Raw genomic sequence first — 130,754 nt, forward strand, 5'->3', positions numbered from 1 at the left:
ACCTCTTCCTGTTCTCATTTTTTTTTTAACATCTTTATTGGAGTATAATTGCTTTACAATGTTGTGTTAGTTTCTGCTGTATAACAAAGTTTGGATACAGTTATGTGCATTTGAGCTTCATAAACATCTTTTCTTTTCTGTCAACTTTCCACAGTTATCTTTTGATCTCCAAGAAACAGAGTTTACATATTTATCATTATGTAAATAGAGCCAAGTAATGTGCTAGGATGGCATTTTCTCCTCTGCTCGTTCAATGGCATTCAAGGAAAATACCCGCAGAGTCAATTTCAAATGGATTCTTCTTTAATACACATCACTGTTTAAAATCATGACATATTTTATTTTTGGATTATGTCTTTCCCATACAATTCCTCCCCCTCCCCTGATATTTCTGAGCCTCGAAGTTGGGAGAAGCTAATAAAAATTGCTAATCTTTTTTGAGCAACTGCCACACGCTGGGCACGTTACAGAGTGCTTTACACATAATAATTAATTTAATCCTTACAGCTACCCAAAGAGGAAAGTACAAGAGTATCTCCATTTTATGGACGAGGAAATTGAACCACAGAGAGGTTAGGTGGTGGAGTTGGGTTTTAATGCAGACTCTGCCTGGTGCCCATGTCCATATGCTTAACTACTATACTCTTCTCAAAAGGGACGTGAGTCATCTTCACCACATTCCTAATCCATTCTAGCTCCCTACGCACTCTGTGTATTGCTCCCCTGTTCTAATTTAGATCTGTTTCTTTAAATTTTTTTTTTTTTTTTTTTGCGGTACGCGAGCCTCTCACTGTTGTGGCCTCTCCCACTGTGGAGCACAGGCTCCAGACGGGCAGGCTCAGTGGCCATGGCTCACGGGCCCAGCCGCTCCGCGGCATGTGGGATCTTCCCGGACTGGAGCACGAACCCGCGCCCCCTGCATCGGCAGGCGGACTCTCAACCACTGCGCCACCAGGGAAGCCCTGTTTCTTTACATTTTGACCACGTCTTTCTTGTCCAACTATTAACATTTATTTTAAATGGGCATGTTTGAAGGGCCATTATTTTGCCTTCCACATCTGTGGAAGAGGTCCATGCAGGTCCTAGAAGTGAGTTGGGACCATTTGGTCAGAGAGTTCTGGGTGCTGGGTATAGCATGCATAGTTTGGAAAGGGGAGATGTCACAGACTGTGTTACCATGTTCCCTTGGTTCCAAAGACTCCTTGGCCCATGGAGAGCGGTGCAGCCAGCAGAGGGTCACAGTGCCCACTAAAGCATGGGGCCCAGAGAAGAAGACCCTCTGGCCTGGGTCTAAGGCCAATACTGTTTTCTCCAAGTGGTTTTTGTTTTATTTTATTTATTTATTTTTATTTCTGGCTGTGTTGGGTCTTTGTTGCTGCGCTCGGGCTTTCTCTAGTTGCGGTGATTGGCGGCTACTCTTCGTTGCGGTGCTCGGACTTCTCATTGCAGTGGCTTCTCTTGTTGTGGCGCACGGGCTTAGTTGCTCCATAGCATGTGGGATCTTCCTGGGCCAGGGATTGAACCCATTCCCCTGCATTGGCAGGCGGATTCTTAACTACTGTGCCACCAGGGAAGTCCCTCCAGGTGGCTTTTAACAGCTTTTGAAAGTAAACTCATCCTCAAAGCTCAGTGATTTGCTACCACTGAGATGATTCAAAAAAATGTAACTTGAGTTCTGACTGTCCGGTTGCGGGCAACCACTTAAGGGTCAAACCTGCTATACAGCCTCTGGAGTGCCAAGGCAAAGGGTGCCCAACCCTATCCAAAATCTGATCAGAGGCAGATGCCAGAAATCGCTGAGGCATTTCCCAGGAGGAAGGGATGCTCTGAGCAGCACATCCTCTTGGCCATGGGGACTCCTCACCTAGAAAAAAAAAAAAAAAACCAACCAAACAAACAAAAAAAACCAAACAAAAAAACCCTAAAAATCTTACCTGAAGCACTGGAGAATAAACAAAGGCAGACAGATTCCAGAGAGGAGTCAACACCTGGAGGAAGGGAATGGCACAGGATGAGTTTCTCATTTTCTAAATGCCTTTCAGTATACTGCAGTCAGCACCATTTGAGGTGTTCAGTAGAACACCTGAAGTATTTCTGGCCTGAAAACTCAGAGGACAGAGTTGAGGGCAATCATAGCCACTGGAAAGTGAGGCGGAAATCTTGGAAAGGTGAGAGTCACAGGGAAGACTTCTTTTTTTTTTTTGCGGTACGCGGGCCTCTCACTGTTGTGGCCTCTCCCGTTGCGGAGCACAGGCTCCGGACGCGCAGGCTCAGCGGCCATGGCTCACAGGCCCAGCCGCTCCGCGGCTTGTGGGATCTTCCCAGACTGGGGCACGAACCTGTGTGCCCTGCATCGGCAGGCAGACTCTCAACCACTGCGCCACCAGGGAAGCCCGAGGGAAGACTTCTTTATAAACTCTGTACAAATCTCTGGCCAACCTCTAAATTACACATACATAGGACAGACTACAAGCAGATCAGCTAAGGATAAAAGAAGTGAAATGACATTTGAGCACCTTGCCAAAAGACAATGTTTGTATTTTTAGTCCAACCAAGTTAATTACCTGACAAAACGAGCACAAAAACCAACACTCTGTAGTGGAAATATAACATAATCCAGGGTCTTCATAACATAATATTCAAAACGAAATCCAGAGTTATTTGACATACAAAGAAAAGGAAGACGTGATCCTTTTTCAAGAGAAAAGATAGTCAAAAGAGACTGACCCTGAGGTGACTGGTTAATGATTTTAAAGTAGCTATTATAGCTGTGCTTTTTGCTGTAAAGGAAAGTATGCTCATAATGAAAGAAAAGATAGGAAAAGCTTGATAGAGAAATAGAAACTATAAAAAAAGAACCAAATGGAAATTCCAAAACTGTAAAATTCAATATCTGAAATTTAAAAAGGCATTGGGTAGGCTTAAGTCTCAAAGGATCATGAAGTGAGGGTGTTAAGTAACATTGATGAGTGAATTACAAAAGCAAAATAAACAGGATCTTTGAACAAGGAAAACAGAGAATAAGGAGAGGGTAGTTCGGCAGAGACAGGGTGCATATCTGTGGTAGCTTTTAAAACATTCAAAAATTTTTTTTCTCTCTTCTGTTTAAAATGTAATGCAAGTTTATAGAGATTTTGAAAATGCAGATGAGAAAATAAACATCAATTATAATCCCACCACTAGAGAATTCACTGTCAACATTTTGATGTTTACCTTCTAGTCTTCTAAAATATATACAATTTTAATTTTCATTAAATAAGCTTACACTTTATATACTGTTTGAAATCTGCCTTTTGATTTTTTAAAAAGTTAATTCAATTTATTTATTTTTGGCTGCTTTGAGTCTTCGTTGCTGCCCACAGGCTTTCTCTAGTTGAGGCGAACGGGGGCTCTCTTTGTTGCAGTTCTTGGGCTTCTCATTGCGGTGGCTTCTCTTGTTGCAGAGCACGGACTCTAGGCAGGCGAGCTTCAGTAGTTGTGGCACATGGGCTTCAGTAGTTGTGGCTCGTGGGCTCTAGAGTGCAGGCTCAGTAGTTGTAGTGCACAGGCTTAGTTGCTCTGTGGCATGTGGGATCTTCCCAGACCACGGCTCGAACCCACGTCCCCTGCGTTTGCAGGTGGATTCTTAACCACTGTGCCACCAGGGAAGCCCTGCCTTTTGATTTTTAAAACCTATCCTGAACATCTTTTCATGCCTCTAAATATTTTTTTGCATCATTTTTGATGATGGCATACCAGTCATGATATGATCGGATTGTAATTGTATATAAAGCATATTAGCCTTATATTTTCCATAGAGATCACAAAAAGTTTTCTCATTTGGTTTTTGCTTTTTAGCTTTATGGTGAGCCTCTCCTTTCATCAGTTGGCCATGGCTCAATAAAAACCAGTCACCATCTTTCTGGGTGGCCATCTGAGAAATGGTATTTCCCATGTGGGCAGGGCCCATGTCTGTTTCAGTCGTCATTGTATTGCCAGCATCTAGCATAGTGCCTGGAGTGAAATAGCTACTCAATAAATATGTGTTGGATGATTGACTAACTTCTGATTTGTGTCCCTGAGGGGAAGGCCAGGGTACTATCAGTTAGTTCCCTTCCACTCCTGCCACGTAGCTAGTCTGCTTTTGACCTAGTAATTCATGTCCTTTGACTCAGTAATTCCTCTTCTAGAATCTACACAAGAGAATTTTTCAGAGATGCAAGCAAAGATTTATATATGAGGATGTTCATCCCAGTCTCATTGACTAGTGAAAAATTGGAAACTATTTCTGGGAACATGGAAATGATGTAAGTTACATGATAGATAAACACTGACATAGGGTTTTGGAATGCTTTTTGGCGATGTGAGAAAATTTTTATGATGTCATAACATAGGAAAAAAACTCAGAATGTAAAATTATGTGTAAGACTTCTCAATTCTGTTAAGACTGGTAGGAAATACATCAAAAAAAATGTTAACAAGTGGTGTGTGAATTGGGAATGCTTTTAGCTCACAGGATGGGAAAACCTGACTTATGGTGCCTTAGGCATAGAGGGATTTATTTTTCTCTCATAAGTTGCCTGGGGTCTGAAGGCCTGGCGTCAGCAGCATGGTGATGTTGGGCTGGCATCTCTGCAATCTGCTTTTTATGGTCACAAGATGGCTGCCCAGCTTCAGGCACCGTGTCCACATTTGAGGCAGGAAGGAGGAAGGGGGGTTGTCTGGTGCTTGCAGTGTCTGTCCCTTCTATTGAGAACATGAGCCTACCAAAGAGCCCCAGCAGATTTCTGTTTATGTCTCTTTGACCAGAACTGTGTCCTGTGGCTGCCCCCAGCTACAAGGGAGCCCGGGAAAGTGAATATCTCGTTTTCCAGTCTTGAGAGTGGAGGTGGCAATGGGGAAGGGTTGGAAATATCTGTTAGGCTAGTTAATAAACAGTGTCTTCCATTGCATTCATTTCTGGTTGGAGGGCTTATGGATATATTTTCTTAAAATTTGATTGAAGTATAGTTGACTTACAATGTGTGTTAATTTCTGCTGTACAGAAAAGTGATTCAGTTATACATATATATATTATTTTTCACATTCTTTTCCTTTATGGTTTATCACGGGATATTGAATATAGTTCCCTGTGCTATACAGCAGGACCTTGTTGTTTATCCATCCTATATATAATGGTTTCTGTCTGCTAATCCCAAACTCCCAGTCCTTTCCTCCCCTCCCTGGCAACCACAAGTCTGTTCAGTTTATGAATATTTTTACTTTTCTTCTTTGTTCTCTTCTGTCTCGTCCAATTTTTCTACAGCAGCCATTTATCATTTCTATCATTGGAAGAATACAACAGATGCTACTTTAAAAATCCCTTGTGAGGCTGTGGACTCCTGTCTCTGGAAGTGTCTGTACTGTCATCAGTCAAAAAAGTGCAGAAGGAACTGTTGAATTCTGTGGGAGCTGGCTTAGTCCGTCTATCTTCCCCAGCAACTGAGACTACAGGGAATGGGTGGGTGGGGAAATCTGTCATTTATTTCGATCCTCTCAGGCACCACGCTAGCTACTCGGCAAGCGTCCCCTCATTTAATTCTCACAGCAGCCCTCCTTTACAGAGGAGACACAGAAACTTTAAATTACTTAATTAAGGCACACATCAAGTAAAGCAAAGCTGGGTCTCAGATTATAGCACCAAGCGTTAAATCTGTATATTTCTGCCACATAGTAAGCTCATGAAACTTGTGCTGAACCAATGCAGTCAGCGAATCAATTGGATGTATAACGTTTTTTTTTTAAACTACAGCCATGACTTGATGATTATTTCTTGTAGAACATCTCTGTTACCATTAATTTTAATTAGTGTGATTGAAAAATAGCTGGCTGTATACATTGCCTGCCAGAGAGGAACCCTGTGCTCACTCGTCTGTAACTAATGTCCTTGACTAATTGCTGGATAAGTAACTCATATGACTCCAGATGAAAAGACTGCCAAGGGTTTGTCTCCCTTGGCAATGGAGTCTTTAAATATTTTTATTACGAAAAAAATTCCAAACATATACGAAAGTAGAGAGCATGGTACCCATATACCCATCACCAGCTTCAAGAATCATCAATGTTTTGCTAACTTTTTCATTTATTTCTCTTTATTTCGTTTATTTCTCTTCCTCTTACTTTTTTTTTTTCTTCTTTTTTTAAACTGGAGTGTTTTCAAGCAAACCCAAAGTCTCATTTCGCCATGAACATTTTTATAATTGGAATGAAAAGGCTTTTGTGTGGCCCCGAGTTTCTCTTCCTTTAGATCTGCTATAGCACAGGAAGCGGTGATATAAAAGTCAGCCCAGGGGCACAAGGGTTTCTGGGAGGCCCAGGAGAGGAGGGGCACATTCCTCACGGGCTGTGCAATTTGTTTTGCTCTCAACCCAGGGCACTTCTTGGCTGAAACTCCTCCCGCCTCAGAATTGAAACTTTTCTCAAATGCTGAAAATAAACTATCTGGCTTCCTCTAGCTAGAGACATCTGGGAAGTGATGCTTCTGAAACTATTTTTGGCATGAAAATGTCACCCCGAGCTGCTGGAAGTGATTTGGAAGTTTTGAGGTATTGAAAGCATCTGATGAGAAGTGGCGGGGGCCAAGTGGGTAGAGGTTAATTATTACACAGGCCAGGCGTTTCCCATCAGGGTTCTTATTCCTCATGCTCTTCCTGTTTACGGCTCTCAATTCTTTAGGCCAAGGATGGCACTGGGGTTGGTATGTGAAAGGTGGCAGAACAGGTGTGGGGAGGGGCGGCAGGTATGATAAAGGGGGAACACACTGGCTGGCTGGCCTTCCTTTAGCCTGCACGTCCTGCCTGGCTCCCTGGAAGTCCAGCGTGCCAGGAGATCCATGGAGGGTTCCTGGAGAATGCCAGGACCATGCGTTCGCTGATGGGTTTCACGAGATAAGAGACAAAGTTTCTGACTTTCTGAGTCCCATGCAGGGTACCAGGGATCAGGCTGGACCAGCTGAGATGCTTCCCAGGATGAGCCAGTAAAGAATAACACAAGGAACAAGTGGGAATTGTAAATATGGAAGAATCAGAGGGGTCCAGAAATCGGGATGCTGGAAGTGGCCCAGGCCAGGGGCAGGAGTGGAGGCCACTGGGAACAGGCTAAGGAGAGGAGAATAAAGTCAAGGCCAGTGGTTCAGGCTGCAGAGGGTGAAAGACGTGAAGCTGTGGAGTCTGGCTTTGTCGGATGACGGTGTGCCCCCGCTACCTACCCTGGGATCAGGAAATATAGACTAGATGAAGATGGGAAAGACCCCTGGGGAGGTGGTTGATTCACAACTCTGAGCTGGTTTGGCTCACAACACTTCGGACACCAAATGCGTGGGTAATTTTAACACCAACAACCAGTTCTCCAAATATCCAGATACCAACTGGGTGTCCTACAATTCAATTCAATTTTTTTTTTTTTTTGCTGTACGCGGGCCTCTCACTGTTGTGGCCTCTCCTGTTGCGGAGCACAGACTCCGGACGCGCAGGCTCGGCGGCCATGGCGCACGGGCCCAGCCGCCCCGCGGCATGTGGGATCCTCCCGGACCAGGACACGAACCCGTGTCCCCTGCATCGGCAGGCGGACTCTCAACCACTGCGCCACCAGGGAAGCCCTTCAATTCAATTTTGACACTAACCATCCACAGGTAGAGTCAGACTCCACAAGGCTGTCACCTGTACTTCTAACCAACCGGCAAGAAGTCGAGGGGTTCCCACGACTCCCTCCTCAGTCGATAATTTGCTGGAATGGCTCACAAAACTCAGGGAAACATTTTACTTACAGTTTCTGGTTTATTATGAAGGATACAAATGGACAGTCAGATGAATAGGTCGACAGGGCAAGGAGTCGGGGAGCGTGGAGGGAGATCCTCTCCTCTAAGCGCACACACCCTCTCTAAGCGCACCACGCTCCCAGCACCTTGATGTGTACACAAACCCAGAAGCCCTAGGAATCCTGTTGCTTAGCAATTTTTAATGGAGCTTTCAGTACTTAGGCATGATTCTTTAAATCATTGGCCAGTGGTGATTAACTCAACCTCTAGTCTCTCTCCCCTCTCCAGAGGGAAGTGGAGGTGGCTGGGGGCAGAAAGTTCCAACCCTCTAGTCCTGCCTTGGCCTTTCTGGTGACCAGCTCCCATCCTGAAGCTATCTAAGGGCCCCCAGTCACCAGCCATCTTATTAGTATACAAAAGATGCTCTTTTCACCCTGGAGATCCGAAGGGTTTTAGGAGCTGTGTGTCCCAAACCAAGAGCAAAGACCAGATATAAAATTTTTTAATTTTATCACAATGTCCTTTAGCAAGGTCCTTTCTTCCACCTGAGTGGCTCTTGGGGTTTACTTGGGATTAAGTGGGAGGAGCTAAGACAGAGAACAGCGAAAGGTCTCAGGGACCTCCATCCCCACTGCCCCACCCTAGACCTGCCCTGTCCACAGTCTTCCTAGGTAGGAGGTAGTGTCAGCTGAAAGGACCGTCAAAAATGACCTTTTAGACTTCTTGCTTTATAGATGGGAAATTGAGGCCCAGACAAAGGAAAAAAAAAAAAATGCCCAAGATCACACAGTGAGTGCTTGGCTTCAAGCCTGGGTATGTTTGCCTCCAAGACCTGCATAATCCTCCATACTCCTTCCCAGCCAGGGCACGGCAGGACACCTGGCCCCCTCGCCCCCCCCTCACTGAACACCTGGCCTGACTGCACCTGTAGCTGCTGGGGGTATAAGTTACCCATCATGCCTTGATGTGCGTGTAGGTGGCAAATGTAGGAGTGATTCATTCTACCTTTAAATTCAGAAATCATTTCAGAAATCAGAGGTGGGTGTTATATTTTGATGTTGGGAGTACAGATGAGTTTTTTTTTCTCTTTCAACATTTTTAAGGTTTTCCAAAATTTTACAACAAACATCTCTAACTTTATAAACCCCACCCCTCCCAATCTGATTTTAAAAAAGAAGGAAACTGGAGGGTGGTGAAATGCCCAGCTCCGTACAGAGGTCCAGCAAGCAAGGCCAACCAGTATCTGTCCCGCCAGGCAGAGGCCCTGAGCTGGAAGTACTGAAGGTCATCCAACTCTCCAGCCTGGCATTCAAGGCCACCCAGGCAGCATCACCCCTACGCCTCACCTTTGCTCTCACCATCCCCTGCTCCTGAAATCTCTTCCCATGACCATCACCAAATCCAACTTATTTTTTCAGGGCCCAACAACCAATTCTGCTAGTTCCATGAAGGTGTTTTAAAGCTCACCTTCCCTCGTTGGGATGAACACCTCTCTCCCTCCTCTGACCACCAGTGGAACTTTATGTGGACCTGTTTTATAATCCTGATCATCTGACTTGTCCTGGAGTCATTTGCATCCAGGTCTGACTCTCCTCCTGGGCTGAGGTGTCCTTGGGGGCGGGGCCTGCATATTATGTATCTTTGTGCTCCCAATGCCATCCGCAGCCTGGCACAGGCTAGACTTCAAATGAATGTTCGTTGAACTTAAGTGAATTGAAAAACTTAAGTGAATTGAAAATCCAAAAGGGGGTATTGTGATAAATCCGTTTATGGGGGCGGGGTACATCAACCTCGGCACTATTGTCATTTAGGGTTGAATTCTATGCGGTGAGGAGCTGTTGTGTTTAGCAGCATCCCTGGCTGCTACCTACTAGACGCCAGTTGTGACAACCCAAAATTTGGACACCGCCAAATGCCCCCTGGGGGACAAAACCGCCTCCTGTTGAGTATCACTGGTGTACGGTTTCAAGGGTTTTCATAAACAGTCCCTAGGAGGAGGAATTCCCACTTGATAGATGAGAAAGGCAAGGCTCATGGAGAGTTTAGAGTTGAAACAGTTTTGCACGTAGGTCTCCCATTCCAAGTCCAGTGCTGAGGCCTGGAGGCCTCCGAGAGCCCCAGCAAGGTCTATGCTTCTCCACTTTGGTGTAGCTACTCCCCTCCCATGTCCCGGGTCCCGCAATGTCCAATCCCCCTGCCCTGCCTCCGTGGCTTGTGCCAGGCTGTGAGCCACTGGTTGACCCTTGTAGTCCATGCAGACCAGACCTCAGGCTGTGCCTGAATCCGACCGTCACATCTTCAGCACCTTGTCCTCCTCCCCGTGCTTGAACACGCTGATGGTGACCTGGCCCTTCTCGGAGCCATACTTGTTCTTGACGAAGACACCGTAGCGCCCGCTGTCCTCACTGTTGACCCTCTCGATGGTGATGGTGACCTCCGACCCCTTCACCTCCATGTGGTAGCGGTCAAGGAAGGTGACGGGCTGGTCATTCTTCAGCCAAGAGACTTCAGGGATAGGATCTCCTGAGATAACGCAGGTCAGGCACAGGGTCTGTTTGAAAGGACAGGAAGGGAACGCTCAGTCCACCCGCTTGGAATAACCCTTGGTAAAGTGTGAAGGTTATAAACCTTCACACTTCCAGGGAGCTCCCAGTACAAGCTGCTCCTTGTGGTAAGTTCATTATGTGTGTTTTATTGTGACCCATAAAGTAATAACAGTAAAGGGAGATGTTTTACTCTAACCCCACATCCTCCATTCTCAACATTTCTACGGGAACACTTAACTAGTTAGACTGTCGGGCCTTTAGCAATTACCTGCCCCAGAATGGGCTGGACTTTGCTTTATTGCTTTTTATTGTATATTTCATTATGATTTTACCATGCAAATAAGGCTAGATTGCTTTTTTTTTTTTTGCGATACGTCGGCCTCTCACTGTTGTGGCCTCTCCCGTTGCGGAGCACAGGCTCCGGACGCACAGGCTCAGCGGCCATGGCTCACGGGCCCAGCCGCTCCGTGGCATGTGGGATCTTCCCGGACAGGGCCACGAACCCGTGTCCCCTGCATCGGCAGGTGGACTCTCAACCACTGCGCCTCCAGGGAAGCCCGGCTAGACTGCTTTAATATAAAGATTTAAGAATTGAGTTTGAAAATCCTCAACAGAGCAATTCTCACTGCAGAGGCACTCTAGTGTAATGGCCAAACACTCAGAGTCTGGAGCTGGGCTGCCAGGCTGTGAATCTCAGCTCGGCTCCTTTAAGCTGTATGACCTTAGGTAAGTCCCTTAACCTTTCTGGGCCTCAGTTTCCTCAGCTATAAAGTATGACTAGTAATAACACACTATTTCATGTGGTTGCCTTGATGGTTAAATAATGGAATAGTGCCTGGCACAAAGTAAGCAACGTGAAAACGTTAGCTATCATTTTCTAGAACATTAGACTTGAAAAACTTCAGTCCTGAAAGGGCTTTTTAGGTATCATCTAGTCAAATTCCTGTGGAAACTGAAGTGCACACAGAGAAGTCCGTGACACCCAGGGCCACCTGGAGAGATGGGGTAGAACTGGGGTGAGCACAGGCCTGTCACCCCCGCACACACACACGGGCCTGACACCAGGCTCAGTGTCTTTCCTTTATACTACATGTGACCAATGAGGTGTGGTCACTCGGCCAGACTCTGGTGCATCCAGCCCCTTCGGCTCTGGAATCCACAGTGCTGCACTGCTTCGTGCTCTTTGATGGATACAGGAGGGAACCCAGGGTGGGACTGCCGGCTGTGGGCTGGGGAACAGTCAGTACCTTATCTTCCATGATCGTGGCCACGTCCGGCAGGCCCCTCACCACTTTGGCACGATCTGGAAGGGAAAAACGAGACCCCCAGTGATGAATGTTTTCCTGCCAGCTGCTTCCCAGCAGCAGGTTCCACGAAGTTGAGGTTTATTTTGAAGCAATGCTTCTTTTTCTTTTTGCATCATTTTGGGTGGACATCCTTAAACTTGTATTATGTTACTTCCTTGCCTTTATAAACACAAGATAGGGACGTAGTGTGTTTCTGTCATTGACCTGAGGTTATTATCATGGCTGGTGGTACCTGGAGGTGACAGTGACGTGCCCCTCCCCTGAGGACTGGGAGAGAAGGTGATAAGGTTGCTCTGAGCCTTAAACTGGCAAAATGCACACAACAGGTGTGACGAACCAGCTCAGGGAGTGAATAGGAAGGGAGCTTCCGGGACACTGACTCTGGTCAAGGGAGGGGACCTGGTGGCCATGGCAGCTGGGCAGGAAGAGACCGTGGTTTTAAATCACTAAGCAGAAAGCCAACGTGTCGCAATCGAGGCTGTGGGAACAGACCCTAGACCACGATCAGGGATGTGCAAAGAGCCTAAAGTGGCTGGTGTCTGTGCAACGGATGTAGGGGAGGAGAAGCCTGAATCAGGGTTGAAGGGGGAGGGGAAGGATGGCCCCAGAGATGGAGGAACTGTTGTGGGAGGAACGTTCACCAGGCCCATCATGGCGGGTGAAACAATCCACTTCCCCTGACTCTCAACTCGGCCAGCCCTAGCAAGCACAGGTGGTGAGTTTAGGCCCCTGTGTTAGGGTCCTGGAGGGGTGTCCTGTGCAGAGACTCGGCATTCCAGGATGGGGGGGCAGGTGATTAGGAGGTGTGACGGGCTGAGTCGGGTCTGCAGGCTGCGCTCCGCCCACCAAGGTGGCCGCCCGCTGTGAGGGCTCCTCACTGCTCTTAGACCCCAGATGGCCCCCTCCCAGATGGCAATTATGAACGGCCTGCACTTCCCGCCAAGTGGGGACACTCAGGGACAAGACGCCACATAGGGCTCATGCCCCCTCCTACCAATGGCCCCAAACGGTCAGTTTCCCTCCTCACTGTCAGGTTGAACGGGGCTGCTCTGCTCTGCTTCCCCTCATGGAAGGTCCTACACTGACCGGCTGCCTCACTGAGACCAGAAAGCCAGCCTCCTGGAACTGGGTGCTTTAGAACTGGTTGCGGGGACCCAGAGAAGCTCCAGTGCGTGGACCTGGTGGTCCCCCTGGGCAACTCAGAGGCTATGTCCTGGATTAGATGAGGCCCTAGGGCCCCGACAGCCAGAACCAGCTTCAGCTTTGAAGTCGTCCCCTCCTGGGCCTCGCTTGGAAGACAGGGCCTCAGTCCTGTCTGCCCCTGCCTTTGGAGTCCCACCGACATCGGCCGTGTGCCTACTCGCCACCAGGTCCGCACCAGGCGGGTCCACATCCACGGTCTCAGGTATCCTCGGACTCCTCATCCACCTGTCTTCATGCTGCCACCATCTGGGTCTCCCGGCAGCTCTGTGACGGCCCAGAGCCACACAGACCCCATGGGAAACTGGGACTTCAGCTACCTGCCAGGAGGTGTGAGCAGCTGGGAAGCCGCCCCAAACTCAGAAGTGGAAACAACAGAAATATGGCTGGACTTACTCTTCTCGATGATGGCCAAGGCTCTGAAAAACGGAAATGGGAAAAAGCCTTGGTGTTTCATTTGTTAAAGGACAGTCCTGCCCGGGTAGTGGGGAGGGGGTGATGGGAGAAAGGTAGAGCTGTCCGGCCTCCCAGGGAGGGTCTTGTGCTCGTGCACCCCAGGGGCCTTGATCGCACTGAGAAACGCCGAGGAAACTTACTTCAGTCTCTGGTGCTCAGCCAGGGCGTCCTCAAAAGCTACGAGAAGAAAAAGGGGAAAAGGCGCGTCAGGGCATCTACCCCCAATCTCCCCCGCTCCTGCAACCCACAGGTATAGAGCTCAGCGCTGACTGTTCCCCCACTCTGTTCCAGCATTCTCTTGGGGCAGTGCTAGGATTGGCTGGGGAGATGGGAGCCCCCCCAAAAGACCATGGGGTTTTCTAAACAGGTTTCAATGAGGACAGACAGGTGGAGCGCTCACCTTGCCCCGAGAGATCAGCTGACAGCTGCCGGACTTCCTTCCCGGCCGCTATCTCTAGGGTGTATTTGCCCTTGTCTGAGTCTTTGGGGTCCAGGATGTGGAGCCAGATCTCATCCAGGGTGGTGCCAGCCCTCACCCGATCACCACTCTCCAGGCGTTTCTCTCTGAACGTGAGGGCAAAGAAATGGTTAACACAGCTCAGTCCGGGACGGGCTGCCTGCCCATCTACAGGCACCCCTGCCCCAGACTCTGCTCCTGGGGTTTTGTTCCCAGATGTGTGAGCTGAAAGTGGTGGCCATCCATGAGATATTTGATATATATCTATCCACTCATCCACTCATCATTCATTCATTCATCAAACCTTGTGGCAGCGCTGAGTCTATATCTGTGACATGTCCTGCAGGCTGGGACTTTGAGGAAATGGTGCTCCAGGGTCAGTGACCACCTCCCCACACCCCACCAGTGGGAGCCACTTCCTTACTTCATCCTTTTCCTCATCGTAAAACCTCCCAGCATTTCTTCCCACAATCACTCTTATGTAATTCTTATAAACTATATAAACTCCTTTCCTTCTTTACTTAAATTTCATTCCTAAAGACACCTGGCCCATGTCAGTGTTTTGTCACAGAAGTGACACCTCTGGGCTTAGTCATGGGGCTCAGAAACTCTAGAGAAGGAGCTTCACTATTCTGAAATTCAGCTTGGCCTTGGTCTCATTCACATGACCAATTTGACTAAGTCCATCTAGCCTTCTCCATAGAATGGGTGCAGTAATGTCTGCTCCACAAGGCTGAGGTTTGCAAGTAAGAAGCACTGGGAAAATTCTGCTCCCAAACTCTCTGGGGTCACTTAGCTCCTGGCTGAGTCTCTGATACCTGATCCTGCCTTCAAGGCCTGGCCCTCAGTTAGTCATCAGCCCCCCGGGTCCCTCTGCCTGCACCTCTCCCCTCAGTCTGGCTGCTTGAGTTTGCTAAGGCTGCAAAGACCCACAAGGGCACTTGACCATCTGGTTCTCCATCGTTCCTGCATCCTTCTCTCCCCCAGTTCCCAGATGGTGCTCTAAGACAATGGTCCTTCTCTGGCCATGGATATTCTGGGAAAGTGATCTTAGTGCCAGGGTTCCCACCTTTCTTGGGGAGCCTCCCTTCTGTGCCTCTAACAGCTGTTCCCTGTCCCAGACTCCCTCTGTGGACAGCAGAACCAGTGAGAGACCCTGTCTCTGCCAAGCCCTTGGGACCGGGCTCTGAGGCGGGTGCTGGGCCCCCTCCAGACTGGCTAGGGCTCCAGGGTAAGGCCAACCTACTTGTGGAACCAGGTGGTTTTCATGTAGCTCACGTTGTAGTACTTGACCCTGCTGAAGAGCCGGATCCCCTCCTCGGTCCCCTGGATTTTCAGTGGCGTCGCAGAGAGGGCTGGGGAGGCATGGGAGAAGGGTGAGTCTTCCCCAAGGCCTTTGGGCACCACACCTGGGGGGCAGCCAGCTCGCCCCTGCTTTGGGGTGTGGTGGGGGGAACACAGTGTGGTGAAGAGGCAGGAGCGTCTCCCCCAGTCTTTGAGGCTGGAAACTAAACCCACCCCCAGCAGCCAAGGATGGCTAGAGGTCCCCCGGAGGCTATGTGGCGTCACGGCAGTGCTGAGCAGAGAGGGCTTGCTTACCACCAATCCTGCCCAGCTCAGTGAAGATGGCATCCAGGGCTGGAGGGAGACAGAGGGAACGGTCAGCTGATGTAGGGCTCCCCTAGGGATGCACCAGGTGGGGCCGTCCTTGGAAAAGGCTAGCGGACCTTATGAGCAGCTCTCAGAACACAGGCTTAGGGGTGGGGAGGGGATCTGGGGCACTGCGTGACTGATGGGGCAGGGGGCAACACAGATGGAGGACGAATGGGCCGACATGACAGTCTTCCTGCAGGCTGAGATGACCAGTCTGGTGAGGAGCCTGGGGCCCACTGTGGGGGGCGGGGGGCAGAGCAGAGAACTCAGGCTCCGGGTCTTGAAGCCTGGGCTCGCTGTGGGATAGTGCAGTGAACATGGGCACCAGCGTCACACAGACCAGGCCCTGCCACTGACCAGCTGTGCAGCCGTGGGCAGGTCACTTAACTCCCCTGGGCCTCAGTTGCCCCAGGTGAGCATCCCAGACAGTTTCCCCACAGGTCACACTGCATCTCTTGGTTCAGTGTGAGGGCCCTCCTGGCCCGTCTCTGATGTCGCCGGCTCCTACCTTCACCTGTGAGGTCCAGGATGGTGTTGTCCTCCCCTCGCTCATCGGAAACCTCTGCTCTGTAAACGCCCTTGTCCTCTTTGGAAAGCTGGAAAGAAGGATGTGAGAAGGCGGTGTCGGCATGAGTTCCAGAAGGAGTGATGGACAACAAATCAGGAGGCCTGGGCTCTAGGCCTGCCCCTAACTCTCCTCCCTGGGCCTCAGTTTACCCCCCTGCGATGGGTGATCTCTGAGGCTCCTTCCAGCTCCAGAGCCCTTTGATCCCAAGCCCAGGGCTTGTCTGGGCCTGGAGGTGGGGCGAGAGGGGGAACTGAGGGCAGAAACAGACGCCCCGCATGTGATTCTCAGGCAGCTGCTCTGAGCAGAGCAAAGCGAGCCCTCCTAGCAGAGCTGGGCCGAGCAGGGCACACCCTCCACCAGTGCTGCCCTGTCTCCCAGGGGCCCTGGATAGAGGGACCTCTCTGCATCTCTCAGAAGGAAGTGTGCTTTCTTTTGCTCAGGACAAGGGGGTCCTTACTGGCACACGCTTGTAACACCAAGTGAAGCCCAGGTCAACACTCAGCAAAGCAAGAACTTGGGTCATGCTTTGAAAGCAAGGTCAGAAGTCCGCTGTGCCCTCTCATTACACAGCATCTCCTCCAGGGGCTGCGGGGGTGGGAGCATGTTATCTGCCTCCCTGTCCCCTCAAAGGGCCCCTCTCACCCCAACCATCTCTACATAGTGTGCCTTGAGGCAGGATTCAAGGCAGAAGCATCTCTTAACTGGGGTATCAAAGGGCTGAAAACCCCAACGGTCTTCTCCCCAGCCAAATTCCGGTGACAGTGATCGGAGAAACTTCCAGCCCCACTCTCAAGCTCTGTATCTTGGTATTTCAACCCTCTGAGCCTCAGTTTACTCATCTGTAAAATGGTGGCATAATCCTTGCCCTGGCTACGTACTGTAGTTGCTGTGAGGATCAAGGGAGATAACTCTTCGGAAGCCAGAAATTTCTGGACCAATAGGCTGGATGACTATGACAAGACTCAGTAGCTATTAAGCACCTACTTGATGCCAAGCCCTGTGTGAAGAGTTTGCACTGTGATGACAAAGGCCAAATTGCCATCGTCTTGGCCAGGATTTGGGAGAGGACCCTGAAATCATTATTTCCTTCCTAGTCTGCAAACCTGCGTCTGCCGCAGTCCTCCTTGGCACACGGTGGGGCCACAGAAATCAGGGACAAGGCAGAAAAACATTGAATATTTAAGAAAAAGCCTTGCATTTCTACCTTAACCAGCTCACGCCCCTCCAAGGGCCACGGGGAGGTCGGGGGTGGGAGAAGTGAGCTCCAGGCCCTGTTTTGCTCTGCCCAGACCTGCCTCACACAGAGACCGAGACCGTCTTCCTGTCCTGAATCTCAGGCTGCGGGGGCAGGAAGGAATCTCTGAGAGAGCATCCCTCTGACCCGCCCGTGTAACAGATGAACACTGAGGTCAGAGAAGGACAGTGACTTGCCCAGGGCCATGCAGTCAGCGGCAGGGCCAGGACTGGAATCCAACTAAAAGGAAAAATCAGTATTACTGAGCCTGTCTTTATTTAAAGTTTTGGTATTGTTTTCCCTCAAGGTCTTTATTTTGGGGCATGAATTTTGATTCTTAAAAATATTGCATGAAATATTATTTATCTTGAGTACTGAGCCTTTTAGCGCTTCCTGAAAGTTTGTGCGTGAGGTCAGTGCCTCACTTGCCTCACCCTGGTCCTGACTCCCTGCCCAGTGCTCCTGGCACTGCCTGGAGGCTGTGAGCCCTGAAGTCAGAGCTGCACTTACCTCTTCCATACAGAGAAGCCCTGCTCCAGTCTGCGGGTCGTACTGACCATCTGGGAACTCTTTCTTCTGGAAGAACCACTGGAAGCGGGTTTCTTTCTTGGTGTTGGTCACCTGAGGAAGGTGGGGAGTGAGGAGGCTCCTTCAGGCTTTCTCTTTTAAGTGAAGACTCAGTTCATCAGAACCCTTTTTTTTTTTTTACAAACATGACTCCCCCCCACCCCCAGGCTAAATCTCAGCCAAACCCTTCCTCACACCATATGTCTCCTCTGATGGTTTCTGGACTGGGGACTTGTGCTAATGCTATTCCCTCTGCTTCTTGATCCCTTTCCTACCCTACTTTTTCTTGTAAATGCCTGTGTCACCTCCTCCAGGAAGCCTTCCTTTATGCACCCCAGAGTGTGCCCCATCGTGAGTAATCAATTTCCTGCATGTCTCCATCACAGCAGGAGCTATGCTGTTTTCCCCACGATCTTGCTTTGGACTGTGGGATCTTACAGGCCTAGGGAGACCACTTCTTCACCCTTGTATGCCCAGTGTTTGCAGAGTGTGTTACACAGAGCAGGTACTTGGGTTTGCTGAATGGATAGGCTTCTGGGAGTGAGCCCTTCCCTCCCCCAGTTATCTAAAAGGCTGCAGGGTGCTGAGAAACAACACCCGCTTTGAAGTCAGGCACATCCGGTTAAAACCTGGGCTCTAGACCCGGCCTGTTACCATGTAGTCTTCCGCTAGTTCCCCCCTTGGTCTTTCATCCTAAAGTGGGGATTGTAACACCTCTCTCACAGATGATTGTGAGGCAGATGAAATAAAATAATGCTCTGAAGTGCTGAGAACAGTGTCTGGCAGGGCTACTAACAGACACAGGGACTACCGCTCAACGTATAGAGCCCTCACCTGCCCCCAGACCCCCTCCCAGAGCAGCTGGGAGTTCTAACTCAAGGCTGACTCAGCGCACTAATTCACACTAACTCTGCTCCCTGGGCTTTTGTTTTCCAGTTAAATGCAAAATCCCTGGGGCTACTTCCTCTGCTTGGGATCACACCAGCACAGGGTGTGGAGTTGCAGGGAGTGGGGCAAAAGACAGCCACGGGGCTTGGGGACAACCACAGGTCTTGCCCCACGGGGCCTGGGGGCAGGGCTGGAGGCGGGGGCGGGGCTTTGCCTTGCACATCAGCAGCACTTGGCAGTCCTCGGTGACCTTCCACTGCAAAGGCTCCTTGAAATACGGACCTATGAGGGCAAAACAGCACGCCCAGCGGTCAGAGCGCCGGGCTCGGCCCGGGCGCCACCTGGTTGCGAGATAGGGGAAAGTGGCTGGGGAGGGGCACCTAATGACTACTGGCCCCTCGGATTCTGGGATTCCGCCCCCACGAGGGAGGGGACTGGGGGGAGGCATCTGGGAGGCATCTAGGGTGCAAAGTTTAGGACGCGCACTCTCAGGGTTGGGCAAGTGCTGCCTCGTTCTGGCACAGGGACAGCGCTAGATCAGATGGCAGTGGCCCTCCCTCGGGGGGTCCAGCAGGCGGAGGGATCTATTAATCCATTGGCCCAGCGGTTCCCCGGTGCTGTCTGCTGGCCTGCTGGCCGAGGTGTTTGAACTTCGCCCCAGCAGTTCTTACCCTGCTTTCTCTTCCAGTCTCTTCTCTTAGCATCTGCCTCCCTTAAAAGTTTGTCGAACTCTGTGAACACAGAGGGGGGAACGGGTGTGAACCAGAAGGAGCGCAGGTCCAGAGGAGGGCGTCAGGATGGATAGAGACGCCCAGGCTGAGAGCTGAGGCCGGGGGCATGGGGCAGGGCGGGGGGCAGGGCACAGCTGACCGTCATCCACCAGAGCCAGGGTGATCTGGTTCTTGGCTTTTCCGTCTTGGAGCTGAGCAGTATACGACCCTTTGTCGTCCTCAGTCAAGTTTTGGATGATAACTTCCACCAGGCCCTTCTCTCGGACAAAATTGATTTTGCGGTTCTGGGGAGAACAAAACCCGAAAGTCTTTCTGCCCTTTTCCAGTCCCAGGGAATTTGTGCTGTGGGGTGCAAATCGGGGCGTGGTTGGACTTGGGGGTAATAAATGCAGAGTTAGAAGCCTTCAGAGACTGGGGAGGGGGCCCAAGTTACCCCTCTCCTGTGTATAGACTGGGCTTTTCCCACACCCGGCCCCTGAGAATACCCTGGGGCCCGGCAGACACTGGAAAGAGTCTTACGTGCTTGTATCAGTTGCAATTAATAATAATCCCCAACCTCCTACTGTGCCATGTTTTTTGGTTATTTTCTACTTCTTTTGCAATTTAATATAAAAAAATTCCCCATAAAACTATAAAGGATAATATAAAAAAGCCTGTGTACCTGCTACCCACCCAGAATTAGCACTTATTTACTCTTTGTCACATTCTAACAGTTTTCAAACGTTTTATTTTCCACATTTAGGGTGTATGTATGATTTGAGAGAATCGTCTAGTTTGATTTTTCTATAGCGGCACCTGCTAGTATCAGCGCTGTGTACCAAGGGTCCAGACTTTGTTACCCTGCCTCTACCATGAGCCAAGGTCATGCTTAATCTCTGTGCAGAACTTTCAAATCTATTTTTTTTCCAATTCCTCCTCCTGATTCTGGGGCAACCAACCCCATTGTACCGATGCAGAAACTGAGGCACAGAGAGGTGAAGAGACCTGCCCAAGGGCACACAACCCACAGGAGATGAATATGAGTCTTCTGACATCTAGCCCTGAGCTCTTCCTCCTCTGTCAGAACCAGCTCCCCTCTTTATAACACATATTTTTTGATGGTCATCTGGAGATGAAATTCACAAATAAGATCTTCTCATGATTGAATCTCTCATGAGAGATTGCACTCATGTACATCCTCATGAGTACAAGAAGAACAGGAAAATGAATGAAAGCATAGGTAATGTGGCTAATAGAATAAAAACTCTCTATTCAGTGTATATTGACACTGCAAAAAAAATTCTTTGTGTTTATATCTCAGAGTTAGGGTCTAGGCTTGGGTAATTATAAGCATGACTATAGGTTTTTCACCTTACAAATGTTTGACAGGACAGTGAAGAATTGTGGGAGGCATGGGAAGTTCTTTGTGGGAGTGTTCCTTGCCTTGGCAAGTGTCTAGCATCCCTACCACCCACCCCCCAGGTAATAAAATCCAGGTGTCCTCACCCCCCACCCTATCACTGTGACAGCCAAAGCTGGTGGCCGTTTCTGAGAAGTCTGCTAGGGGGAGGTGCAGCCAGTGGAGACTGTTGCCTGTGAGACCACCTCCTGGGCCAGGAACCTCACTTAGGGATTCTGAGCCCCCAATTACCGGTGAGCTGAAGATTTCCTGCTCGTTGAAGATTAGATGCAGCTCAGCGGCTGGAGACAACTTTTCTACTTCCAGCCAAAGCCGCACCTCTCCTTGCTCGAGGATGTCAACGTTCCAGCCGGAGATCAGCTTGATCACTGGGAGGCAGAGGACAGGAAAGGGTGGGCAGGGAACACTTCTCCCCTCTCCCCTCCCGACAGCCCCACTTTGAGCACACTGTGGGCATTTAATGTGCAAAATGTTTCAGAGTCTGATGCAGACATGACTGGGGTGAGGGGCTGGGGAGGGTTTCCCACATTCAGTCTCCCTAGATTGAATTCATCTCAGGGAATTCATCCTCTTCCCACAGCTTTGAGGTCGTGCTTCTCACCCTGGCTGGACACTGGATCCCCAAGGACTTTCAAAAACCAGTGTCTGGCTCCAGACCCAGAGGTTCTGATTTGTTTGGGGTGTGGCCTGGGCATTGGGATTTTGAAAAGCTCCGGGGGTGATTCCAATATGCACCCAAATTTGCGACCCCTGCGCCAGGGCCTGCAAAAGCTACTCCTGGCCAATGGAGGGAAGCAGGGGTTTAGAAGACCCACAATCCAAGAAGAAAAAACCAGCCACTCTGCCCTCCCTTGCATTCCATATGCTCTCTGCTGGCCGCTCTGTTCCCTTCATGGACTGAGGACTCCCTGGGTCTCTGATCTTCCAGCCCCAAGACGTCCCCATCCTTTGCCCCCCCACCCCCCCACCCCTCCGCTAGTTTCTGGCTCTTGGCTGACTCAGCCCTGCTCAGAACACCCCGGTGGGCCTGGCGGGACTGCCCAAGGCTGCTGGCTTGGACCACTTACCTGGGTTTCTAATCTCATGGCTCAGCTTCTTCAGCCTGTTCAGCTCTGGGACAGGGAGGAGCAAGGAAGAAACCAAAGAGAATGACATACCCGGGCCAGTGGGGCCTGTGGAAGCCGTCCTAGCGTCCACACTGGGTGAAAGTCCCGAGAGACTTGGCTTGGGGTCACTTGGCTACTGAGGGGTTGATGATGACCACTGTAGGCCTTGGCTCTGGGGCACTGAGGGGGCTGCGGGGGCTGCCGCAGGCCACCCTGAGGTTGCTTATTTTCCTGTCCTTCAAGACCTGATCAAGTGCCACCTCCCCAGAGAAGCACCTACTCTGTGCCAGGCTCTGCGTGATCTCAGCCGTCCTCACACCATGCTGTGGGGTGAGCATTACTGTCTGTCTCCTGAGGCCCCTTGTTAACCCACTGAGCCATACTGTCCCAGCATCTGAGGGTCTGTTCTCCCCACTGAGCCACACTGTCGTAGTATCTGAGGGTCTGTTCTCCCCCACTGAGCCATACTGTCCTAGTATCTGAGGGTCTGCTCTCCCCACTGAGCATTTCAGTCTGCATGTGTCTAGGACAGGTCAGCAGAGTGCTGTCTCACTGCTAACTGCTTCTTTGTGTTAGGTTTGTCTCTTCTGCTAAGCTGAGCTCTGGACCTGCATGGTATCTGGCACACAGTATGTGCTCAATAAATACGTGTTGCGTGAATGAATTGGCAGGGGCAGGGCTCATATCTCATTTCCTCTTATAAGCTCCAGAGTCCTTAGCATGATGAGTCTGGACACATGGCAAGCATCCAGTCCAAAAAAAAAAAGCAAACCCCATTACTTCCGTGGATGGCTTTAGTTTGCATGGAATCATCTAAGTATATCTGCATAACAACATTGTTTCACTTAGGACGGCAGGGATTATAATCCCCCTTTACAGATGAGGAAACTGAGGCCCAGAGAGGTGTCATGACTTATCCAAGGTCAAGCAGCCAGGAAATTGTGGAACTGGAATTGCACTCTGGACCTGCCAGGCTTCTGCTTCCTGACAAAATCAAAGGGCCTCCAGTGCAATCATCAGGCAGGACAATGGGCTGTCCCAGTTGCTATGGAGACAGCAGAGGGTGAGTCTCATAGATGACCGCTGAGGCCCGGCATCCCCTCTCTGGTTTACCACAGTCCCCACTGCTCCCTTTTGCCATCCTCATTCCTCAGACCGACTGCCATTTGCAGTTTATCATTCTACTTATGCTGTTGTTTTTCTTAGGCTACGAAAGGAAGTGAAATAATTCACTGGTACCTTTGCTTTTTATCAAAAGTAGATAAAGTAAAGAGAGAGACAGGAAGAGCGTGAACTCCATCAGGCAGGGATTTCTGCCTGTCGAGTTCACTGATGTAATTCAGTGCCCAGGACAGTCTCTGGCATATGGTCGGTGCTCAGCAGATATTTATTCACTGGCTGACTGACTGAACGGGTGAGTGAGGGCCTACTTCCCGGGAAATCTCTGCTTTACTCATTATTATTGCTTCTTGCTGGCCTCTGGGGTATCTGTGCTTGGGACTCCGTGTCTGGGTCGTCTCTCTGGGGAGGTGGCAGTGGAACAGGGGCATCACCTTCCTCCGTCAGCGTGTGGCTTGCTGAGATTTCTTCGTCAGCATCGGTGACCACCACCGAGTAGGTGCCCAAATCCTCGAGGCCAGGTTCTTTCAGGATGATCTTGGACCTGCAGAGACAGGAGGGCAGAGGCTCTGAGAGGGGCCGTGTGCCCTGGAGGCCTGGGAGCTGGGGAGTCTCGGTCGGCTTTGCAAGCCCTGCACCCTAGCCCAGACTCCGGCCAAGCCAGTAAGCAGGGGTGGCAGCCTCCTTACACCTCTTTGGGGTCCCCCGCCCAAGGCACGTCTGGCCTGCCACCTTCAATGGTCCTCACTAGCCAGGCTCTCGGGAACAGTCTTCATACTGGCCACATCCCCCAGGCCTGCCTCTCTCCACAGGGCTCAAGTCATCAGCTTTGTCTCCCGCTGGACGGGGCCAAGGCCAGAGCTGCTGGGGGTGGAGGAGGGAGACCTGGGGGCACTTGACATCCTAACCCCTCTTTTACCGATGAGGAAGCTGACCCCAGAGAACTTGCAAGAGCAAGTCGCTGGCACTCAGGCTAGAAACCAAGTCCTGAGCGTCTCCTCGGAGGTACACACATTCCTTACAGAAAAAGGATCTGCAAATGAAGGGCACCGTTTCAGCGTCTCCAAGGCACTCTCCCTCACTTCTCCCCAGGTGGCAGTCAGCATCCTTCATGAGAGACCAAGCAGTCCTCTCAAGCTCGTTATCTGGGGGTCCGGCCGGATGGTCTCACCCACGAGCTTCTGCCCACTCATCCGACAACGTCTGGGACCTGTGGACGAGTCGTGCTGCCCCTCCCCTCACTTACTTGTTAACTTCCTCCTCGACCTTGACCCTCTGTGGGTCCGGCGGGCCCTTGTAGTCCTTGGACCACTGAAACTCCGAGGAGTCGGGGGCCTCGGGGGCTTCGAAAGCCATGTAGATAAAGCCCTCATCATCCACACCAACCTCGATCTCCCGAGCATCTGAGGGCAGGATCCAATGGAGGGCAACAGACATTTAGAAACAATAAACCGGGTCAGCTCCTTCCCCTGCTTAACCCCTCCAGTGGCTGCCCATTGCTCTTGAATAAAATAAGAAACCCCAGACTCCTTGCTGTGGCCTCCAAGCCTTCTCAGCTCGAATGTCACCTCCTCAGACTGCTGAGGCTAAAGTAAAGCCCACCCCACCCTATCACCCTGTTTCACTTCCTTTATAGCACTTATCCCTGACTTTTTCATCGTTTACTTGTTTACTGTCCATTCGTCCTGCCCCTCCCCACACCAGCGCAGGGACCTTGCTTTCTCATCCCTGCCATGTCCCCAGTGCAGTGTGGGTGTCACCAAATACTTAATGAATGAATAATTAAAAGAATGGAAAAGAACACACTTTATAGTGAGGAGAGCCGAGTGATTCCATCGGATACCAGCTGCGTGACCTGGTCATTTAACTTCTCTGAGCTGCAATGAAATCAGTTCTAAAGTGGGGACAGTGACGGCTCCCTCAGGGGCTTATTGGGAGAGCCAGACAGTGTAAGGACCCAGCGCAGCACCTGGCGTATGTGGTAGGAGCGGACCTCGGGAGCCGTGACTGCAAGGCAGGCAAAGCCACACGGCATATCTGAAATACAGTTGGCTGTTCTTTTAGATATCCACGAAGAGTTGTATGAGTTTAAGAATGTGGCATGTAAAGGATGGAAGACCCATCACACGGAAGGAAACCATAGGTTCAAATCTTGGGATCCCACAGAAATAAACGAGAGTGTGGACGGGAGAGAAACAGGCAGGAAGGAATGAGGGGCAGGAAGGTGTGGCGGGGTGAGGGCCCAGCAGGTTCTGTCCTCCTGCTGCAGACAAGCGCCCTCCCCCTGCCCCTACCTGGCTTGTCCTCCAGGAGTATGGGGTCGGTGGGCATGGACGGCTGCCCTGGGCCCGCTGAATTCACAGCCTGTACATGGAACACGTAGGTCTTTCCTGGCTGTAAGTCAGAAATCTGGGGGAAGGGAGGTGGCAAGAGTGAGCACCGAGGATGGCAAAGACCCACCCTTCCTGCAGCCCTGGCCACGGGCTGCAGGGGACCCCCAGGAGGGCCAGGGTGCCCTGGGGGTGGGGGGCAGGCTAGGGGCACATTGCTCTCCTGAGTTCCAGCTTCAGGTGAGCCTCTCCCCTGAGATTACCTCCCACGCTGTGATGCCTGGAACTCCACCTGCTCGGAACTTAACGCATCATCAGCCTCTCAACAAGAAAACCCTTTCTCTTCCTGCGCCCCCTGCCTCTCCTCCATCTGTCTCCCTAGAAAGAAGCTTGGTGATCATCATCTTTGACATCTTTTTCTTGAGCCCTACACATCTAATCACCGAAGTTCCCATTTTATTTCCCTAACGTTTCTTGAATGTGGCCTGTGTCCCAGCCACGCCTTTGACTGCAGCTTTATTTCTTCTCTCCTGGATTAGTCCAACAGTTTCCTAAATGGCGCCTCTGCCTCTAGACCCTTCTTCCCGGTCTATCTTTCCCTCTGCCAATGTTTCCAAGATGGCAGTCTGAGTACACTTAACTCTTTCAGTGGCCTTCAGGGTAAAGTTCAGATTTCGAGGCTTGGTACCTAAAGCCTTCCTCATCCGTCCATCCTCAGCCTCCTGTCCTCTTCTCCGCACCCCCTTCACTCCCTGACTCCTCAGGGTCCCCCACGCATCACGTCGCTTCACGCCTCCCTGCCTTAGCCCTTGCTGAACCCTCTGCCTGGAACACCCTCCCCTTCTCTTGGTCTAACAACAACAGCTCACCCTTGGCCACTCAGCTTGGCCAGGTGGGACGAGGCCAGGAGAGGCCTCTTACCTTCCTCCTTGGAGCTCCCAGAATCCCTCGGACCCTCCTTGATTGTACGACACACAGTATTGTAATTGCCTGTTCCCTAAGGACTGTGACTGTAGCTTTTTACATCTACAATCTAGTTCCAGATCTGGCACTAAGTAGGTGTCCAGAAGTGTTGAGTGAATGACTGAGTGAGTGAATGCCGGCCAACCACCCACATGCGGAAATGGTGCCAAGTCACCGAGGCTCCCCCACCCTGGGCCAGCCTGCCTGAGGAGCAGAGGGACCATCCATCTTGCGTGGCTCTCTCAGGCCAGCTGTCCAGCACTGGCCGACTCTACTGTAGAGAGCCGGGCCCTGTGGGGGTGGAAACTGCACATCTCAGAGCATTCCATGGGCTGAAGCTTGCCCTTCTTCATTTGGTCTTTTTTTAAATAAATTTATTTATTTATTTTTGCTGTGCTGGGTCTTCGTTTCTGTGCGAGGGCTTTCTCTAGTTGCAGCGAGCAGGGGCCACTCTTCATCACAGTGCGCGGGCCTCTCACTGGCGTGGCCTCTTTTGTTGCGGAGCACAGGCTCCAGACGCGCAGGCTCAGTAGTTGTGGCTCACGGGCCTAGTTGCTCCGCGGCACGTGGGATCTTCCCAGACCAGGGCTCGAACCCATGTCCCCTGCATCAGCAGGCGGATTCTTAACCACTGCACCACCAGGGAAGCCCTTCTTCATTTGGTCTTAGATAGCTTTAATGTTATTGTTTCAAAAGGAAATATTTTTATTTTTTTCTGATTATGAAAGAAATTCATGTTTGTTGGAGGAAATATTAAAGCAATAGAAAAGAATATAAAATGAAGGGGTAAGGCTCTCCTGGCAGCCCCATTCCCAGAGATGGCCAGAATTGACAGTTTTGTAAAAATCCATTTAGACTCGCAAATGCACGTAAACCATGCAGAAACGTGACATGTGCCACATTCTGCTTGTTAGTATCTTCTTTCCACATTGTTTTGGGCCTCTCAAGCCTGCTTTCTTTCCTCTTGGTGCTAACAGAGTGCTAACGTGTGGTCTTGAAACCCACACACCCTCCTGCCTGCTGGTGAAAGATGCCTCAGGAAAATGAGGTGGAGAAGATACTCCCTCTCTCCCTAGAGCTGCAGAAGATAAAACCTAATACACATCACAGAACTTTCCTTACAAACTTTCCTTAAACAAAGAAGGCCTGTGAGACATGCTGGCTTCAGAGATGGACGCTGTGAAGTCTGTGATCCTGATGGATTGTCTGTTAGTAATTTGTGTCTGCTAAGAATGCTTCAATGGACACCTTTGTTTTCTGACATGACAAACATGTGTGAGTTGTCTTTGTTATGCCAGGAGAGCATTGTTTGCGCTTTCCCTTCTACACGAGTGCAAGTGAAAACAACCACCACAGGTGAATAAAACCAATGATTCTGCTAGATTTCTTATTTATCCAAAGAGTTTAGAGTTTGCTTCTCATTTAAATGAAGAAACGCATATATGCCTCTATGTTCATTAATATACAGTAGATATACATGTTCTAAATGTTATCTAACATATAAATATCCTGCTCTGTATTGTGCTTTTTTTTTCTTAGCCACATATGGTGGATATGTTTTTATGTCACAACATGCACGTAGCTCTACCTCATTCTTTTTTTTTAATTTTTAAATTTAAATTTTTAATTTTTTTAGCTCTACCTCATTCTTTATATTATTGCCACTCCTTCAGCTACTGTAGCCTTTACACTCACTGACACTGAGTCCACATTAAGGATACACTGTGATTTATTTAAGCAAACCCCCTACTGATGGACATTTAAGTTGTTTCCAAATTTTGCCTTTATAAACAACGCTACAACAAGCATCACTGTCCTTAGGTCTTTGCACACTTGACTAATTATTTCTCTACAGTTCAATCCTAGAAGCAGAATTCCTAGCTCAAGGGATGTGCATATCCAAATGGTAATATACCTTGCTGATTATAAGTGAGGTTTTAAGGAGGAGTCTGCACAGCATGGAACAGGTTAAGACCAACCACCGGCCAGACCTACTACCCACTCGCTGTGTGACCCTGGCTAAGCCACTCCCCCTCTCTGGTCCTCTGCTGCCATTAAGTGAGGGCAGTGATCTCTGAGGGTCGTTCCAGCTTTGGTGTTCTGTAGTCCTGCCATATCCTGTGGCAGGGAAGGCTTAGGGCGGGCCCATCCTTCATCAGAGGATGAAGGGGCAGGGACTCACCCTCAGGTGGGTGCCAGAGACGGGGTCTGGAGTGACCGGTTTCCATTGCTCAGAGCCTTCCTCCTGGACGCTCAAGCAGTAGCCTGTGACCGGTCCGGCCCCTTGGTACAGTGGGGGCTCCCACATCAGCATCAGGGAGGTGGCCCGCACTTCAAACGCCCGCACGCCATACGGGGGTCCTTTGGGAAGACAGGGTAGAGAAGGAGATGGATACCCAAATGGCCAGCCAGCCAGTCAGGCAGTGGGCAGGTGGCGAGTCAGCAAGCTTGTCAATCTTTCAGTCCCAGCCAGGCCTGGAAGTGCCTTCTCCGGACATGGTGGGGACCTGGCCGGCCTTGGCTTCATGGCAAAGCTCGCTCTGTGTCTGAACTAGAGTTAACTCTTCAAAGTGTGCTCAGTATCACTTCCTCTGGGAAACATCCTTGACCCTCCCCATCCCTGTCCCAGACAGCATTAATCTTTCTAATCTCTTTGCCATTTCAGTGTTTAATGTAGAAGCTCAGGGTGTGGACTCCAGAGTCAGATCACTGGGGTTCATGTCCCAGCGAACACCCTTTTTCAGGCTATGGGGACTCTGAGCAAGTTACTTAGCCTCTGTGTTCCTGTCTCCTCATCGGTAAAATGGGGATAATACTAGTTCTTATAAAATAGTGCTGTCGTGAGCATTAATGACATAACTTATGCAAAGTGTCAATACATAGTAAGTACCCAACAAATAGCAGTTGTTTATAACTGTCGTTGTCTAAAGCATCACGCGTAGGGATTATCTGCCATTCAGGTCAATGTTTTGTGCAGAAGACAGAACTGAGCTGAACAGAATGATGGAAGGTTGTCATCCTTCCTTCCTAAGGGGGAGATGAAGGGCTAGTTTGTGAGAAGGCTGATGGTGCTATGGGAGTGGTGCAGAGGGGGACCAACCTGCCCTGTTTGTCCAGGATTGGGACACAGGACTTGCGGTGGTAATACTGGGAAAGTCCTGGGCAAACTGGGACGAGTTGGTCACCTAGCAGTGTGCCTTTGGGGTTTGAGATTGGTCTGTGTTGAGAATTGGAGCTCAGATGGGGTGTTGAGCTAGAGGATAATTTGGATGGGGGTACAGGGCCAGTCAACGGCCAAGGTCAGGGCTCTTGACTTGGCAGAGTTAAGACTGTGTCAGAGGTTACAGGGGGCAGGGGTCTGGGGTTTGGGACCAACAGAGCAAGCTTGAATGCACAGCAAGCCCGGCGGTAGCAGTCATCTGTTTGTTAGTTTGGGGGAGGGGAGGGGAGGGCAGGTGCTGGGCTTTGGCACCTCCCAGCCGCTCACCTGGCTGAGGCATCGTCCACTTTTTGCACTCAAACAGGTTGCTGGGTGCCGACAGCTCTCCGACACCAGCCCAGTTTACTGCCCGGGCACGGAACTCATAGAAGTGGCCTTCATGAAGGTCACTGACCTTGAAGAGCAAAAGCACAGACTGTGAAGGCTGAGGCTGGGGAGGCAGGGGATGAGGTTCACAGCAGGAGATCTATAAGAGCTTCATGTAAGACTGGTCTGCACTTGACAATCAGCTGGATTATCGAGGCACCAAACCTGAGGCCTCTCTCAGCCTCAGGACCTCCAACCCTGACCCCCAGTCTCCACCCACACAAATCAGGACACCAGGCCAGTGGCCGCATTCCAGCCTCACCTTGCACATCTGGGTGGGGATGGGCTGCTGGTTGACCGAGTGCCAGTCCAGTTGCTCTGAGTCGTGTTGGTCCAGGAAGTAGCCCAGGATCTTGCCCCCTCCACGCCGCTTAGGGGGTTTCCACCCAATGACCATATAATTTTCCCCACAGTTCAGAAGGGTGAAGTCATATGGAACAGATGGTGTAGCTACGGGGAGGCAAGGGGGTGAGGGCCACTGCTCCCGAGGGGCGGCTGGACTGGGCGGTGGGGCCTGAGGGAGGCAGCGAGCCTCCCCCAGTGGGTGCCCACCCTGCTCTGGGGCACGGACTTAGCCAGTAGCGTCCACTGGTAATGCTGACTCAGCTACGTGCAGGGCAACTGGGCTTCCGAGCTGGGCAGACTTCACCCCATGGCCTCAGGCCATTACTACTTCCCCCCCAAAGGAAGGGGTGGTCGGGGTCAGCACCAGATCCCCTGAGAAGGCTTCTGCCCCATGGCCTCTGGAGCTGGACCCTCCAAGAGGTGGTCGATAAGCCCCCTGCTCTCTGCTCAGCCCAGGTCTGTCCCCAGAGGTGTGCAGGCTGCACCTGCCCCTTGGACTTACCCAGAGCCTGCTTGACCTTGACGGGTTCGGTGGCGGCTGAGCTCTCCCCAACTCCAGCCTCGCTGACTGACCTGATACAAAACTCATACTCCTTCCCTGTCCTCAGCCCGGGAACTGTAAACCTGGGAGAGAAATGTACAGCCTTCAGGAAAGACCAAACCAGCAGCATGGAGACATTCCTGAACTTTCTAAAACAACCTTGTGGGGATAAGTGGCCACCAGCGTGGTAGGAGTTGAGGCCTCAGTTCTTGCCTAAAGACCTTGCCCCTGCCCCCAGAGTGATGCCTGCCCCCTGGAGGATGAGGTCCTTAAGGTTTTAAAGGATGTAGCTTCCAGAGCCCATCATTAAGGTGCGAATATGCTGGGAAAGTTACCAGTTGAAGGCCCAGGTAGCCAACCCCTAAACTGATCAACCTGGTACATCTCTAGGACTTTGGGCCTCGTCCTGGAAACATAACAAATGGCTCTTCTGATCTGTACGGATGCTGTGACTAAAGCACAGAGTCCTTTTAAAGACCTCTGAATTATCAGCCAGAGACATACAAGGACACTCTGGCTTACTTTTTTTTTTTTTGCGGTATGCGGGCCTCTCACTGCTGTGGCCTCTCCCGCCACAGAGCACAAGCTCCGGACGCACAGGCTCAGCTGCCATGGCTCACGGGCCCAGCCGCTCCATGGCATGTGCGATCTTCCCGGACCGGGGCACGAACCCGTGTCCCCTGCATCGGCAGGTGGACTCTCAACCACTGCACCACCAGGGAAGCCCCTGTCTCTTCTTGATAAGATCCAAACTGTGAACCTCTTTTTTCCCTTTTCACTTATCAACATTTTCCTGTAGCAAATCTTGTTCTACAGGGAGCTTCCCTCGGCCAGTTGACCCCGAGGAGTTGAATGTTGGAATGTCAGAGGGGCCTTTATGGATCAAACCATTCCGTTTCTTCATTTTACAGGTAGGGAAAGGCTTCCCCAGAAGGAATGGGGTGAGCCAAGAGCACACAGCCAGTTAGGAACAACCTGGACCGAGCCCGGGTCTCCCGAATCCCAGCGCAGCGCCTGCCCGTTCAGTATTCATTCATTCAGGTCTTTTTTGAGCATCTCCTGTGAGCCAGGTTCTGAGGAGCTCATGGAACGGTGGTGGACCAGACCCTACCTCGCAGCTGAGCTCCCTTCACACCATCACCCCAGGCAGCACTGCTGGGCAGCAGTGTTTAGCCTCTTTCCAGCCCTGACACATGTAACCGATGACATGCACACATGTGATGTACCAGAGGATCACGCCACACCCCCTGTCCTCCCCTTCAGGGACGGACATCTGAATGTAAGTCAGGGGAGTGATGTCATCCTAGGGATAACATGGACTCCGAGCTCATTTGTCCAAAACCCAATTAATTATTCTCCAACTGGAGAACTTTAGCAGTGACAAAGCATGAGTGACCGTGAGGCACGGTGTGCCAGAGGGGCACCAGGTCCTGTCCCCTTTTCTGGGTGAGATAATCTTGGGGCTCGCAGCCCAGGGTGAGGGGAGCCCACAGGTGTGCTCAGGGCCCAGCCGGTCGTCTGATGGAAAGGGAAGGGGGGCTGGGTGTCACCACCTGAGCCCCTGCCCCCACAGAGCCTCAAAACGGAGAGAAGTCATGAGTCCAGAAGCCTCGAGGCTTCTGCCTGTGAGGACCGGGGCCACCGAGTGAGGAGGGAGACACAGAGGGGAGTGGGAGTGGCATAGGCAAGAGCACAGGAGTCTGGGCCGAGGTTCAGAGAGGGCGAGTCTCTGTGCAGGGGTGCCCGGCGAGTGGGGGGTGGGTGTGGAGCCTGAACCCCAGCCGCCCTGGCTGCAGTCTCTGCCTCTCTGTCTCTAAGCTCCTGGAAAGACAAGACCTAGGCACTCACCACTACCTGCAAACAGCACGGTCCTAGTGAGCGTTGCCACAAAAGAGGCTGTCTGGGCCAAGTGCACTTACTAGCTAGGTGAGCTGTGGCAAACTCCGTAACTGCTCTGTGCCTCGGTTTCCTCATCTGTACAACGATAATAGAAGTAATAGTCCTAAGTTCAGAGGATTGCAGCCAGAACTGAATGACCTAATATATGAAAAGAACTTAGAACGGTGCCCAATGCCCAACCGCGCCGTGAACGGCAGAGGCTTCATTATTATTACGGCCCTGCCCTAGGGCAGGAAGGGGGTGGGGGCAAACTCACCTGCTGCCCTGGATGGGTTTGTTGTTAACTGTTTTCCACTCAGATGATCCTGCCTCCCGGGAGTAGATGTAATAACCCAGGAGCTCTGGGCTGTCTTTCACAGGATCCCAGGTCAGGGAGACAGAGGTCTGTGTGTCTCGGAAAGCTTGAACTTGAGTTGGAGGAGGGAGAGTGGCTAAAAATCAGAAGTGTGGACTGAGTGAAGATGCTGAGTTACACGGCTGGGGAGGGGGAGGCACGTGGGAGAGGCGGGGAGGTGCGCACATGGCAATCAAGGGGTCACGTGCGTTGCAGACATGCCCTGGGGCTTTGGGCAGCTCTTCCCTAGTCCCAGAGGTGTCCTCCAGACTCTTGTATTCTGAAAGTCTTCTCTCATCTTACCTCCAAACATCTCCGCTTCCTCACTAAAATCCCCATTCGTTAACCCTACTATCGCTCTCTCTCTCTTAGAAGTCACCAGATCTGACAATTTTCCTCAGCCTTATCTTTGATCTCTAGGAAACTTCATTTTATTTCCCTTTGAAACTTTAACTTTCATGGCTCCCTGAGACTATGCTCCTTGAGGTAGGGTTTGCCATGATGTGTTAAATGGACAGATTTGGATGGATGGAAGAATGGATGGATGGACGGATGGATGGATGGATGAACGGATAAATAGACTAATGGATGGACAGGTGGATGAATAGATGGATAGATGGATGAAAGGATGGATGGATGGATGTCAGATACAGGACCTTCCTAGTTCTCTTTTTCCTTCTCAAACTTCTTACACATCCTTTTGTGGCTCCCTCTCTTTCTTGCTTTTGTTTTTGTTTTTTTTTTTTGTGGTACATGGGCCTCTCACTGTTGTGGCCTCTCCCATTGCGGAGCATAGGCTCCGGACACGCAGGCTCAGCGGCCATGGCTCACGGGCCCGGCCGAACCCGTGTCCCCTGCATCGGCAGGCGGACTCCCAACCACTGCACCACCAGGGAAGCCCTCCCCCTCTTTCTTTTGTCCCCACATGTGGGACTCCTCCAAGTGTCTGCTCCTTGACTTGCTCCATTCTTCTCCTCTTTTCTCATCTCAAGTGTCCACCTATTCCCATGTCTTCAGCCCTCACCACTCTGCAGGTGACTCCCCAGGCTTTACCTCCAGGCCTGCTCTCTCTCCTGAATTCTAGAGCCTCACTTCCATTTTTCCCTGGACACCTCTCCTAGTGTTCTGGTGGTGCCTCAAAGTCAACAGGCAGAGGCTGAACTCAACATCAGTCCAACATAAATCCAGTAACTACTGAGTGCCTGCTCTGAGCCAGGCTCTGCACTTGGCCCAGGGGAAGTACTGAGAAACAGACTTGGGGTCCTGGGCTCAGGAAGGTCCTGTCAGCAACTTCAGCCTGTCAGGTTGAAGACGGTGTGACAGTGGGTGAAGGTTGGGTGGTGGGAGAGGGTAGAAGGAGGGCACTCAGGGGCCCCATGTGTCCAAGAGACCTGATTCGACCCGTAGGCAAGAACTTGAGCTAAGGGCATCCATGTATGGAGTAGTACTCACACACTAACATCATGATTTCAAGACCTGAGGCTATGTTTGTGGTATAATGTTAATTGTAAAAGGTAGAATGCAAAGCTCTACACGTGGTTTGACTGGACTTTCAGAAAGATGCATTGGCGTGCATGCGTCAAAGGCCAGAGGCCCAAGCGCCTAGATGTTCACAGTGGTTACCCTTGGTCAGCGGGATCCTGGGGTGGAGGGAATTCTCTTCCCTCCCTCCCTCCCTCCCTTCCTCTTTCTCTCTCTCTCTCTCTCTCTCTCTCTCGCTTCTTTTGTATTTTCCCATTTTTGTACAATAACTTCACTTTCATAATACAAGTAAATGTCTTTTCTTTTTTCCTCTCCTCCCCTCCTCTCTCTTCTTTTCCTCTCCTTTCCTTCTCCGAACTGTACCAGAACCTTGCCCTAAGGCTACCTTGTGGTCCAGAGACGGCCCACATCCAGTCACAAACCAGTCACTGGCCGGGCCCCTGAGTCAAGACTAAATGTTAACCAGACCAGAATTAAAGAAAAACTCCATTTGCCCACCAACCTATTTATACTTACTATGAATATATATATATATATATTTCTTTTTTCTACATTATTGAAACAGTACAAATCTAGGACTTTGAAATCTTCCCCAGACAGGCCTTGCAGCATATCAGGCTCTTCTCAGATGGGCAGTGCTACAGCTGGGTTCCTTAAAGGACTAGTTGGTGATGGCAGCTGCAGGGAACCTTCTGATCTTATCAGAATCCAGAGGCCTGAGAGGAGAGAGGGAACCCCGGGAAGTCAGGACCAGGATGGAGCTGCCGCTGGGAGACTCAGGAAGGAGCCACAGGTGGGGGCGATAACCAGGCCTTCAGAACAACGGGTTTGGCAGGTGAGGACACCAACGTTCGCAGCTCAGAAATGACCTGCCCAGGCCCACGCTGTGCTTCAGATGAGAGGGGCCCCACCTGGTGAGGCGGATTGGGGTGGGACCAGGGAGAGGGCCGGAGGCCTGCCCAGGGGCTCACTCCTGGCTGCACAAGGTGGGGTCAGGCCCTGGTTGGAGACGTTTAGAACTGAGGGACCACTTGGTCACACTCAGATCCTGTGCTGGACCTGGCTGGATCCTGCAACCTGTGAATTGTTGATCTAGAAAAAAATGTCTATACTTTCAAGAGCCTCTTGCCCAGAGAAATGTATCAATAATTCTTGATGGTCTAAAGTTTTACAGGCCTGTGATCATGTTGCTTTTCAGCTTCGTGATAGGTAGAAGTGGTGAAGGACAGAGAAACGAGCACGGCTGTGTCCCTGCAGCCATGGGGTCCCGAGCCCCGGATGCTGACAGCCTGGTCTGGCCTGGCCTGGCCCCACCTCCTGCATCACACAGGTACCTGGCTTCCCCCTCAAGGCGATGGGCTCGCTGGGCTCCGAGGGATCGCTCATGCCGTACTGGTTTATCGCTCGCACTCTGAAGACGTACGACTTCCCTTTCTCCAGATCCGAAAGGGCGAATCTCGGGGATTTCACAGGCGTTTCTGAGTTGATGGCCTCCCAGGTGCCACTACTTATGACCGACTGTGACAAGGGAGAGAAACTTGCCTTTGGTTAAGTGGTTGCCTTCCCACATATGCTCTCACTAACTTTTATCCTTGGCCCAGGCTGCCCCTCAACACCTGAACTCTGGATCCACCTGCCTCCGTGACGTCTCTACCTGGATGCCCATCGAGCATCTCACATTCAACAGAACTGACCCTGGAACTTGCCCCCCTGCCAATGCAGCCCACATCGAGTTAGTGGCACCCGTCCTTTCAGCTGCTCAGGCCAGAACCCTGGGAGCCATCCTGGACTCTTTCTCTCATTTCTCATCCCCCGAGATGCTCTGTCAACAAACCCAGTTGGCTCTACCTTCGAAATTTATCCAGAGTCCAACCATGGCTTATCACCCTCATGCTCCCCTCCACAACCTTGATCCAAGCCACCATCGTCTCTCACCTGAGTTATCTCAATAGCCTCCTAACTGGTCTGCCTGTTTCTACCTTTAACTCCCTTCAGTCTTTTCTCCAAATGACAGGCAGAGGCATCCTTTTACAACACAAGTCAGATCACATCCGTGTCTGCCCAGAGCCCTCCCAAGCCCCGCATCTCCCTCAGAGTGAAATTCTCCATGGCTTGACTCCTGCCACCTGTCTGGCCACATTCCATGCCCCCCTTTGCCCACTCACCAGGCTCTGTGTCCCCCGGCTGTTCCTTGATGGTGCCAGGCCCAATCCCTGCCTCTGGGCCTTTGTACTTGCTGGTCCCTTTTCTTGGAATGTTCTTCCCCCAGAAATCTCTGGTTTGCCCCTCACTTCCTTTGGATCTTTACTCAAAACTCACCTTCTCAGAGTGGCCTCCCCGCACCGCCCCCCTATGAAAGGTCAGCAGCCCCTCCCTCAACACTTCAAATCCCCTCCATGCTGTCCGTCTTTCTCCTAAGCTCCTACCATTAGCAAATGTGCCAAATACTTTATGGATTCATCTTCTTTGTCATCCACCCCTTATCCACCCCCTACTCCAATCTCAGCTCTGGAGGCAGGAGTTTGTCTGTTTTATCCACCACTGAGAACGGTACTGACGCATGAGAGGTGCTCAGTCTATGTTTGTGGGATGAATACATGAGTAAATGGATGAATTCTCACAATAACTCTGCAAAGTAAGGGTTAATTACCCCACCAATGAGGAAATTCAGGTTCAGGAAGTTTTGGTAACTTGGCCAAAAGTCACGCATCTAATAGCTGGCATATTTGGTATTTAAGCTCAGGTGTGGGTACCCCCAAACCTGCTCATTCTACACAGCATCAGGGGCCCCAAAGGCAGCCATAAATCCTGTGTCTCTGGGTAGATAGAGGGTGAAGAGCCGAGGGTGATGCAGGTTAATAAGGCACCCAGAGGCCACTTCTGCCGAGTCTGGGTGTGAGAGTTAAAACCTAGAAGCCCTGGGGGGACCCACTGACCCTGCCCTCTCTGTGCTTTTCCCTCCCAAGGCCCACCTGGCTGTCAGTAGCCTAGAACCCAGGTAGGCTAAGAAATCGCTACAAAAACCAAGGAACACGGCTGAGCACCCACTGTGTGCCAAGTTCTGTTCTAAGTCTTGATGTGCTTTAGTTAATTTGATTCTCACATCAACCCTATAAGATGTACAATTATTATGTCTATTTCATGGAAGAAGAAACTGAGGCACAGAGAGGTTAATTTTCTTGCCCAAGGTCACACAGCTAGTAAGTAGCAGCGACAAGATTAGAACCCAGGCAGTCTGACTCCAAGGTCTTAACCATTATACTCTATAGCCTCACAAAACAGATCCTCCATTATCCATAGCTTTCCCATGTCAGAGAAATAGGATCACCTGTGAATGTGCAGAGAGGCCCATCTGGACAACGAGAGCTACAGACTCTTCCCTGGAACCTTTTTATTCCTTGATTCACTAAACCTGTACCGTCCACCTGCCATGTGCTGGGTACCGTGCTGGACCCAGCGAGTAATGAGAAGGTAAACCCGGTGTCTTCCTTTAGGGGGATCAGAGGCAAGAGCATTTCCTTGGGAAGGGTTTACAGTCCCAGGGCTGCGGGCCCTGGCTATGTGCTGCTTTTATTTCATCCTCACAGGGTAGGGTCTCCATTCTATGCTGGAAGAAACTGAGGCTCAGAGAACTTAGCAAAGGAGCTCACACAGCAGAAGTCAGGAATGGAATGGATCTTAACACCATGCTGTTTTTTACTCTGCCACAATGCCTCCCCTCCACTGTGAAATCCATTTCACATGAGCTGCCCCCCTCCCCAGTCTCCTGCCCCTACTCTGCCCCCAGGGAGAAACGCCTCCTGGTGCTACCCACCTCCACCCCCCATGCCGTGTATGTGCTGTCCGTCAATGACCCTGGCAGGTGGGCACCATCCTGGCTTCCCTCCCACCTTGGCCCTGGCCAAGGTTAGGTGTTCAACCCGATGTGTGACCAGGTGCCAGATAGACTTGGGGTGTGGGTGTATGCAGGACATGGTGGATCTACTGTTGTTATTGTCTGTGTCTCTTAATTTTGTGTATTTCCGTGAACAGCTTCCGGAACTGCCATCAGTAACTGGCCTCTCAGGGCTGGAGGGAACCTCGAAAGGTCATTTAATCCACCCCCCTGCCTCTGTGCAGGGCTATGCTCAAGCCTCCCAGGCAGGAAATTCTCTTCTCTTCAGGCCTCCCATGGGACACTGTTGGGGTCTCCCAGCGCCTCCCTGAACACCCCCCCATGTCCTGGTAACACAGCGCGTCTGTTTCTCAGGCCGGCCGGGGGCTGGGGCCCTTGGGGTCTCCGTACCTTCTCCAGGAAGTACGTCAGTGGGGCTTTGCCCCGGGGTCTTGGCTTCTCCCAGCCCAGAACCACATAGGCCTCGTGGATCTCGCTGGCGTGGACATTGGTCGGGGGCGAGGGGATGGTCACGAAGTCTGGAATCAGAGCCATCGGGGGCGGGGGGGAAGATGTGTGGGCTGTCGGAGACCCCAGATCTCAGCCCCTCACTTCATTGAGGAGGGAATTGGGGCCCAGAGAGGGGCAGGAACTTGCTCCAGTCACCCAGCAAGGCCGGGCAGAGCCAGGGCCAGAACCCAGGTCTCCCCACGTCCTGCCGGGACTTTGCCCGATGTCTACTTCCTCCGCGAGGGGCGCAGTCGCCCACCAGAGAGCCTGGCCCCTCAGCCTGGATCCTGCCCGTGCTTGCCTCCCCGCACCCTGCACAAGACAGCTTCTGCCTCTGGGTTCAGTTTGTGGCCCAGAGTTTCCAGAACCGCAAAGGGGGCTGGAGTTTTGAGACAAAGTGTCAGGAGGTTCACACGTACCTTCAGAATCATCTGTGCTGACCGTGATCGTTTTTCCTGTATCAAAGGGGATCTCTAGTGGGGAGAAGGGAACATGTTAGGGGAGAACTAAGGGGTGCAGGGTGTGTGTGGTGGGCGGGCTCAGCAGGCCACAGGGAAGGGCCTGCCCCACTCTGGGTGCTGATTCCTCCCCTGCTCCTGGTCCTGGCCTTCTGGCCCCTCACTGTGTGTCCTCAAGCAGGTCCATCTGGGCCCCAGCGATCTCAGGGGTCCAAAGTGCAGCACTGCTGCTCTTGGACCCCAAAGATGCTCTGTCCTCTCGGGACAGAGAGAAGTGATGGGGTCAGATCCCTAGGGCACAGCAAATACAAATCAGGCTGACTCCTCAGAACTGAGGGGGCTGTGTTCCCCCCGCCGTCCAGGCTGGGGGCTTCTGAGGCAGGACAGTTTTCCTCCTTCAGATTAAGGGCATCTGAAGAGGGTGCTGTGGTTTTACCCCAGATTAGCATCTTGTGTGGACAGGTTTGTGTTTCTTCCATCAGACGAGCTGTACCTTCCCCCTCCAGCTAGGGGTTGCTAAGGACAGCACTGTGTCTCCTCCATCAGATTAGGGGTTCCTGAGGGCTGGACTGTGTCTCCCCTCCTGGATCAGGACTTGGCATGGGGGCTGTGCGCCTGTCTCCTGCGTGAGGCAGTCCTGAGTATGCCCTGACTGATGCTCTGGAATGTCCCTGCAGGGCCTCTGTGCCCACCTGTCTTCTTCTGGGCTTCCTCAGGGTCGCCCATGGCAACCGGTTCTGAAGCCTTGGAGGGGATGCTGCTGCCCGCTCTGCTGACGGCTCTCACCCGGAACCGATAGCTCTGGCCTTCGACGAGGCCCTGGATTGGGCACCGACAGGTCCCGCCGGGGGCCTGGTGGCAGGGCACCCATTGTTCGGACTCGCCCTGGCACCTGTGGGAGAGAGGCCTCGGCTGCAGCCCCTGCCCATGACTCACATCTTCCCAGGGTGGGCCTCTTCCAGGGCCCTTCCCCCGCCCTGGGCTGCCGGCCCAGCTCATCTCTCTCCATTTAAAAGCCCGGTTCCAACCTCGGGCCCCAGGAGGCCTTCTCACCATCCTCCACCAAGCGCGATGCTAATCAAAATAGCTAGTGCCTTTCATGGAGCTTTCCTGCGTGTCTGGAGCCATGCTGTGTCCCTCCATACCTGTTATCTCGTTTAATCCTGATGGTCCTCACGGTTAGGTGTGATTACCTTCACTCTACCAACGGGATCCGTGTTTAGAGAGTGAGATGACTTGCCCAAGGTCACATGGCTTGTGAGTGGACGAGTTAGCCTTTCCCCAGGGGGCTGTCCACTCCCTGTCGGAGTGCCTTCCAGAGTGACCCTCGGAGTCTGGGGTCTCTGTGCCCCCCTGGGTGCCACTGTCCTCAGTACTGGCTGGATGGGGCCATGTACCTCAGTCTCCTCATCTGTAGAATGGGGCACTAGAGAGTCCCCCTGCCCCCCTTAGATAGGGATTGTTGTAAGGATTCGAGTGGCTGGATTAGCTTACCTCCAGCTAGGGCCTCGGAGCTGGCAGCAGGTGAAGGAGGTGGGATGTTCTAGGCCTCCCCTTTCCTGGTGTGCCCCCTCCCTCCCGCGTCAGTGCTACTCTGTCTCCGGCACTCAGGGAGGACAGCATCCACATGTGCTCAGGTTTCAAGCGCTGATGTTTGCCCCTCCCAGTGGCAGCTCCTGCTGTGAAGGGTCTAGAGGGCAGCGGCTGACTCCAGGGGCGGACACCCTTCTATTGCCCCTAAATAACACATTTACCTCCTGCCCTATTCCAAGGACAGGCATGGGGTCCCTCTTTCCTGTGGCCCCCACGCTTATCCTCACAGAGCCATCTACACCCATGGGCTCTGCCACTGAAGAGACCGACTCACAGCTCAATGGAGTAGCTGGTGATGGGGTTGCCACGGGTGTCGCTGGGCGGGGTCCACGTCAGGATGAGGCAGTCCCTGTTCATGTTCAGGCATCGAACATTCAGGGGGGATCCTGGAGCCCCGGGCTTCTGGGCTGCAGCATCTGAAGCCCGGGGTGGGCGGGGGTGGGAAGAGAGTGGGGGGAGGCTCTTCCCGTCAATGTCCACTTGGCGACAGACCCCCTCCCATTCTCACCCCTCATCCTCTTCTCATTCACCACCCCCCAGGGGCTCAGTTGGATCTCGAGGAGAACGACCTGAATAACAACCTCTTCCTTTCAAACAACAGCATCTGGGGGTAGGGGTAGGAGTACCGTTTATTAGGGGCCCATTCTACGCCACACACCTGAACAATTGGCATAATTAATCTCTGAGTCCCGGCGCAACCCCCCATCTTGCAGGTGGGAAAACTGAGTGTCATAGAGAAGTGAATTACCCCAAGTCACCCAGCTAGTGAAGTGGCAAAGCCGGGAGACAGAAATCAACCAGGACTAGAATGGTCCCAGCCCACGATCAGCCCTCCCTCTCCAGCTGGCTCCGCGTCTCAGACTCTCAGGCTGTGTCCCTTTGGAGGGTCATGGGATGCACAGGAATTCTTAGAGAGACTCTACCCCAGCACCCCCAATATATAGCATGGAAACCGAGGCCTCAAGGAGCAGGGACTCGCCCAAATGTCCCACAGCAAATCGGTCAAGGCAGAGCCCCGGTCCCCCACCGCCCCCTCACCTCTCACAAACACATAGGCGCTCTGCTCCCGGAGCCCAAAGGGCGAGGGCACCTGGACCGTGTAGAGACCCTCGTCCTCCTTGTAGGCGCAGGACACCTTCAGGGACGCCTGGCGGTCTGCGTAGAGGATCTGCCGGCGGCTGGAGGACTTCAGCAGCCTCCCTGCAGAGGGAGGGGTCCAGGGTGAGCTCGTGGGGGATCTGGGCCTCACCTGGGAACCCACAGATGCTCTGGGGGTCTAGGCAGAGGTGAGCTTGGCCTGGCTAGAGACTGAGGCTCTGCTGGGTAGTTGGGGAGAGGGTGGTGACCTCCAGGACTCTGCCAAGGTGGCCTCTGAACTCTGCTCGGCAGAAGGCTTGAGGTGGGCGGGGCGTGGCAGGGCCCGGCCCAGGGAAGGGGCTGGGGCTTCAGTGAGGTAATGAGGGTTCAGGGAAGTGGTCAGCGGCTGGGTGAGCGGCTCGGTAAGGAGTCGGAGGTCCTGTGAAAAAGTGGGAACAAGAGAGATGGGGCCCTGTGTGAGGGTCAGGGGCTCATTGGGATGCTGGGGGCTCGAGAAAGGAGGTGGGGCTCGGTGGGCAGGGGGTGTGAGCTTAATGGAGGGAGGGGACTCAGGAAAGGGGTAGGGGACTTACTGAAAGAGTCGGGGTGCCAGTGAGGCGTGCGGGGACTGGGAAGGTGGGACCTTAGTGCGGGGAGGGGGAAGGGGCTCTGGGGCTCTAGGCCTCGCCCCGCGGTCCTGCTGTCGCACCATCCTGCTCTTTGTGCCACGCGAGGGCCCCTCCCTCCTGCCAGCACCTCTGTTCCGGAAGACCTGCAGGTTTGGGAAAGCTCTTTGCCTGTTATTGCAGCTGTTTCTCAGGGCTCGCGGCTTTCCCACTCCTCCACTCCAGCCCCCAGCAAGGGCAGCTTCCCCAGGCTCAAGCTCTGGGGTGTCAGGGGGCTGTACTCCTGGCCCTTTGGCTGCAGGCCTGGTCACGAATGGGGCAGGAAGCCCAGCTGTTCCTCCCCTCCCTGGCTGACCGGCCTCCCCCAGCCCTGGCCCATGACCCGCCGTGTACCTTCCAGCTCACGAGTAGCAGTTATGTGCCTGCACCTACAACCCTGACTCTGAAAAGCCCGAGGCAATTGTCACAACCTGCCCTGACCCTCCTCAGGCTGGCCTGCTCCTGGCCTTAGCCTCTGTTCTTGTTGCTTCAAATGTCACCACCTACCTCTAGGGTGCCGATGTCGAGCCCATAGATATAAAGGGCTGGGCTGGTGCCTGGCCAACCACAGGCTCTCAACGGGCAGTGTGCAATTGTGTTCTGGATTCCTGCTTCCTCCCGGATGGACAGCCCCTTGAGCTCATGCATGTCTGTTCCTAACCCTGCCACAGCACCCAGCACAGGGCCTGGCACCACGGGTGCTCGGTGACACTTTGCAGGGTGACTTGATCTGAACCCACCTGGCTGTGCTCTGCTTCCCTCTACCTCATCGGCACCCATCGCCCAGCTTGTACCAGTTAGGGGGCGGGCATAGCTGAGTTCCTCTCTCCACCGGGGGTCCCAGGGGTGGGGATGGAGCCAGGGCTCTAGTCCCTCTCTGGCTTCCACCTCTGCCTCTGCAGGTAAGGGGCCAGGACTAGGGGTCCTCACCATCTCGGAACCACTGGATGTTCTGCTCGGCGTCTAATACATCTTCAGAAAATAGGCAGGACAGGGAGAAGGATTCCTTCTCACGGGCGAAGACTGGTTTCAGCACCGATGTGAATTCCACGTTGGAGCCAAACATCAGTCCTGGGTGGGAACAGAAATTTAGGGCAGAAGTCTTCTGAGGCTGCCAGCTTAGCCTGGGGCGTAGATGCGAGTGAGGACCCTTCTGGGGTGTCCCCGCTCCTCTGGGTCAGGATTCACCGTTTTGCAGGTGGTGTTAACAAAGAGAAGAGGGGGCCTGATCCTGGGGGCCGGGGGTGGGGAAGAGATTTCTCTGGGTGGGACCAGATGAGCTGAAATGGCAAATACTGGTTTGTCTCTTTGGATTTGCCTTTTTCTCATCCAGTCTTGGCCACTGTCAGTGCAGCGGCTGGAGGCAGCTCTGGGGTGCCTAGGGACCCCAGAAACCAGTCTACAGGTATGAACAGTTTATAGGCAAACCACATGTGGACATCCCTTTGTGGGCAGTGGATGGCTATATTCTAAAGGGGACTGTTGGGGGCCCTGACGAGGAGCCCCAGACACCCTCCTCCCTGAAGGCCCATCCCTCCCCCAGCCTCCTTACTTTTAAAGATCTCCGAATCGAAGCCAGCATCCTTCCCCAGGTAAGCTGAAAACCCAGAGCAAATGGAGTTGGAGAAGGCTCAGAGCCCACGTTCCTACTGGATTTTGGAGGCATGGCCTTTGGTCATGGGTTTGAATCCTGATCTGGCAGTGGCTCCCCCTTCAGCTTGGGGAAAGTTCCCTAGCCTTTCTGTGCCTCAGTTCCTTACTGACTCCTCCCTGATGGTGGCGGGGGTTTGGAATACATGAGTTCACATGAACAAAGCCCTCGGCAGGAACCTAGCATACAGTCAGTGCTCAATAAATGGTGGTTTCCTCCCTTTACCCAAATCCACCGCCAGAATCAGTCCTACAGGTGGAGCCTGGTCAGACTGGGATTTCTGGTGGGTCCAGGGCAGCGCTAAGAGAGCCTCCTGGAGGCTTCAGGGTGGAGTCCAAGGTGGTGTGGACACGGACCACCAGGGGACAGTGAGAACGTTTTTATTCACATAGCGTGTACCACGTGCCACTTATTAACTCGTTCAATCCACAGCAACCTGGTCTGTCGTCATCATTATCCTCTCATACAAATGAGGAAACTGAGGCATAATCACATAGCGAGCACCCCAGCAGCCTGAAGCCAGGACGTGACACTGGTCGCTGGGATGGCCTTGATGGAGGAGGGATGGGGATATGTGGATGAAATGATGGGAAGGACGGGCGGACAGAGGAAGGCAGGGCCTGAGGGCCCGATGCCTGACGTTGCAATCGACTCTGGGCACTGCCTATAGGGACGGCTCAGATTCCACCCAGAGAGCCTGGCCTGGCAGCGGGGACAGCTGCCTACCAAGAGCGATTTGGGGAACAGGGCAGAGGTGTGGAGAGGCTGTGAAGGACAGTTTAAGGAGGTCGGATGAGAGGCTGGCCTGTCTGCTCAGTGTGTGTGTGTGTGTGCGTGGGTGTGTGCGTGGGTGTGTGTGCACGAACCCACACACGTGCAGCTTCTCTCGGGGCCCTGAGGGCAAAGCCTCGGGCTCTAAGGTGTGGCCTTCTGGGCTGGGCTCGGCCCTGGCCATGGGGTCTGGGGAGGGAGGGTTAGCCTTCCCCCGAGAGCCCGATCCAGCCAAGTTTTACCTAAACCATCTCATTTAATCCACAGGAGTATCTGAGGGAGGCGGTAGGATGCCCCCTTTGCAGGTGGGGAGGTCAGGTGACTGAGACGGCACCCAGGCTCACACGGCCGGTCAGCGCCAGAGGCAGCATGTGGACGGGGGCCTGGCAGAGTCCTGAGTGTCTCCTCTGCCTCACGCTGTGATTAACCTCCAGGAGGGACCTGAGCCCACTGGGGAATATGTACCAGAAGCCAAAAGGGGCAGGGGGGGTCAGGAGGGGACCTGGTAGGACTCGGCCTTTGCCCCTGAGGACCGCTGGTAGCCAGGCCGCCCTCCCAGAGGCCCTGAGCTGGATCTGGACCCAAGCCCAGCTCGATGGGCTGAGCATATGCTCTTTGGGCACAGGCAGGTGGGGTCCCCTTGAACAGGGACGTAGGTGGTACAGTCTGAGGGCGGAGGATCTCACTTGCTCTGAAGGCCCTGGGGAGCGGGAATCCCAGTGGCTGCCCTGGTCACCTGATCCCAGACCAAATACCCCTGGGCTGGGTGTCCCTCCCCGAGTCTGACGCAGACTCAAGTCCTCATCTGCTCATCTAGGGTTTGCTGTGGGCTTTCTGGCCTGTTGGTGATGGCAGGACTCACTGCGGACAAGGACTTTGGCGAAGGAGGAGGCCTGGCCGTAGGCGTTCTTGACCATCACTGTGTAGGTGGCTGCGTCCTCAATGGTGCATCTGAAAAGCAGGGAGGGAGAGGTTCCCCCCGAGACGGCTGGGCTCCACGGGAAGCTCAAGTCCCCGTGCAGGTGGGGTGTGGGGGGAAGGGGGGGTTAACAGGAAGGCCTGGGGAAGGACTTCAGGCTCTAGGTCAGGGCCTGCCTCTGAGAAGCTGGGGGCCTTTGGGCTGCCACTGTCCCTCTCCACGCCTCCAAGTCCTCCTTTGAAAATCTCCGGACGTAGCAGCAGCCTAAACCACCTCAGGTGAAAGTGCTTTGGAAATATGATTGTTATCAGAACACTTAAGCTAAGTGACTTGTCCAGAGTCCCAGAGCAACTGGAATTCAACCGAGCTTCGAGGTGACGAGCCCTCCCCCAGGCACGGCCTCTGGCTCTATCAACACCTCCAGAGCAGAACCCTGGAGCTGGAGTTGCCCCAGGTACACTGCCAGTCTGTGCCAGAACTGGGCCGGATGCCCAGGAGTTCTCAACCGCAGGCCTGGTTTTCACCACCAGCCAGGCCAGCCTTGTCTTGTTCCCAGTGGAGGCTCGGGCCAGCTCCATCCCAGGGCACCATGGTGGCAAAGAGGGTAGATGGTAGGACACAAGTCACACATCCAACCCCATCAGCAAGCAGAGAGGCCCCTTGGTGCCCCCTCACCTCCCCTGGCTGCTCAGGGCAGGAATCCCTCTCGTTTCAAGGGCCCGGTTCCATGTGTCCCTCCAGGCTGCCCAGCCCTGCATGCTCTCCCCAGCTGTGCAACCCACGGGGCGCCTCCCTTTGTAGCCTCGGATGGTCAGGTATTTATGTCCATGTAGCCTCTCTTTGCTTCTCGAGGGTCCTGTTCATATTTGTGTCTCTGAAGCCCGAGTTGCTTGAGGTGGAGGGTTTGGTGTATTGGAAAGAACCCAGATGGAGAGAACTGACTCAAACCCAGGCCCTGCCCTGTACAGGCTGCGCAAGACAGTTAATCTTTCAGAGGCTCAGTTTTCTCACCTGTAACACGGACAGAACAACGCTTCCCTGCATTGTTGAGAATGGTGGTGGGCATTGTCAACCATATGTGTAAAGCAGCAAGCGCAGGGCTTAGCACCGGGAGGAATTCAACACCTGGCCGCTCGTACGCATAATGCACACTTCGGGGCAGACTGTGCTCAAATTCTCACTCCATACATCCTGCCTCTTCTTTTAAAACCATGCTTAAGACTCACCACCTCCTGAAAGGCCTACCTAACTCTCTCCTTCCAGCTGCTTCCCCTTGCACGTGTGTGTGTGTGTGTGTGTGTGTGTGTGTGTGTATACGTGTGTTTTCTCTCCTCCAGAAAGGAGCTCTCCCTGCATGCCTAGCTCAGCATTCATTCAGTCCTTGCTGCTAGCCTCTGAGTCCAAAATTTTCACCGTGTATTCCAAGGCTTTAGAATCACATGGGGGTGTTTGTTAAATACAAATGCCTGGGCCGCACTTCAGAACTATTTAATCTGACTCTCTGAGGGCAAAAGGAGGGTGCATCCCACAAATCAGTATTTTAACAAGCACCCCAGATACTTCTGAAGATGAGGCTGACTTGGTTCATAGCTCTGAGGAAGGGTTTGGATTCATTGCTGTGGCCGTGGTAGTGCTAGGACTGGGGGCCATGGGGCTCTAGGGCTCATGGTCCTACCTCCTAATCTCCAGTGTCAGCAGTCCATAGTTATTGGTGATTCGGTACTTTCCGGCAGGGAAGAGGCGGAGATCAATTCGCATGTCATTTTTGTACCTGTAGAGACACAGTGGTGTGTGGAAGGCAGTGTGATTCTGTGTGGGAAGGATCCCGAGCCTCTCAGACCTGGACTCCAACCTTGGCTTTGTACTGCTTACCTGTGTGACCCAGGGCAGCACTTTCACTGCTCTGAACCTCAGTTTTCCTCATCTGTGAAATGGGAATAATAACTGCACTGACCTTGTAGGGTTGTTGTGATGATTAAATGGGATAAGATATGTAAAGCTTGAAGGCTGTACATATCACTGGTCCCCAACCTTTTTGGCACCAGGGACCGGTTTCGTGGAAGACAATTTTTCCACAGACCGGGAGGCATGGGGAGGGGGATGTTTCAGGAGTTGGGAACCCCTGCTGTAGATGCTCAAGGGTTCATTCTCTTCTGGAGGGCGAGAAGAGGGAGCTGTCATTAGGGGTATCTGCCCCTCCCCCTACCAGTGGTATCCCCCAAGGACCAGGCCCCAGCTTTTCCTTCCTCTCTGAAGGGGGTACCAAGGAAAGTTCCCTATCCCTACATTCTTGTCAACCTCAAGGACAACAGTTCTTGATCTCAGTTCTTTTTTTTTTTTTTTTTTTGCGGTATGCGGACCTCTCACTGCTGTGGCCTCTCCCGTTGTGGAGCACAGGCTCCGGACGCGCAGGCTCAGCGGCCATGGCTCACGGGCCCAGCCGCTCTGCGGCATGTGGGATCTTCCCGGACCGGGGTACGAACCCGTGTCCCCTGCATCGGCAGGCGGACTCTCAACCACTGTACCACCAGGGAAGCCCCTGATCTCAGTTCCTGTTAAAATCACTAGAGGAAGCTTTAACAATCTCCATGCTCAGAGTCTGAACGTAAGCCTTTGAGAATTTGCACCAGAAACTGCTCATTGGTCTCCAGTAGCCATTCTCCCTCTTATTCTAAAGTAAATATAACATGTTTCTTAGCCTCTCTTTCTGCTAGGTGTGGCCATGTGACTAAACTAAGTCCTGTCAGCAGAAAGTAAGTACAAGCTTCTGATGACATCCTTTGCCCCTTTTCCCATCATCTTTCCCTCCATTCTGTGGCAAGAATATGGCCATGAGGGCTGCATCTCGAACCAGGAAGGCCTGTACCCTGAAGCAGTGTGAGGGAACAGGCCTGCGTCCCCGAGGAATCTGTGGTGGAGTTGCCATAGCAGCCCTACCCTGTCTACATCAGACATTTACATGAAAGAAAAAAAAGATCTATCTTATTTAAGCCTTTAAAAAAATCTCCATGCCCAGTCTGAAGGCCAGATCAATGAAATCAGAGTTTCTGGGCATGGGACCTGGGTATCAGTAATTTTTTAAATTTCCCAGGTGATTCCCGAGCATGGCCCCGCAGATCGCCCCGCCCCGCTCTACCCTGGATACTTCCTTTTGTTTTCTGTGAACTCTGGGGTCTGGTTTTATCTGCCACAGACACTGAACAATGAGGTGGCCTTGTGTCTGTCCACAGCCCACTGGGGTATGTTCTGGAGGCCTGAGGAGTCGGGGCTGGCGAGTGAATGTCTGTGAAAATTAGCTTGCTGTGTGACCTTGGGCAAATCAGTCCCCCTCTCTGGGCCTCTGTGTCCATGAGAACTTTGCATGAAAAGTCAGCCCCAGTGGTGGTTGAGTTCAAAGAGGAGGCCTTGGCCAAGAGAGGGCACCCCAACCTCAGTACATCACCTTCCTTGGACAGCAACCCCCCCCACCCCGCCCCGTTTGTCTCCATGGCAACCAAACAGTGCTGTGCCCACGCCCCACTACACAGCCCCCAGGCTGTGACCTCTTCTGAAAGGAGCCCAACTAAGTCTCCTGTGGGGAGGATGGTGCCTAATCTGCGTGCCCAATCTTTCCACATCTCCCAGGCCTGGGGGCCAAGGTCAGCACCCCCACCCGCCAGCTGTCAGGAACATTCCAGACAACTCAGCCTGGCCAGCTTTCTGCCTTTCCCAGAAAAAGCAGCAGCTGCAGCTCTGGGCACAACCTGGGCAGCCAGAGACATGAGGTCTCATTTTGCCCCCCTCTGGGCTTCAGTCTCCTGCCTGTACGGCAGGCCCTTGAAGGATGAGGCTGAATGGCAGCCAATCATAAAACAGCATTAAGTGAGACAGCGAAGATGAGGGGGCACCCAGCCTAGAGCCTAGCTCAGAGAGGCCCACATAAAAGAGTGAGATTTTTATTATTTTTCTAGGTTTATTTTTCCCCTACATATTCTGGTGTTTTTTGCCCCCCTCCCCACCTTTATTTTTTTAATTTTTAATTTTTTTGGCCATGCAGCTTGTGGGATCTTAGTCCCCCCACCAGGGATCGAACCTCTGCCCCTGGCAGTGAAAGCGCCGAGTCCTAACCACTGGCCAGCCAGGGAATTCCCCATATTTTGGTGTGAGATTTTACTTTTGAAGGCTACTTGGCCTGGGAGAGTGATTCTGACATTAATGAATTGTGGCCAGGGCCCACTTCTGCAGTATAAACATAGCCAGCCTGGGCCTTGCCTAACTCGCCCTGAAGTTGCCCCTGCATTCAGGAAGTGCTCAATAATTGGTGAATGAATGGACTCGCCTGACAAGCCTGGGCAGCCAGTATCTTCCTGCTGACCGGGGGGCTGGGTCTCTATCAGGGCCTGGGCAGAGCTCTGGAGGCCAATCCCAGGATGATGTGTGGCCCTGCCGGAGGTGATTGATGATGGGAAACCAGATCCCAAAGCCAGGAGCCCCGGGGGCCACCTGAGTCCCTCTGGCTGGAGGTGAGCCTGGCCTTGGCCTCTGCCACTTACAAAGAATGCTCAGCTCCTTGTTGTGGCAACCTTGCTGGCAAGGGTGGAAACAAGACTCCCTCCCAAGAGGCTCCCATGGCATGGCTTAGATGTGGGCCTCAGTGCCAGGGCAGGGCAGGGCTTAGCTGCCAGGCCAGGCCAGCTGAGCAGCTGACCCGCACTTAGCCCAGGCTGGCTGTTGGGAGCGGTCCTCCTACCGGACTGCCTTGGCTCCCAAGGAATTTGAATGAATGCCACCCGGCAATGACCACCCCAAGGCCACCTCCCTCAGAACACTTTTCTTGACTGCTCTTGGCCTAAGCTCTTTTTCTTTCTCTGACTTCTGAGGCATTATATATGCTTTAAGGAAAAAAAAAAAAAAAAAGAAAAGCCAACTGTATGATCACTTTCCTACTCTCCACCCCCACCTCCACCAGGCCCATTCAGGAGGCTCCTGCCCCTGCCCGCTTCCACCAGCAAGGCTTCGACTCTGTGGTTCTGTCACGGGTTCACTCCCAAGAATGGCACCTCCTGCTTTCCCAGCACCTTTCAAGTTCTGAGGGCTTCTACGTTGTCGTGGCATTAAATCCTCACCACGTGCAAGCCGGACGGGAGGTCTTCAACCCATTTTACAGAACAGGAAATGGAGGCAGGACCAGAGAGGTTAAGAGCCATAGTTGAGACCACACACCAAATTGGCAGAGAGAGAGCGAGGCCTGAGCTCCTTCTCACTGCAGGGCCCCCGCCCTCCCTGCCTCCCCCCATCTTCCTGCAGCCCCAGGGATGTCTAGCTCAGAGCAGCTGCCTTCGCATGCCACCAGAATCATATTTTTACAAGCGCTGGCTCCCCAGGCAGCCCAGACTTCTAGCCCCAGGCTGGCTGGGAGGCAGCTAAGAATAACCCCTCTTGAGCCTCCCCAGCAGCTGCTGCTCTGTTTGGGGAGGGCAGAGCTCAGGGTCTGTGGGTCTGCAGCTTTTCTAAGGCGGCAGGAACTTCTAGGGGAGGGGCCGGGTCCCTGGAAGGGAGGTGTTGGGTGTAAGGAACTCACACTCAGGGAACCCCCAGAGGCCCAGAGCATGGGGGCAGGGCAAGGACCCCTTCTCTCCTGCCCCCCGGGGGCTTACCAGGTGACCTGGGGTGGAGGCGAGGCCTGGACGGTGCAGGTCAGTAGGACCGTGGTGTGCTCCCAGACAGCATGGGAGCGCAGTGGGATCCAGAACCAGGGCCCGCGTCCGGAACACAGATCCCTCAGCTCCTTGGCCTCCCGGACCTTCTTCTCTGTCTGGAGGTGGGAGGGGGCCTGTGACTTCTGTGAGCCGGGGCACCACCTCTCCCCAGTCTTTGCTGTTACCTTTCCCCCAACACCCAGGCTCTGGAGTTGGGCCCACGTGGGCTAGAGCCGCGCACCCCCCCACCAGCGGCTGAGAGGCAGCGTGCCACAGAGGGCAGGGCGTGGGGTCAAGGCCAAACGCTGCTACTTACTAGCTGTGAGACCATAGGCCAGTCCTCCATTTCCTTATCTGTAAAATGGGGATGATAATAATATTCCCCCACCCTCCTGTGGGGTTGCAGTGAGGATTAAATGAGTTAATATGCGAAAAACATAGGCACTGATAACACCCATGTAAGTATAACAGCTATTGTTGTCCTGCCCAGGGAGGGGGTATGGAAGTGGCTTCAGATCCCTGACATTTGTTAAGAGTAGCATTCCCTGAGGGTCTTCTGTGTTCTAGGCACTGGGAAAGTGACTTTACCAGCTTGATCTCATTTACTTCCCACCTCGACTCCAAGCATTGGTACCACATACACCCATTTTACAGATGAGAAAACCGAGGCTCAGTTAGAATTATTGCTTGACCGAGGTCACGCAGCTAGAGGGTAGGGGCACTGGGATGTCCAGCTCTTCTTGAGAAGGGGGTAGGTTGAGTTGGATGGCGTGTGATGGGTCTCAGTTTTCAGGGCCCTGGAGGCCCCAGCCCATCCCTCTCACCCGCCATCTCAGCGCCTTCCGGTCTCGCCTCTGGCGCAGCAGCCACTGGGTCCGTAGGAAGGCGATCTCCGTCCTCTCCCACTCATTGCCGAAGCCCACCCGCTTCTGCCCTCTCTCCTCCAGCTGCACGGTGCTGGTCTGGCGCCTCAGCTGGGCCTCCCTGTGGTGACGGAGGCCGTCAGGGGTGGAGACTCTGGGGGTGGTGATGTGGGGACGCCCTGGCCCTGCCTTCCCCATGCCCAGCACTGCCGGCCACACTTAAAGCTTCTTGAGGACAAGGGCAACTCTTAATCCTCTCTTGCCTCCAGAATACCCTGCGTGGGTCCGGCTTTTAGACGGCGTAGTGAATATGATTGATCCAATTCACAAGGCTCTTTCACAAGCCATCGTTCCTCTTGTTTTCACTGCAAGCAGGTGGACAGGTCTTAGTCTCCCCATCCTACAGGGTAGGGACCTGAGGCTGGGTAACCTGCTCCAGGCCAGCCAGGACCAGGACCCAGGCCTCCTGATGCTCTCAGGCTCAGAGGCCTTCCCATCTTGGGCCTCGTGTCCAAAACGTGGGCTGCTTTCCTTGTTCCTCCTCTCCCCATCCCCGCCTCCTTCCCCGCCACGGAAGCCGGGTGGTGAAGTACAGACCCCCACCAGCCTCTCCGCCGGGGATGCTCCCTCACTACTGCCTGAGGGCTCATCCAGAGGGTGGTGCAGCGGGCCTTGTGGTCAGTCAGCCCCGGGCTTAAACCTCTGACTAGCCGCTTACTCTAGATGTGTAACTTCGGGCAGGTTCTTTAAGCTGAGTGTGGGAGCCCAGTGGGGAGGCAGAGGACTGGACAGGACGACCTCTTCCCAGCCCAGGGCTCTCTGGCAAGGTCACCTGACTTACCACGACGTCTCTGAGGAGGCCGTCAGAGCCAGGGCTGCTGCGAGGGCGTAGTCTGCCGCGCTGAACCGATACTCTTCCTCGCTGCCCCCGGGAAAAGAGAGGTCATGGCTCCTGCAGGTTTGGCTGGGGGTCTGGCTGGGGGATCCATCCTCCTACCTCGGGGTACTAGCAGGCACCCTCGTTCCTCACACCGGGCTCTCAGAAAGCAGGGCTGTGCCTGTCTCCTCAAACTCAAGTACACAGAGGTCAGGGCTACGCCTCCCCCCGCAGACCGGGGCCCCCAGAGAGCAGAGCTGTGCCTCCCCGGCGGACCGAGGGCCCTGGGGGAAGCGCAGGGGCCGGGGTGGGTCCCCGAGGCTCCCACCTGCTGCGGAAGGCCCGTTTCCGCGTGGAGGAGCCCATCCGCAAGGTGCGCTGCTGCTCAGATTTCTGCTCTTCCTCGTGGCGGTGCTCCAGCCTGTGCATCGCCACGGCCTGGGGTGCCCGGGGCTCCCCCATACCTCCCGGGATCTGAGGCAGAGTCATGGCTGCAAGAGCGACAACCTGCCGAGCCAAGGTACACGGTCACTCCACCAGGCGTCCACCCGCCCCTTCCCCGTGGGGTCCGCCAGCCTCTCTGGAGGTTTGCCGGTAGGGGTTCTCTCTCCCGTGGGCAGACAGGGGAGCTCAGGCCCGATGCGGGGGGACCCGCCCCAGGTGACAGAGGCAGGCTTTGCGTTCTCAGCCTGGCTTGTCCACCACTCCATGTGCTGCCCCAGTGGCTCCCGGCTTCCAGCGGCACCTGCCCCCATCCGCCACCCCCCCCCAACATGACCTGGGCAAGGCCCTCCCTTCTCTGGGTCTCAGCCTCCCAGACGGTGAGGGATTGAACACTCTGATGTCCGGGCCGCGGAGAGGCAGGCGAGGAGAGTGGGGGACCCCCAGCTAGCTAGCTCTGGGTTCTTTGCACTAAATTCTTTCCCAGATCTGGGGTGCGGTGTCACCACCAGGCCTCTGAGGGCCCTCTGATGCTGAAGCTCTAAGATGCCTGGTGGAAGCCCTGGAATGGCTTCCAATCCTTCTCCAGGTGGGAATTCGGGGCCAGGCCTCCGACCTGGGAGGCACTGATGTAGACCCTGGGCATGAAGGCGGAAGCAGAAGGGGGCCCACCCCCTCAGCCCTCTCCCGTCTGCTTCTATGAGGTCCGGCTCTGCCCTGTCCGTGCCTCTCCCTCGGGGCCTGCTGGCTACGGCGGAGTGTGTGTGCGGGACTGTTTTCTGACCTGGGTGTGAACTTGCCCGTGGAGGACCATTTCTCTAAGTCCATGATGTGGTAGGTGGGCCCGCTGACCTCATCAGAGATCCTTGGCCTAAAAGGGCCTGTTTGGAGGAGTCAGGGGGCTCAGGCTGCCCAGGGTCAATTTTACTGGGGTTTGATCCTTCCGGTTCCTATAAGTTGGCTCACTTTGGGCATCCACAAAGGACGCCCAAGGCAGACTGGCTTGCTGCAGCGTGTCCGCCGAGACCAAGGCTGCCCGTGAGGCTCCTTTGGCCTCCTACAGTGACCTCGGCTGAACACAACGGCACAGTCACCCCTTGGGCTTCCCATCCGCTTCCTCCTGAGAAGGAGGGTCTGCCTGCACCCAGAGAATGACTGGCCTGCCCTTTCTGTTCCTTCCTCCTCACCGCCAAGGAGAGAGCCGCTGGGTACCACCCTGCGGAGGGAGGCCCCCGGCTTTCCTGGGACACGTGGCCCCGGCCCCAGCAGCTGAGGGTTAACGTTCCCTGGCATCAGCTGCTGGCTCCCTTCCCCGGATGCTCTGTTCCTGATTGGCGCAGCAGGGCGGGCCTGGCGCTCATCCCTGACCTCCAGGGCCGCCTGCAACCAGACCCCTGGCTTTAGCGGATGAGCCGTCGATTCTTTTTAAAGCGATGACTGAGGCTAAGGATTAGGCAGCAAGGAGATCGCAGCTTCCCAGTCCTGTCCCCAGAGTGCCGTGTGCCTGCTGCGGAGGGGTCAGCAGGGTGTGGTCGGCCAGAAAGGGAAATCGTCCCCTGTGCCCGCCCCGGAGGGTGCAAAGCCGCGGGCCAGGGGTCCTGCTGTGTGACTTTCCCCACCCACTCCACTTTCCTCCCAAGCCTCAGTCTGTCTGCCGCCCACCCCCAGCCCTGTCCCGCCCGGTCCCCTGACAGCATCCCTCAGTGAGAAGGGGCAAGGAGGCCTCTCCTATTCCTCAGGAGTGGAAGAGACGCGCACCAAGCACAGTGACTCAGAGCCCTGATGGCAGAAAGCTGGGTCCTGTGGGCGGGAGCGGAGACACAGCCTGCCCAGCCTGGGATGTGCTCTTAATGCTCCCACCAGCTTCCGAGGCTGGAGTGCTGGCTTCGGTTTCGTACCAGCGAGCCCAGGCTGGATGAACGCCCTCCCCACCTTGCCGTGCGGCCCCTCCGGGCTTGCGCTCATCCCCTGCCTGCCGGTCCGGCCAAGCAGGGCTCTGTCAGGACTGCTCTAGGTTTGCTGGACCTGCCGGTTCAACCTGGTCCCTGCTGATGCCTGCTTCCTACAGGAAAGCCTCCACTTCTCAGGGCATCCCCAAGTGATGTGTGTGTGCGCGTGTGTGTGTTTTGTAGCTTTCACATCACAGAAGGCTCAGCTCAGAAGACCCAGGGCCACACAGAACAGTGTGATGGGGCAGAGGTTTTTTTCTAGAATCCCCTCTCATTTCCACTTGGGGTGATACCTAAGCACATGTATACTTTTGCTTTCCAAATCTCCCAGGATCCTTTCCCAACACACACACACACACACACACACACACACACACTCCACTTGCCAATGGAAAGCTGAGGGTCTCATTACCTGGAGGTCTCCCTCCCCACCCCTGATCCCTGGAGGTGACTCACAGAAGCAGCCGTGCCCGCTTAGTGTCTCTGGGCAGAAGATTCCAGAGGATGAGAGGGTCCTTGATTTCTTCTTGCCCTGGACTCAGCGGGGACCGGGAGAAGAATGTGATCTTGGAGCCTGCATGGGCCTTAAATATAGCAGCGCTGAAGCAGTGTGATGATAATGGATGAGAACTATGGGGGGGGGGGTGCCGACAGAGGGAGGGGCCGTTCCCTGGGTCCAGCATTGCCAAGATGGCAGCAACAGGTGGAGCTGTCCCCACCCCCACCCCCTCCCAAAGACAGCTCCTCCCCTCGGCTCCATCCCCACTGCAGTGGAAAGGAACTCATAGCTCAGGCCTGGTTGTATGGAAAACAGATCAGGGGAGGTTTTCTCAGCTGCTGGGAGCTCTGATCTGAATTCTACCTCCCCCCGCCCTGCCCACCACCGTGACAGGTGCTTTGGGGAAGACCCTCAGCTTCTCTCATCTGATTCCCCTTCTGAAAATGGAGATAGTGAGGCTGGGCCCCCAGACTTTGTGAAGACATGGAAGGGGTGTGACCTAAAAATGAGTCTTCAGTGCTCATAAGTTATCACTGGCGAAAATGGAAGTGGGTTTCTTCTCATCTCTCTACAGAGCCCCCTGCAGCAGCTACTGACCAGCCCCGCCCGGCCACAGTGGGGTATGTGCGAGGGTGTGTGCAGGGGTGTGACACAGGCAGGACAGGAGGGGAAGCCTTTTCCTCCTTCACTGTCCAAAGTTCTCAGGCTTCCCGAGTGGCCACTGTGGGAACTTTCTTCCCCATCTTTGCTCGCCCTGCTCCCATCTCAATTTTTTCCCCTCATGTTCATTCATACCTAGGCCTGGTGGGCACTGAGGATGCAGAAGGGAAAAGGTAAGATGCTGACGTTAGGAAATAAGCCCTAATCTAGACGGGGAGACAGGCAGTTATGAGGAAGATACACCTGAGCCAGGTCTCGGGGGATGAGCAGGTTTGGGGGAGGCTGTGCCCCAGTGCAGAGACACAGCTTCCCTCCTGGCCTCCTCCTGGGACCTCAGGGGGGGCCCAGCAGTACTGTGCCTGTCATTCTTCCTAGTGCCTTGGGGACCCCTCAGGAGAGGGTGTTGGGGAGAGAATGCACAAGTGAGCTCTTCAGACAAAATCTCAGTCTCCTAAAAGGGAACCCTCATGCACTACTGGTAAGAATGCAAATTGGTGCTGCCGCTATGGAAAACTGTATGGAGGTTCCTTGAAAAATTCAATAGAACTACCATATGATCCAGCAATTCCACTCCTGGGAATATATTTAAAAAATGAAAACATTAATTCGAAAAGACACATGCACCCCAGTGTTCATGGCAGCATTATTTACAATTGCCAAGATATGGGAGCAACCTAAGTGTCCATCAACAGATGACAGGATAAAGAAGATGTGGTGTATGTATACAATGGAATACTACTCAGCCATAACAAAGAATGAAATTTTGCCATTTGCAGCCACATGGATGGACTTGGAGGGCATTATGCTAAGTGAAATAAGTCAGACAGAGAAAGAAAAATGCTGAATGATATCACTTATATGTGGAATCTAAAAAATAAAACAAACTAGTGAATATAACAAAGAAGAAACAGACTCACACATATAGAGAACAAACTAGTGGTTACCAGTGGGGAGAGAGAAGGGGGGAGGGGGAAGATAAAGGTAGGGGATTAAGAGGTAAAAACTACTGTGTATAAAATAAATAACCTACAAAGGTATATTGTATAACACAGGGAATATGCAATATTTTATAATAACTATAAATGGACTATAACCTCTAAAGTTGTGAATCACTATATTGTACACCTGAAACTTATGTAATATTGTACATCAGCTATACTTCAATAAAAAATATTAAAATAGGGCCTCCCTGGTGGCGCAGCGGTTGAGAGTCCGCCTGCCGATGCAGGGGACACGAGTTCGTGCCCCGGTCCGGGAAGATCCCACATGCCGCGGAGCGGCTAGGCCCGTGAGCCACGGCCGCTGAGCCTGTGCGTCTGGAGCCTGTGCTCCGCAACGGGAGAGGCCACAACAGTGAGAGGCCCACGTACCGCAAAAAAAAAAAATAATAATAATAATAATTAAAAAAACAATTCTCAGTCTCCTGCCCTATTTGAAACCCCCTTCCTATGCATCTCCCTTCCTTCCTGGATGCAGCATTAAGAGCATCTTTGGGTGGAGACCATTTGATGGCTCTCTCCCATTTTTTTTTTTAATTTATAAATTTATTTATTTTTGGCTGCATTGGGTCTTCGTTGTTACACGTGGGCTTTTCTCTAGTTGCGGCAAGCGGGGTGCTACTCTTCGTTGTGGTACGCAGGCTTCTCATTGCAGTGGCTTCTCTTGTTGCGGAGCACGGGCTCTAGGCACGCGGGCTGCAGTAGTTGTGGCTCACAGACTCTAGAGCGCAGGCTCAGTAGTTGTGGCACGCGGGCTTAGTTGTTCCGTGGCATGTGGGATCTTCCTGGACCAGGGCTTGAACCCGTGTCCCCTGCATTGGCAGGCAGATTCGTAACCACTGCGCCACCAGGGAAGCCCTCTCTCCCATTTTATACCGACCCAACCTAGGAAGGGATTTCCAAGACACACATTTATACATTCATTGTGAGGAGTGAGTGTGAATCTGTTTTACAGCCAAGAGGTGTGGGCTTCCAATCCAGCACGAGACAGACATTTAAACTGGTTCTATAACCCCTTCCCCCCAAAGCAGCCTGATGGAGGTGCCCCCGCCTACTAGCTCTATGACCTTGGGCAAGTCACTTAGCCATTTTGGTTTTATCACCTGTGCAGTGGGGTCAATGATGCCTGCCTTGCAGTCTGATTGCTAAGATTCAAATAGGGAATGTGGAGCCTGTGGTGCAATGTCTGGCACCCAGCAACATTTGCTGAGTGAGAGCTCCACCAATAACTGCACGACTCTAGGCGTGCTGAGAGCTTTTTCTACCCCTCCTTCTGGGTGTGGGATTCCCAGGTACTCCATGTACCCTAACCCAATGATGCCCTCCCCCCTCCGGATGTGCCTTAATGAGAGCACAGCTAGCCCTCAGGCCATGAGGCTGAGCAGAGGTCATACTTGGAGGTATAGGAACCTTGGTTTAAATCCCAACCTCAGGACTTCCCTGGTGGTCCAGTGGTTAAGAATCTGTGCACCCAATGCAGGGGGCCTGGGTTCGATCCCTGGTCAGAGAACTAGATCCCGCATGTCACAACTAAGAGCCTGAATGCTGCAACGAAGATCCCACGTGCTGCAACTAAGACCTGGCACAGCCAGATAAATAAATATTAAAAAAAAAAAATCCCCACCTTTGGCACCTGTACTAATGGGGGGATCTTGGCCTCCTTTCTGGGCCGTTTCTTTATCTGCAAATTGTGTGCAAGCTCTAAGACAACAGGGAACTTGCCTGCCTGTCTTGTTCACTGTATCCCTAGCCCCAGGAACAGTGCCTGGCATACAACTGGGTCCTTGATATATGCTTTTTTCCTTTCTTTCTTTTTTTTTGGTCACGCCATGTGGGATCTTAGTGCCCCGACCAGGGATGGAACCCGTGTGTGCCCCCTGCAGTGGAAGTGCGGAGTCCTAACCACTGGGCCGCCAGGGAATTCCCCGTGTATGCTTGTCAAAAATGAACGAATGGGGGCTTCCCTGGTGGCGCAGTGGCTGAGAGTCCGCTTGCCAATGCAGGGGACGCGGGTTCGTGCCCCGGTCCGGGAAGATCCCACATGCCGCGGAGCAGCTGGGCCCGTGAGCCACGGTCGCTGAGCCTGCGCTCCGCAATGGGAGAGGCCACAACAGTGAGAGGCTCGCGTACCGCAAAAAAAACAAAAAAACAAAAAAACAAACAAAAAAAAAATGAACGAATGAATACCTATCTTGCAGAATGTTTATGATATTCAAATGAGGTTAAAATGCGTGAAATGCCTGGTATAGTATTTAACTCATGGCTAGTACTTCTTAAATATTTCATTCTTTCTCCCCTCCTTTTCCCTTTCGTTGCCCTCCCTGGACTTATGAATATTACGGACGATCATTTGAACCCTATTCCACCTGCCAACCATCCTGAACCTCCACACCATTGTCTGACAGCAACCAAACTGTTTTTGGCTGATGGCCCCACCTGGTGGTCAAGTGGAGAACTGTCTGGTCCAGTGCGTTCTCCCACTACCTCCTTTCTCCCTGCTTTAGTCTCCCTTCCCTCCCTCTGCTGCTCTCACACTTTAGTTAATTCCAGTTACTGTTCTTCTCCTACTAGCAGGTCAAAACGCATCTTCCTTATGCCCCTTCCTCCTTAGAGTGGGAAGGGAAAATCAGCTGAGGGCCTGAGGGTGTGGGGATGGGGTCTCAGAGCTGTGTCCCTCTGTCCAGGCTGACACTCAGACTGGGGATGGGCACAGAGGGATCCAGCCTTGCCCTCCCGGACTCTGGAGGAGCCCTCATCCCCGATAGCCCTATTCTCTGGGTGGAAATTCAGGCAACCCCTGTGTGTTCTTGGGGCTGGGGGTTTGGGAGGCCAGGGATCTGTAGCCATCCCAGGTTGAAATACCACCCCTTGTTGCAGCTCCCCAACTCCCACACAGGGGAGGAGATGGGGGTGGCTCTAGGGGGATGATTTGAGGCCACAGGATAGGAAAACTATTGGTATAAGAGCATGGTTCCCTCCACTTGCCTAAGAGGAATCATCAGAGTTTACTGAGAAGCTGGATTCCCCAGTCGCTATGGGTTCAGCAGGTCTGGGCTAGGGCTGAGGAAGCTGTATTTTTAGTAAGCTCCTCGGGGGATTCTCATGGCGAGGCAAGTTTAGGAAACCATCTTGGGCAAGAAACCCCTCTGAGCCACATTTTCCTCCTTTGTAAAATATCTGTAATTCGGCCTATTAGGGCAGGTGAATGGAAGAACAAGCCAGCGAGGACAGGAGCTTCCCAGCAGCGGGGTTGAGTTCCTCCTCCTCTGACTTCTCCTCGTGCAGCCACTGCTGGACTACTATTCGTTTGCTCCTGGGCTGGGTTCTGCCTGCCTTGGAGGCAGGTGATACCTCGCAGACTCACCTTTCTCTGGACTGCGTGGGGCAAGGCTGTGGAGAGTCCTGGTGGTGGAGTCAAAGCCTAGGACACTCAGGAATGCCAGCGTCCCAGTCCAGCTCTGGGGCCCTGGACACTCTGTCCCCTAGCTGGTAGCCTGAGCTGCCTGCCTGGGAGGCCAGAGACCTGAGGGGGTACGCAGCCTGGTGGGGACAGGGCCAGCCTGAGGAGGGTCACAGGACCCAGAGAGTCATGGACTGTAGGAACGACTGTCGCCCCAAGGAGCTTAGAGAGCTTTGTGGCCTGTGAGTTGGAAGAGGTGTTTATGGCTTTTAGTAAAAAATCCTCTGACACCCTGGCCCTCTCACCTGGTGAGAACAGTACAACTATTAAGCTGTTTTCCATGACTAAACAAGGTGAGACAGTCAACCTTTGGCCAAGTTCACCCTGAGTGACAGGAAGCAGGCTTGTTTGTAGTTTGGGGGAAGGGAGCAGTCATTAGGGCCAACGTAGCAGCTGCCAGGAGGAGAAAGGGCTGGGGGTGTTGGAGAGGGCGGTCCCTCCCTCCGCTATGGAGATATTGGGTCTAAACCAGTGACCCTGAAGAGATGTTAAATATTAATTACAAACAGATAAGGACAGTGCTCCCGGGTGCTGTGTCGCAGGGAGGGGAGGGGTGAAGAGGAGGGGGCACGTACTGGGTACAGAGGAGGGAGGGCATTGCACGCTCCGGAAAGGGTCTCACTGGGGCAACTGGACTTTGATGCTGTTTCTCAGAAATGTTCAGACAGGGCTTTGGGACAGGATGGGGTTGGAGGCACTTGCCCCTCGGGGACCCCATTGGGGCCCTCCCCTCCTGATGCCCCAGGAGTCTCATCCTACAAGAATCCAGACTGGTGTGGAAAGTTCCTTCTCTTGATGAAGACAAAAATCGCTAGGTTTGAGCTCCCGCTGTGTCACGGCCTCAGTGGGGGCCTGTGGGGGGGAGCCCCTTCTCCTCTCTGGGCCTCGGTTCCCTCATCATAGGGTTCACGAGAGACGCAGTGATACAAAGGATGTGACGGCGTGCTGAAAGCTCGGACAAGGACCCTGTGCCAGGGCAGGAGGACAGGGTAGCCCTGTGCTACCTCTGGTGGGGTGTCGGGGAGGAAGGTCCCCTGAGAATGCTGCTGCCACTCCCAAAACAGCTTCCACCTATGAACTCAAGGAGAAGGTTCCATTTGTCCCTGGACCCTGTTTCCTGCAATCCCTTCCCTCGCCCCCTCCTAGACAGTCCAGCTCCTTCAGCTTGGCCTGGAGCAATCCTGAGGAAATCAGGATAATTTAAGCCCATGAGAAAATGCCTGATTCAAAATCAAGCTGAATTGGGGGAGTGGGTCACTCCTGTACTGTCCTATTTTTTTAAAAATCACAACAGGAAATACTACGGTTTATTGGGCACTGCCCATGAGCCAGGCGCTATGAAACACTCTGCCGGCATTGTTTAATTTCATCCTCACCACAACCCTGTGAGGTCAGTGTTATTATCCCCATGACACAGATGAGGAAACTGAGATTTTGAGCCGTGATTCATTTGCTTGAAGTCACATGGCTTTTAAGTACTAAGTCCAGAATTTGAACCCAGGTGGGCTGAATCCAAGGCTGAGTTTCCAAAGTTGTGAAGTAGGTACAGTTTGTAGTTGTGTCTCCTTCAGTTGCCCCATGGCCCCGTGTTCCTTTCAAACCCCGCTGCCAGGATAGGGTCTGAAACTCCTGCCGACAGAAGGGGCTTCTGTGTTCTCCCTCCCTGGTGGACCTGCATTTCACTTGGGATAAAGCTTCTAGCAGAGGCATGAAACTGAAATGGTGCAATTCCAGGCAGCAGCCCTGGTCGGGGATGAGCCGCAGGCCGCACCCCTCCCTGGAATCTTGCCATCAGGCTGCTTCTGGACTTAGCAGAAGAGCAGGTTGTCCTGGTTCAGCCCGGTCTGCTATGAGGTGTCCTTTTTCAGGCTCCTTTTCTCACCTTTGGGGAACCACAGAGGAGGCAGAGGCCTCACTCTGCTGAACTAGATTATGAAAGTGGCCAGGAATGAAGAGAGGTAGGCTCACGGAGAACTCTGCGTCCAGCGTGTTAGGATCCTGGGCCCTGGATCTCCGGGAGGTCCCCCACATTAGCTCCTGCACTCTGACTGCCCGTCCTGCCCTGCAGAACTTGGCGGGTACATGCTCATTGGCACTCGCTCGTTTGTATATGATGCACTTCTGTAACTTCTCTGGCTGGAGCCCTTCTCATGCCTTTTTCTCCAAAGGGAGCTCAGCCATGGCAGGGGTCCGGCACCCTCCTTCTGCTGGTTCCTCGAGGGCATTCACCGGGGGCCGGGCTGCAGAGTGCGCAGTGCCGCTGGGTGCGGGAGTGACGGCCAAGGATGCGAGGTGAGGATGGGGACAGGAAGAAGCCCCAGGCCCACTCTGTTCCCGCTCAGGTCTCCCACTGTACCGTCAGGGCCAGGCCTCTGAACAGAGAGTCCAGCTCCACGGGCGACTCCAGGTCTGGGGCCCGAGGGCCTGGGCTCTGGGCCTCAGTCTCGGTTGTTGGACCCTCATCACTGGGACACACGAGGGACTCCAGCAAGCCCCAGGGACTCGGACCCTTGTCTGTGGGGGAACATGGGCGGGAAGGAGTCTGCAAAGGGAGGGACACGGGGTGACCCTCGATCTGGACAGAGGAGAGGAGGGGCAGCTGGCCCTTTACGTAGCTTCGTGTCCTTGGCTCTCCTCTGCGTACGACGTCAGAGTCAGGTTCTCTGTCCGTGTGAACCCCCAGATGCTGGTGGAAGGATTTTACTTCTTGGGGGTCCTCCATAGCCAAGGAGGTCACCTGCTGCAGAGAAAGGCCACCCGGGCTGCAGCTTCCAGCTGGTGCCTCTTTCTGGAGCTGACCTTTAGTTCCGAGGTGTTTGGGACCAGAGAGTGTCATAGGTGGGGAGTCTCTGCCAGAGCCTTCCCCGCATATCCCGTAGGAAGGAGGCCAGCTGTCCGGAGTGGCCTGAGGGGTGTAGGAAGGAGGCTGGGCCTCCGAGATGGCCTGGGGAGTGTAGGAGGGGGGTTTCGTTTGGGGGGTTACCTGAGGTGCATAGGACAGGGGCCCGCCCTCAGGGGCAGCCTGGGGGGCATAGGGCAGTGGGGGGAGTGTCTGGAGAGGTGGCCCGCCAGAGGGCCGGAGGATGGAGAGGTCCGGCTGCCCAAGGTAGGCGACCTCAGACAGGCCGTGTCGCGGTGGGGCTCCTGGAGGCTCGATGGGCCCGGAGACCTTGACTTGGGAATACTGGACAGGCTGCGCCAGGCCGCTCGGGCCACTGAGGTCAAAGATGGGGCTTAAGATGTGCTCCTGGATGAACTGCAGAGGCTGGAAGGTCAGTACGTGCTGGACATCCTGTGCGGGGAGAACAGTGTGCCCGTTAGGGTGTGTTCAAGCTCCCCGAGGGTGCCGTGCGTGCCGCGGTCCTCCGCAGGGCTGGGGGTGGAGGGGAAGGGGTAGACCACCTGGGGGCTTTTCCACGATGTGTGAGCCCTGTATCCCTTCCCGGGGATTCCTCTGAGTGCTGGAGCCTCTGTGAAGGGACAGGGCTCCCGGCCTGTTAGCTGAGGGCCGCTTCCAGAGTCTGGTTGTCTAGGGAGAGCGGGTAGGCTGTGGCTTCTCTAGGAGGCGGGCACTCTGGAAGCAGCTGGCTCGGGTTTGGGGTGCCCTTGGGGAATGCTCTCCAGGTGCTGGCTCAACTGCTCCTGAGCTCTGGGTCCCTAAGGGCCTCACGTGGGGAGAAAGGTGGGGAAGAATGGGGGACAGGGGCGGCCCGGAGAGTTTTACAGGAAATGGCTCATCTGGTCTTTGACTTGGAGGGGCGGATGGGCGTGAGCCGTCTCTGCGAGCCCCAGACTGTGCAAGCTCTGCAGCGGGCATGGCTGCTTTAACGAAGGTACAGCTCTGGTGGCCAGACTTGGGCTGCCGATGTGACGTGTATGGTTTGCAGGGGTTTAGTTTAAAAAAATTAGTTGCCAAGATTTGAACCATGGGAGATTTCACATTACAATCTGGAATTCTGACTTCGCTGGAGAAAATGTGAAGATGTGGCAACAGTGGGCCTGCGATCCCAGGTGGCAGTACCTGGGCTGCCGGTTCAGACAGGGTGTGCGCCCCCTTGAAGCCACGTGGTTTTCCTATTCCACGCCTTGTCTTCCTTCTCCCTAGCTCTCTTTCGCACACCGGGGGAGTTGCCAGCCACATCTTTAGGTTGGAGGGAGAAATGAGGGAGAGCCGGGGTCCCGGGGCCCGTGCCCTCCCCTCGGCCTCTCCATCCTCCCCGGGGCCCCTGCTCACCAGGGAGTTGGGAGGCGGAGGCGGCTTGGTGATGTATCTGTAGCTCAGGTAGCAGAGCACTGCGACCAGGAAGCCCATGGAGAACAGGAAGGCGCCGGAAAAGGAGTAGGTCCACGTCTGATCTAGGTGAGTAAGAGGTCAGAACGGGAAGGGTGAGGCTGCCATTGTGGGTACTGCCAACATGGGCCTTTTCCTCCCCTGCCTCTCGGGCCAGGCTTGGGAAGGCCTCTCCTACCCCCAGTACTTACAGGGCCCGGGGCGAGGGCACAAATGGAGGGCCACACACCATACGTCTAAATATTCGGAATTTCATCATGTTTTTACATTGTTAAATAAAATACGTTCTGTGCTCCCACCTTGACAGATATACTTTTCATAACAACCCAGAAGGCTTGACTTTTGATTCTTGGACGCCTCAGGGTGCTGTGCGGAAAGGTGGAGGTGCAGGGGGAAGCTCCCGCAGGCCCAGCCTGGCTCCCGCCCATACCGCCAGGGGCCTCACGCCCAAGGATATGGGCTCATGGCCAAGCTCATCCACGCCGCCTACAAATACCCACCCGCTGGCCACCCTTTGGGCCGAGGGCCTAAAGATCAACAGTGTCTGCCCTCTGGAAAAAAGACCCAAGGAGGAGATCTGCTGAGACTGGACACAGGATCTGGCCATCTGTATAGGGAATTTCGGAGCTCACAGGTTCCATGGGGATATGGCCATGTGGACCTAAGGACTCTTCATCTTGCAGGGAGGGCCATGGCCAGAGCGGGGCTGGAGCGGGGCCCTCTAAAGTGCGGGGCTCATAAAAGGGTCCCTCTTGCCTGGGTCTAAGGACAGTTCTGCCTTCCTGGTGGGGGCAGGGGAAAGAGGCAAAGGGAGGGTAGATGTGACAATGGGAGGGGTCTGTCCTCCCCACCTGTCTACCAAGATCTGAGCTGGGAAGACCTCACTCAGGAGGGAGCCTGGGGAGGCACCACCTTTTTGAAAACGGAAGGAGAGGATGGCTAAGGGCTCTATGCTGAGCCTTTTCCCTATGGCCCTGCATCTTTGGGATGGGTGTGTGCAGCCAGGTCTTGGCATGACACACTTCCTGTCACCAATTCAAGTGGAACTGGTGAGTGGCTTGGTAAGGAAGAGGTAGCTGGAGTTTTTGTTAAAACTGGAGATTTGTATTACCTGGGGGTCTTGACTCTCCAAGTCACCCTCCTTCTGTTCCTGGCCCCTGTGTGGCTTCAGCTTGGGGAGTTGATCATCAGTTGCCAGTGACCTTGGCAATGACTGTGAACCCTGGGAATTGCTGGAGCCTTTACTTCTAGCCCACTCCTCGCTCCTCCCCCAGCCCCTGTGGCTTGGGCCTCTCTCTTCAGCTTCCCACTTCAGCATCCCACTTCCCCTGTCACATGTACTTCCACCAGGGAGAAGACAGGACCCAAATGTCTCTACATGACATGCCTAATGTAACTGGAAAACTGTTGTTCCCTGTACCAGGACAGGACAGGGACTTGGAACATTTCTGCCATTTCACTCACAGGGAAGTAGGAAGAAATAATGGAAGCAACACTGGAATGTGGGGTGTTAGAGGTCTGGCTCAGCCGCTGATGAGACCCTCATCTTCTGCACGACCCTCTCTGGCCTCCATTGATTAATAACAGTACCCAGCGATGATTGAACTCTTACTACATGCCACGCACTGTGTGGGGTGCTCTACCAATGTTATCCCACCAAACAGATGGCCATGGGTGCTCACTCCTTACAGATAATGAAGCTGAGTCTCAGAGAGGTTAAATGACTTGAACAAGGTCACACAGCTACTCAGTGGAGAAGCCAGGATTGACATGTATAATTCCAAAGCTCATTCTCACAGCCACTACACAATGATGACTCCGTTTCCTCATCTGTAAAATTAAGATATGGGGTGAACCAACACACAGAGCCCTTTCCAGCATCAAGATGCTGGGATGGGGCTTCCCTGGTGGCGCAGTGGTTGGGAGTCTGCCTGCCTATGCAGGGGACATGGGTTCGTGCCCCGGTCCGGGAGGATCCCACATGCGGCGGAGCGGCTGGGTCCGTGAGCCATGGCCGCTGAGCCTGCGCGTCCGGAGCCTGTGCTCCACGACGGGAGAGGCCGCAGCAGTGAGAGGCCCGCGTACCGCAAAAAAAAAAAAAAAAAAAAAAAAAAAAAGATGCTGGGATGATGGTCCAACACATTCTGAGAGGTAGATAAAGGAGGGATTCTGGGCTCCAGGGATAAGACAGACCCCTGGATACACGGTCAAGGGCAGGACGTTTCATTATGATACGGAAGTAAGAGGAATAAATGTGCAGTAGAGGGGATAGGCTGTAAACAAAATTGCAAAGTGGTGATTACAGCCGAGGCTTCAGGATCAGGTGAACTAGGTTCACTGACCAGCTGTGTGGTCACCGGCAAGTTGCTTAACCTGTCTGAGCCAGAGCTCCTCCTCTGTAAAAGGGGGATAATGCTATACAACTTGCAGGATTGTTATAAGGGTTCAATTGGGATAATATATGGAAAGAATTTAACACAGCGTTTGGCAATAGAGTAGGTACTTAATAAATGGTAGGAATTGTTATTAATATACTTGATTATAAAGGATAAGGTGCTTTCTATATGTCACCAAGAAATAGCCACCATGAAGTATGATTCATTTAAAAGCAGCTACAGTCTTAGAAAAAAATGATATATCATGACCTAGATCACATAAGGACAAACCAACAGAAGGATATGGGTGGAGTGGCCCACATGTTGTCAATAAGCAGGAGGGCAGGGGCGGGTCAGGAATGAATGACAGTTATCTAGAAGGTCCAGGGGAGAGTCACAAATCATATACACACTCCCAACTCAGTGCCTGTGAAGTTGGTTTCCTTTTTCTAGTTCTCTTATTGCCAAGTTCTATTCTGGTCTTCATGTGGCCCTTTCCCCGGGAAGGGCATGCCCCGTGCATAGAGGTCAGTACTGGCTGTTCTTCCGCCAGGCATATCTTCCCATGAAAACAAATGCACTGGGACTCGGGTGGAGAACTCAGTCTCTTGTGGGCTTTTGGGGAAACCGATGAGCTGAGTTTCTGAACAAAGCTGAGAACCAGAACCTACCCTATGATGTTTCTACCAAGCTGCAGTTATACCCTCGGGCCCAGCCTCTAGCAGCTGCCTCGCTTCTATTCATCAGAACAGAAATCACCTACTGACATCATTAATCTAAACAAGATGACTAAGGTGGAGACTGTTTTCCAAATCCATCCAGTCCAATGCGATCGCTTTTTCCCTCCTCTAAACTTGGAGCATTACATTTCTATCTCTATGAAGATAAGCAGTAATAAAAACATCATGACACTTACGATGAGAGTCGAGTGGGATGGGACACCATCCCGCTGAGCCAATGACTCAAAACTCTTTCTATGGCAGTGCAGTGGTGAGAACGTGTTTTCTGGAATTAGGCCTAGTTCCATTCCTCACCACCTGTGCAATCTTGGGCAAGTTACTCAACCACTCTGAACCTCAGTTTCCTCAATGGAACAAAGATGCTTCACAGAAGTATGAGAACTGTGCTTCGTAGTGTCTGGTCCCTGGTTGGCACTGCAGAAATGCTATTATGATCAGTGTTATTTTTATTTGACTTTAGAAGGTACTGAGGGATCTTTGTTGTCTTCTCTGCTCTCCCGTCTGCAGATTATTTCCTGGGATCTCTCACTTGAGTTAACATCAAGGTGAATTTGCTTTGCCAGGATACACACGCAGCTTGCCAGAGAGAGGAAATTCAGATATAGGCTGGAGGGTGGAGATTAAACATTTGCTACGATAACCCAACAGCTAACTCATTTATGAATAAACAAATGTTGATTTTAATAATACACTAGTGATCCTTCTGTGGTTTTCTAGAGCACTGCCAAGCCTCACTTTGGTTACAGAGGGGGAAGCACAGAGTCAAGGTTTGAATTCAGGAGTCCCAGTTCCCTCTGGCTTCAGCTGGACTTACCTGGCAGCGTCTTCGCTCGGTACATGTAGGGGATGCTCTTCTTGGACCAGGTTGGAACTAAACTCATGATGGTCCCAAGGAACTCCGTGTCAGGGGTCAGGCCAAAGAACTCGAATTCTCTCTGCTTGCCTCCAAGGTGCTGAATTTGACAGAGAACACAGAACAACATCTCTTACACACCAGCCTCTATGTGGAGGCCGCTTACACCTCTGCCTGGGTTACTGCACGTAGTAAAATGGTACCACCAGCCACCCAAACCATAAACTGGTAGGTCAGTCTGCAGTGCTCCATTTCCATTCCCCCACCTTCTGCTTTCTCCCTAAATCCAATCAGATGCAAGCTTCACGCACTTTCACTTGGAACAGTGTCTGGCACATAGCATGCACTCTCTAAATACTAGCTGCTGTTATTATCACCACCACCATCATCAACACCCCACCATTCTTCCTTCTTCCAGTTCTCCTCTTTCCCCCCCTTCTGAAAAATAAAATATCAAAAACTCTTTGAATATCCATCCCTCTCTTGTCTCCTCATTGCTTCTGCCTTAACTGGGCCTCAATATCTTTGGCCTGGACTCTTGCAGTGGCCTCCTTACTGGTCACCAGTCTCTGGTTTTGTCCCTGTCTACTTCCAAATTTATCCTGGCGCCACAGTGATCTTTCTAAACGATTAACATAATTACAAAGCTCCTCTGTTGAAAATCCTTTGATGGCCCGGGTCATATAACAGGTCCTTGCTCCCTTTGTACACTCTTCCCTCCCTAGAGCCCGCTTGGTCCTTTAGGCTCTGGTGATGTTGAATGCCCGTCGCTCCTGCAGACACTCTGCTTCTGAAGTAAGCCCTTGCTCCTTTGCATCTGCCCATCCTTCCGCTAGAGCTTCTTCTCAGTTCTTGCCCTCTTGTATGTCTCGAACCTCTCTGACCTTGAACTCTTCCCTCGGCTGCCTCATTCCATCATTCTGGTTCTCCTCCTACCTCTCCGATTGTTCTTTTACTGGTTTCAGCCCCTCGGTGTTGTTCTGCAAGTTTCACTCTTCACCCGTTCTTTCTTCTCTTTCCACATATTTTCTCACTTAGTGATCTTTTCTGGACCTGTGGCTCTGGTGATCACCAATGTGCGGATAACCCCCAAACTGACCTCAGTAAGAGCTATGGAGTTCCTGGCACACACCGCCAGCGTCCTGCTGGACAGCAGTCTGTGGGCATCTCTAACTTGACACGTCCAAACATCCTGATCTCCTCTCTCTGGGTCCTGCCCCATCTCCAACCCCAAACCCCCACCTGTGTTTGATTCCCTAATTCTGTTCATAATGTCTCTCTTGTTCTAATGTCCAAGGCTCAAACCTTAAAACCATTCTTGACAAATCCCTCTCAAATCCTTTGTATCTGATTACCCTGAAATAATCCATAAACTTTTCTTTAAAGGGCCCGGAGCTATGTTCTTGGGAGCTTAAAAGCTAAGAATTTTCTTTTTGGTCCTTTGCGTTTCAGCTATGCCTTCTCTTTTCCAGGCACATGGCAGCCAAGGTTTAGGGTTATTTGTTGTTTTTTCTTTTGAAGGGGGTGAAAGTGGGTGAAGAAGTGTATGAATGGATTTAACAGCTTATTGTTTTGTGGAACTTATATGGTTGAAATTAACCCCAGTAGAGTTGTCAAGGCCCCAAGAGTCCTCCTTCCCCGGGTGTTCACTGCCGCCCCCCTGGTTCAGGCCCTTCTCGTTTCCAGCCTAGTACCATTGCAATAGCCCCCCTGACTTCCCACCCTGATCACTCTTTCATTTTTACATTTGATCTCTCCTCTTCCTGCTCCCAGTAATTTATAGCTTCTATTGGACCAACCTTCCATAAAATAACAGCTATAAACTCTGGCCAAAATAAAAACTACCTATAGGCATTGGAAAGTAAGTAAAAGCAGGCAGATACCAGAGAAAGGAGGAAGGGAATGGCACTGCATGAGTTTCTCTCTCTTTTTTAATGTCCTGTAGCCTGGAGGCAGGCCCCCATTTACACCATGTGGAGTGCGCGAAACCTAGATTAAAAACCCTGTAATCTTACTGGTCTGAGTAACCAGAAGACAGAGTTCAGGGCAATCACAAAAGCTGGAAAGTGAGGGAGAAATCACAGATAGGAGAGGTTCATAGAGAGAGAGCCTGAATTCTGTGTATAAACTTTGCCCAAATCCCTGGCTGGTGCCTAAAGTATGCATGAGCAGGGTAGACTCCAAGCAGCACAGCTAAAGTTTCAACTGAACTTTACTGAACTGAGATTTTGGAGTTTGAAGTTCAGCCAAATTCACTGCCTACTAAGACAAAGAAACAAACAAAAATCGATACTCTTTGGAGAATATGACAGAATCCAGACATATCATTCACAATGTCCAGGATGCGTTCCAAAATTTTTAGACATGTAGAGAAAGAGAAAATGTAATCCATATTCAGGAGAAAAGACAGTTAATGGTGACCTATCCAAGATGACCAAAATGTTTGAATTATCAGACCGTGTTAAAGTGGCTAGTATAACTATGTCCAGGAAGTGAAGGAAAATGTGCTCATGACAGAATGACTAGGAATTTTCAGTAGCATAAACTATAAATACTAGAGACTATAAAAACTAGAAACTCTAAAAATTAGAGAATTTAGAACTGAAAAATACAATATCTGAAGTAAAAATTCCCACTGAATGGTTTTAACAACAGATTGGAGATGACAGAAGAGTCAGAGAACTTGAAAATAGAATCCAGAGAATTAAATAGTGGTGACGGTTGGACAACTTCTTGAATATACTAAAAACCACTGAATCCTACACTTTAAAGGGGTGAAGTTTGTGGTATGTGAATTATAGCTCAAAATTTAAAAAGGGAAAGACTGTCAGAATGCTGTCTATAAGAGATACACTTTAAATATAAAGGCACAGGTAGGTTGAAAATAGATGGATGTAAAAAGATATACAATGAAAATTATAAATATAAGAAGGCTAGAGTAACTATATTAACAGCAGATAAGGTAGAGTTCAGTAAAAAAAAGTATTAGTAGTGACAAAAAGGGACATTTCATAATGATAAAAGGGTCAATTCACCAGGAGGCGATAACAATCATAAATGTGTATGTGTCTGATAATAAAGCTTCAGATATGCACAGAATTAAAAGGGAAAACAGACAAATCCACAGTCAAAGCTGGAGATTGTAATAGTCTCAGCAGTTAAGAGAATAATAGACCTCCCCCAAATCAGGAAAGACAGAGAAGATATGAATAATACTATTAGCCACCTTTATCTCATTGATATTATAGAGCACTCCACCAAACACCCGCAAAATACATACTCTTTTCAAGTGCACGTGGAACGTTCACCAAGATAGCCCATATGCTGGGCCATAAAACAAGTCTCCGTAAAGGACTGAAATCATACAGACTATGTTCTCTGATCACAAACTGAATTAAGTTATAAATCAATAACAATAAAATATTCAAACGCCAAATATTTGCCAAAAATTAGTTGTGATAAAGACTCTCCCTGCTCTGTAATCTCTAATCGCTCCCCGACTACTGAAATAAATAAAGATTCCTCCATCCGCCCTCCCGACCTCTACGGCGTGGTCCCAGCCTGTCTTCTCAGGGTTAGCATTGCTCCTCTCCACCAGTGTTTCTCAAACTTCAGAGTGAGTAAGAAGCACTGGGCTGCTCACTAAAATTCAGATCCCAGGGGTGCAACGCTAAGGGGGCCCAAGAACCTGCATTTTATGGGTTTTTTGTTTGTTTGTTTTTTGGCCGTGAGGCATGTGGGATCTTAGCTCCCCAGCCAGGAATCGAACTCGCACTCCCTGCGTTGGAAGGCGAAGTCTTAACCACTGGACCGCCAGGGAAGTCCCCAAGAACCTGCATTTTAAACAAAGGCTGCAGGAGATTCTGATGCCATTGGTTTGGGACCATGTTTTGAGAAACTATTCTACATGTCCCTACGCTTCAGCCCAAATGGGCAGTTTTGTGCTTTCCAACAATATCCTAAGCGTTCCTGCTTCTCTCTCTGATCACTGTGGGACAGTGTAGGCCAGTGGAGCAGGGAGGGGAGGAATGTGGGCTTGCAACAAAGCTGGATTTGAATCTTGACTATGCTATTATTTGCTGAACAATCTTGAGGAAGTGACTTAACCTCTCTGAACCTCTGTTTTCTCATTCAGAAAATGGAGATAAGAGCAACTACCTCATAGGTTTTGTGACGAAGATTAAATGACACAATAAGCATATATCACCTGGTACACCTCAGAAATTGATATCAGCACCAGAAAGTTTTCTGTTCTAGAGGTCTTTCCAGATCTCTCTGAGCTGACATCTCCTCTCTCCCCTCCCAGCCTCCATTCTGTCCCACACAACACTCTTATTTCCCTCTACCTATAGCTGTATGAATTTGAATTCTTGTTTTAACTCTCTCCTCACCCATTAGATTATAAGCTCCTTGAGTGCAGGAATAGTCATTCAATGTAATTATGAATTAGTGGCACACACTGCCGGGGGAAACACTATATATTTTATTTTTTGAATACAAAAACAAATGTATAACATTTGACAATTTATGCCTTTGCCTTCCACCTTTCAGTATTACTGATCTTAAGACACTGTATCCAGTTCCCACGGAAAGTGGAGAACCAGCAGAAAGAACTGCAGCAGTAGAAATGGATTCCAGCATTTTCCAAAGTGGACACCTGAGGATGTTAATAGAAGTTGTTCCCCTGGATGTTAGAAGGCATTAGGCAAGAAAAGAATACATGTAATGCAAAATAAAAGGAGTTTCTCTGATCAAATACATGCTAGAGAAGTTGTATTAAGCAAATTGAAACTGGAGTCTTGACTTTGCAGTACTTGTCAGAGGCTTTAGCATGCTATCGTGTGTGTGAATCTACAAGAGGTAGGCTGTAGACATGTTTTGGGAAATGCTGATTTATAGAACACATCTCCTTTCTACTTGAAGCAATGCAGAGAGGGAAATGGGTTTCTGAGACAGGGAAGGACCAAGGTGGCACATATATTTACCCTTCACTTACCATTTGGTAGGTGTGGTTGATGTGCAGATCTAAGTGATAGAACAGGTCCTGGAAGATGTCCTCCAGGGTTAGCCGGTGGCCATTCCCTGTGTGGATGGGCGTGTAGGTGGGATGGACAATCAACTGGATGGATCTCACCTTGGGGATACAAGTCACATCAGGTGGTTTGATGATAGCTGGAAAAAGGGAGAGAAAAAAAAGAAATGAAAAGTTAGAATCAGCCAGAAGTGTCTGAGAGGCTGCCTTGGACCTTGGGAAATGACTGCTTTCCACCCCCTCCCACCCCAACCCCAGCCATGCTTTTGAAAGCATCAGCTAAATGAACAGGTGAGAAAAGAAGCAACTGGTGTTTGGGTGTAAACAAACACCAGTGACCAAGGGTGAGTGGGAAGAGCCCAGGGAGAGGGACCCTGGACCCCTAGGCTGATCATACCCTTGTCCCAGCCTCCACACATCCCTACCTGAGTCTTCCGGGAGCACCTGCCCCCTAGTCTACTGGCAATGACAGCTTTGGGGACTGATGGTTCAACTACATATCCAAACAATGTTTGCAGTGCCCAATATTACTGTTTTAGCCTCAAAGGCCAGGCCTAAACTTCAACCTCTCTCAAGATGGAATTTCCAAATAACCAAACAACCTTGACTGGTTTATAGACCCCTTTGGGAATTTGAATGCTATGGTTTGAATGCTATGGCTCTTTTCTCCCCCAAAGTGTACATATACAAAAATCTTGCACTCAGTTTCAGGGTTTCATGAACCTCACTCCCCCGAAACTAATTTATAGAAAGTCCCCAAGACTCCATTGACCTCCAGGATTAAAAAGATCTGAGCTAGAAGAATGTTCGTTTCAGTGTTGTTTATAAAACTGAGTTAAGGGTCCTCCAAAAAGGAATTAGGGAAGTCAATTAGAGTACCTCCATAGAATGGAGCATGTTTGCAGCCGTGAAATATGGTGTTGTGGAGAAATATTTAATGACGTGGGCAAATGTTCACGATACCATCATATAAAAAACAACTAACCAACCAACCAGATCACAAAAGAGTAGATACAGTTGCTAGTAGCTGCGGTTATGTTTAAGTGTTCAGATGAGTTGGGCCTACTTTTATTTTTCTTTGTGTGTTTCTATATTTTCCAAATTATCTACAATAAGTATGCATTAACTGAACAAGCCAAGAAACAATATAAAATAACTTGTTTAACTTTATTTTTTATTTTCTTAAGAAACCCTGTGGCTTTTAAATCAGTTAGTGAGCATCACCTACTTAACACGTGTGAGGAGTTTGGCAACTCATCCATCCATCCATTCATCCATCCACTCAATCCTTCAGCAACTACGTATTGAGCATCTCCTACGTGCCAGGTGCTATGCTAAGGGCTGGGAACGCAGGGGGTTCCGCTGCCACACACGCCCTCATGGAGCTCACTTTCAGGAAGGCAGGCAGATGATGTAGGTGCCAGCAAACCCAGTAACTGCAGATCGTGATCTGAGCTCTGAAGCCAGCGAACAGTCCATGGTGACAGAGAATAGCAGACGATGACCTAGTGAAACGGGGCTGTTGAGGCTGGCGGTGGGGATGCTCACGTAGGAGGTAAAGAAGCCGAGACCAAGACCAAGGATCGGAAAAGAGTCAAGGCAGGAGTAGGAGGACCGAGTTAGGGGGGCCTTGGTTGCACTCAAGTGGCAAGATTAAGGTGGTCTGAACTAGGGAGGTGGGGATGGAGATGGAGAAAGATGAAAGACCACACTGGGGATGCTATCCAGTTGAGGGCGCCTTCCCTAAAAAGCCACATCCCTAACTGGCCCTGGGAGGCAGAGCCCTTCTGGGCCCTTAAGAGGCCATCCTTTTCCCGTCCCACACCCGTTGCAATGAGGGGCTGGCACTCACTGTGCTGCAGTGAGCTGAACCGGTCGGTCATCTTAGTGGCGGACTGGCCTCCCGCGTCGATGGCGGTGACCCGGGCGTAGTAGAAATCCGTAAGGTTGCCTGTCTCCACGGTAAGGTTGCAGGATTTCCGGGTGATCCGCTGGCAGCCCTCCTTTGCCTGCCACTCTGTCTCTCCATAACTGTGGGCAAGGGAAGGGCCAGAGCACACCTTTCATGAACAGGCTTGGAACCAAGCCTGTCGTTTATTAATAATGGTAACGATATTGAATATTTACTTAGCACGTGTACCCAGGCCCTTCATGCGGGTGATCCTCACTACGGAGCTGTGAGGTTCATGCATTATTCTCCCTCCTTTTCAAGTAGGGGAGCTGGGGGTTAAGGAAGTAAAACTTGCCCAGGTGTTTGAGGTATGCATGCAGGGAACCAGGACGTGAACCCAGCCAGCCTGAGGTCACCTTCTGTGCACTGTTAGCCCCATCGACAGATGGGGGACCTGGGCCTCAGAGAGGGCAAGTGCCTTGCCACAGGATGAGGTGGCAGGACCAGGAATGGAACCCAGGTTTGCAGACTCCTGAGCCCATGTACCCTCCTCTCCTGCCTGGGAGAGGAGATGAGCGGGAACGGGGCGGGGTGGGGGCCCGGGAGGGGGTGGGAACGACTTTTCGTTGATCCAGTCTAACCCAGTATAAAGCAGTGATTGGGAGCTTGTTGTTTGCCAGGCACACGTGCTGATGAATGTCTCATGGGACCCACCTAACAACCCTATAGAGGAAGGTACTATTGCTGACTTCACTTCATGGATGAGGAAATGGAGGCTCGGTGAGGTTACCCAACCGCCCGGAGTTATAGGGAGAGAGCTGGTGTCCGCCCTCAGAGCCCGTACTTGTAACCATTATCCTAACCTCCCCCTGCAGAAGAAACATAAAGGAGCAGAGCTATGTCTGGGGGAGGGTCGCTGTGTGACCCCAGTCCGGGCGGGGGGCGTGGGGACATAGGAAGAAGGAAGGGTTTTCTTGGAGGGGTTGGTTCCAGAGCAGAATCAAAAGGGCTTGTGTTGGAGGGACGCCTACGTCTTGTACTGCACACTGTAGACGGTGTCTGGGGCACTCTCCGGCCTGCTGTCCCACGTCAGGATGTTTTCGAAGTTGCTGGACTGGAATTTCACGTGCTGAAGAAGATCTGAGGTGTCCTCAGCGAAGTGAGCTGCAGGAAGTGAGAGAAGGGTGAGCGGAAGGGCACGAAGACTCTGCCCCGGCCCTGTAGCAAGCTACCCCCCCCCCCCACAAAGACTCTGCCCCGGCCCTGTAGCAAGCTACCCCTCCCCCCCCAGGGGCGAGCCAGCGCTCACTCAGAGGAGAATGTGCTAACTGACCAGCCCCGCTCCCCTTCACTTCTTTTTTCCTTGGTACTGAGCTATGATTCTCATTCCATGAAATGCGCCACTTTAGGGCATACAATTCTGTGGTTTCCTAACATATTCACAAAATTGTGCAACAGTTACGGCTAATCTCGTCCCAGGATGTGCTCATCGCCCACAAAGAAGCCTTGTATTCATGAGCAGTACCCCCATCCCTCCCCTCCTCCCAGCCTCAGCAGCCAATAACCTGCTTCCTCCATGGATTTGCCTGTTTGGACATTTCCTGTAAATAGAGGCATCCAGCATGTGGCCTTTTGTGTCTGGCTTCTTTCACTGAACACCATGTTTTCAAGGCTCATCCATATTACAGCATGAATTGGTACTTATTTCCTTCTATGGCTGAATCATATTCCACTGCGTGGATAGACCACATTCTGTTTATCTTCTCATCAGTTGATGGACATTTGGGTTGTTTCCACTTTTGGGCTATTTTGAATAATGCTGCTGTGAACATTTGTGCACAAGTTTTTAAGTGGACACATGTTTTCAGTTCTCTTGGGTGTACAGCTAGGAGTGGGATTTCCGGGTCGTACGGTGATCCTATGCTGAACTTTTTGAAGACCTGCCAAACTGTTTTCCAAAGTGGCGGCTGCACCATCTCCTATTCCCACGAGCAAAGTTTAAGTGGTGCAATGATTCCATATCCTTGCCAACACGTGCTGTTGTGTTCATTCATTTCTCAACACCGTCTGAAGTTAGCGTCCTCACCAATGGAATATTTTTTTTTTTTTTTGCGGTCCGTGGGCCTCTCACTGTTGTGGCCTCTCCCGTTGCGGAGCACAGGCTCCGGACCCACAGGCTCAGTGGCCGTGGCTCACGGGCCCAGCCGCTCCGCAACATGTGGGATCTTCCCGGACTGGGGCACGAACCCGTGTCCCCTGCATCAGCAGGCGGACTCTCAACCACTGCGCCACCAGGGAAGCCCATCCAATGGAATATTTTAGAGGTATTCAACTAAATGTTGACTGTCGAAGAAGTAACTTGCCCAGAGTCAGTAATTTCAGACAACGGTGGAGAAGATGTCCGTGAATTCCTGCCTCTCTGCTGCTTGAACCAATCCCTGCCCACCCTCCACATTCCTTCTGAGGAGGGCAAAGGCACCTTCCCCAGCCACACGGATTTTGTAGGAGGTGGATTCTGACTGAGGCTACATATGGGCAGCATGACCTTGGGGAAGCTGTTTAAGCAGCTAGAACTTCAATTTCTTCAGCTTTAAAATGGGAATAATTGGACTTACCTAAAGATAAACAATAATGACCACAGCAGCAGCTGACATGTCTGAAATGCACGTAAAGTGCCGGGCACTGGGCTAAGTCTCCTTATCAAATCCTCCTGACAACCTGATGAGGCAGGTACTATCATTATGCCCATTTAATGGATGAGAAAAACTGAGGCTCAGAGAGGCGGCCTGCAATGCCCATCACAGTGTTAGGCTGCTTGTGGGGTGGATACAATGGGGCAAGGAAGGGGCAGCAAAGGCCAGAGCCCCAAGAAGAGGAGCCGGAGGGGGCACTGCCCCCGAAGCAATCTTCATTGTAAATGAGAGCCCTTGATTTACAAATCTCTTCTCTCAGCCCTCCTAGCTCGGTCTCTGGAAAGGAAGAGAGCGCACGAAAATGGCAGCCGGAGTCAGCAGCTGGCTCTGCGTGTGCTCAGAGGTTGACTGGGGTGGGAAATAAACAGGTGCAGATCCGGTTCAGTCAAGGCCTTGAGGTCTGAGGGTACACGTGTCTTTGGTATGATGTGTGTACCTCCCTTCCCCCACTCCCCCGTGATCGTGTGCACCAGCAGGTCCAGAGTGTGAGGGAGTGGAGGGTTATTCACCCCTCCACCCCAAGTCTACATACGGTATTTCTGTAAGGGAGGCATTTGTGGGGAAGGGGAAGTATATTAGGACAGTCCAACCCTGCTGTGCATCCACATGTTAAACCTAAGGCCACATTCCTCTTTCAATCTGGGTTGACCAGGCCCAGCAGCTGCAGAACTCTTTGTGTTCCAGGCTTCCTGGAGCCCCCAGAATGGGGCCTAGGGCACCAGGGGGCTCCTTCTGCCTCTAGCCAATGTGATGGATGTGCTGCCGAGACTCAAGTTGTGGTATCTTAGTATCTTGTTTGGACCCGAGTCCGGGCAGAATTGGGGTCTGTTCTGGAGGGAGGGGCATGGGTTCAGGGCTGGGTCTTAAGTTGAGGGAGGGAGTGCACTTGAAGTCCGAGCTCAATGGTGGCTTTGGGCGAGGTGGTGAGGTCAAGGGCAGGCAAGAGAGAGGGTGGGATTTGAGAGAAGGCCAGGGTGTGTCTGGGGGTGGGCTTGGCTAGGGTCTGCTGTGGGAGGGTTGCTGGTTAGGGTCAGTATCCTGGGGGGGCATGTGGGTTTGGAGGAGGTAAGTGGCTGAGGTTGGGACATGCTCGGGTGGTGAAGGGCCCAGGTTGGGTGGAGGTTGGCACCACTTTTCAGGAGGGAACTCAAGCTGGCTTCCTGAAGTCGTGTGGGTGGACCTTGGCTGGCCCCTCTCTTTGAGGAGGTGTTGAGGGCTAACAAGATCTTCTGTCTCCTCTCGCCCACTCATTCCTTTTCCTCCTCAAATCCATCACCGGTTCCTCAGCCCACGTCGGTTCTGCACTTCCTGGGTGAAAGTCTACATTGTGAAATCGTGGGGAGATATGTATTGTCTAGAAACTGACAGCCTGGGAGATGTGATCAAAGGAAGTTTTCTCATTCGCTTGAAAAAAACAACTCTATGTCAACTAGTTGGGAAGCTAAGGACAAACAAACAAAATCAGTTCAAACATGTTCTGGAATCAGCCTAAGAATGCCGGGGGTGAAGGCACCTGGGGCTCTAGAGTGACCTTACTGACTCCTAACAACCTCCTAAGGGCTGCTTCCCCTGTGTCCCCCATCGTAAAGGGCCAAGAGCCTCTAAGTCTTCCAACCAGAATGGGTGAGTGTCTGGAAGGACATGTCTGAGGTCTCTTGGGAGATGCATCAAGTCTCCCTAGATCGCAATGAGTCCAGTGTGCTGTGAATGTTCCGTTTGATGCCAGGGGGAGGACGGACTGGAGAGCCCGGCTGGCAGCTGGAAGCCCTGTGGACCTGGTCAGCACCTGCAGGGCACAGCTGTGGCCCTTTATGGCCTCCATCCTGCCCTTAAGGTAGAAGGGGTCTTGCAGAAGCCAGCCCTCTCCGTTCTTCAGTCAGGACTATGCGTTCACTTCCTCAGAGATTTCCCTGAATTTTTTAAACATCTCAGGGAGCAGAGAGACAATCTAGGATCTCATGCATTGGTCTGGAAGTTCTCCATAATGATACATCAAAACAATCCACTTTATTGGATTTGAAAACTGTGCCCTTCCGTCCTGTTTTCATAAGAGCTCTGGTCTTTTAAGACCTATTAATGCAGCAGACCTGGGCCCTCTGGGAGAAAATGCTCTTTCAGGTCTGGCACGAGGGGCTGGAAGAGGCCCCCTCAGGGGCATGGAAGGAGGCAATGGCTGGACTCAAGCTTTGTCCTTCCTGATGCCCCCTCACCTCCCCATGTGAGGCCAGTGCCAGCCAGAAGCAGAGGAACAGAGGTACAGTTTCTACCAGAAAGATTTGAGGGATCCAGGGATGTCTAACTCCCTTAAGCTAATTCTCCAACCACTGGAGGGGGGGGGATCCACACCCCCAGTTCAGACACGTGGCTGTATCTCCAGAGTCTTGAGGGTCAGTTGAGTCTCTGAAGAGCCCAGGGTCTGAGGGACCCTCTCACCCTTCCCAGTAACCCGAGCTGGCATCTACTTCTCCAGGGAAACTCGACACCCAGGTCAGCCCAGCAGAGAAGAAATTGAAACTGGTCGTGCTGGGGCTGGATGCAGTCCTAGGGGAGGCGACTCTGATCATTGGCTCCTGGATGGGGGTCAGGTCTGACCACAGGGTGACCGGCACTCACCGACTAGGGATCCCGCCGCCAGGATGACCAGCAGCATCCTCATTGGGACCCGGCACACAGCCCTCTTTTGGTCTCCACTCTGGACTGAGCACAGAGGGAGGACTGGGAAGCTTTGGCGCCTTGGCAGCTGGCTCCACCCAGGCATGAGGGCGGGGAAAGGAGGGGAAGGTGGGACCTGAGCCATGGGGAGCTGGGTACAAAGGTACCTGGCCCATTGCTTCGGAATTCCAGGTTCTGGGCGGGATCCAAGGGAGTTCCCTTCTTAGCTGCAGAAAACAGCAACAGTGACAGACTGGCTTGTTTATCTGGTCTGGTGGCTGATTCATCCCAAGATTCTTCAGTCCTTATTAAGGAACTGAGAGGCAGAAAACGTAAAAATAATCCAGGACATACAGCCTTATCAGAGAGCAGCTTGGCACTGGGTATCAGAAGCCTGCAACTTACAAATACCTTTTGCCTCACTGATTCCATCCTCAGGAATTCACCCTGAGGAAAACAACTGGAGCAGATGAAGGAGCAGGAAATATGTTCCGGAATGTTCCTGGTGGCAGAGGAAAAGCTAGACTCCTCGGCCTCGTTCTGGCAGGAGGAGATATAGGGTGTCTGCTGCCCCTGCTTATGCCGCGTATTAAAGCAGGTCCGCCATGCTGGATGCTTGAGGGTCAAGGGGGATGGCACTCCTCCTAGAGAGGCTGCTGGGGGTGAGAAGTCCAGGCACTCCTACACTGAACCTTTGGGGTCTTGGAACTGCAAAACGTTAGGAAAAAATGGAACAGAGATTTCAGCGACTCTTACTACTGTGCTAGAGATGGGGGCAAAATTCAGGAATGGGCCTTCGGTTTGTGACAATGAAGGCTCAAACTGCTCACCCAAGCTGTTCCACCATGTGGAGGTGTATCTACAGGGATAACATGAAATCCACTGGGATGGGTGTTTAGGAAATGATTTTCCTCTTCTTGCTGGGCCTCAAGAGAAGATTGAAGGGGCCTGGACTCTGCTTAGGGTAGACATGATCAGAGATCTCTGCCTCTGGGGAGAGTCTGGCCGGCCCCAGCCACACAACAGCAGGCTGAGTCCTATAGCAGGACAGCCAGACCCTAAGGGAGGCTCTAGAGGGCTTGGCTTTAGGATGTAGGAGGCCGTGATATCCAGGGATCTGTATTTAAGTTTTTCTTTTCTGTGTCGTAATTGTTTTCTCTCATCTCTGAGTCTTTGGCAAAGTTAGGCAGCATGGCCACATTTGAGCTGTGCTTTGGGGAAATTAAGGTACGATATTGTGCCAGTCCTTTCCTATTAATTGCAGGAAACTACATTTCCCAGGCTCCTTTGTCAATGGTTTCCTGTTAGGTCCAGCCAATGGGAGGCACTGGAGGACGGCCGGGAAGCTGGAGGAGAGAAGTCAGGGTATTTCTCCCCTTCTTCCTCAGCTCCGAGTGGCATCCCCTACAATGGCTGTATCTCCTCTGGAGCTGCAGCTGCCTCCAGCCAGGCAGCTGCCACCATTTCTCCGTCAGGTGGCCTGGGCTCTGATAACAACATCTCCTCCTATTTTCCCCTTTAGCTCAAAGGACAGAGCAGCTTCCAGCCGTGGTGACTTTCTGGGCTGCTTCCCATCCAGGATTGGATTCTCAGCTCTTCCATCACCTGGGTAACCAGTTCCCCTTTGTGAAAGTCTCTTGGTTTGAAAGACTCAATGCGTTTCTGTGTTCCTGAATGGATTATGATGGATGGGGGGCCTTTGATGACTTTTGGGACAAAGGGGTGTGGGGAGATCATGGCCAGAGAAAGAGGTTACAAAATGCCAAGAAGGGCCCGTCGGGAGAGGTGCAGTCGCTGGAGCAAGCTGGGCTGGCTGGCCGAGAGGACAAGCTGCAAGCCAGCTTGTCTGGGTCTGTGGAACATGAGGTCTTCCTTGGGGACTCTCAGAAGCACCTGGAGGAAGGAACCTATGAAAGAACTAGGCCCCCCATAGTCATGAGGAACTATGATTGTGGGACTATTAATGACAAGGAAGACACCTGGATTTTTAAAATTTATTTATTTATTTAGGCTGCATTGGGTCTTCGTTGCTGCGCACGGGGTTTCTCTAGTTGTGGCGAGTGGGGGCTACTCTTTGTTGCAGTGAGCGGGCTTCTCATTGCGGTGGCTTCTCTTGTTTTGGAGCACAGGCTCTAGGTGCGTGGGCTTCAGTAGTTGTGGCACGCAGGCTCGGTAGTTGTGGCACACAGGCTTAGTTGCTCCGCAGCATGTGGGATCTTCCTGGACCAGGGCTTGAACCTGTGTCCCCTGCATTGACAGACGGATTCTTAACCACTGCGCCACCAGGGAAGCCCCTGACACCTGGATTATTAAAGAACTTGGGGACATCCAGACATCATTTCTAATAGTGAAATGAATAAAAGTAAAAGAGAACAGCATCCATGTCTGACAGTAGGGGTTTGGCTAAATGCATAACGGTAAGTCCATCCAATGCAAGGCGAATGCAGCCTTCAAAATAACCCTGGAGAAAACTGTTTTGTGGCCCGGTAAAGAGTCACCATAGTTTGTTAAATGAAAAGAAGCATGGGGAATTCCCTGGCAGTCCAGCAGTGGTTAGGACCCCGCGCTTTCACTGCTAAGGGAACTGGTCGGGGAACTAAGAAGCATGGCACAAACTATGTACAGTACAGGCTCATTAAAACACATACACACGTAGAGAAAAAAGTCTGAAGGATATATGTGAAAATATTCATGGAAGTATCTCTGAGTGGTAGTAGAATTAAAGGTATTTTTATTTTCCTTCCTTTGCTCATCTGCATTTTCTAAAGTTCTTACAGGAAATGTATTATTTTATACAAAGGAATAGTAAGGTGACTACACAAGACAAGTAGACTGAAGAAGTGCCTTTATCTGGGCTGGACCCGTCTCTGGGGATGCCATTTCTTCTCCCTCAGCCAGAGTCCCTCTTCTTCAAAGCCAGCTGGGATGATTTCTCCTCCTGCAAGATGCTTGTGACAACTCCAGCCCACCACAGATTCACTCAAAAAAATCCTTCTAGAAGATGTGGTATATATATACAATGGAATATTACTCAGCTATAAAAATGAATGAACTAATGCCATTTGCAGCAACATGGATGGATCTAGAGATTATCATACTAAGTGAAGTAAGTCAGACAGACAAAGACAAATATGTGATGTCACTTATACGTGGAATCTAAAAAAATAATGTTATTTACAAAACAGACTCACAGACTTAGAAAACAAACTTATGGTTACAAAAGGGGAAAGGTTGGGGTAGGGATAAATTAGGAGGTTGGGACTGGCATATACACCCTACTATATATAAAATAGATGATCAACAGGGACCTACTGTATAGCACAGGGAATGCTATTCAATACTCCGTAGTGACCTGTATGGGAGGGGAATCTGAAAAAGAATCGATATATGTATGTGTATAGCTAAATTACTTTGCTGTACACCTGAAAATAACACAGCATTGTAAATTAACTATATCCCAATATAAAAGAAATATTTAAAAAAATCCTTCTAGAGCTCTGGTCTGCTGTGCACTTGGCATTGTCCAATATTTTTCTTCAGTTATGCTCACATTTATGACTGGAAAGAAGAGACTTGGGCGGGGGCGATGGGAGGCGCCAGCACCGTCTGCAAGTATCGGAGGGGCTGCTGCATGGAGAAGGGTTGAGCCCATTTTTGTGTAGCTACCCCTGAACAGGAAAACCAGGGTGGGTAGTAAGAGGACATATTAAGGAGGCAAATTTCTTTTCTTTTCTTTTTTTCAAAGATTTTTTGATGTGGACCATTTTTAAAGTCTTTATTGAATTTGTTACAATACTGGTTCTGTTTTATGATTTGGTTTTTTGGCTGCGAGGCATGTGGGAACCTAACTCCCCAACCAAGGATCAAACCTGAACCCCCTGCATTGGAAGGTGAAGTCTTAACCACTTGACCGCCAGGGAAGTCCTGCAAATTTCTTTTGATTTAAGGAAATAGCTCTCCCTACGAAGGTGTGGCTGCCTTTAGGATGGGCTGCTCTTGGTTGCGGGGGGTATTCAGTGAGAAACTGTGACCAGTGGTAGATGTTCCCTAGGTAACCTCATAACCTCATTTATGGTCATAAATGTCTCCTTAGAAGTTTGAGTTGGTGGTAGTTTCTGAGGCCAAATTCCAAGGATGGGGGAAGGAAGGGCATTGCATCCTGCAGTTTAGGCTTTGAGGCTGGATTAGAGCTATTTAGAGGAGGCATATCCCATGAAAGGGCCTGGAACTCAAAGATGGGATTTGGAGTGGGGGATTCTGAGCCCCTGTTGGAATCTGGCTTCCACGACATCCATTTAGTGTCCAGAGAAGCCAAGGCTTGGAGTGGGGTGGGATGTGTCTAGCAACACCCAAGAATGAATGGGACTCACCCTGGAGGGATCGGCTCCTTGAGAGGGGCCTCCCACCCCTTGCTGATGGTTTTTCCCACCAGGAGAGTGTACTCTGAGGCATTCTTGCCTTGGGATCCCCACCTTCTTCTCCTAACCCACTTAAAGAGGCAGTAAGGGGGAAGACAGACTGTTGATAATTTATAAATTGCAGTCACATACCTGCATCCTATATCATCATAAACCAAGGGGTGGGGTACCCTGGGCTGGGATAGGTCCTGGCGCCAACCAGTATCTCTTGAGTAATTGATTCATGGAACTGACTCACTCATTTAGATAAAGTATAACCTCTAGTGTTTTTTTTAACCCCCTCAAACTCCCATCGCTTTAGCCTAATTTTGTGCACACAGGAATGAGTCTCCCACTTCTGCCCCCTCCCTCACCATTTCACTCACTGAACAGCACTGATACCCCCTTGGAGCAGACGCTGGGTTGAGGGAGGACAGTCATCCACATGTGACAGGATCTGGGATCTGGGATAGAATCTAATGCAAGATCTCTGGCTGCTTTCTATGTAAGTCAGCCACAGCCAGCCCCTTACTGACTCCAATTCATATACCAGTTCACTCATTCATTCCTTCGTTCACTTATTTAATATCAAGTTTCCACCCTGTGCCAGATGCTGGTACCGGGAAGAAAACAGTCCCTTCCCTAAAGGAGTTCTCAGGATGTAGCATCCATTACCCCAACGCTGCCCATTCTCAGCGGCCCTGAGCACCGTGCTTGTAAGAACCTGTGCAATTGGCAGCCCTGCCATCCCACCACTGTCCAGAAGGTGGCAGCAAACTGGCAAAGAGGAGCTCTAAAGGTGAGGCGGGCAGGACGAAGGCCCTTGGGGATCACCTGGAAAGGAAGTTCTGCCCTGGTTTCTGGAAAGGACCTACTGCACACCCATTCAAGGGGGCAGATGCCCCAACCTGACTACAAGCTGCAATATGAATTGGCAAGGATATTTGGTTATGAGTAATAGAAGGCTCTGAAAGTTGGCTTAAAACTAGGATGCAGGGGGCTTCCCTGGTGGCGCAGTGGTTGAGAGTCCGCCTGCCGATGCAGGGGACACGAGTACGTGCCCCGGTCTGGGAAGATCCCACATGCCGCGGAGCGGCTGGGCCCGTGAGCCATGGCCACTGAGCCTGCGCGTCCAGAGCCTGTGCTCTGCAACGGGAGAGGCCACAACAGTGAGAGGCCCAAGTACCGCCAAAAAAAAAAAACCCAAAAAACAAACAAAAACAAAAAACTAGGATGCAGGGAAGCCGAGAACAGGGCTGCAGCTGGGCCTCAGGAATGGACTGGATCCAGTCCATTTCTCATCCTGGAGGCTCATGTGGAGGTCCCATTCTCGTCTTTGTACCCTGAGCTTTCCTGTTCTTTGGAGTGGGAAATAGTGTCAGAGCCGGTTGGAACTTACTTGTTCCAGACCAAGCCAGCCAAGAAGACATCTGAATGCCAGGGAAAGGGACTTGTTGGATTAGCTCATCTTGGGTCTAGAGCCTGCCCTGGCATTAGTAAATGATGACAATCTGCAAGCACAGTTCTGGGCAGTGTGAAAATGAACAGAAACCTCATTTAAGATGGAGTTGGGAGGACTGAAGGGAGAACTCTCAAGCTCTCGCTGTCAATTGCAGACTCAACAGAAAGAGACATACCTTTGCATCTCCAACAGGAGGAGGGTTACTATTTTACCACCCAGCAGGAGGAGGAATTTCTCTTTGCCTGGCAACAGCCTAGCCAATAAGAGACTGTAGTAACTCAGCCAATGAAAAGCAGTACACTTCAAACTCCCAGTTTCCTCCAATAGACTCTGTGTTTATAATGGCCCCTCCCAACTAACCTCTTTTCCCCTATAAAGGAACATTTCTCTCCTTGTTCTCTGGACTTGCCTGTGGTTCACCATAGATTGCGTGTCCCAGATTGCAATTCTTTGCTGTTCCTGAATAAACCCGTTTTGCTGGTAAAATAACAGGCTGTTTTATTTTTTTTAGGTCTTCAGCTGTTACCTTGTGGGAGAATTGGTGGGACCTGGGAGACCCTCCCCAGTAGAGATCAACTGGAATGAGTTTGGGTTGCAAGGCTGCCACATAGGATTTTCTGTATCCTTCCATGGACCATTGTTGCAATAGGGTGAGCTGCCAGGTAGTAGGTACACCTCTGGCTTCGTTGTAGCACCCTTCTCATGTACTCAGCTTGATGGATTCCAACTGCAAGTACCTGCAGCTCCCTGGGAGGGAGTGGCTCTCTACACAGGACTGATGGGAGTTGGTGGATAAGCCTCCCAGCTCCTGTCCCTGGCAGGGGAACAAATCTGGAGGGTCCAACACTGAACTCCCAAAGCTCCCTAGGAGGACTGAACCCTAGTTGCCCAGAGCCATGACCTGTTTGATTATGCATCTGGACTGGCTTCCTCCCCTCCCTCTCTTCCCACTCCCCTATTGATGCTTTCTGGAATCACTGCACTGCTTTATACCCCACAATCCTCGCCTCTGGGTCTGCTGCTGGGCACCCAACCCAAGACCCTGTAGTCTTAACGGCGAGAAGAGTGGTGAGGAAACTTTGAGAAATGAGAGCACACGCTTTCCATTCAATTTTGCCCTTTTCTCTAAAAATAGAGCTCTTTATTTAAAACAGTTTGGGGTAGGCCCCAACAAACATTAGGAAATTATCTAAATATGACATAAACATAAAATTAGAAATAACTACAAATATCTTAGAACAATATATAATCTCCTCACTACCCTAAAGAATGGGAATGTTGCTTTCACCCAGGCATCACCCGCTCTGCCCCTGACATCTTTCATGTGTGGCCCTGGAGTTTCCACTATGCAGTTCCCGCCTGCTGGGGACATGAAAGGGCTTTGTAAACAGTTCAGTGCTGAGCACACCTGACAAATGATGATATTGAATAGGATGCTCTTTCCTAAAGCTGCCCAGTTTTTTGTTTATGACTTAATGACCATAAAGGAGCTGGAGTTTAGAATTAATAGAAAGCTCAGCGTCTGTCAGAAATTAAACTTTAAAAAAATGCTTAAAAAACACACAAGTTTTCAGAACAGAGATAAAGCGGTTCCTTCACACAAGCCTAAGACAATAGTGAGGATAGCTTTTAGTTATTTGGAATTTACTTCCACGAAGCAGCTCGGCTGGTTCCAGAAAGGACACTGGGCTTGGTCTGGAACTGGCCGTGAGCCACAGCCTTCCCCAGCTCCATGGTTCCAGTTTGTTCTTCCTCTTCTGTGCTCAATCACGGATGTAGACAAGCCTCATTGCAGGGAAACCCCTGCGGAAATGCATGTATGTGTGTGAGTCCCAGCAGTGGTGAAGGCCTCCTGCCAGCCTCATGCCCCTTGGAAACCCTTGCCGAGACCTCAGTACTGTTTACATGGCCAAGGGGACGGGGGTTGGCCCAGCTGGCCAGAGACCGACAATGTCACCCTCAGAGACGTACACAGTAAGTCAACATTTTAGCTTCCTCGTTTGAAACAAAAGACAGGTGTTCAATTTAAAAAGGGGTTTGCTAACGTTTTCTTTAGCAGTTGAAACTCCTATGTACAATCTTACGTGGAGGGCCACTGGAGAAAATCAGGGCCCAGGGAGGCTGCTCTGGTTGCACTGCGGGGATCCTACAGCCCACGGCTCCCCCTGAGATTGAGACGCCTCCTGAGAAGCCCAAGGCCTTTTGGGAACACAGTTTGAGAACCCCCGGACCAGATGCCCTCGAGCTGCTTTTCCAGATCTTCCATTAATGTTCTACCCTCGCGTTGGCTTCAAAACAACACAGCCAAAAACAAAAAACAAAAAACAACAAAAACACACAACAACACAGCCCCTTCAAAATGCTTATGAAGACGCTTTTGACACAAATGGAGGAACTTAAGTCCTGGCAGGTGAAATGGCAGAGCCAAGGATTGTTCTGATTCCTGTGGTCCCTGCAGGGCCACAAAACTGACAAAACCTTGGTCTAACGGGTGAAGACTCAGCTCTGCTCGTCCATATACTGGTGGGTGTAGGTTAATAAAGCGGTTGTGTGAGCACATCCATCACTACCCTCAGGTAAGGACAGTCACCTGTTTCCAGAAGACAGTGGTTTCTCAAAACTGGAAGAGGAAATGGGACGTCTTTACAACCACAATGGTCACCTAAAGGGTCTGAAGTGCTAAGTTGGGGATCACGGGCCCAGGGGTCCGACTCCCTGCTGGGTTGCTACCCCACCACCAATTAATCAGACCCCCTAGAAGGTGGGCCATTTGGTATTTTCTTTGCTGGGAAAAGGGAGAGGGACCCTTGGCTGGGCTCCAGCTTCTGAGAACTGTTTCCTGACCAGAAGGCAGGGGTCAGCGAGGGCAGGAGGCAGGAGAAAGACTAAAGGTGGGAACTCCAGTCACTCTGGGTTTAGGGTCACAGGTGGGAGATGCCCAGCGGTCCCCTCAGAGCCTGGGTGGATGGAGAATCCTACCAGCCACCACGTGGTGAGTGCCAGTGGTGTGGCAGGCATCACACGTCTCTGTTGGAACCCTCACCGTGCCCCAGGTGGTAGCTGTAGAAAGGAGACTTGGGTACAGAGAAGGAAGGTATCTCCCCTAAGGCCACACAACTGGGAAATGGCAGAGCTGGGATTTGGACCCAGGCCTCTTTGATAATGGAAACTGTGCAATGCCTGACTCAGAGACTGGGATTTGAAGGACCATGCCTTTCCTCTTCCTCTCCAACACCCTCAGCCAACTGGATTTTTTCTTCACTGGGGCCCACCCTAGGGGACTCATAAATCAGGATGCCGAGCCTCGGGGAGGAGGGAGCCCAGCGGGTGCTGGAGAGAGGCGTTGAGTCCTGCTACACTTGGTGTGCCTCCAGATTTCTTCCCTCCCCAAATCCAGATGGGCCCTTGTGCTGTCAGCCTTCAATGTCCCCTGTGACCTGACCTCGCCTGTTTCATGTTGTGCAGGGATGATTTTTCCAACTGGCCTGTCACCCCAGGGACAGTGGGGTGGTCTGACACCCAACCAACCTCTGACCTCCGCCCATCCCTGTCTCCACCCCTCTTGGCTCTCGGCCCAAAGCTCGAAGGTCATAGGACGGGGTGGCTTCTGACTGCTCAACCTGGCGGACACCTCTAGCCGGGTTCCCCGAGGTGCCGTAAGAACCCGCGGCTGCCCCAGCGATGATGCTCCCAGGATTTCAAGTCTCGGTGGCATGCTGGGTCCCCAGAAAGCTCAGTAGCACCAGACTGGGAGGGACAGCTCACCTGGCCAAGTAGTGCCCCAGTGTCCTACCTCTGACCTCAATCCTCTGGAGGCTCTTAGCCCCGCAGCTGCTGTCACTGCTGTCCTCACTTTCTGATTCCCCCCCACCCTCTTCTTCTTCCTCGGGGCTGCTGTCCCAGCAGAAGGTCAGTGTCTGAAGAGAAACTGGGGGCTCCCTGGGAACCAGAATCAGCCCTGGTGACGGTAAGCCCCAGCCGACGCAGGAGGACGGGTTGTCTTCTGGGGGCTCTTCCAGGGAACTCGAGTCCTCGGAGAATTCGGGTGGTGGGAGAGGCTTCTGGAGCTCCTTCCCACCCGGTCCTCGGCCTGGCCTCTTCTTGGCCAAGTAGCCAGATGATCCAGCCTCGTCCCAGGGGGAGGAGCCCGCAGTGCTGGCCCAGCTTCCGTCTGAAGAATCGCAAGCAGAGGAGTCTTCGACCCGGACCAGAGGAGTCCAAGGCCCTCCTACCTCAGCATGCCCCGGGCTCTGGTGTTCCTGCCCCAGGAAGGGGGGTGGTTCAGTGTAGGGCTGGAAGCTGACACCGTCGTCCGTGCTCTCCTCGTCAGCCTCCTCCTCCTCCTCAGCATTGTCCTCTGATCCTGCCTGGACGGTGGCTGGGGCCCTGACTCTAGGGGTCAGCCTGACCCTTCTGGTCCATTCCTTTTGGGGACAGAGGATCAAGACATGCAGGCACTCTGGGCCACTGGGTTGAAAGGTTGCCCCAGGGTGTCTGTGTCCAGAGAGGTCCTGATTGGGGGAAGGGGGAGAAGAACAGAAAATTCAGCCTTTCTGGAAGAGTGACTGTTCTAATTTGGGTTCCCCTGGAAATAGACTCGAGACAAGGATTCAAATGTAAGTAGTTTCTTTGGGAAGTGATCCCAGGAAGTGTCAGCAAGGCCTAGCAGCTGATAGCGGGGTGTTATCAGGCAAGTTACCCCGAGGGCAGCTGGAACTTAGCCCTGCCAGGGACACAGGCCTCACCATCAGGTGAGGCATGGAGGGGTGGTGGCGGTGTGAATTCTCTGGTACATGCAGCTGGTGGTGTGCACGGGCAGAGTGGACACCAGAGGCCAGAGAAAGCCTCCAGGTTTCAGGTGCCAGCTGCAGGAGGTCGAGCTGGTAACTTACCACATAATGGGAAGGCAGAGGGATAGGGCAAGGTACAGACCCATCTAACACAGAGGTTGTCCTTCAGTTAGTGGGAATTCCCTGCAGGTCCCATATCCAGGAACGTTGAAACACTCCCGTGTGGCAGGGACTCTCAGAATCCATCCTCAAAGCTCCCACCGGACCTGAGTGCCCACTGAGCCTCATCTACCACAGCCTCACTTTCCAGGCCTTCATCTGAACAAGTCTGACCTCTCCAGGCTTCCCCTGTCCCAGCTGGCCCCAGGTTCTAAGCAAGTGAGCTGGCAGACCGGTGGGGAAATTCCAGCATCTGCCTGGGCAAGACTGACCCTCGGTTAGATTGTGAATGAAGTGCTGGGATCCTTTTAAGATGTCCCCTTTAGGTGCCACCCTCCCGCCTCCCCTCTGGGCATCTCTCCTGAAGCATATTTGCTATTTTAATTTGGTGCCAAAGGAATGAATTACTAATGGTGAAAACTTAGACAGGAAGATAGATGTTTCGCAGTCTGGGCCATCTTGATATTCTAGCTGAACTATCTCTAAGTCTAGCTCCACTTCCTTGCTCTTCGACAACCCTCCCTCTCTGTCGCACACCCCCAGATTTGCCATACCAGGGCCTGTGGCATCTTTGCCTGATGAAACCAGGGGTTCCCCCTGAAGCTCTTCCAGATCACAGGCCCCGTGGCAACGACCAACAGCAGTGGCAGCAGAAGGGGTAGCAGTACCAGGAGTGCCCAGTTGGATCCTAGGAAGAAAAACATAATAACAACTAGAGAAGCAGGGGCTCCTGTCTATCAACGGCATCTGTGCTGTGGGCTTCACGTACATTATCCTATTTAATCCTCATCAGAATAAACCCATCCTACAGGGTGTGGAAAGCAAGGTTCAGAGAGGTTATGTAAGCTGCCCAAAGATAAAGTGAGTGGGGTGGAGCTGGGATTTTAATCGAGGTGAGTCTGTCTCTAGACTTGTGCTCTTAACCACCATATTATGAAGATCCTAACGCCCAGGGGAAAAGTCCCCACTTCTGTACCACTTTGCACACACCTGGGGCCTCCAGGAAGAAGCAGGTGGGCTCAGAGAACTTGCTGTATTTAGGGGAGCCAAAGGTGTATATAGTTCTGGCGCTGAGGCAGTGGTGTCCACTGGTGTCTGGTTGGAGAGAAATCTGGACTGGCTGGCCATGGGGAGTGGCTGGAAAACTGGCCTGTTTGGAGAGAGAAGCAGAGGTGGGTGGACCTGCTGGGGGGCACTGGCTCCATGTAGCCAGGACAGGGTGGGGTTGGCAGGACACAGCTGTGACTCCTACACCTTTTCTTGCATTAAGGCTTAAGCCTCAGGGAGCACGTCCCAACACTCTCTGGTTTCCCTTCCATGGAGTTTCGAGATAGAGATGGTCTGGGTTCAAAAGCAGCCCTGCCACTCAGGGTCACTCCCATGCACACCCCACCAGGGCCCACAGGCCCTCACTTTCAGGGACAGATGCCTTAGGCTTCCTGCCCTCAGGGCGTGTCAATCAATTAGGGCGGGGGCAGTGGTCACTCAGCCATTACAGACACAGAAAACTCTAGGGCTGCCTGTCTAACACAGTAGCCACTGGCCACAGGTGGTGCTTGAGCATTTGAAGTGTGGCTGGTACCAACCGAGATGTGCTCTAAGTGTAAAATACACACTGGCTTTCACGAAAAAAGAACATAAAACATCTCAGTAATTTTTATATTAACTACATGTTCAGAAGATAACATTCTATTGGATGAAATAAAACCTACTAGGAAAACAAATTCACTTGTTTCTTTTTACTTAATTTAATGTGGAACACTTAAATGACACGATGTGGCTTGCATTATGTTTCTACTGGACAGTGCTGGTTGAGAATATCTGTGAGGTTCTTGAAGGTGAGGACCACATCGGATGAAGATCTACCAGTGTATCTCTGGGATCCAGAGTGTGCAGGAGGTTAGCAGTGTGAGCGTTGGTTCAGTAAAAGACAGAATGGACAAGAACGGGGGTCCGTAGACTACAGCCCCATCTTTTTTTTTTTTTTTTTTTTTTTGTGGTACGTGGGCGTCTCACCGCCGCGGCCTCTCCCGTCACGGAGCACAGGCTCCGGACGCGCAGGCTCAGCAGCCATGGCTCACGGGCCCAGCCGCTCCACGGCATGTGGGATCTTCCCGGACTGGGGCACGAACCCGTGTCCCCTGCATCGACAGGTGGACTCCCAACCACTGCGCCACCAGGGAAACCCCCATCTTTTGTTTTAAATAGAGTTTTCCTGGAACACAGCTATGCCTGTTCATGTACCTATTTACTTATGGCTCCTTTTGTGTTACAGATGGAGTTGAATAGATGTGACAGACGATAAGGCCTGCAAAGCCAAAAGTATTTACTATCTGGCCAATAACAGAAAAAGTTTGCCAACCCCTGCCATAGATAAATATATACAGACATTCGCACACGCATACACAGAAACAAGTCTGAAATTGGATATACACCACATAGTTATTTGCGATCATCTCTGTGTACTTTTGGTTTTCTTCCTAGAATTTATCTGTATTTTCTAGGTTTTTTTTTCTAATGAATCTGGTGGCTTAACAAGTAGGCTAAGTAGGTTCTTGGAGCCTGTCATACTTCAGTCAGATTAAAAAAAAAAAAGGTTTCATAATTAAAAAAAAAATTAGGTAGAAAACTGCTGTTTATTACCTGTAATGTGCAGGGGAAGGATGTCCTGAACTTGGCCTCTTAGGGGGAGGGGGGCAGAGGTGGGCCACAGGCCACTCACACTGTGCAGAGTCAAGGGGTGACTGCCAGGAGTGAGGGGTATGCAGGGAAGGCTTCCTGGAGGAGGCTTTCAGGGCTTGGAGGGTGAAGAGCACTGGGGTTTGGTGGGAGAATGAGGAAGGGGACCCAGCCTGGGGGCATGAAAGGGGTTTCTCACCTCATTCCCGGTACCCTCTTTCCAGAAATACACCTCATAGCTCAGATCTGGTTGGGGCATGCAGTGGGGCAGCTGGTACGTGGCATTGACACTCAGGATCTCGTCTGTCCGGGTGAATACCAGGATAGGTGGGGCTGGCTCCACTGGCAGAAACAGAACAGGACCCATCAGGACCTTCTGGGGGTCACAGGGCATCCATCCCCCAGCCTCCAGGTAGGCCTGTTCCTCACCCAGCCCAGAGACAGTTAACCTTCCTTTACTCATGTCATCCCTTCCACTTGGGTGCCCTTCACATGTCACTGGTCTGTCAGCATCCTGTTCGTTTGTATTAGTTTTTGCTGCTGCCATAACGTATTACCATGAGCTTAGTGGCTTAAATCAACACAGATTTATTATCTCTCAGTTCTGTAGGTCAGAGTCTGGGTGGGCTTGATGGGGTCCTCAACTCTGGGTGGAAATCAAGATGTCAGCTGGCCTGGGCTCTTGTCTGGAATTTTGGGGGAGAATTCACTTCCATGCTCGTTCACGCTGTCAGCAGAATTCAGTTCCTTGTGGTTGTGAGGCTGAGGTTTATTTCTATGCTGTTGTTAGCTGGGACCCTCTCTCAGCTCCTGAGGGCACCTGCATTTTTTTTTTTTAAATTTTGGCCGTGCTGCACAGCATGTGGGATCTTAGTTCCCTGACCAGGGATTGAACCCCAACCCCCTGCAGTTGAAGCACAGAGTCTTTATTGGACTGCCAGGGAAGTCCTGGCACCTGCATTTCTAATCACGTTGCCCCTTCATCTTCAAAGCAGAAACACCATGTTGAATCCTTCTCACACCTCAACTCTCTCCGATTTTCCCTTCTTCTACACCTCTTCTGCCTCCAGCTGGAGAAAGTTCTCTGCTTTTAAGGGTTCATGGGATTAGATTGAGCCCATTTGGATAATCCAAGATAATCTCACTACTTTAACACCCATAAACTTAATTAAAATCCCTTTTGCCATGTAATAGTAACATCTAACATATTCAGAAGTTCAGGGATTAGAGCATGAATATCTTTGGGGGAGTCATTCTGTCTCTCATGGTCCTCCCCCTGACTCCTTGAAAATCATGTCCCTCTCCAGTACAACATACATTCTCCCCAACCCAAGGTACCCCAGGGTCTCATCCCATTACAGCATCAACTCAAGTTCTAAAATCTCATCATCTAAAGTATCTAAATCAGGTTCAGGTGAGACTTTGGGTACAATCCATTCAGTACAACTCCTGGGACACAGTTCCTGTCTATTTGTGGACCAGTGAAAATAAAGTACAAGTTATCTGCTCCCGATATAAGGTGGTGGGATAGGCGCTGGATAATAGTTATAGACATTTTGGTTCAAACAGGGAGAAATAGGAGGTAAAAAGGAGTCACTGGGCTGAAGCAGTTTTGAAATCCAGCTACACAAACTGTACTAGGTTTTAAGGCTTGGGAACTACTTCTCCTTGGCTTTCAGCACTGCTCTCTGGGCTCTTGGTTCCACCCTCTGAATCATCCTTCCTTTTCATGAAAGGTAGCTGGTATTTGCAGCTAAGTAGTTTTACCAGTCTGCTTCCTTCCAGTAGAAATTGGGGGACCAGTAGCCTTCTTTCTTTTCTTGTCCTCTCTGTCCCTTTCCGTTCAAGCTGGCAGTGTTTCTGCTGATATAAAATTCTCAAGAATTTTATGGGTCTCCTGTGGATGTCATGGGGACCCACTCCATTAGACAGAAGTCAGTTCCACAGATCTTTTTGAGATAAGCCCTTCTCTATTTTTGGCTTTAGTGGAGCTGGCTGAGGGATAACACTTCAGCTTTCTAGAGGCCCTTTGATTTGCCTGAGGGAAGCTGAACTGTGTGTCATACCCTTAAATCTCTTCAAAGAGCCTTTTTCTTGACTAAACACTTTGATCTTTCTGAGGTTTTAGTAAATGATTGCACAACCACACACTTTGCTGTTTCTCTGTGTTACACTCTTGGAAGCAATTTCTTAACTTTAGTATCTTTTGCCATCTGTATAGGTTAAGAATTTCCCAAATCTTCAAGTCCTGGTCCCTTTTTGTTTATGCTCTTTCCTCAATTTCTCTCTCTCCTCCTTGCATTTTGCTGTGATTACCAAGAATAAACCAGGTCATGCCTTCAACACAACATTTATCAAATCTCCTTGATAAATGTCCAGATTCATCATTTACAAGTTCTGCTTTCCACATACCGACAGGACACAATTTTGCTAATCTTTTTGCCAGTATATAAGAGGCATTCCCCCTTCCTGAAATTTTCAATAACATATTCCTCACTTCCTTCTGTGAGGCAGTGCTTTTAGTATCCATACTTCTACTAACAGTCTGTTCGTGATGATTCAAGAATTCTTGAAGGAGATTTAGATTTTCTCTATGATGCTCCTCGCTTGCTTCTGAGCTCTCACTGGCAGAGTCTTTAATGTCCATTTCTAAGGACAGTCTGTTCAAGGTCATCTAGGTTTGACTGATGGTTTGAAGATGGTGGGGGCAGTGAGTTGAAATAAAGTGACAAGAGAAAATTAATACACCATTGTTCAAGATCCAGCTGAAATGCCACTTCTTCCATGCAGCCCTCCCTGAGTACCAGCCAGCAGGAGCTCTGGCCACACCGGTCATCCCTGTCCTGTGTTTGTGCTCAGGGAAAATGTGTGGCTTCCACAAGGTGCCACTACTTATGTGTTCAGGAAATATCCACGGGACACTGATATGTATTAAGCCCTGGGCAGGGAGCTGAGGGGAGAGGGGAGATGAGGCCTCCATAAATCTTGACCTCATGGAGTTGGAAGAAATTAGGGGGAAATGAAATGAACTACCAAAACTCAAGAGAGAACGTGACTGGGGTCACCACAGCTGAGGGCAGAAATAGGAGGGAAGGGTCGCTCAAGCTTGAGGTGCACTGCAGGACAGTCAGAATATTATTCAGGGAGGAGGAGGCAAGAAAAAGTAGCCTCCTTTCTGCATCTTTCCCTCTATTGCTCTAATTCTTATTCCTATTCATCCAGCCTCTGCAGTGGTTCATCCATCATTCTTCTAGCCAGACAGCCTTTCTGCCTGCCTTCCCATCTTTCTTTTCCTTTCTATCCATCCATCCATCCTTCCCAACTATGCTTCTTTTCTTTCCCATCCACGCATCCTTCTCAACCATCCTTCCTTCTTCCTAAGCATCCTGTCTTCCTTTCTTTCCAATTGACATTTCTTCCTTCCTATCCACCCTGTCTTCCTGTTCATTTATACTTTCTTCCTTCCTTGTATCTAGCCAATCAGCCTACTTTTCTACTCCTCCATCCTTCCTATCCATCCATTCTTTTCTTTCCATACATCTTTCCTTCCTGTTTTTCCTTTCTCCTCTGCCTCTCCTTCCCTGTTACCCTTCCTTCCCTTCCCAGGCAGCCAGCCTTCCTTCTGTACTCTCTACCCACTGATCCATCTGTCTGCCTTTCGTTCCTATCCTCCACTTCTCCATCCATACTGGCTCCTTCATGGTAAGCATTTGCCCATCCATCTAGCCTCCTCCTTCCCACTCATCCGTCACTTCTTCCCCATCCTCTCCACACTTCTTTTCTTCTTACCCATCCATCCTTTTCCTCCTTTCGTCCATCCAACCAGCCAGCTTCCTCCCATCCAAATCATCTCTTCTTCCTTCTCTGCCATTTTCTCCTGCCGTCCTTCATTAAGTCCCTTCCTCATGCCCCTTCAAGCCCTATTTTGTCCTCAAACATTTTGAGAAGCCTGGGTGGTAAGTTACAGATCTCAGCTCCATGAGGCTATTGTCTGAGTATTTATCCTCCCCTCCTTACTCCTGACCTGATCGAGCACCTTGTCCCAGATCAGAAAGAACCATTTCACATCCCGTGTCCATCACTTACTAGCTAGCAAGTTCCTTAACTTCTGTGAGTCTTGCTTTATTTATTTTTAAAAAATGGGGTGATGAAAATGAACCCCACAGGTCTGTTATGAGGATTAGAAATAAAATACATTGGGGGAAAAAAGCACTCTCCTCACTCAATGTTAACCCTGGTGATTTATGAAGGCTGTAAACATGGGGAATGTTTTCCTCTCTATTTTCATCTCCTCCCCCCCTCAAATTTCTACCGTGTACAGAAATTACTATTGCAACCAGAATGTTTAAAAATCGTTTCTTAAAGAGAGAGATTGAACATTTAAAAAGTAGGAATAAATATATAAGGTGTCTTGTGTAGTTCATGACCAAGGTTGTGCTCAAAAGAAGATCAAGAACCTCATTAGTAGGAGGTACAAAGTGAACTGCTGGGACTGGTGAACTCCCCTAGCTCCCTGCCACGAAGTCAGGCTACTGGGACATGGGCCAGGGCCCGTGGCAGGTGGCCCCAGAGAGCTGCCCACTGCTTTGGGGAAGGGGGAGACAGATGGCCAGGATAGCAGTGCCTCTGAGCCAGGCTCCTGAGCAGACGGCCTCCCACAGGTCCTTCACTTACCTTCAAAAAAATAATCCATGGACTTGGACTCCACCCAGGGTGACCTGGCTCTGGGAGAAACTGCTCGCACACGCCCCTTGAACTTATTGCACAGGTCTTGTTTCTCCAGGCACATCAGAGAACACTGTAGCTCTTTGGTTCCTGCACACTTTTTTACTCTCCGCCACTGTTTGGGGGTTGCAGAGCTGAGAGAGGAGACAGGAGGGTGTGGGTCATGGATTCAGCCTCTTGGGGGTGAGAAAACTTAGAGAACATGTGATCACTCGTCCCTCCATCCCACCTGATCATCCATCCATCCATCTGTCCAGGCAGCCAGCCATCGGCTGAGACAGAATGACAACAGTCCAGTCAAGAGCTTGGGCTCTGGAATGATAGACAAGGGGGGGAACCCTGGCTCTGCCCCTCACTAGCTCTGGGACCTTAACACAGGTCACCGTCCCTAAGCCTCAGTGTCCCCATCTGTCATGGCTCCCCCACAGGGTCGTCGTGCTAGTAACCATTTTCCCCACGTTTATTCATTCAGGCATTTATGGATTCCCCTGCCGTGTACCAGGCCCGGTGCCAGGCGCTATGTGGATGTCAGAGTGGAACACACAGGTCCATGACTACGACCTCCTGAGAACACTGAGGTCCAAAGGAGGGACCTGCGTGCTGGGCATTATTCTTGGGCAATCGGCAATTCATGACAGATAGGTCCTGCCCTCAGGAACTTACACTCTGGAGGGAGGGGATGAGAGACCATCACATCAACAAGATAAATCCAGGAGCTGGTAAATGCAGTGGTCATAGGGTAATGCGGGGGTGACTGCTCTCTGAAGCCGGCTCAGGAAAGGCCAGGAAGACAGTGCTGAAGCTGAGGCCGGGATGCTGAGAAGGGAGCCAAGAGAAGGCCTGGGGGAAGGAAACGCAAAAGCAAAAGCCTTGCAATGGGAAGGGACTTGATCTGTCCAGACAAAAACAAGGCCAGGGTGGCCAAAGCCCAGTGGACAAGGCTGGGAGAGGGTGGACAGACTGGATGTGAGGGTGGAGGGGGGTGGGCAGAGCAGGCAGGGTCTTGCCATCTTGGCAAGGGGTTCGGATTTTATTCCAAATGTCAGAGGAAGCTATCAGAAGGTTCTGAAGAGAGGAACTGAGGTCATCTAATTTATGTTTTTAAAATATCACTCTGATAAACTAGCTAGGAGGCTGCAGCAGTGGTCCAAGAGAGAATGGTGGGTGAGATGGCAAGAAAAGGTTGGATGTAGGATGCATTTTGGAGGTAAAGCTGATGAGACTTGCTCATGGATTTGATGTGGAATGTGAGGGAAAGGAGAATTGAGGACTCTTCCTGGGTTTGGAGACTGAGCAACAGGTGACCAGAAAAGGCTGAGATACAGGTAGGCAAAGAGAACAGATCGGGGGGAAGAATTCCCCTGTTTTGTTTTTTGGTGAAGTTATACTAGGTAAACATCAACGAAAAAAGGAACTGGTGTAGGCATATTAATATGAGACAAAGTCCTCAAAGTCCAAAGCGTTAGTAAAGGTGAAAAGAACCACTACACAGTAGTGAACGATTCCACTTACCAGGAAGATATACAAATTCTAACTTATATGTGCCTATTAAATAGCTTCAAACTATATTCAGCAAAAATAGATAAAACTACAGGAAGAAAAAGAAAATCCACAATTACGATGGGAAATTTTTAATATTTCTCACTCAGTAATCAACAGCTGAATAAAGAAAAATTATTAGTACATATGTTAAAAAAATGAACAACATAATTATCAGAGTTCGTCTAATGAACATATACAGAACAAACAAGAAACTGGTTGAGCCACATACGAACCCTAAACAAAATATTATCAAAAGTATTAACAAAAATAAAGCAACTCTCAAATTTCAAAGAATAGGTATCTCTCAAACTATTTCCTCTGACTGCAAATAATCCAGTTAAAAATCATTAACAAAAAGAGAACTAAAGGAAGTTTGAATATTTTAAAATGTTTTAAAATGACTCATGGATCAAATATTTGCAAATGATGCAACCAACAAGGAATTAATTTCCAAAATATACAAACAGCTTATACAACTCAATCAAAAAGACAAACGACACAATCAAAAATGGGCAGAAGACCAAAATAGACATTTCTCCAAAGAAGACATACAGATGGACAACAGGCACATGAAAAGATGCTCAACATCTCTAATTATCGAGAGATGCAAATCAAAACTACAACAAGGTATCATCTCACACCAGTCAGAATGGCCATCATCAAAAAGTCTACAAATAATAAATGCTGGAGAGGGTGTGGAGAAAAGGGGACCCTCCTATACTGTTGGTAGGAATGTAAATTGGTGCAGCCACTATGGAGAACAGTATGGAGGTTCCTTAAAAAAATAAAAATAGAGTTCCATATGATCCAGTAATCCCACTCCTGGGCATATATCTGAAAAAGACCAAAACTCTAATTTGAAAAGATACATGCACCCCAGTGTTCATAGCAGCACTACTGACAATAGCCAAGACATGGAAGCAACCTAATGTCCATCAACAGATGAATGGATAAAGAAGATGTGGTATGTATGTATGTATGTGTGTGTATACATATATACGGGAATACTACCCAGCCATAAAAAAGAATGAAATAATGCCATCTGCAGCAACATGGATGGACCTAGAGATTATCATACTAAGTGAATTAAGTCAGACAAAGACAAATATCATATGATATCATTTATATGTGGAATCTTAAATAAATGATACAAACTTATTTACAAAACAGAAATAGACTCACAGGCACAGAAAATAAATTTATGGTTACCAAAGGGGAAAGGGGACTGGGGAGGGATAAATTAGGAGTCTGGGATTAATATATACACACTACCATATACAAAATAGATAAACAGTAAGGTCCTACTGTATAGCATACAGAACTATATTCAATATCTTGTAATAACCTATAATGGAAAAGAATCTGAAAAGGAATATATATATATATATGTATATATAACTGAACCACTGTGCTGTACGCTTGAAACTAACACATCATTGTAAATCAACTATACTTCAAACAAAAAGACAGGAGACTCAAAAATCACACATTGGAAAATAAAATAAAATGACTCATGGATCAAAGAAAGAATTATGATGGAAGTTAGTAAATCTCTAAAACTGAATGATCAAAAATATAACACAAATAAAAATTTATGAGATGTAGTTAAGCATATAGCTTTAAATATTTATAACAGGAAATAAGGAAGGATAGAAATTAATAAGCTAAGCGATCAACTGAATGAGTCAGAAAACGCATGCTAAAAACATAGCTATGAACAGATTGAAACTGTAAGCTACTACTTCAAAATGGATTATAAAAGACATTTTAAAATGATATAAGACATGGAAGAACAACACAAAACAGAATCAGAGAAACTCAGAAAGGAGATAACAGAACACAGGAGTCAGATAAGAAACAGTAACAACCACATTTCATAAACGAAGAATAAATTAGAAGAACAATGAGAGCAAATTAATACAGCAGATAATGCCTTAAAAGAAACAGAAAGTGAAAAGAGAGAAAGTTTCAAAAAATAAAAGAGAACTGGGGGCTTCCCTGGTGGCACAGTGGTTGAGAGTCCGCCTGCCAATGCAGGGGACACGGGTTTGTGCCCCGGTCTGGGAAGATCCCACATGCCGCGGAGCGGCTAGGCCCGTGAGCCATGGCCGCTGAGCCTGCGCGTCCGGAGCCTGTGCTCCAGAACGGGAGAGGCCACAACAGTGAGAGGCCTGTGTACCACAAATAAATAAATAAATAAAAATAAAAGAGAACTGAAATGTAAATGCTAAAGTTTGAAAACTTCTAGAAGAAAGCACAGAAGAGGATCTTCGTGACCTTGAGTCAAGCAAACATTTCTTAGGACACCGGGAGAAAAGAAACCTGATGTGTTAGTCTGCCAGGGCTGCGGTGACAAAATGCCAGGCTTGGGGGCTTAAACCACAGAAACGTCTCTCTCACAGTTCTGGAGGCTGGAAGTCCAAGATCAAGGTGTCTGCAGGTTTGCTCTCTCCTGAGACCTCTCTCAGGAGATGGTTACCTTCTCTCTGTGTCCTCACCTGGCCTTTTCTCTGTGTGTGAGCAGCCCTGCTGTCCCTCTTCTCATAAAGGCACTAGTTCTATGGATTAGGGCCTCACCCTTAGGACCACATTTAATCTTAATTACCTCTTTAAAGGTCCCATCTCCAAATACAGTCACATGGGTGTTAGGGCTTTAACATATGAGTGACTAAGGGGGGGAACACAATTCAGTCCATAACAGGGAATTATGAATTAAGCCGCTATGAAAGTTCGTATACAAGTCTTTGTTTGGACATATGTTTTCATGTCTCATGGATAAAGATCTAGGAGTAGAATCTGCGAATCGGTAACTGAATGTGTAACTTTACAAGAAACTGTCAAGCTGTTTTCCAAAGGGATTGTACCACTGTATTTCCCATCAACAATATACAGTCAGTGTCCACAGGGGATTGGTTCTAGGCCCCCAGGAGATACAGAAACCTGTGGATGTTAAGGTCCCTTATATAAAATGGTCTCGTATGTGCATATAATGTATGCACATCCTCCCATGTACTTTAAATCATCTCTAGATTACTTATGATACTTAATACAATGTAAATGATATGTAAATAGTTGTAAATACAATGCAAATGCTATGTAAATAGCTGCCAGTGTATGGCAAATTCAAGTTTAGCTTTTGGCACTTTACGGATTTATTTTTCTTTCTGGATTTTTTTTTTTTTTTTTTTTTTTTTTGCAGTACGCGGGCCTCTCACTGTTGTGGCCTCTCCCGTTGCGGAGCACAGGCTCCGGACACGCAGGCCCAGCGGCCATGGTTCACGGGCCCAGCTGCTCTGCGGCACGTGGGATCTTCCCGGACCGGGGCACGAACCCGCGTCCCCTGCATTGGCAGGCGGACTCTCAACCACTGCGCCACCAGGGAAGCCCCTGGATTTTTTTAAAAAATATTTTTGATCCATGGTTGGTTGAATCTGTGGCTGCAAAACCCCAGAATATGGAGGGCCATCTCCATGAGAGTTACTCCACATGTTTGTCTATGCTTAGGATCTTCAGACCTTTTAACTTTAACCATTCTAGTGAGTGTGAAGTAGTATTTCCTTGTAGCTTTAATTTGTACTTCCCTAATGACTAATGATGTTGAACATCTTTTCATGTGCTTATTGGCCATTTATATATCTTCTTTTGTGAAGTGACTATTCAAATATTTGGGGGGTGATTTGTCTTCTTATTTTTGAGATGTAGGAGTTCTTTATTTTGGATATAAGTTCTTTGTCAGTGTTTATACTATGAATATATTTTTCTCAGTGGCTGGCTTTTTCATTTTCTTTGGGCTTTTTTTTTCTTTTAAAGAACAAAATTTTAAATTTGGTGAAATCCAGCTTATCAGCATTATTGACTAAATGTGCACACACATCCCCCACCCAATTCATATGTTGAAGCCCTAACACCCACGTGACTGTATTTGGAGATGGGGCCTTTAAAGAGGTAATTAAGATTAAATGTGGTCCTAAGGGTGAGGCCCTTATCCAATAGGACTAGAGCCTTTATGAGAAGAGGAAGGGACACCAGGGCTGTTCTCCCACAGAGAAAAGGCCAGGTGAGGACACAGAAGGTGACCATCTCCTGAGAGAGGCCTCAGGAGAGAGCAAACCTACTGACACCTTGATCTTGGACTTCCAGTCTTCAGAACTGTGAGAGAAAAACTTCTCTTGTTTAAGCCCCCAGTCTGTGATATTTTGTTATGGCAACCCTAGTAAATGAACACAGATTTTGGTACCATAAGTGAGGTGCTAATGTAACCAATATCTAAAATTGTGTTAGTAGCTTTGCAGCTGGGTAACAGAGGCTGAAAGAGTTTTGAGGTTCATGTGAGAAAAAGCCTAAATTGCCTTGAAAAGACTGTTCGTCAGAATATAGATGTTAAAGGTGATTCTGGGGTCATCCCAGTTGGAAAGGAGGAATGTCTTACTGGAAACTGGAAGAAAATTGATCCTTGTTATAAAGTGGCAAAGAACTTGACTGAATTACGTCCTAGTGTTTTATGGAAAATCAGAAGTGGAAAGTGATGAACTTGGATACTTAGCTGAGGAGATTTCTAAGCAAAGTGTTGAAGATGTGACCTGGTTTCTCCTTACTGCTTATAGTAAAATGAGAGAGGAGAGAGAGAGATAGAAGGAATTGTTAAGCAAAAAGGAACCAGAAATTGAAGATTTGGAAAATTCTCAGCCTATGCATGTTGCAAAAAATGAGAAAGCGTGTTCCGGAGAGAACACCAAGGTTGTGGCTGGAAAATCATTTGATAAGGAGATCGTGGGTGCAACTCACGGATTTAAGCAGCCACCTCAGTAGAAGCCAGGGATAGAGGTGGGATTATTACGTGTATCACCCTAATTCTCTTCACTGAAAATATCTCAGAGCAATAGTTCAGTAGTGATCAGACAGCTACACAGACTGTGTTCTTTAAAACCATTTCTTACCAAATGGAGATGTGGCTGATTTCAGGTTTTAGGTCAGGAATTGTGCAAATGAGTCTGGAACATCTTTTCGTAACAGATAGCAATAAAGATATCATGAATTACTAGGGTCAAATTCAAAGGACTCAGGAGCCAACCTGAAGAGACATTCATGGACTAAAGATGAGACCATTCAAGCTTCAATGAGTAGAATAAATTGCAATGAATTGAAACCATCACATATGTTTAACTACTTGAGTTCGTAATGATAATAAAAAAACAAGTCAATCACCTTTGGGACATGATAGGGAACCAGTTTGTTATCTTGAAAACTGGTAAATTAAAGGAAAACAATTCAAGCATTTATTCTGTCTTGCCTACATGAATAGTACCACTGAATATCAAACACTACATGAGAGGAAGCATCTCTTTATAAAATTAATTCCAGCTAATAAATGAAAAAATACCATTAGAATATCATGGTTTTGGAATCCTCGCAGGTGTTTCAAAAGCGTAAAAGGAAAGGAAAATATCATACAGGTCCAGAGGTTAGGCTTTCAATTCTTTCATCAATTTATCCCACCTCCGCTATGCCCAGCTTTGTGGCTTTGAGCAAAATACACTCTCAGTGCTTCAGTTACCTCCACTGTAGAGCAGAGTCACTGAATCCTTCCTCGTAGGGCAGTGTGAGATTAAATACATTTCATATATGGACACAGTGCAGACACAGAGCAAACACACAGGCCATGTTAGGTATTGGTATTTTCTGCCTCCTGATACAGTTCTATACCATTCTTTCTTTTTAAAGCTCTCTCACAGTCTGTCCTTTCCCAAGCCTGGCCCCCATCACTCACATCTGGATGCCACAGATGGAGGGACTGTAATAGAAGAGGAAGAGCACAAGCTTTGGGGTCAGACAGACTTGGGTTTTTCTTCTGGTTCCATCACTGGCTTCCTTGGGCAGGTCACAGCACCTGAGTTGTTTCCTCGCCTCTAGAACAGGGGAAATGCAGGGTCTGCCTGGTGATACTGGGAGGAAGAAGGGAAATGCTCATGCAAGGCTCCTAGCACTCAGCCTGGCACAGGGTGGGTCCTGAGTACGTGGCAGTCCCTTCTCCTTTCTGCTTCCTCCTTCTCACCAATTCTAGATTAATCCTCCTGAGTATCTGCTTTCATTAGCTTACTCTCTTACTAAAGAACTTCAGATGATTTCCATCTATGTGCAAAGATGGCAAATCAGCTTTCATTTGCAAACTCCTCTGCATCAGCAGTGGCTGCCTGGGCTGCCAAGTTGAGAAGGACTCCAAGACTCCGTGCAGGCTCCGTGGGGAAAAGGGGAATCATCTAGCGATGCCTAACACGGCTCTGCAAGAGATACGCCTGCCTCCCTTATCTGCTGGAATGCCAAGCACCTCATCCAGGCCCTCAAGAATTCCCTCACTGGGTCCTCACAGCTCCATCCAAGCTCTGCTCTGACTTTTCTCAAAGACCTGCCCCCACCCCCGGCAGGTCTTTCACCTGGGCGCCGTTCTCCATTAAGCATCATCCCCACCTCCAGAGCTTTATCAAACGCCCTCTCCCAATACCTGCTGCAGTCCGTCACCCGTGGACACAGAGAACCAAGCCCCTCCAGCCCCTGCCCACCTCCTCAGTCTCCCCCTATCATCCCACCAGCCCGGAGGCGCCCCTCCACCTTTGATAGGCCACAAAATAGGTCACGTTCTGGGGGTTGCCAGGTCCTGGGAGCCACGTCAGGTACACACTGAAGTCCCAGGAGAGCAGCGTCACGTTCTGGGGAGGGGCCAGACGGGGCCTCCCTGTGGTGGAGAAAGAGGCCATGAAGTCTGGAGCCATTCCGAGCAGTGCGGGCGGGCAGTCGGGTGCTCACCGAGTTTAAGAACCAGGAGTTATCTGGGGTGGCTTAAGTATAGGGGATGTGATGTAGGCTGGGAACCTGGGGTGTGGGATTCCAGTCACAGCCATGCCACCGACTGGCTGTACTGCAGCCCCTTCCCCTCCTTAGACCTCAGCAGCCCATCTGTGACGTGATGGGAAGCCCACCCTGGCACCTGAGGGTTCCGGCAAAACAGCGCAGCACAGGACCATCTAATAGATTCCTGGACTCCAGGAGGGAACGGCCCTGAGGGTCTCAAGGAGCAGAGGCTCTGTCTTGTTCTCAGCCATGTCCCCAGAGCCTGCCTGCAATGGTCCCTGGCACATAGTAGGTGCACAATAAAAATCTGTTGAGTGATTGAATGAATACTGAGATGACTTGGATTATTCCTAAGGTCTCCTAACTGGTCTCCCTGCTTCCAACCTTGTGCCCACAATCCATCCTCCATATAGCAGCAAGGGTTAAAATGAAAGTCACATCACGTCACTCTTTTGTTTTAAACCTCCAGTGGCTTCTGTTTCATTCAAGGTAAAATCCAAAGTCTTTACAATCACCCACAAGACCCTACCCTATCCAACCCATGACTCCCCTTGCTGGCTCCTCTCCAGCCATTCTGGCCCTTTCTTGTTCCTAGAGCATGCCGGGCACACTCCCACCTCTAGGCCTTTTCACGAGCTGTTCCCTCCGCCTAGACTGTTCTCCCCACGGCTGTCCATCTGGCTCACTCCTCTGCTTCCTTCCCATCTTTACTCAGATGTCATTGTCTCGGTGACTCTTTCCCTGACCACCTCTCACCGGCCCCTACTTCCCTCCTTGGCACCTCCTCCCTGCTAACCCTCATCTTCTGAAATATGCATCTGATTACACAGCTGCCCAGTTTCTGCCCTTCCCTTGTCCTCAGAATAAAGTCTATGCTCCTTATCAGGATATGTGAAGCCCTGCCCAGCTTGGCCTGGCTGGGCCATCTCGTTGACCTCTTCCTGACAGCTCACCTACATACGTCACCAGGCTGCAGCCAGTCTTCCTTCTCGCCCTTCTCAAACCACCTCATTTTTCTGTGTGTCTTTGAACCCAGGTGTCTTTGACAGCGTGGTATTCACCATCGAATCTTTTAAAGACTTGATTCAAACGTCACTTCCTGACATCTTTCAGAAGTGGTGGTGATGCCGCGGGTGATAATAGCAGCTAATGTGTACTGTGCCCTAACTACGTGCCAGGCACCACGCAAAGCACGTTACCTGCATTTCCTCCTTCAATCCGCCCCACATCCCTAGGAGGTAGGTACTAATTAGGATCATCACATTACAGATGAGGAAACTGAGGCCCCCTCAGCTAATAAGTTGTAGAAACAGAATTCAAATCCAGGCCTAGCCACCCCCAAAGTCTGAGTTTTTTGGGGTTTTTTTAACATCTTTATTGGAGTATAATTGCTTTACAATGGTGTGTTAGTTTCTGCTTTATAACAAAGTGAATCAGCTATACATATACCTATATCCCCATATCTCCTCCCTCTTGCGTCTCCCTCCCACCCCCTAGGTGGACACAAAGCACCGAGCTCATCTCCCTGTGCTATGCGGCTGCTTCCCACTAGCTATCTATTTCACATTTGGTAGTGTATATATTCCACGCCACTCTCTCACTTTGTCCCAGCTTACCCTTCCCCCTCCCCATGTCCTCAAGTCCATTCTCTACGTCTGCAAAGTCTGAGTTCTTGATCACACTTCCTCCCCTGGGTTCTCGTGGGGCCTGTTCAGCCTTATTCTTCCGACATCTATGGATCATTATTGGTCAAAGACATCTATTGATCACTGCGTGCCAGAGGGTTCAGAGAGGACTACAGCTCCACTCCTGCCCTTTAGGAGCTCATGGTCCCATGGAGAAGGCAGTGCCTTGAAGTGTCACATGGGTCATGATGGAAATCCATACAGGTTATAGAACGGCCTCAGGGAGGGAGGGCCCTTTCTGCTGGTGGTGCTCAGCTCGGCTCCACACCCCTGGCCTTTCAGACCACCCCACCCCGTGTCCTCTAGCTGGAACTGCGTCACCAGGGTGCCGATGCCAACATTGCCCCAGCTTCTGGACTTCCTAGCAGGTGGCTGGCATGAGGCCAAAATCCGTCTACAATCGTCTTATTTGAGGACAGGCCTCAATTCTGAGCTTGGCCACAGTGGAGAAATAGCGGCTAGAGTAGTTACCTCCTAATGAGCCTTCGAAGGGCGCCGGGCATCGGTGTGAAACTTTATACACAAAACCTCATTCAATCCTCAGGACAAACCACCCTGTGGGGTAGGTGTCATTCCCTTCCACAGAAGGCACTAGGCTCGGATACAGATGGTGAGTAATTTGCCTGAGACTACACAGCCAGTACGTGTGCGAGTCAGGATTAGAACCTGGATCCCGCTGCGCTTCACCCTAACCCTTCACACCATAGCTTGTGTTGTGTACAGTAAATATTCCTCCGGTGTAAGGATAGCTAGGTCTAGACAGCAAAACTATTGAGTTTGATGGTGAAAAGGGGGTACAGAGGACCCCCTCCTCTCCTCCCTGCATAGGTACACTGTCCCATATCAGCTGCAGTAACACTGCTGCAAAGGCTCCAGGGGCTGGGGCATCCCTGAGCTGACCTGGGTGGGTGGACCGCCCTGTGCCAGCTGCCCATCCCACGGCCAAAGCTGGCCATGCTCACTTCAGCTTGTCTTCTCTGTTCTGTGTGTCTCACCAATGCCTTCCTTCTTGGGTAATTCCCCTTAATTGCTCTGAGCCTCAGTTTCCCCCTCTGAAACGGGAGGAAATAATACCTATCTTCTAGGACAGCTGGGTTGTGATGCTAAACTAGAATAATGTGGTGCCCAAGAAGTTGCTCAGACAAATGCTGGCTTTTAACCTCAGTGTTAGATGATGTCCAAGGGCCCTTCTAGCTCTTAAATTATTAGTCTAAGACTAGGGGCATATCCTGGGGGCATTTTTGGGTCCATCTCCCTGGATTGGTTGGGGTTTGGTGGTTGGTTCCTATCCCAAGGTATCTTGTACCCTGTCACCTTATTTACCAGTGAGAGCTCAGAAAAAAAGGTGGCTTGTTAGAATGACAGCACAGCACGGGCTAAGCTGGCACTCCTTCCCCTCAGGCCTGGGTGGAACTTCTGACACCCCGAGTCGGGAGGAAGGGGAGGGCACCCCTGGCGACAGCAGGGCACTTCTGCTTAATTTCCCCTACTAGTCAGGGTCTGTGATACTAATGCAGCGGATAGGGCTTTTAGGAAACCTTAAAAACCACTTTATAAACAAATGCAGCTGACTTTTGAACGGCCACTATCTTATTTTCTGTTCGTCTGAGGCTGAACTGGCATTAGGAAGCCGGATCAGCTCCTTCCCGGAAGGGAATTTCAAAGACCCGGGTCTGTTTAGTCCTCGGAAAAAGAAAACTGGTGCTGGGTGGGCTCTGCTAATTCGCACGGGTTGCGGCGCACAGACTGATGCCCAAGGCGCTCCCTCCCCGGAGCTCTGGGTCGGAAGGTGGGTGCGGACCGGATGGGGCACCCCGCGGCCCACGCCCACCCCGCGGCCCCGTGCCCTTACCTGAAGTGGACTGCAGCAGGCACAGGAGTAACGAGGCCCACCGCGGGGCCCCGGTCATGCCGGTCTTCTGTGGCCCAGGGTGGGACCAGGTCCCTCCTCCAGGCCCACCCAAGGCAGGTGACGCGACTGGCAGCCAATGGGAGGCCGGACCGCGGGCCCGCCCCTTCGGGGCCAGGACTGGGAAACTCCCGGGGCTTCCCTTGCGGCAGCCGGGCTCAAACCCTCCGGTAGCTCCCAGGGCCTCTACTTCATTTTGTTCTGCCCGATCCCGGGGGTGGGAGGTGAGGGGGTATCAGTAAATCCGTGTATGGAGGGAGGGGAGAAGAGGAAAACTGTTTATTATTAATAATCACAGTTAGGAATTCCAATACGAGACTTTTAACAGGACAGACGAGTTCAGGGCCAGTTTAAGAACGTAGTCTCAGGCACCATTGGCTGTATCCGAGAACGTTCTAAGTGCCAGGTTCTAAGCCAAGCACTTTCCCATATTATCTACTTTAACCCCCGCGAGAATCTGGTGGGTCTGTCGTGTCATTCTATACATCCTTCACGCAGGGAGTGACAACCTCCAGAGCTTCACGGACTTGCTCCTGGGAAAGCTGGTCCCTCTGGTGCCAAAGCCTGTGGTGTGTTTGTTACCAGTCGCCTGAACAGGAATCGCTTTCAAATAGTGGAACCAGCCGCCGCACAGAATAGTCTACAGCCATTAAAAACGACGTTGCCAAGGCATATGTAGTGACTCAGGGATGTTTATAATAAGTACACTTAGCAGCAGAAAAGCAAGTGCTGAAATATGGGCCCATTAAAGAAATGCGTGCCTATAGGTATGGGTAGTTTTGGAAGGATATACATCAATATGTCAGTGGTTGTTATCTCTCAGGGATGAGGGTATTTTTAAAAGGGTTTCTTCTTTTTGTTCATGTTTAATTTCTAAATTTAAGTAAGTAATCCTAAACTAAATTAGTCAAGTTAGTTTCTAATTAATATGTCTTGCTTTTCCAATAAGAAAAGTCACTTTATTCTAAAAGTCACTATAGCTCTTCTTTATTAAATATGTTCTTTTCTGTTCTTCCACAACTCTCAAAGGAGGTATTGCTTCCTCTTTTCAGATGAGGAAACTGACATTCTGAGACCCCAGAGAGCTCATGCAGCTGCTGGATTCTGGATTCAGATCCAGGCCCGTCTGACTCCATGGCCACACTGCCTCTGGGTAACTGCTCTGTTCATTCTCTGGGTCTCAGTGACGGGCCTGGTGACCGTTGGTCAGTTGTGACCCAGCCCGGCTATTAATATCTTTTTTAACAGATGAAACTCTGAGAGGTAACATTGCTTGCCCAAGGTCACACAGCTAGTTAGTGACAGGTCTGGGATTTGGACCTCAGTCTGGCTGTCCTCAAAGCCTGTGGGTATAAAACTTCTGCTACTCAGCCTTCTGATGGTTAAGGGCAGACAAAAATAAAACGTCCCAGTCTTGATCACTTCCTGATTTGCAAAGATCATAGCATTAAACTCTCACCAGTGCTGCAGTGCTAGCTTCCTCTTTGGTGGAAGCAGTGGTGCCGGTAAATGTTTAATGCCTGGGTCTTGTGGGGCAGGGGGAGGCCCTGCTTGGTAGCATTTGCCAGTTTCTGTGGTATAGATATCTCCACCAAGGTCAATTTCAATTTGAGGCCCTAAACACAAAGTTGGGAAGAAGTGCACACAATGGGCTCTCCTGAGTCTACGGGAGCCTGCTTCAACACAACACAGAGTTGGAAGAACCAGACCTGAGCTCTTCCATGTTTAGAACAAACCACATCCCAAGCCCTAAGTGGCACATGGGGCTCGTATTGAAGTCTCTGGTCCATAGCGTGAGACTCATAATCTCTTACGTGGCAGTCAAAGGTTTTTACAACGGGGCCTCCACCTACCTTTTGAACCTCCCTCCAGTTCTCCATGCTGCACCCACACAGAGAGTCCTCCTGGAGTCGCTCTCTGTCTCACTCTCGTTCTTTCTCGCTCTCCCTCTCTCATCTTTCAAACACTGTTTCCGGGATTCCCTTCCCAGGCTTATCTTTCCCCTAGTCTTCTAGACTTCTAGCCAACTCCTCTTCTTGCTTCCTGTCTCAGCTCATGAGTCACTTTCTCAGGGAACCTTCCTTAACCCCTGACACTGGTTTGTTCCCAATCCCTATATATGTCTCCTTTGGCAGTACTTAATCACCATTTCACAGAAATCATTTTTCTGCCTTTAATATCTCTCCTCCTGGATATATCCTCAAGGCCTGGCACATAGTAGGTATTCAATGACGAGTGAGTAATAGACTTTTAATGTCTGGGGCTTAGTCAACACATTTCCAGATGCCCGAGACAACTCAGCCCCACTCCTGGCTCTTAGCTGGCAAGTGGTAATCACTCTGTAAATATTTACTAAGCTGAACTTGGCATATGACTGATAATTGAAAGACATCAGTATCTCTTCTGAAAGTATGACTTCACAGCCATACCTCCCTCCATAGATGGGATTTTACAATCACACCTCTTCCATTGACCCCGAGAAAAATGTGTAAAACCACATTACTGTATGATGAGTTACAGCTTCCCTCTTTCCTTCCTGGGCCAGCAAAGGGTCCAGGAATGTTGGATCAGTGGACATTGGAAAAGGTAGGTGAGGAGGAAAAAGCTAAGAGCCGACTGGGGCTCAGGTGTTTGGAGAAGAAGGAAGCAAGTTTAGTAGACAGCTACCATGACTATGAGATGAAGAGAGAGATGGAGAAAATGGAGTTTAAAACTTTTTGTTCTGTGTTAGGACTGGAATATGTTTTGGCTTTTTTTTTTTCAAGAGACTAAAGATTTTAAATGGGTTGAAACTACTGTTGTTTTGACTGCTGTTTTCCTTGCTCTTGTTTTAATGCAATGCTGTCGTGGGTTGGGGGGAGGCAGGCCTCAAAACGAGAACAGGAAAGCCCATTTTTATATGGTAGTATTACTGAAGACTTTATCCGTGGTAGGGACAAAAACCCCAAAATGGCTTAAGCCAAAAAGGAATTCTGCAGGCTCACCAGATTGGGAAATTCAAGAATGGATGTGAATTTCCATTCACATCCCAATTTGGGATGGCTCTGGTAGAAAAAGATTCTGATTGGCTTGGCTTGGGTCACATGCCATTCCCTGAACCAATCAATGTGGTCAGGGAGGATAGAATAGTCTTAACTGGCTAGTCTAGGTATTGTGCCCTGGGGTGCGAGGGATGAATGGAATACCCTGACTTACAGCACCTCCAACCGTGTGGAGTGGAAGATGGGCAACTCCCCAAAGAATGGATGCAGAGGAGACAAACAGCACATAGCCACTATAGAGGGTTACATATGAGGAGACCTCAGAGTTCATCCACACCAACCTGGAAAGATAGGCATCCAGATGCTGCTTGGAATCCTCCAGTGATGAACCCTCACTACCTTTCGGGGCTGTCAATTCTGTTTCTGAACAGTTCCAGTTGGGAAATTCTCCCTTAAATTGATCTAGCTCCTTGTAATTTTCGCCAGTCATCTGACTCTTCCTTTTGAGGCCTCCCAAAATAAAACAAAGCCTTCCTTTCCATGTCAACATTTCAAATGTTAAGGTCTCTGGAACATTCTTATTGGATTGTGCAGGGCTGACAGCCAGTTTCCTTGGGGTAAAAGCACCAGCCTGGAAATCTGGAGGCCTGAGCTCCAGCCCTCATTCTACCTTTAATGCAGAATAGTGGCCACCCTGGGAGCAGGTGTATGCTGTTCCCATTTTACAGATGATTATACCCAAAATTCATATTTGAAATCCTAACCCCCAAAGTGGTGGAATTTTGAGATGGTGCCTTTGGGAGTTAATAAGGTCATGAAGGTGGAGCCCTCATGAATGGGATTAGCACCCTAAGAAGAAGAGATACAAGAGAGATCATTTTTCTCTCGGCCATATGGGGATATGAGGAGAAGACTTCTGCCATCTGCAAACCACGAAAAGCGCTCTCAGCAGGAATAGAATTGGCTGTCACTTGATCTTGGATTTCCCAGCCTCCAGAGCTGTGAGAAATAAATGTTGTTTAAGCCATCCAATCTATGGTATTTTGTTATAGCAGCCTGAAGTGACTAAGACAGATACTGAAGTAAAGGGAGGCTAAAGGACATGTCCAAGGTCACACAATTGGAAATGGGGAAGCTGGAATTTGCAGCCAGGACCACATGATTCCAAAGCTTCCAGTCTTTATCACCCTATGGTCTTAAGCAAGTTACATCCTTTCTCTGGGTCTCAGTTTTCTCATCTGTAATTTGGGAACTTTAGTGTGCATTAGAGTCACCTGGAGGGTTTGTTAAACCACAGATTGCTGGGGCTCATCCCTAGAGTCCCTGATTCAGTGTTTCTGAGGTGGGGCCTGAGGATTTGCATTTTAACAAGTTCCCAGGTGCTGCCAGTCTGGGTTCCACACTTTGAGAACCACCATAGTAATTGATTCCAGCTCTAACATACAAGTTGCAGGGTGGGAGAATTTTTACTTTTCCACTTAGCTTGGCTTAGTCCTTTATTAAATGGTGTGTGTGTGTGTGTGTGTGTGTGTGTGTGTGTGTGTGTGTATGAGAGAGAGAGAGAGAGAGAGAGAGAGAGAGCGAGAGAGAGAGAAACAGAGAGCGCAGGCAGCAGGAACTTTGCTCCACAGTAAAGTTAATTGAAGGGAAATTCAAGAAGTAGGTAAATAAATGGGGATAATGTGGAGTAGGTGCCCAGTCAGATTTGAAGGGAATCAAAAGGAACAGGCTCAGAATCGTATAGGTTTTCTAATTATAATAATTCCACTTATTGAGCACCTGCTATGTGCTACTGCTTTCATTACTTCATCTCAGCTAACTCTTACAGCCAGTCTATAAGGTAAGTATCAATACTCATGCTTTGCCAATGGGAAACTGAGGGTCAGAAAGGTTAAGAAACTGAGCTAATGGGAATATAATAAGGTACAGCTGCTGTAGAACACATTCTGGTGGTTCCTCAAAAGGTTACATATACAGTTATGATATGACTCAGCAATTCCACTCTTAGGTACATACCCAAGAGAACTGAAAACATGTCCGCTCAAAAACTGTACATGAATGCTCAGAACAGCCTTCTTCATAGTAGCCCCAAAACTGGAAGCAACCCAACTTTCCATCAACTGATGAAAGGATGAACAAAATGTGGTATATTCATACAACAGAATGCTATCCAGTAATAAAAGGAAGTATGTATTGATACATACTACAACATGGGTGAACTTTGAAAACATTATGCTAAGTGAAAGAAGCCAGACACAAAAGGCCACATGTTGTATTCCACAGGCATATCCCGTTTTTTTTAAAATGTGGACCATTTTTAAAGTCTTTATTGAATTTGTTACAATATTGCTTCCATTTTATGTTTTTTTTGTTTTTTTGGCCACAAGGCATGTGGGATCTTAGCTCCCCAACCAGGGATTGAACCCACACCCCCTGCATTGGAAGGCTAAGTCTTTAACCACTGGACCTCCAGGGAAGTCCCTGTGTATCCCATTTATATGAAATGTCCAGAATAGGCAAATCTATAGAGACATTAAGTATAGTAGTGGCTGCCAGGGGCTGGGGGGAGGCAGGAGAATGGGGGAGTGGCTGCTAGTGGCTATGGGTGTTTTTTTTTCAGGTGATTAAAATGTTCTGGAATTGGTGGTGATGGTTGCAATGACTTTCTGAATATATTAAACATTGTACACTTTAAAAGGGTGAATTTTATAGTAGGTGGAGCTTTATCCCAAATAAAGAGGGGGTAAGCGTTCCTAAGGGTACACAGGTAGAGGGAGGTGGGGCTTTCCAGGTGCTCATGGCAGCCTGGAAAGAGGCCGTAGTTACCCATCTTGGCTCAACCCGTAATCTTTGTCTAGGCCCCTCCTCCTTCCCTTCTGGCCTCAACCTCTCCTGCTTCGGGCTGAGGGGCGCTGGAACATTCTGGCCCTGAGGTGAGAGGACTCCAAGTCTGGTGCTGTCCCATTCGATGGGCCCGGGCGGGGGCGCAGAGGGAGTGGGGGAGAAGGGGCAGGACCGCTTTCATCCGAGAACACCCTGTCCCTTTCCTGTAAGAACAGCCAGGCTCATTCCAAACCTGCCTTTATCGCTCCTTACCGGCCTGGGAAAGCCCCCAGGCACTCAACAGCGGTTCCCAGGTGTGCAGGCCGGCGGGCGTGCAGGGACCCAGGCTGCGCATGCAGAGACCCGGCGGCCCGCCCCTCCTTCTGGGAAAGTGGAGGCGGCCAAGCGGGCACATGAGGCCCCAGATCCGCACATCTCCGCGCCGGAGCCTCGGCTCCCACCCGCTTCTTCCATCCGCCCCCTTGTCGACCTACTGTGTGCTATATCCTCCTGGGGTCTCCTTCCTCCCTTTTATTCTTTCTTTCTCTCGTATCTGTTTATTTTTAATAATGAATTTTTAATTACACACGCAATAGATGAATACGTTTTCCTTTTAACACATAACCCTCTGTCCTTTCTCCTCTGCTCCCCCCCACCCATACACACCCAAGGTAACTGCTATGATCAGTTTGGGGGTGATTTTTCCTGAACCCATAGAAAATACATGTGTGTCTTTGTGCGTCGTTTTTATATACATCGTTTTCTATACATTGTCCTACTCTATCATTTTGCAACCTGCTCCTGGCATTTTTCACTCAACAAAACTTCGTAGAGAACTTTCCACATTGGTACATAGAAACCTTTTTTTTTCTTCATTGCTCAAAGTATTTCACAGTCTGGATGTGCCATATTTTATTTAACTGATCTCCAATTGATGGATATTTAGAACGTTTTTACTTTTTCACGATGACAAACAGCCTCCATGATCACCTTTGTACACCATGCATGCTTGGGCAGACGTTCCCTGGGGTAGATAACAGAGATGTAGATCTACTGGGTCACAGGGTGTGTACATTTCATAATTTAACAGATATTGCAAATTGCTCTTCACAGGACTGAACCAATCTGTTTCCTATCTGTAGTGTACATGAGATTCTCCTCTCCCCAACATCCTTCTCAACCTTTGATCTCGTCAAACTTAAATTTTTTTTGCCAATAGTGTTTTCTTACTGTTGTGCTAATTTGCATTTGTACAGAAGTTTTCTGAAAGTTCCCGGTTGCTGGTGTGGGGAAAGAACCCAGGAATTGGAATTAGGTGGCCTGAATACTAAACCCACTCTGTCAACATCTGCTGTGTGATCTTGAGCATACAAGTTACCTCTCTGATCCAGGGCATGTTCGTATACACGATCTCTCTGCAACCTGTATTTCTCTTGCTGCCTGAGAATCTTGGTTATAATCTTTCTTTTGGGTTCCCTGTTTCTTTGTTTCTGGGACCTAAGGTTTCTGGGTCCCCAAGGAACCCCTTCCTCCCTCTCTGCTCGCTGCCAGGACTCTGAAATGCATGGGTAAGGCATGGTGTCCAGAAGTTCCCATTAGAATGCACATATATGCCCACCAGTGGACAAATCTTCAACTTGCCCATTCTTCACTGAATTCTGACCAGCTTGCAGCAGGCAACAGGGGCAGGACACCAGGTAGAAAGGACTTTATTATTTTTTTTTCTTTTGTAAAATTTTACTGTAGAAAAGTAAAATGCGCTAGGTGTAGAAAATTATAAAGAAAATTTTAAAAACACAATCTCATTCCCTAAAGAGACTCACTGCTGCCATTTGTGTGTCTATCTTTGATTTATGTGTCCATAGATAGGTATTTTTATACACATTTTGGTACTAGTTTTTCACTTAGCATTATATGATGAGCATGTCATTTAAAACCTGTTTTTAAATCTTAATTTTTTTTTTTTTTTTTACGACTGCTTTCAGAAAAGTTGTACCAATTTGGACTCCCCTGAGAAGGTGTGGGTGGGTAAGCTTTGAAAGGAGCAGCGTGGCCCTCACCCACTTGGACACACACTCTGGTCTCTAAGGAACAGAAGGCTATCTGGGAGGGAACTCCTCTGAGAGGGCAGTCAGAAGAGCCCCAGGTGGGACCTCCACCCTTCAAGCGCACTGGATCCCCCAAAAGCTTTCTTAGAAAATCAACTGCATTTCACAAGCGTGAGCACCAGGGGGAACCACACACCAAAAGAAAGTGACCCTGACTGTGAGAAGTTGTGTTGGACGGAGAGCTTTCTGGAAGCACTCCAAGGTAGAGAGAAGGCCATTTCTCCCAACTTCCTTGACATTCTCCTTACTGGACCTCCTGCACCCTCTGGAGAGGGTTACCCTCAGATGTGCCCATAGGAAGCTCTGGGAGTTGGAGCGGCACGTCTGGGAGCGCCAAGGCAGTGTACAGGATAGTGGTAGGAGCCTGGTCTGCAGCTTCCCCATTGTGTGTCTTTGGGTCAATTACATCACTGTTCTCAGTTTTTCTCATCTGTCGAGTGGGGGTGATAATTCCTTGTCCTTTTTTACTGTGTGTGTGTGTAACTTATGTAAAAGTAGTTTGAAAACCAGGAAGACCTATGGATTTCATCTGCAGTGTAGACTAGAGTGTAGAGGGTAAGGGTGGGTGTGTGTAGCAAGACTGGTTAGGTGGCTGCTATGTCAGTCCAGGGAAGATGATGGTGCTGGGAGCTGTGGAGGTGATGAGCAGTAGTTGGATTCTGGATATATTTCAAAGGTAGAACCGACGAGATTTGTTGAAAGATTGGTTATGGGGTGTGAAAAGGAGAGAGGGTCAAGGGTGATACCAGAGCTTCTGGCTTGAGCAAACAGAGACCAGTGATGCCTGGTACTTAGATGGGGAAGGTGGTGGGAGGATGGCTCGGAGGTGTACATCAAGTTCTCATATTTGGACATGATACGTTTGAGATGCCTTTTAGGTCACTGAGTAAATGAGCGAAGATAGACGTCAGAAGATTGAGCCCTGGAACTTCCCTGGTGGTCCAGTGGTTAAGAATCCGCTTTCCAATGCAGGGGATGTGGGTTATATCCCTGGCTGGGGAACTAAGATCCCACATGCCTCAGGGCAGCTAAGCCCGCGTGCCGCAACTACTGAGCACGTGGGCCGCAATTACTGAGCATGCAGGCCACAATTAGAGAGCCCAAGTGCTGCAGCTACAGAGCCCATGCACTCTGGAGCCCGTGTGCCACAACTAGAGAGCCCATGCACTGCAACTAGAAAGAAACCTGCACGCCACAACAAGGAGCCCACGTGCCACAGCAGAAGATCCGCATGTCACAACAAAGATCCTGCGTACTGCAACTAAGACCCAATGCAGTCAAAAATTAAATAAATAAATAAATAAAAAGATTGAGCCCTAATCCCTTTCTTGGCAGTACTGAAAAAAATCACTCTACATAGTAGGTTAGACTATATCAGAGATGAAAACATACTTGACATACACTCTGCCACATCCCTTGCAGCATCCCTGGCGGACATCATTGATTCTTCATGACACTCAGAATCCTTCTCAACCCAGGGTTTTACCAGCCAAGTGGAGGTGATACAAAGGGAAAATCTCTGTATCACCCTTGGACTTGACAGGCGTGCCAAGAATGTAGATAATAAAACCATAGATTTTTGAGTCAGAGAGACCTGGGCTAGAAAGCTAATCTTGCTACAGACTAACTTGAGATCTCAGAAAGAGTAATTTATCCTTTCTGCCTCAGTTTCCTCATTCGAAAAATGGGATGAATTATAATTCCTATTTCATAGGTTTGTTGTGAAGGCTAAATGAGATAATACAAGAGGTGTACTTAGCACAGCACCTGGGACACAATCAGCAATCCAGAAAAGCAGCAGCAGCAGTAATAGTTACTGGCCTGTATTATTCCAGCTTGAACATTCTAGAACATATCCCCCTTCCTTGCTATTTCTTACCTCCAGGACAGAGATGTTGTAATGCTGGGGCTTTCCAGCAGGAGGCACTGTTGACATTTACATCTCTATTGCCCGCAGAGATTCAGGAAGTGGGGAGAAATTTCCTCTGGAAGAGTGTCCTCCAAGGACTGTCCTGGCGGCCATTTAGATCCCTTTTTCCTGGTACAATAAACTGAGCTCTTTGTTCCTCCCAAACAACAGTGTCTCAGCTTTCTTCACTGAGTCTGGTCCTATTTTCTCAGATACGGTTCCTGGCCTCCTCCTGCTTACGGATTCAAGCCAAACCATTGAACCTGGCATCCCAGACCCCAGCCAGCCTCTCCTCACTGTCTGGCCTCCCAGCTGCTGCTGATTTCCCCAAAGTGACCAGGCGTGTGCCGGCGGCCTTCCTTTTGCACGTTGTGTCCATTTGGAATGTGTCCCATGTCCTCTCTCTTCCCCTCAGCTCTGTAGAAACCCTTTTCCCAATTCTTCCTCTTCCAAGCAGGAGAGAGATGGAGGTGGGTTCCACTAACCCTACTGAGCGGACGGGACGGAAGCCAGACACATGTTCCATGAACCGCCCAGGCTCGGGTCATGGGCGAGCTCAAGGAGAAACCAGAAGCCGGGTCTCCCCAGCCTCAGGCTTGAGTGAGTCACTTGCCACCCAGACCTCATTCATCTTCAGACTCAGGCTCTCATTTGGCCTGTGATGAGCACCTGTGACTTGCCAGGCCATGTGCCCGGAGCTGGGCTAGCCTGAGATGGAAGCAGACCCTGTGCCAGGCCTCAAGGGGCACGGCCCTGGGTGGGGGGGGGGGGGGGGGGCGAGACAGCACTGCAGTGGGCCATGACAGTGCAGAGCAAATGTGCTATAACGGAAGGACGGGCCACCAGGGTGCTGGGAAGGGGGTAATTTCTGGATGCCTGTGGTAACCCTCCACACTAGAGCCTCACCAAAGCACATGCCTGTTTTAAAGGGTCCATTTTGGGTCCAACTTTCTCCACACTCAATGGACAAAATGGACTCTTCCTCAAACTCCATATCCCTTTCTTGGCCAAATATCACCTCCTCCCTGCTGCCTTTAGCACCCCCAACACAGGCACACACACACACACACACACAGACACACACACACACACACACACACACACTGCCGCTTAGAGTAAGATGACCTCGTGGGAAGGCCCTGGAAGAGGGCCAGTCAGCTGGGAAGCAGCCTCTGAACCCGCACTGCTTTTTCCCACCCCTCCTGCTTCACTGCCCACTACCCCCATCCACGGGTCCCCTCCATGGTTTTGCATCCAAGTCCTAGAAAGTATCTGTCCCCAACCTTTATCCCTCTCCACTGGCAACCCCAGTTTGTACACAGGAGATGCCAGGACTTATGGCCTGCTGAGCTACTGCATGCCTCTGCCACCTGCCTTCCCTCCCTCCGTGTATGAAAGCTGCAATCTTTGGCCATGTGCTTGTTACACAGAATGCCACCAGTAAGTCATCAGCTGTCATGATAAACAAATGAGAAAAAGAAAACAATGAACAAATGAGAAAAAGAAAATGGGAAGCGGGCCGCTTCTCAGGGCTCTGGTGCCCCAAACCACAATGACACACCTGGTGGTTTTCGGTGGAAGGCGGCATGTCACATGAGTCAGCTGAGTTGGGTAGTAGTTATTCTATACGTTAACAAAAATAATTTCTTTACTTCTTTTTAAAAATTAAATTAAATTAATTTATTTTTGGCTGTGTTGGGTTTTCATTGCCATGCGCGGGTTTTCTCTAGTTGCAGCGAGCAGCGGCTACTCTTCGTTGCCGTGCGCAGGCTTCTCATTGCAGTGGCTTCTCTTGTTGCGGAGCGTAGGCTGTAGGCATGCGGGCTTCGGTAGTTGTGGCTCGTGGGCTCTAGAGCACAGGCTCAGTAGTTGTGGCACATGGGTTCAGTTGTTCCATGGCATGTGGGATCTTCCCGGACCGGGATCAAACCTGTGTTGCCTGCACTGGCAGGCGGATTCTTTACCACTGTGGCACCAGGGAAGCCCCTCTTTATTTCTTCACAAAAAGATACACATTAGCTGTTAGAAAAATTAGGAACTAGACATTTTAGATACAACAAACTAAAAGCAAAGATGTATGGGTCACCCCACCATGTAGAAATGATCAATTCCTGGGAATTACACACAGATCACACACGTTTCTTTTTTTCTTTTTCTTTTACACAATGAACTCTTACTGTAGACATTGTTTTAGAACCTGCCTTTAAAAAAAATTGAGCAATATATTGTGAGTGAAAATAGTTAACACTTGCTGAGACTGACTCTGTGTCAGGCGCTGTGGAAGCACTTTGCATGTGGAGTTGCATTTAGTCCACCTTGTGGGGTTGATCATTTACTGCCCTATGTTACAGATCAGAAAATCAGAGTTAAGTGCTCTTTCGACCCTAAGAGGCAGTTAAAAGACCAGCCTCACAGTTAAGAGGCCTAGCCTGGGAGGCGGGAGGTGAGATTCCAGCTCATTTCCCTGGTTCAGGGCCTCAGTCTTCTCATCTGAGAGATGGGAGTACAGGGCTGGAATGACCTTCCCCAGTGGAGGGGGGCTGAAGACCCCTTCCCCACTTTCAGAGGCCACCTCCTCCGAGGCCTCACTTTATCATCTGCCTGAGGCTGATGGCAATCACTAATATTCACTGAGCCACCTGCCAGGCCATTCTAAGGACCTTGTTTAATTCTCCCAACAGTCCTTTTAAAAAAAGGTCTGGGTTATTTTTATCCCCCTTTACAGGTGAGGAAACTGAGGCACGGAGAGCTAGACTGCCTTGCCCAATGTCATTCCATGAGTAAGGAGCAGTGTCAAGATTCAAACCCAGATCCATCCAGCCCCAGACCTGTGTTCTTAATGATTCCCAGTAGCTTTCCAATGTTTCCTCACCCACGGAAAAACAGACATTTCACATCCTAACTCAGTAAACACACGTGATATCAAAATTTAACTGGAATACAGATTTCATGAGCTAAAAACATATCCGTACCACGTGAGATGCTCTCAATATTGTTTTACTCTTTTTTTTTTTTTTTTTTTTTTTTGCGGTTCGCGGGCCTCTAGCCATTGTGGCCTCTCCCGTTGCGGAGCACAGGCTCCGGATGCGCAGGCTCAGCGGCCATGGCTCAGGGGCTCAGCCGTTCCGCGGCATGTGGGATCCTCCTGGACTGGGGCACGAACCCGTGTCCCCTGCATCGGCAGGAGGACTTTCAACCACTGCGCCCCCAGGGAAGCCCTCAATATTGTTTTTTCTAGTCCACAAAGAAAAAAAAATCCTGGCTGCAGCAGCTACATTGGGCTCAAAATGGGTCGTGACCTGTAGTTTGAAAATCATTGCTTGTGCTGTCCCTTCTCTGCCCCAGGGAAGGCCTTTTTAATGGGTTCAAGGTCTTTCTCATTTGATCCTAGGAAGTAGCCAGCACAGGCACTGTGACCCTATTTCAGAGAGGACGGAACTGAGCACCAGAGAGGGGTAGGGCAGTTCCTGCCGGGGGTACCCAGAGAGCTCTGGGATTCCCATGTAGAGACAGGTCGAGGCAGATTTGGGCCAGTTGACACAGCAACTTTATTGAGCACCTGCTGTTTGCAGGGTGTCACATACCTTACAGCACAAGGTTTAGGTCAGTTAAACTTCTCGGCAAGCCAGGTGTGGGGGGAGGTTAGGAATACCTTGTTACAGTTGAGGCAACTGAGGCTCAGCGAAGTTGAGTGGCTTGGCTAAGGCCACACAGCCCGTTAGAAGCCAGGCCTGGTTAGGGTCCCTACTTTGTTCCCGGAACCAAGCTCAGGGCCTGAAACCTAACAGACACTCAGAGAACGTGTCCCTCTGGCTGGCCCCAGAGCCCTCTCCCTCTGCCAGGGCTCTGTGATTTCTGCCTTGGCCCCCTTTCTGGGAAGCACGGCCCTGGTCAGGGCTGGCTCCAGGGTAGTTCGGGGCTTGCTGGGGTTCCACCTGGGCAAGGGTCCCTGGGGTGCGTACTCTCTGCTGAGTTTCAGTTCCAGGTCCCTACATGCACTCCTGGCCCTGCCCTGTCAGCTGAGAGGGAGGGATTCAGACCACTCCCCTGGGCTTGGGGTGGAGGAGCCCTGCCAGCGCCTGTGCTCACTGGGCCTCTCCCACTAGCCGCTCCCTGCTCACCTCTCACTCCCAGACCCAGCTCTGGGGCCTCTGGTGAAGCCCAAGCCCTCTCTGGTCCTGCCTCCAGCCTGGGTCGGGGTCCCACTCCCAGGGCTCCCTCCTCGGCCTGCACTTTCCCTTGGGGGAGAGACTATGGTGAGAGGGTTGAGCCTCAGGTTTGGTCCCCGGGGCTGAGGTCATGCTTCCCTGGTGGAGAAGAGCAGACACGGAACCTTGCACTCTCCGTCCTTTTCGGGCTGTGCATTGTCCCTGCCCCAGAGGAGGGAAGGAGGGGACCCTGGAGTCCTAAAGCTAAGCCTCCCTTCCCAGAGCAGGAAGGGGTCTCCCTTCCCAGAGCAGGAAGGGGACCCACCCCCTAGCAGGAAGCCCAGAGCTGACTCAGGAGGCGGTTCTAGACCTGGGAGGGGAGGAAGCCAGGGCAGAGCGCCAACAGCTGGGCTTTGACATGGCTCTGCATGATGTGGAAGGTGCCAAGTGTTCAAGGGGAGTGCCATTTTCACCTCCACCCTTCTCCCTGCCCATCTGGGCCTCACCCCTCCTAAAAAAGAGCTGGCTCAACACTCCCTTCCTCCAGGAAGCCTTCCCGGGTTTACCCCACCTCACACTACCTGACATCACTTTGCATCTTCCACGAGGGAAGGAGGTGAGACTAAGACGAGCATGGTGTAAACTCGCTGTCCATCTGGGAGCTTACACATCTCAGAAGGCTTGGTCCGCCTTCCATGTCATGCACAAATGATGGGTCCCTCTTTGAAAATGACCCTCAGGACCAGTTTGCAGATGAAACATACACACACACACACACACACACACACACATACACACACACACACACACACAGACACACAAGTACATCTATCATCTATCATTACTTGATCATCCTATCTTGTTTTTGGCCAGGAAGACTAGATGTTTCCAAAGTGAATTCTGGATGATGCCCATCGATGTTAACCCACCCACCTGACTCTCCTACCAGAACAAGAGAGTCCCGTGGTCAGATAGATTTGGAACCCTGAGATTTAGGGGTTAAACAATGCTAATCTTATTTCTGTACTGCAGGCTTTCAACGATCTTTCACTAGTCAATGCACATAGTGAATCTCCAAGGATCTGCAGTTTCCCAAATGTACTTGACCTTAGAATTTTTTTTTATAGTGGAGCCTCTCATGGGCCTAGAGTGCTACTGGGCACCCTTTGGGAAATGCTGGGATATAGAATATTCTAGAAAGGGCAGACCCAGCTGAGCAATAACTTATATCAACAATACAGCATACTTCCATGGATGGAGGGCTTACTCTATGTCAGGTACTGTGCTAAGCCTTTATGTGATAAATCTCAGCAAATTCTCAAAACAACTGGTGAGATGAATATTATTCTGGAAGCAAAGAGGGCTATCTAAGTCATCTGATGGGCTAATTCATGATAATCTCCCAAGCTATGGATTCTGCATTATCTGGAGTGATATTCAAAATATGTACCAACCTACATGGCACTGACCAATTTATTGGAGATCTTATTTCAAATGACAAAAGCAAGCAACATTCCTCATGGATGACTTTTGCAGAGGGCTGCACAAACCAGGAGCTGCCTCTGCCCCCTGGGTGGCCTTGGCCATTACCTTCTCGGTGGGAATGGCCTAGGCCATTGGTAAATGAGCTGCCTGCCCACTGCCCACCGGTCAGTCCAGGGGAAGCCTGGGTCTCCTAACCAGAGCAGCACCGCCTCAAGGCCAGTCACCTGGAGACGGGGGCTGGCCAGGCTTGCCACCCACTTCCCAGAGCAAACAACTGGATGTGATCCCCAGAGGAGTGGTGCATACAGCGTGCTCCCAGCTAATGGACCCAACATGCTAATCACTGCCCAGATGAGGCCTAGTTAATTACTGACCAGAGAACAGAGGTGATTGAATCCTTGGCATACACTCCTGCCCTTCGACAGTCTGGGGGTCTTTGCAGCCTGGAGGCCAGTTTCTTTGCCCACCCTGCGAAGAGGCGCGTTCACCATTAACTCTGGCAAGAGGGAGTTGGTTCAGTTCTCTGGGTGTTGAGACCTTGGGATGGGAGCCCTGGGGAGCCACAGGAATTTTTTCTGCATGGCCGAGAAGAGAAGCTGCACCTGCCCATCTCAGTTGGCTTGAGGTGTGACCTGGCTTCAGAGGCAGAGGCGTGGATGGCCTGGGTGCTCTGAGAAGTGCACGATGGGCAGCACGTGTGGCCGAGCCCCGGCTGGGCCTGCAAGGCTCCCTGGATAAGTCACTTTTCCTCTCTGGCCTCAGTGTTCCCATCTCTCTGATGAAGGTTCTGGAGACATGATTGCTGGGGTCCCTCAGCCTGCTTTTTGGCCCTGCCCCCATTGTCTAGCACTGCCCCATTCCTCCCTCTGCCCCTCAACCAATACCCTCTCGCCTAACTAGACCCTGGCCTGTGTCTACCCTGACCGTTCTCCTCTCTCCTCTCCACAAAGCCCTCTCCACTTTCCTTCTCCCAGGCAAATGCCTGATTAAACTCCCTTCTCCTCCATGAAGTCTACAGTACCTCCGGCTACACCAGCCCTTATGCGTCTCATTCTCTCCAATGGTTCCCACATGTGGAACCACAGCCTCTGAACTTCTCCCAGTTTTCTGGAAGACTGACAGTGGCTCACACTATGCGTCACTGCCTACGTGCCAGGCACCGGAGTAAACCTCATTTGAATGTTAACTCATTTAATCTTCATGACAACTCTGCTCTTATTCCCAATTTACAGATGAGGAAGGTGAGTCCAGATTGGTTATGTAACCCGCCCAGAGACACACAACAAGGATGTGTTGAAGCTGGGATACAAACCCAGGCAGTGTGGCTCTAGGGCTGTGCTGTCCAGTAGGGGAGGCTCCAACCACATGTGGCTATTGAGCCCTGGAAGTTAAGTTTAGCCTGAACTGAGATGTGCCGTAAGCATTCAACGCACAGCAGGTTTTGAAGGTATGCTATGACACAAAGGATGTAAGATATCACATTAAGATTTTTTGCATGGATTACATGGTGAAATGTTATTTTAGACATACTGAATTAAATAAAATAGATCATTAAAATTAATTTCACTTTTCTTGTTACTTCCTGATGTGACTACTCAAAAATTTAAAATTATATATGTGGCTCATATATATTTCTATTGGGCAGTGCGGCTCTAAATTCTGTGCTCAGAATCTCTGTGTTGAACTGTCTACTTCTTGGGTGAAGCGAGTGGGGCAGGTGAGGAGAGTGGTGATGGTGGTGATGGTGATGATGAGGATGGTGATGGTGGTGGTGGTGATGTTGGTGATGGTGATGGTGGTGATGGTGATGGTGATGGTGGTGACGGGGATGGTGATGGTGGTGATGGTGATGGTGGTGATGGTGATGGTGGTGATGATGGTAATGGTGTTGTTAGTGATGGTGATGGTGGTGATGGTGGTGGTGGTAATGGTGATGGTAGTGATGGTGGTGATTGTGGTGGTGATTGTGGTGGTGATGGTGGTGATGGTGATGGTGGTGATTGTGGTGGTGATGGTGGTGATGGTGGTGATGGTGATGGTGATGGTGGTGATGGTGGTGATGATGATGGTGATGGTGGTAATGGTGATGGTAGTGGTGGTGATGGCGATGGTGGCGATGGTGGTGGTGATGGTGGTGATGGTGATGGTGGTGGAGGAGGTAAGGACAGTGGGATGGAGGTGATCGTGGGGTGGTGATGGATGAAGCCATCTCATTTATAGCATCTAATATTTTAAAAGAAACATCTATTTTTCCTAAAAAAACATCCATTGTAAAAAATAATTCAAACAATAGAGTGAAAATCTCCCTCTATTCTTTTACTTCAGAGATTGCCAGTGGTTTAGTGGGGTGCAATCTTCCAGCCTTTCTGTAAACAGAAACATGAGGAGGATATAAACTTAAAAAATTGATGGTTTGAATTTGTAGCAGCATGGATGGACTCGGAGGGCATTATGCTAAAGGAAATAAGTCAGATAGAGAAAGACAAATACTGTATGATATCACTTATATGTGAGATCTCAAAAATACAACAAACTAGTGAACAGAACAAAAAAGAAGCAGACTCACAGATATAGAGAACAAACTAGTAGTTACGAGTTGCAGGGTGGAATACAGGGATGGGGGAGGGGGAGGTATGTGTTATTGGGTGTAAGATAGGCCCAAGGATGTATTGTACAACATGGGAAATATAGCCAATATTTTGTAATAACTGTAAGTGGGGTGTAAAAATTTTTTAAATTGATGGTTTGATAATATATATGCTGTTCTGTAACCTGTTTTTTTTTCCTCACTTAGCGATGTATTGTGTCTATTTTCCTCTATCAGTACAGATGAACTTAATTCATTCTTTTTACCAGCTATATAGTACCATTGCATGGTTCTGTCCAAGTTATTTAACAAGCCCCCTATTAGTGTCCATTTGAGTTGTTTCTAATTTTTACTATTTTAAGCAGTGATACAATGAATATCTTGTACACCTGGTCTATCTTTGAACTTCTGTGCCAGCATTTCTGTAGGACTGATTTGTCACAGCAGAGCTACTTCACTGAGCTGTCTACACAGTTACCATTTTGCTCAGATTGCCAATGGCCCCGCAGAAACTACCCTCCAGAACACAGCACATGCAAGTTCCTGCCCCTCGTTGTAGCTTTA

At 50.6% G+C, this 130,754-nt stretch overlaps 3 protein-coding genes across 4 annotated transcripts; all 3 read right to left on the reverse strand.

Moving 5' to 3' along the window:
• Positions 1–10,064: 10,064 nt before the first annotated feature.
• MYOM3 (myomesin 3) lies at positions 10,065–53,910 on the reverse strand. Its single transcript, XM_065875578.1, has 36 exons — positions 53,750–53,910; positions 53,386–53,466; positions 52,506–52,665; positions 51,640–51,797; positions 47,679–47,774; positions 45,947–46,035; positions 44,215–44,259; positions 43,593–43,733; positions 41,959–42,120; positions 41,195–41,336; positions 40,020–40,219; positions 39,289–39,342; positions 38,771–38,898; positions 35,820–36,003; positions 32,926–33,100; positions 30,732–30,853; positions 30,147–30,334; positions 29,786–29,912; positions 28,481–28,659; positions 25,300–25,414; positions 24,252–24,408; positions 23,440–23,549; positions 21,848–21,892; positions 21,012–21,148; positions 19,521–19,665; positions 19,322–19,381; positions 18,865–18,932; positions 17,706–17,816; positions 15,902–15,989; positions 15,340–15,378; positions 14,987–15,095; positions 13,684–13,847; positions 13,424–13,460; positions 13,224–13,246; positions 11,568–11,623; positions 10,065–10,325 (listed from the first exon to the last, which is right to left on the reverse strand). Exons 1-36 carry the CDS (start codon positions 53,908–53,910, stop codon positions 10,065–10,067), a joined length of 4,317 nt encoding a protein of 1,438 aa, XP_065731650.1.
• Positions 53,911–63,766: 9,856 nt separating this feature from the next.
• IL22RA1 (interleukin 22 receptor subunit alpha 1) lies at positions 63,767–81,959 on the reverse strand. Its single transcript, XM_065893492.1, has 7 exons — positions 81,917–81,959; positions 77,642–77,774; positions 76,572–76,750; positions 74,684–74,859; positions 69,649–69,787; positions 65,663–65,784; positions 63,767–64,720 (listed from the first exon to the last, which is right to left on the reverse strand). Exons 1-7 carry the CDS (start codon positions 81,957–81,959, stop codon positions 63,767–63,769), a joined length of 1,746 nt encoding a protein of 581 aa, XP_065749564.1.
• Positions 81,960–91,575: 9,616 nt separating this feature from the next.
• On the reverse strand, positions 91,576–112,150 carry IFNLR1 (interferon lambda receptor 1). Of its 2 annotated transcripts, none has more exons than XM_065882098.1 (7): positions 112,093–112,150; positions 108,316–108,439; positions 100,117–100,301; positions 95,642–95,784; positions 93,754–93,913; positions 93,318–93,451; positions 91,576–92,238 (listed from the first exon to the last, which is right to left on the reverse strand). In XM_065882098.1, the coding sequence occupies exons 1-7, from the start codon at positions 112,148–112,150 to the stop codon at positions 91,576–91,578; spliced, it is 1,467 nt and encodes a 488-aa protein (XP_065738170.1). The 2 variants fall into 2 exon arrangements, with proteins under 2 accessions (XP_065738170.1, XP_065738162.1); XM_065882090.1 differs by having other exon boundaries at positions 91,576–92,325.
• Between the last annotated feature and the right edge of the window lie 18,604 nt (positions 112,151–130,754).

This window comes from Phocoena phocoena, chromosome 1 (assembly GCF_963924675.1).
Source record: "Phocoena phocoena chromosome 1, mPhoPho1.1, whole genome shotgun sequence".
In the NCBI taxonomy this organism is placed as follows: Eukaryota; Metazoa; Chordata; class Mammalia; order Artiodactyla; family Phocoenidae; genus Phocoena; species Phocoena phocoena.

Bases quoted from the DNA above. Each gene is read 5' to 3' on its own strand.
- MYOM3 (XM_065875578.1), bottom strand. From the start codon at position 53,910: ATGACTCTGCCTCAGATCCCGGGAGGTATGGGGGAGCCCCGGGCACCC. The intron at 39,343-40,019 runs GTGGGCACAGAG...TCTCCCCACTAG, and splicing joins GGAAGCCCAGAAGAAGACAG to AGATCCCCTTTGATACAGGA. The intron at 29,913-30,146 runs GTGAGGCTGGAA...TTGCTCTTCAAG, and splicing joins TCCCCACCCAGATGTGCAAG to GTCAGTGACCTTCATGAAGG.
- IL22RA1 (XM_065893492.1), bottom strand. From the start codon at position 81,959: ATGAGGATGCTGCTGGTCATCCTGGCGGCGGGATCCCTAGTCG. The intron at 76,751-77,641 runs GTAGGCGTCCCT...CCTTGCCCACAG, and splicing joins TACAGTGTGCAGTACAAGAC to TTATGGAGAGACAGAGTGGC. The intron at 69,788-74,683 runs GTAAGTGAAGGG...TGTCAAATTCAG, and splicing joins TCAACCACACCTACCAAATG to CACCTTGGAGGCAAGCAGAG.
- IFNLR1 (XM_065882090.1), bottom strand. From the start codon at position 112,150: ATGACCGGGGCCCCGCGGTGGGCCTCGTTACTCCTGTGCCTGCTGCAG. The intron at 93,914-95,641 runs GTGAGAAACCCC...CTCTCCAAACAG, and splicing joins AAGAGGGTACCGGGAATGAG to GCCAGTTTTCCAGCCACTCC. The intron at 93,452-93,753 runs GTGTGTGCAAAG...TTTTCTTCCTAG, and splicing joins CTTCTTCCTGGAGGCCCCAG to GATCCAACTGGGCACTCCTG.